At 44.4% G+C, this 144,179-nt stretch overlaps 2 protein-coding genes across 2 annotated transcripts; one reads left to right on the top strand and one right to left on the bottom strand.

Annotated features, from left to right (window-relative positions):
- Positions 1–28,984: 28,984 nt before the first annotated feature.
- CYP39A1 (cytochrome P450 family 39 subfamily A member 1) lies at positions 28,985–103,334 on the bottom strand. Its single transcript, XM_075554083.1, has 12 exons — positions 102,962–103,334; positions 93,253–93,388; positions 88,821–88,995; positions 86,873–87,022; positions 85,885–85,978; positions 81,622–81,729; positions 78,683–78,773; positions 63,215–63,348; positions 56,918–57,013; positions 55,937–56,025; positions 36,971–37,058; positions 28,985–29,370 (listed from the first exon to the last, which is right to left on the bottom strand). The coding sequence occupies exons 1-12, from the start codon at positions 103,136–103,138 to the stop codon at positions 29,299–29,301; spliced, it is 1,410 nt and encodes a 469-aa protein (XP_075410198.1). The 5' UTR covers positions 103,139–103,334; the 3' UTR covers positions 28,985–29,298.
- A 199-nt stretch (positions 103,335–103,533) lies between these two features.
- On the top strand, positions 103,534–131,776 carry SLC25A27 (solute carrier family 25 member 27). The gene is made up of 9 exons (XM_075555003.1): positions 103,534–103,808; positions 107,554–107,745; positions 109,975–110,059; positions 111,955–112,077; positions 115,093–115,205; positions 115,703–115,787; positions 123,962–124,054; positions 124,713–124,815; positions 129,505–131,776. Exons 1-9 carry the CDS (start codon positions 103,703–103,705, stop codon positions 129,574–129,576), a joined length of 972 nt encoding a protein of 323 aa, XP_075411118.1. The 5' UTR covers positions 103,534–103,702; the 3' UTR covers positions 129,577–131,776.
- Positions 131,777–144,179: the final 12,403 nt, after the last annotated feature.

Here is a 144,179-nt window from a genome sequence, read left to right as displayed (position 1 = left end):
AGCACCAGCTCTAATTTCCGAGAGAGTCATTAGATGCCCACATCTTGCCAGCAGACTGACAAAGACAACAGTGGTGGATGTAAAATGTTTTGGTTTGTTGTTTTGTTTTTTATAGACCAGTCTAAAACTGGCCTCTGTCATTTTTGCCCCCATTCTATTGGGGCACACTAGTCATATGACACAACTAGTTACAAGGTAGTCTGGAGAAATGTAATATTGCGACATGTCCAAGAATAAAGGGGAACCAGTTTGGTGAACATGGTTTTGGAGATCTCTAGGGAGATGGAAAAGGAGCCCTGGTGGTGTAATGCTTATAGGTTGGGCTGCTAACTGCAAGGTCAGTGGTCTGAAACCACCAGCTACTCCTTGGGAGAAAGATGGGGCTTTCTAGTCTGGTAAAGAGTTACAGTCTCAGAAACTCACAGGGCCAGTTCTACCCAGTCCTGTAGGGACGCTCTGAAGCAGCATCAACACAATGGCGGGGAGTTTGTTTAGGTTTTAGGGAGATTGGGAAAGACTCCTTGCTCAGTAAAGGGAAGTCAGAGATGGAAGAAAATAAAAGACTGTCCCAAAGGAGAAAGATATAAATCAATGAGCCTTCAGATTGTCCTTTACTTCCTCAGCTAAGAGAGCTTTGAATAACAGCTTTGAGAGTGGGCTGAAGGCTGCCTCGGTTCTGTACCTACAAGTTCTGGAAGGACTAGCTAGGATGCCCTCCACAGAAGGTTGACACAGCCAGCCACTAATTTTGACAAAAGTGTGAACTGTAGCATATATGATATTAAGAGATGTACATAATCTATTATTATCTTTAAATTTTTATTGAAATTTATGTATATATTCATAAGGATGTTCATTCCATTGTGTGTGTGTTCGGGGCATAATTGCTTATTGTCCAAGAGAAAAGCAGATGAACAGATATGGACAGATAATGAACAGATAGCAGCTATGATAATAAGAACTTTTTTTTAATTAAAAGATCATTTTATTGGGGATTCTTACAACTCTTGTTACAATCCATACATTGATTACATCAGGTATGTTTGTACATATGTTGCCTTCATTCTTTCTAGACATTTACTTTCCACTCAGCCCTTGGTATCAGTTCCTCCCCCCCAATAAACGAAACTAAACAAACACTTGTGTTAATGTTTCACTCTCCTTCCTCCAATTACATGTTATAACTTTTTGTTTGTTTTATTTTAATAAATCATTCTATTGAAGGTTCTTATAACAATCTATATATCAATTGTATCAAGCACATTTGTACATATATTGCCATCATCATTTCCCAACACTTAGCCTACAAGGCCACCGGCTCTCCTTTCAAAACATGCAAAGTCTTGTAAATTGGACTTTCCATTACAAGTTCACCAAGAAATGTGGTTTGTGAATTTTAGTCTGTGTATGTTTCAGAACCTGACCCATGGGAGAGATAGCTACATTTTACTTTCATTTTCTTATGTGTGTTTTTCTCGTGGTCAAATGACAAATTAACATAGTCTGGGAAAAGAATGATAAACATGTGACAGGGAATCCATACCTCCACTGGTCTCCAAACCTCCGCTCCACCCATCCATGTTTTCATGAAAAAGTCAGTCCCTGGAGTCCTTGTGGCCTATCCAACAACAGCCAGCAACGGAGGCAGAAACTTTTAATTACAGGTATTCATAGCACACTGACTTGGGTACCAGGGAAGGGACTTGCTCGTCTAAAATGGCAAGCCAGTGTCAGGATGCTCACAGCTGAGACCTCTTGCAGGGAAAGGAGAATGGCAGGGCTAACCGCGACTGAGGGAAGCACAATGAGGTTCACCTGAAGGGGCAGCTGGGCCCTTCTTAGGTCTAACAAGAGTGACAGCTGCAGTGAATAGTGACTTCAGTTGGCACGGATATTGAAGGGAGAAAGTTGATACAGAATGTTTTTAAATGATTGCGGTTCGTATCTGTGTGGCACTTGATACATTTGCAAAATGGTTCCATCTGAACACGAGGTTAAGGTGACAGCATGATTGTTGTTGTTTGATGGGTTAGAAGGGGTCCCTGGGTGGTACACAGGGCTAAACAACAACAACAGAAAAATCCCAAGGTGGACTCCACCAGAAAGAAATGGAGGTGGGGGTGGGGACTATTTTGGGAAAAGTAGCGGTTGAAGACCCTACTCTGACCACACATGGGGTTGCCTTGAATCAGAATTTGCTTGACAGGAAGTGGTTTGGGTTTCTGGCTTAAAGCTGCTCTCGTGGCACAATCTGAATTTTGAGACCGTCTCAAGAACAGATTGGATGCGTTTTCACTAATGCGGAAGACCCAATGAGCTCTTGGAGGACACCAAGAACACCATACGTGAAGAAAGCCAAAGGTCATTCAAAAGGCAAGGAAGAAAGAAAAGATCAAAGCAGGCGTCAGCAGGCACTCTGAAACGTGCTCGTAATTGTAGAGTAGCAGAAACTAATGGAAGAAAGGATGCAGTCAAATAGCTGAATAGAACATTTCAAAATGTGAAAAAGACCTCGACTTAGAAAACCAAAATAAAAGAACATGCTCAGCCAATCTTAAATTAAAATAACTGAATAAAATATTCAAGCTTCAAAGTTTCAATACTGAAAGATTTTGAAAGCAAAATATCGAAAGAAGATGGAAAGAATACACACAGTCACTGTACCCAAAGAAGGAGTCAACACCCCACCATTTCAGGAGGGAGTATATGAGCAAAAAACAATGGTGTTGCAGGAAGTTTAAGACGCACTGAAAACAATAGCCAAGGATAAGAGAGCAGGATTGCTGGAATACCACTGGAAATGTTTCACAATCTGATGAAATACTGGAAGGACTCACTCATCTATGCCAGGAGGTTTGGATGACAGCTACTAGGCCAACTGACTAGAAAAGATCCATATTTGTAGCCATTCCAAAGAAAGGTTACCAAACAGAACGCTCTAATTATAGAGCAATAGCATGGCTATCACATGCAAGTAAAAATTTGCTGAAGATTGTCCAATAACAATTGCAGAAATACATTGACAGGGAGCTGCAGGAGGTTCCATCTGGATTCTGAGGAGGCTACAACAAGGAATATTATTGCTGATATCAAATGGATCTTGGCTGAAAGCAGAGACTACCAGAAAGATGTTTATGTTTTATTGACTATGCGAAGGCACTTGATAAACTATGGATAATCTTGAGAAGAATGGGAATTCCAGACTATTTCCTTTTGCTCATGTGTACATGGAGCAGGAGGAAGTTATGCCAACAGAACTTTAAAATCAGGAAAGATGTACGTCTGGGTTGTATCCTCCCACCACACTTACTCAATCTCTATGCGGAGCAAGTCATCAGAGAAGCTAGCTGGTGTGAAGAAGAATGTGGCATTAGGATTGGAGGGAGGCTTAATAACAACCTGCAATATGCAGGTGACACAAACATGCGTGCTGAGAGTGACAGGGATTTGAAGCATTTGCTGATGAATATGAAGGATTATAGCCTTCAGTATGGACTGTGACTCAATTTAAAGATCAAAATCTTCAGAAAAGGACCAAGAGGTGACATCATGATAAATAGAGAAAAGGGAAACATTGTGGATCCACAATGAACAATCAATGTTCATGGAAGCAGCAGTCAAGAGATCCAAAAAGGAGTTGCATTAGGTAATTCTGCTGCACTAGACCTCTTTGTCTTATTTTTACTTATTTATTTTATTAAATTTTGACAAATCATTTTATTGCTCTTATAATAATAGTAGACCTCATAAGAGTGTTGCAAAGCAAGAATATTTCTTAGAGGACCAAGGTGGACCTGCTGTAAATCATGGTATTTTCCATCGCCGCATATCATGTGAAAGTTGAATGTTGAATGAGGAAGACTGAAGAAGAATGACCCAGTTGAACTGTGGTGCTAGAGAAGAAAATTGAAAGTACCACGGCCTCTAAAAGGACAAACATATCTGGCTGGGAAGAAGGATAGCCAGTGTGCGCCCGGGAGATAGGGATGGCGAGACTTCGTTTTACATACTTTGGAGATGTTATCAGGAGAGACATGTCTCTGGAGAAGGACGTCATGCCAGGTCATGCGGAGGGCCAGCAAAAAGGAGGATGGAGATGGACTGGCAGAGTGGCTGCAGCAATGAGCTAAAGCGCAGGGACAGCTGTGAGGATGGCTCCAGGAGCAGGCAGTGTTTTGCACTGTTGTGCATGAGGTTGCTATGGGTCAGAACTGACTCAATCATACCTAAAAACCACAACGTGGCAAAACCACTCGCTGCCAACCAAAAGATTCAAACCCACCCATGGCTCAGCAGGAGAAAAGACCTACCTATCTGCTCCCATAAGGATCGCAGCCTTGGAAGCTCTATGGTCACTTTGAGGCCACTTCCCTAGTGGAAAACACACAGCAACAAAGTAAAACTCACTGCCACCCAGTACATTCTGATTCATAACGACCAATAGGACAGAATACATTACCTTTGTGGGTTTCAGAGGCTTTCCTTCTTTACGGGAGTATACAGTCTCGTCTTTCTCCTCTGGAGCGGCTGGTGGTTTCAAACTGCTGACATTGAGGCTGGCAGTCTGACACATTACCCTTTGTCCCACCAGGGCTCCCCACAACAAGAAGAAGATCAGGAAACTCAGGCGAAGACAGGCCAGAGATTGTAAACGGCGGGGCTAGAAGTAGATTGCAGTGGTTTGATTCTGAATTCATTTCGCTGTTTCATGGTGCCTCGCCATTTATCTTTTCCACTATAAAATATTCAGAAAGAAATATAGCTGGGACTTAATTACCCTACCCTACAGATTCATGTGTGAACAATAATCGGAGATGAAGCATGGGCTTGGGTGAACTTTAAATGTCCTCTAATCTAGCCTAAGCTTTTCATTTACTGAGACCCATGAAGGGCTGACTCGACTGTCCCACAGGGGCTCACTCGGAGAGGTTTCCCCTCAAGACCCCACTACCCGGTTCTAGGAGACGACCTCCAATCTTTGTCCTTGGCGCCATCAACAGCAACGTGGCTGCAGGGAAACACACCACGCTGCAGCTCTTTGATCTCAGGGGAAGCCCTGCTCTCACCCTCCCTAGAGGACTACATCGAGGAATAAACTCCACTCCTTTGTCTCAGCAGGGCCGGCCCGTGGAAAGGAAGCGTGTGTGGTTCTTTCCTGAAGCCACTCAGCCAGCAACAGTCAGGAACTCAAAGATGCTGACTTGGTGAATCGATGTTCCATAATTCTCGGAAATGAGTATGCAAATCAATATTTCCTTGTTGCGTATGGTTCTTCTCTGTTCATTTTGTAAGAAGGTGAAGCATGGACAGCGCTTGCACGATGCCAAGGACAACGTATGAACGACTCAGTAAAAACCATCGCTGTTGAGTGGATTCTGACTCGTGTTGTCGATGTGAACTGCTCCGTAGAGTTTTATTGGTAAATCACGGAGTCCTTTTTCTACGCCGCTGCTGGGTGGCTCAACCCACTGACCTTTTGTTAGCAGTCAAAAGCACACTGTGGGTGCTGTCCAGAATATTAGTCTTATTAGGATTTACTTATTGTTATGGCTATTTTTAACTCCTATCACCACCATATAAATATAGATGAGCTTACAAACTACCCTAATGTAGCAAGTTATTGTTCTGTTTGTTATTCCCCTGGCTAAATTCAAAGAATAAAAGGCAACTACTCTCATTCTTAACCCATTAACATGATTGTCTTCCCATCCCAGGTAGTTATGTGAACGTCAGAATTATGTGAAAATGGGCAATGACCACATCGAATTACAAAATGAAGGATGACTGCAGCTTTAACGAACTGCCAAATTATATCATTACATAACTGTCAGAACCATAAATCTTGATGCAGTCAAGTTGACAGATAAACTCAACCAACACAGCCAGTGTTACTCTTGGTTTGTACTTGGGTATGGTATTTATTACTGCCAGATATATGTCCTTAAAGTGCAGGATAAATAGATAGTAGGTTTTCTTGTCATAAATGCAAAATCTCTGATAACAAGATAATCGGGGAGTGAGATATACTTCTCATCACTTCCTGAAAAGATTTTAAACTTAACCTCTTATTTACCCATGTAAGTTCAACAGTCTTTAGATTTTTTTTCTGAGCTTTTCAAGCCAACTCGGGAAATTTCCATCGCAGGGATGCTACAATGAAGGTTGGTGAAACCGAAGGCAGAGAGATGTTCTCTCGAGACTAGAAGAGGTTCCAGTACACTGATAAGACCTGAGTCTTGAAGTATCTGGTGGAGATGTGAGATCCAGGAAGACCGGGCAAAAGGGAGCACAGGTATAAGGTTCCTGGCCATACAGAGGTGGCACAGAAACCACAAAGTCATGGCACTGCAATGGGCAATGATGAAGCCAGTGGCAGGGTTGAAACAGTGGTAGATAGAGGCATGCCCCCCTTTTCCTAGGCACCAGACAATGATTCCAAACCTCTGGTGAAACTGGGAGAATGAGAAGCCTCATGGAAGTATTTGCTTAGAAATTCCAGCAGGCCCAAAGAACAGGAGTGCATAGTCAGAAATGGTGGCTTATAGAATGTAAAGAAAACTGTGTCATTTGAATGTCTGCCTTGTGTCTGAAAAGTCATATTACCACCTTGCTTATTAAAGCCTTAAAGTTTTCTTGATGTGTAACTCACAGACCACACAGTTTACCAACTTGTGTGCTATCTGAATAATTCATAAGCACTTAGTATATTTACAGAGCTGTGTAACCATCACCACAAACAATTATAGAATTGTTTGCTTTCCCTCTCCCCAAGCTGCACAATTTCAGCTGGCAGCCTCCAACTTCCTCCTCTCTCTCCCCATCACAAGTCTAAGTAACCAGTACACACACACACGTATACACACACAAACAAGGGGTACCCAGAAGAAACAGGACTTTTTTTTTCAAAGCTATGTATTTAATTTTTTTACAAAGCACTCTTTAAAGTACTCTGTTACATTTAATATATCTGTCAAATCTGCAATTCCATTCTTGGAAACATTTTGCAAACTCGCCTGTTTGGATGGCTGACAGTAACTCCCTCATTTTTTTCTTCACTTCTTCTCCATCATCAAATCGTTATCCTTTCATGTGCCTCTTCATTCCCAGAAACAAAAAGAAATCTCAAGGAGTGAGGTCAGGCGCATGAGTCAAGAGAAGAATACTGTTTCTTGCCCCAAACTGGTACACTGATGGCTGTGTGAGCAGGTGCATTGCCGTGGCAAAACCAGTCTCCTGTCTGCGACATATCAGGCCTTATTTGGGTGCACACTGTTAAGCAATCTTTTCAGAAACTCCAAACGCACTGTCCCCCTCACAGCCGAAAGACAAATGAGCATTGTCTCGATCTTTGATTTTACTTCACGAGCTTTTATCAGGTGAGGAGACGATGGCGTCTTCCACTGGCTTGGTTGATGTTTGCCTTTGAGGTCGTAAGAATAGCACCAGGGTTCATCACCAGTAATGACCTTAGAAAGAGAGTCTGGGTACTTTCACACATGTTCTTTCAAAGCACGGCATGTTTCCACTAGACACTCTTTTTCCTGTTCTGTCAGAACCCAAGGCACAAATTTCATAGCAACCCATCTCATTTCCAAATCTTCCATTAAAATGTGCGGCACCGAGCTCCAAGATAGTTGAGAAAACGTCCCCACCTCTTCAATGGTCCACTGTTGGTCTTCAAGCACAAGTGCACGAATTTTGTCAAAATTTTCGTTCATTCAGGAAATTGATAAATGTCCAGAATGAAGTTTGTGATCAATCGACATTTCCCCAGTTTTGAAATGAGAAAACCACTCGTATGCACACTTGAGTTCTCCCCATAGCACTGCCCTTGTAAGTTGTGTTCAACATTACACCAATTTCTACAGCATTTTTCCAGAGCAAGAAACAAAATTTCACAGCCGCATACTGTTCTCTTGAAATCAGCCATCACAAAAAGCAAGATTCAAGTGAAACTGCTTTTATGAAAAAATTCACTGAGACCAGAGAGAGCCTTCCCAGGCAATGCCACTGAGTGCACTAACTCAGAGTGAGTTGCTCACCTTCGGGGGTGGGTATGGGTGGGTGGGTCGGGGAATGCATACTATAAAAGCTGTGACCCACGGAGCTTTTTCTGTTTTTTTTTTGGGGGGGGGTATCCCTTATATTCTGTCTTTGCAGAGCTATGCTTTCTGAACATTCTACCTAGCTGGAATCACACAATATGATTGGTTTTGTGTGGGCGGGGAGGGGTGGGGGGAGGCAGGGCTGGCTTTTTCACTTAGCATCATGGTTTCAAGGTTCATCCATGCTGTTGTTTATGTCACTACATCATCTCTTTTAATGAACTAACAGTGTTCCTCTTCACGGATATACAGGTAGTCCCCGGGTTATGAACAAAATCAATTCTAAACGGCGTGTTGAAGAACTTATCAGAGCTTCATACTAGTTCTGACCGGTTCAGACATGGCTGAGGAAATAGCATCAGAAAAGCCGCGAGTTTTTGAAGTCACAGTAAACTGGAATGATTGATGCACAAGGGGAAAAATGAATTGCTAGAACTGTGCTCTCCCTCGTACAGATGGAGGGCAGCAATCAAATATCTTCCGCTTGGATTTTAAGCACAGTCTGAGTCTTGAAGATTGTAGCGGCCTGTCCAAACAAGGACGCCATGCTCAAAGATGATGGCCAACCTCCTTGTTTTAATGTGTGTAACTCTCCTTCAGTTCTGCCAACAAGCAACTCATCAGTCAGGCTCCTGAAAGGGCTCACTTCGCTTCTTCCACGTCTTGTATCCCAAGGCTTCTACTAGATCCTCCCCACCACCCCTACCCCGCAACACACACACATTCTAGGTACCATGCAGAATCCAAAATGCTGTAAGAACTCTGCGTCTCTTCAGGTTTCCTTGTGTCGGGCTTGAAAGAGCTTCTTCAAGGTAGGAGTTGTCTGTGAACTGGATGTTCATAACACGAGCGTTGGCTGTAGCAGGTTTTGTTTATCCGTTGACGGATATTTGGCTTGCTTCCACTTTTCAGCTATTGTGCTACAAATATTTGTGTGGAGGTTTTATGAAGATGCACATTTTCAGTTCACACGGAGGTGGAGTAGAATTGCTGGATCGTCTGGTAAGTCTCAGCGTAAGTATTTGGAGGACTGCCCAATTGTTTGCTAGCGCAGCCATACCATGTTGCATGCCCACCGGCAGTGGATATGATTGTTAATGTCTGCACAATATGGGTTGTGTTTGAGTTTTATTTTTATAGCCATTCGAGTAGGTGCATTTCACTTTCGGGAGGCGTATACTTTTCATTGCAATTTACATTTCCCTGGTGAGTAATTATTCTGAATATCTTCTCAGGTGTTTATTAAAAATTAGAGATCTTCTTTGGAGAATTATCTATTCAAGCCCCCTCCTTTCAGTTAGGTTATTTGTCTTCTTATTACTGTATTGAAATAGGTTTATATATATATGTAAGCTCTAATTCCCTTATCAGATATGTATGACTTATAAATTTTGTCCTAGCCTCTGCATTTAAAAAAACATTGTACTTTCTTGGGTGTGGGTGTTGTTGCTGAGAATATGCATGAACGCAAGGACTTCTACGCAGATTACCTAGTGTCGTCGAGTCGACTGCTTGCTTGGAGGTACGCGGCCACCATCAGCTCCTTTGCTGAGCTGTCCTTCGCTTGTTAGCAACAGCACACTGGCCTTGGTCGTGTCCCATGTTATCTTTCAAGTTGCTGTTGTCAATTTGATCCTATATAGATAATTCTTCAAAGAGCATTAATCTCAGGGTGGATTTGATGTCCCTGTGCACTAAACTACTGTTTGGTTTGGCGAGGACTTGTGGGGATTTCGTTTTGTTTAAAGTTTACAGGTGATTTCATGACATTACTTCCAGAGATGCATCCACCTCCGTAACTCGAGCAAGTCTAGAGTCCATGAGAATTTTAAATTCTATTCCGCATTTTCCATCTTTTGATCAGGGTTCCTTGACGGAATCTTTGATCAAAATGTGCAGCACTGATCAAAATATGCAGCACCCTCCAGTTCTTCTGGTCTCAGGACAAAGGAGGCAGCTGCTCACAGAGGCAACAAGTCCCTCATTCCACACCCTCCTCCAGACTCCACTTCCTCATCTGTCTCATTGTTCACTTCCCAATAGTGTCCTCCTCTGCTGCGCAAAGCGTTGACATTTTGGCAGTATTTGGTCTATGAAATTTGTATTTGTTGCTTGTGGTTGGGTGGTGTCATGTAGAACAAGTCAATGCCTAATCCAAGTTCTCAAAGATAGACAGCTGTGTTTTCTTCTAAGAGTTTTATTGTTGTAGGTCATTCATTTAAGTCTGTGATCATTTTCTACTTAATTTTTGCATGTTGTGTATCTCTAGTTCCTCCTTCCTGTCTTACCCCTTTCATCCCTTTGGTCTGGGGATACCTAGTTGTCCCACACAGTAGCCTTTTGGTTTAAGATTATATTGTGTTCATGTCACATGCGAGGAAACGGAGGTGTAGAGAAATAAACATATCGGCGCACTATTATATGGGGAGCCAACCAATCTAGAAATTGAATTTGAATCTTCCAATAATATAACCAATTTTTTTCTGTTATACCAGTTACCTTCCAACGTCCTAGTCCTATGCAAAGGGACAGTATGAATTTGTTGCACTATTCTGAGTGGTTATTTTCCTTTCTATTAAAGGTGGGTGAAATTAGTTTCCACTGGTCAGTCTCATACGCTAATAAACATAACAAGAAAACCTCCATTAGACTTGACGTTTTATGCAGTCCATAAATCAAATTAATAAGACACACATTGGCCAGTTAACAGGTTTTTTGGAGAAAGAATGAATCACTTAGATGGCTCTTAGATTTCTTTCACATTTAGGTGATTAAATTAAGGGTAAGAGTCATTAAAACATATTCTTGATTGTCATACAAGAAAGAAGTCTTCCATTGTATTATATATCCAAATAAAACAAAATAGTTTTCTTCATCTAATACTTGTACATACAATGATAATTGTGGTGATTAGGTGCCAACAAGTTGGCGTGAAGCCACAGTGACCCTCTGCACAGCAGAGTACAACACTGCCTTGTCCTGTGCCAGACTCACAATTGTTCCTTGCCTGAGACCACTGCCGCAGCCACTGTGTCAATCCAGCTTGTTGAAGGAACTTTTTATTTTTCGCTGCCCTTCTATTTTAGCAAAAAGGATGTCTTTCTCCAGGTACTGGTCACTCCTGACAATATGTCCAAAATATGTAAGATGAATTCTTGCCATCCTTGCCTCAAAGGAACACTCTGGCCTTGCTTGTTGCAATACAGATCTATTTGTCCTCTCAGCAGTTCATGGTACTTTCAACAGTCTTCTCTAGCACCACAGTTTGAATGTATCTATGCTTCTACGGGTTTCCTTAGTCAATGCCCTACTTACGCATGCCTATGAGACAGTGGAGAAGACCATGGCGTGGGCCAGGCACACCTTAGTCCTCAAAGTAATCTCCTTGTTCTTCAACACTCTAAAGAGGCCTGTGCAGCAGATTTGTCTAATGCAATGTGTCTTTTCATCTCTTGACTGCTGCTTCCATGAGCATTGGTTGTGGATCCAAGTAAGGCAACATCCTAACAACTTCAACCTTTTCTCCATATATCATGATGTTACCTACTGGTCCAGCTGTGAAGATTTTTGTCTCTTTTACATTGGGTTGTAAACCATACTGAAGGCTAAAGCCCTTACATTTCATTAGCAAGTGTTTCAAGTCCTCTTCATTCTCAGCATTCTATGTGTCATCTGCATACCACATGTTACTAAGCCTTCCTCCAATCCTGATGCCGCTTTCTTTTTCGTATAATCCAGTTCTCTGATGGTTTGCTCAGCATATTAATGGAATAAGTATGGTGACAGTACACAGCCTTGGCACAACCCTTTCCTGATTTTAAACCATCAGTAGTGCACCTCTTGTCTGTCAGTGTGTTGTATGGTGGTGGCTTGTGTGTGGCCATGTCACTGGGATTTCAGATGTTCAGGGTCACCCAAAGTGTACAGGTTTCAGCGGAGCTTCCAGACTAAGAGCATAGCAAAAAAAGGACTTGGCTGCATACTTTGGAGGACATAGCCTCTGAAAACCTTATACATACAATGATTAGTGATCAGGTACCAATGAGATTTTTTTGTTGTTGTTAAACAGAAGAAAATTTAGATTGATTTGACGTGGTTAAGGTCACTAAGAATGATAAAATCTTCATTTGTTTTATACGTTTATACATTTGTTTACATGTTATGCAATATGTTTATTGTGTGCTGTGCCTTTTACTTGCAGTAGAAGGATGACACAGTCCAATTCAGTAAAGATTTTCAGTCTCAGAAACCCGAAGGATCTGTGCTACTGTGTCTGGTAAGGTCACTCTGAGTCAGCATCCACTCCATGGCACTGGGGAAGGCATTGTGCTCATACTAGCAATCTAATGTAAGTCTCAGAACACCCCTCAAAAATATGTCCCAAGGCTTCAGGAGGTTGGGTAACCTGGAAAGGACCTTACAGGTAGAAAATGTAGAACTTGATCTTGAAAGTGAGTTAATAGGTATCACTGCTTCAATTCTGAACCACTGTGTTCTATTATTTGCATTTCTACCTATAATGCTAGTATATTGTACTTGCACAGTAAATTGTCATTGTATGCATCCTACATGAGTTCAAAATGTATTTGACTCGCTTGGAAATTATTTTGCCTGGGAATTCTTTACTAGTCAATAAACCAGATGCTCAGCAAATAAAGTATAATCATCAACACACTATACTGCTGTTGGCAATGCAATGTTATGTCTTTATTTTTTTATTGCACAGAATACCCATAAACCATTTTTAGTATAATCATATTGATGCCTTGGATTGGCATGTGGCATGTTCCAAACGAAGTCAAGATTAGAGACCAGTGAACTAAAAGTATAAGAAAGAGCCTCAAACAGAGTTTCCCTTCAGAGATGGTTGAGGTAGGCGAGGCTATGCCACTGTAACAGATGCCAGCATTCCTCTCGTGCTTTCGTGCTCAGGGTTGGGTACAGAGGTGGGGTGGGGGAAAGGGCCCTTTCCTCTCACTATTGCGACATAAGGAGCCCAGGTGGCATAGGGGTTATGAGTTGGGCTGCTAACTGCAAGGTATATAGTTTGAAGCCACCAACCAACATACAGAAGAGAGTAGAAGCTTTCTACTCCCTTAAAGAATGATAGTCTTAACATAACTCTTTTTAAAGGCAATTTAACCATTGGGGAGGGGGTGATCTAAAATTGATGTGGTAGTGATTGTACAATTCTTCTTGATGTGAGTGAATGATTGAACGATTGAAATGTGTGACATGTGGATTCGGTGCCAAGAAAAAATGTTTAAAAAAAAGAAGACTGAAACAGTGTTCTGAAATAGATTGTGCAGATGATTGTACAACTCTTGATGTGATTGAGCTATTGAATTATAGACCAATAAAACTGGTTGAGGCGGGGAGAATTACCATCTTGGAAATCCCCACAGGCAGTCCTACCCCTCAACTCTACAGCAGTAAGTCTGGCTGCTACATAGCTCACCAGTCATAGCCCTTGTGGAAGAAGTCAGTCAGGACAATTTAGATCCCTGGCTTCATGTTTCAGCTCAGGAGCCCAGTGACCTAGTGGTTACACATTGGGCTGCTAACCCCAAGCTCAACAGTTTGAAAGCACCAGCTGCTCTGCGAGAGAAAGACAAGCCTTTCGACCCCCTTTAAAAGCTACGGTCTCATAAACTCACAGGGGCCATTCTACCCTGTCTCATAGACTCGCTACGAATTGGAATCAACTTGATGACAGTGAATTTGTTTGTTTTTGTTTTTGGTATGCCTCAGTGTAGACTTGACATGTATCACTTATACTTACAGCTTATTGAGCGACACTAGTCACAAGACCCAGCCTAACCTCCAAGGCTCTGAGAAGCATAAGGATAACCTTTGAGTACATTGCTGGGTGTTGCAGACTACTGCCATTGAGACTACTGTAAATGACGCTACCACCATTTGTCTGGCGCAGAGACTTACCAAATGTGCCACTTTGGCCTCCAGGGCTCTGCAGATACGTATATCGGGTTCTATAAACCAGGCAGCATGGTCAAATAAACGATGGTAATGAAATCTGCCGTATGGATCTATATCAGCTCCGAATGACTGTTTACCTGGAGAATCCAGAAAGTAATCTGCTGTGGAGGGGAACAATTTGCTGGCAAAACACATGAACATGTTCCTCTTCAGTTTCTGCCTTCCGGGCTCATCCACTTAAACCATCGGCCCCAGGAGGTTGTCTGTCCGTTTCTGAACCTTCTCAGTGGGCCCGGGCCAGGCCATCATCAGTGAGGTCAACCTCACACTCTGATGTACCTGCGTTCATCTAGGAACAATGTCCCTGGGTTTGAGGGTCAGTGACTGGCTGTGAGCCCTGGCCATGCAGTGCGTGGATATTGTGCTGATAATGACAAGATCAGCTGCCCCGGTGTCAGCAGTTCAAACCTACCAGCTTTCTGCTCCTCTAAAGACTGGCAGCCTTGGAAAGGCAGAGGGGCAGTTCGGACGCTGTCCTTCGTGTTGCTGCGAGTTAGAATTGCCTTGACGACAATGCTTTTGGTAGTTTATTTTGGATGTTTAACCCAAAGTATGCAAATTAGTCAATCCATCAAAGAAAAGCTTACTTAAATCCTGAAGCAAAAGCTATCCACCTTCCTGTAGGCCTCTAGTTTTCTTTCTGCTAACTCCAAACCCCGAAGTCACCTGAAAACGGCTCAGTTATTTGGTACCTTGCTAGGCGCCAGCTCCTCCAGGAGAGAAAACTCATGCATCTTCCTAACCTTACGCCAACAGCGTCGCCCAAGAGCAAGGCTAGTCTCATGAAGAAACAAGGTTGAACGCAGCTCCCAGATGATGCCAATTACTATCAGCAGCTAATTTGCGATATACTACATCACTGGGATTTGCGAAATTTGCTCAGTATTTGCATTTAGAATGTCCTTACTAACGTATGTTTGCTTATGTCAGGTTGATTTGGCGACAGAAAGAAAGAAAGAAGGCAAAGGTAGAAAGCAGTTTCAGGGTTTATTTCAGAGCTCCTGGGAGGGAAGGGAGAGCGGAGAAGGGGGCTGAATGTCCTGAGCTCCTGGGTGAGGTTCACGGCCCCCAGTTGGGGCCCTTCGAAGTCACACTATCCAGGTGAGAGGTGGAGAGTTTTATAGCCGGGGTCTGGAGGGAGGGAGGGAGGGAGGGAGTAACTGGGGAATTTTCCACTGTAACTTTGCTGTCTGCAGGTCCGGAGCTAAACAACAGCGTTCAAAGTTACCTGTAACGGTTAATCTTCTGCACCTGGGTCTGAAGGCCACTGAAGGGGAGGATCGGGGAGGGAGAAGAGGGTCTGGCCTCTCCTAGCATTCTTGGAATATTTTTACCAGCTCTATCACCTAGCCCACCTGCCGTGCTAATCCTGCTTCTGCCTGACAGCTTTTTTTTTTTTTTAATAAATCATTTTATTGGGGGCTCTTACAGCTCTTATAAAAATCCATACATCAATTGCATTAAGCACATTTGTACATATGTTGCCATCATCATTTCCAAAACATTTTCTTTCTTTTTGAGCCCTTGGTATCAGCTCCTCTTTTTCCCCTCTGTCCCCCACCCCCACACCCAAATGAAGCCTTGGAAATTTATAAATTATTTTTATTTTCATATTTCACACTGTCCAGTCGTCCTTCATCCATGTTTCTATTGTTCAGCCCCCTCCCTGGGGGGTTGGGAGGGGAGTGTTCTATGTGGAACATTGCAATTCGTTTCCTTTTTCTCCCCCTTCTTCCCCCACTCTCCCTCACCCTCATGGTATCACTACTCTCATTATTGGTCCCGAGAGGCTTATCTGTCCTGGATTCATGTGTCAAGAGCTCTTATCTGTATCAGTGGACATGCTCTGGTCTAGCCAGATTTGTAAGATAGAACCGAGATCTTGATAGTGGAGGGGAGGAAGCATTAAAGAAATAGAGGAATATTGTGTCCTTTGTCGGTGCTATACTGTACCTTGACTGGCTCATCCCTTCCTTGTGACCCTTCTGTGAGGGGATGTCCAATTGTCGACAGATGGGCTTTGGGTCTCCATTCTGACCCGCCTTGTTTGCATCAAAATAGCTGTTTGTTTGGGGTCTTCTGATGCCTGATACTTGATCCCATCGATACTTCATGATCACAAGGGTTAGTGTGCTTCTTCCATGTGGGTTTTGTTGCTTCCCTGCTAGATGACTGCTTGTTTACTTTCAAGCCTTTAAGACCCCAGATGCTATATCTTGTAATAGCCGGGCACCATCAGTTTTCTTCACCACATTAGTTTATGCACCCATTTTGTATTCAACAATCATGTTGGGAAGGTGAGCATCACAGAATGCCAGGTTATTAGAACAAAGTGTTCTTGCATTGAGGGAGGACTTGAATAGAGGCCCAATGTCTATCTGCTACCTTAATATTTAACCTATAAATATATGTACATAGACCTATATCCCTATTGTTATCTATTAATACATTTACATATGTGCATGTCTATGTTTATACCTCTATAAATGTCTTCTGCCTCTTAGTTCCTCCCTCTATTTCCTTTTACTTTCCTTCTGTCCCACTACCAAGTTCGCCTTCATTTGGCTCTCTGTACTTCCTCTTAGCTACACTGCACTTGGTTGAACTCCACCAGGCATTCTATGCCCTCCTCACCATCAATTTAGATCTCTTGTTGTTCCCTTGTCCCTGGGTTTATTGGCTATCCACTCCCTTCCCTTCCCCCATCTCTTCATCTCTCCTGTCCCCTTGGAACCATTGGTCCTGTTTTTTTCTCCTCAGAATTGTTTGTCCTGCCTATCTTATGTAGCTGGACATGAAAAAAAGAAAAACAAAAACTAGTCTATGAATAGTTCTAGGTCTGTCTGCTGACCCTTCTGAATGTTTTCCGATCTGGTCTGATGCAGTGCCAAGCCCTGACCCCACAAGTCTGAAGTCTATTTTCCGAATTCCTTGCGGACTGTGCTGCTTTGCTCCCCTTGCTGTTCTGGTGTGCTCCCTTCATGCTATGCCCTGGGGTGGGGTGTGGTGGGGGTGGGGGTGGGGTAAGACCAGGCACGATTTCTGTCTCTCCAGTGTTGCCCCACTTAGTGCTTCTTCAAACAGTGAATGCACCCCCCCCCTCCCAAATCTGATAGGTCTGCTTCTAGACCAATGGATTGCATGGTTCCACAAGGCAGGTGGCACCATCTAGAGAAGGGAGCTGAGAAGAAGAACGAGACAGTGGGCAGGACAACTTTTCAACTGCCCTTTCTATTGTAGCCTTGACAACAGACTCACCACGACTTCCCTCAGGAGTTGAGAGGACCACTCGTGGATTGGATGGCTGTGGCCACATGGTCAATGACACTGCCTCCTACAGAGAGCAGTTGTCTCTTCAAGAAGGACGCAGTGCTTGTTAATGTTATGAGGACATGACCTAGAGCTTAAGTTCATTTGAGTTCAAATCTTCCCTTTACCATCAAGCCCTCTGGGTCTACCCTCGCCCTCTTGTAAGTCGTTGGCTGCTATAGGAAAACAGAGAAACAATGGTCCCTGGGCCAACTTTCACTTATGGCAACCCCTCCTTGTGGTGATTCCACGTGTCTCAGAACAGAACAAATCCAGAGATTTATTCACTGCTGAAATTTCCAAAGTAGACCACCAGGCCTTTCTTCCAAGGCACCCTTGGGATGGACTCAAACCTCTCACCTTTCAACTGAGCATGTGGAGCTTTTGCAGCATCCAAGCGCTTACTTCCCTTAGAAATATGCGTGATGCTGGAACCCCACCTAACTCATTGGATTACTGTGAAAATTAAATAAGGGGATGTAGGAGTTGAGCTTAACAACACGCTTGGCTCATAGTAATTGTTCTGAGGACACAAGCTTGTATCGGAATGGACTTGATGACAGAGAACACAAGGTAGCTGCCAAAAATTGGTAGGGAAATATCATTATCCTTAAGTTCCATTTTCCCCTTGAACTTTGTGAAGTTTTGAATAAAGTGATAGGCATTTTCTCAAGAAATAGTGAATACAATTTTCACCCTTGTCAATAGTTACTGATAGCCATTTATTAAAATACCCAGATATAAGAGTTTAAAACTTACCATCAGCAAAATTGTAACAAGTTCATTTGAGATACCCAGTCCTGATCCAGATGCGTGTGGCATCAGGACTGGAGGAAGGCTCATTCACCACCTTCGACATGCACATGGCGCAACTTTGCTTGCTGTGACAGGCCTTCGAACACTTGCTGATCAAGGATTTCAAGTCAGTGGAATGAAAACCAAGAGCCTCACAAATGGATCCATAGGTAGCCTCATGATAAATGGAGAAAAAGGTTTAAGTTGCCTGAGATGTCATCTTGCTTGGCTCCACAATCTATGTTCATGGAAGCAGCAGTCAGATCAAATAGTGCATTGCATTGGGGAAGTCTGCTGCACCACAGCACCTTACAGTGTTGAAAATCAAGGATGGTACTTTGAGGACTAAAGTGTGCCTGCCCCAAACCCTAGTATTTTCAATCACCTACTATGCATGTGAAAGGCAGATATTGAATAAGGAAGGCTGAAGGAGGATTGATGCCTTTGAAAAGATGCACTGACACAGAGGATGCAACTCTGGGCTCCAACCTAAGAACCATGTGCAGAAGGTTGACTCAGGACCAGGCAGTGCTTCACTCTGTTCCCTGCGGGTCCCTCAGAGGGCTGAGGAGGAGCCAAACCAGCAGCACCTAACAATACTACTGGGGAACAATTGAGACATTTGTTCTTTATAAAATAAAAAATTTTTAACAAGAAAATCCTGTTGAAGGCTGGCTGGAGTGGTCTGCTGCCAGTGTGGTGCTCACAGATACACCACGTGCATGAACGCTGTTTCAGTGAAAGGTGGTCAGAGACACAGCGGAGGATGCACCCGCGTCTCCTCTGTGAGAGCTTTCCAGAGTTCTCTGATGGTGTTAGGGAGCTCCAGTCACTCCACGTGACAGAGGAGAACGTCCCCCATAGGATTTTCTGAAATCTAAACCTACCAGCTCCCCTGGAGATGATGCTGTTGGCTCCAGTGAAGATTCCGTCTCAGAAAGTTTCCTAACAGTTCAACTCTGCCCGGTAGGGTGGCTGTAAATTAGGATTAACTTAATGGTAGTGGGTTTGGTTTGATTTATTAATCAGAATAGGAGTCTTTGTTGAAGCAGGTTGTCACATCTTTCTGCTGTGGGGCAAGTGAGCTCAAGCTGTCTTTAAGTTAGCAGTTGCGCACTCGGCCATTCATTGGACTACCGGCTCCTTATGAGCTCTCTAAGAGTAAGTCTTGGTCACCGCCCCAATTAGCAAGTTAAGCAAACACGGAGAATTTCTCTCTCTCGTACTTGCTCACTTTACAATCCTACCTCTCAATGAATAGTTACTGCTCCCGTAAAGACTGTTGTTCTTTCAGGTGCTATCGAGTCATGGCTGACTCATAGCAACCACATGGACAAAACGGGAAACGCCATCTGGTCCCGAGGCCTCACAACTGTTCTTCTGTTTAAGTCCATTCTTGCAGCCACTGTGCCAATCCATCTCATGAAGGGCCTTTCTCTTGCCCCCTGTCCTACTTTCCCAGACATGATGTCCTTTTCCAGGAACTGGTCACTCTTGATAATAAGTCCAAAGCACCAGAGACGAAGTCTCGCCACCCTGCCCTCTAAGGAGAATGCTGGCTCTATTTCTTCCAAGAGAGAGCTATTTATTCTTTTGATAAGCTATAGAGACCACAGCCTAGGCAGTCCTGTGGTAAATTTCAAGTCTGTAAGATATTGTCTCTCTGAGTAAGAACTGACTAGGTGGCACAGGTTTGGGCAGATAACTTCCTATTTAAGTTCTTTTGGCCTCTGCTCCCCATTTCCAGCGTTAATTACAAGTTTCGAACGGCACCACCATTTAGTTCTGCAATTTTGCCTGTAAATACAGAGCTCTCTTTTTGCTTCAGGTTGCTGGGTCAAAAATGTAAATTATCCTCTCTGCCTATTTCTCTTCCTTGAGCAGAGAAAAGGAAGGAAGGTTAACTCTTACAATGACAAGTCAGTACCATAATGCGGGTCCCCATAATGGGGTGTTCTGCATGCCGATGATCCCACATGGCCTTAAACGCATCATCAGAGGTGCATTCATACTTCGTTTTCTTCGCCCACCCAGTGCTTCAGCCACCATCCCTCACCTGTCAGCACTTGAACCTCGTCACCCACCTTCCGCATGCTTGTCCTCCAAAAGGTGCAATGGAGAGTCCACCATCCGCCCACCTATTTTGACCCTTTGAGTTCTCGATTTCAATTTCACTGTGTTTAGCTTTCAACCGCATAGGGAACCTGATACCCTCCACCATTTCTTCGATCACTGCCCTTTTGCGAACCTCACAGGAGCCAACTTGAGGGAGGGGACCTCACACTGTCTGGCGCCACCCCCTCAAGAGGGGGGAAATGGGAGATGACCATCCATTCGATATACAACATCGAGACAAGGCTGGGGCAAATCCAGGGGCCCCCTCAGAGGAATGGAAGGAGGTCCTTGCCGGAAAACCAAGCTAAGAACAGGGGAGAGAGCATGGACATTTTGGAGGAGATGCAGAGTCCTGGTGGTGAGCATGGTGGGTGACTGGGGAGAAGTAACCTCACATCAGGCAGAGATGCTGAACAATGATTGTAGGGAACCTAGAGGGGCAATGGACCAGATTTTATGTTCCTGGGTAGGCTCATGAAGACGTTTCTGCCCAATAGTCGGTGAACCCTGCCATGGACTGACCACCATGACGACCTTGGATGGTGACCATGCAGGTGGCATAGCATAGCATAGGAGCTACACCAGACGGACTTAACATAGAGGTCCAGCTGAATGACCTGAGTCCGACCTCAATGTGACCTGCATCCTTGGACTGAAGACTGGGACAATCGGATGGGAGAGGAAGCAGAGAGTGGCCACCCTGGGACTGTGGAAGTGGTGATCATTAGACCTTGTGGGGAACCTCAGCGTGGCAGGTGTGCCCAATGGAGAGGGACCCAGAATCACCATGTATTTAGTACCCTGATGCCCCCCTCACAGTGACATGACAGGCTTTGAGCTGTTGGGCAGGGATCTGCACTTGGAAGAGCTGATGCAGGATGTTTGCTCCTGCACCAAGGTCCATCCTGAGGGAAAGCAGGCGTCCTCAAACTACGGCCCGTGGGCCACATGCGGCCTGTCGAGGACATCTAGCCAGCCCGCTGGGTCTTTTTGCCCCTTTTGGTTTTTTTTACTTCAAAATAAGATATGTGCAGTGTGCATATGAATTTGTTCATAGTTTAAAAAAAATACTATCGTCCGGCCCTCCAATGGGGCTGAGGGACAGTGACCTGGCCCCGTTTAAAAAGTTTGAGGACCTCAGGGTAAACAGAGCTCAATGGAATGGGAGATGGAACTGTATAGGCCAACAACTCATGGGTGGCAGCTCAAGGCGGAGCTGTACTCGCACAGACTCCTCATGCCGACAGCGTCTGGAGGGCGGGGTTATTGGGAAAACTGATGATGTCATCAATGCCGTCGCAGGGGGATGATTGATCGACAACGTTGCACTTTTTTGCCTATGTAGGTGTTTGCTTTCCTGCCTTTAGCTTGTTTTGGGTGTCGTTTGTTTGTTTGCTGGTTGGTTTGTTGAGGGTGCTGCCGTAGTTAGTCCGATGGGGGTTTGCTTTTGTCCTAAGACGACCCCCAAAGTTAACCTCAGTCGTGCATATTCTATGGACAAACAGATGAATTCTGGGCTCCTACTTAACTCTAGCCCCAATTCGAGAATGGTTCGTTCTGATGACATGGTCCTGCTCAATACTCGCCTTCATAAAATGATCACTGAAGATAAGGGTGCTACAGCAAAGTGCGGTGAAGAGAGCAGATGGTGCCAGGCTATCAACTGGAATAGAATCTGGGGTCTTACAGGTTTGTCCTCAATTAAACAGGCATCTAAGCGAGGACTCATCCAAGTCCACATGGAAGAAGCGCACCAGCGTGTGATCCAAAGATGACAATAACAGAATTCAAACACGTGGCAGATCTCCTCTCCCCACAGGCAAGGGTCTGGAACTGCCTTACAGTCAAGCATAGGCCACTGTAATCCTGATTATGCTGGATCAGCTTGATACTGGGCCAGTGGTGGACTGCCCTCTAGACCCAACCTGAGTTTGTCCTAGGTGAAAGGATCTCTTGCTTGTTCCATGACAAAAATTTCTTCCCTGGCTTTTAAATATCGATGGTGGTCTTTTTATTCTTTCTTGTTGTTAGTAATTTTATCTTTATATTACTATTGTTTGATCCTTACCACTTTATTATTATTCTTCCTTTATTGCTCCTGTTAAGTTTATCAGTTTGTGGAGCACAGAAGGAGTGGATGCATAGAGATAAGAACTGATGCCAGGGTGTATAGGGGATGTAGGGATGGGGTAGGAAGATGGGGAGGGGATTTGAGGAATAAACAATGAAGGCAGGAGGGGAGGGAATACTCAACTGAATGTGATCACAGAGTTCATTTTAATTGATTAAGGCAATTTAATCATGGGGGAAAGGAAAAGAAAGAAAATGTTCTAACACTGATTGTGGTAATGATTGTACAATTCTTCTTGATACGATGGAACGACTGAAATGTATGATATGTGGATTATGTGACAATAAAACTGTTTAAAAAAAGGAATGTTGTCAACAAGAAGATAGGATGATTTAATGTTTTCATCCATCCTCTCTCTTCTACCACCCCACTGCTTACTCAGTATACTCATGAACATGCTGGAAGGAATGGTGACTCTGCTTGCCCCAAAGCTGATCTAGCTAGTGCTCCTGCTGAGTGTCTGACCTGCCAGACGCAGGGAAACACGCTGAGCAAGTAGTATGATGCCAGCGCCCAACGGGAGACACAGCCACTTGGAATTATTCTTCTCCAAGGAAGAGGACAGCACATCATTCCTGGGGCTGACACCTATTTCTGATCCATATCTTGCCATCCCTGCCTACAGTGCCTATGTCAGCAGCACCACCAGGGGGATTACAAAGATGCCTGCTATAACAACCGGAGTTCTCTCCTAACATTACTCTGGAGCACAGGATTCATTTTATGGCAAAGAAATCCAAGGATGGCCCATGAACAAAAAAATCTATGGATATTATCATAGGACACCCAATCTAGAACCAGCTGTCGTGCTACTTTAGGGATGAAACCTGGTGCGGTTGAGATCTGTATGATATGTACTCAGCGTGTTATATGCACTCAATCCATCTAACCTTTGGTGTTATGTCTAGGGACAAATATTGAAATAGGATTGACCCTTCTTACCATCCCTCCCAATGAACCCCTAGAGAATGTGTACCTCCTCTACTTGAAACATGGCATCTGCTAGATTCAAGGTCCTGGTTTACACAGGCAAAGAGGATGCTTCCACTGGGTGACACAGAAATGTTTCCACTGAAACTGAAGCTACAACCGCCACCTACCTAGTCTTGTAGTCCAGTAAGATGGGAGTTACCACTCATGGAAGAAACTGACCTCTATTGCCTTGAAGAGATGAGCGCTGGTGATGCCGTGGGTGAAGTGCTGGGCTGCTGTGGTGGTTAGATTGTATGTCAACTTGAACCTGTGTGAAAGTAGGGTTGGAGTCCAATCAATTAATCAGGTCACAGTCTGATGACGTCTACTTGGGAGGATAGCCTTTTTACGAGAGCGACACTGGTAACCTTTCTCTCTGGTCTTTCACCCTCCTACTGGCTTGGATTCTGAGTTTGTCCCCAGGGGCCACCAAACCTGGGACCCTGTGAGCTGCTAGTACCCTGCCATTGTGGGGGAAAGGCCAGCCCCCCACAACTAATCGCGGGTTTGATAGGCGCTATTGTATGGTTTAATATATATACATATACATATAATAAGAAAGTCATAAAGGAGAGAGATGAAAGAGAGAAAAATAAAGAGGTCAGACATATTTTATGGTTGCATGCTCACCTCAGTACTGCTCGGTGGTCCACATGGAGATGGGAGACGTGAGGGTAGAAGAGAGGGGGAGGGGAAGAAGGACAAGGGGAAAGGGAACAGGGGAGCAAGGACCAGCAGAGAGGAAGGGGGAGCAAGCAAGAGGACCAGGAGCCAGGAGAGAGCTTTATTGCTAACCAAGGCTTATATATCTTTGGGGGTCATGCAAGCCCAAGAATTACAGGTAAACACATACATCACATGAAGGGGTTGCACTATAGGTTGTACAGCAATGAGAGGGGGACAATCTAGGGATATACCTGCAATAGGAAGGGGAGGGATTTGGGGTACACATGTGACAAGATGGGTGGATCCTAGATTCAGGATGGCAGCCTAACTTTGGATGTCACTGAGCAGGTTTGGCTTGTTCTCTGGCTCTCCATAGAACCCCACCTACAGGGACCAGACTGATGGCTGCAAGCCTTTAGGGAGAAGTAGCCCGTTGTCCTTCACAGCAGGGAGTGGACGTGGACGCAAACAGTCTGAAGGCTGAGTGCATCTGACCTCCCACCCTGGACTGGCAAATCACCTCTAATGTTGGGTATATCTTTGGGAGAGACAAAACTGGGGAACAGTCTTATTATAATCCCACATGCCATGCTCTGACTGACCTTGTAGTCACATGACTTGGCACCCACTGGCCTGTGATCTCCCTGTTTCCGTTTCACCTTTCTGTTTCATTGGCCTGCAGCTACATAAGTTTGTAGGGGACTTGGGCTGGGATGAACTGGGCCGGTATGCCTTCTTGGTATAAAATTACTTCTTGATATAAAGTTCTTTTTATTCAAATGCATCACTGGTTCTGTTTCTCTAGAGTAATCAGGGGTCCTCAAACTTTTTAAACCGGGGGCCAGTTCACTGTCCCTCAGACCCGTTGGGGGGGCTGGACTATAGTTTAAAAAAAAAACCATGAACAAATTCCTATGCACACTGCACATCTTACTTTGAAGTGAAAAAACAAATGGGGCAAAAACACCCAGCAGGCTGGATAAATGGCCTCGGTGTGCCACAAGTGGCCTGTGGGCCGTAGTTTGAGGACCCTTGAGTCTGGAGTCTAGACAACCCAGCTTAACCCAGCTGCTAAATGTCAACATGAGCCATTTGAGCCCATCGGTCCATCCACAGGAGAAAGATGAGGCTGTCTGCTTCTGTGAGCTTTCTAGCACTGGAAACCAAAAGCAGCAGCTCTAGCCTGTCCTGTATCACTGCTAAGAGTCGGGATCTACCCCAGAGCGATGGCTTATCCTAAGGACGCAAAACTGCTGTGACCCAATGGAAAAATAAAGGCGTGTGTTGTCACCGAGTCCATTCACTACGATACCTCTGTATGCTTTGCTGCTTGGTGATGATCTGATAAAAACAAGACTACGTGGGACTCCTCTGGTCCTTCGGGGATGTAGTTTCACCGTGAAAGCAGTCTAGACTGCTGGAGTTTGAGTGCTGCCTGAGAGCGAGGGAGATCTAGAGAAGGCAGTGGAGTTAGATGAGAGGAGAGAAATCTAGAAAAGGGGGTAGGGTTAGAAGATGAAGATTCAAATTGAGAGGGGTGTGTGAGGTGGAGACTCAAAGCCCATCTGTAGACAAAGGAAGGGATGAGCCAGTCAGGGTATAGTATAGCACTGATGGAACACACAGCTTTCCTCTAGTTCTTTAATGCTTCCTTCCCCCACTATCATGACCTCAATTCTACCTTCCAAACCGAATGAGACCAGAACATGCACACTGCTACAGATAAGAGCCTGCAACACATGGACTCCAGGATAGGTAAACCCCTCAGGGCCAACAATGAGAATAGAGATACCAGGAGGACAAGGGGAAGGGGGTGGGGGGTGAGAAGACAGGGGGAATCGATCACAACAGTCAACATATAACCCCTTCCTAGGGGGATGAACAACAGAAAAGTGGGTGAAGGGCAACAGAGGACGACATGAGATATGAAAATGATGATCTATAACTTATCAAGGGTTCATGAAGGAGAGTGAGTGGGGGAGAAAAGGGGGAAAATGAGCTGATATCAAGGATTTAAGTAGAAATAAAATGCTTTGAAAATGATGATGGCAGCATATGTACAAATGTGCTTGCTTGACACAATGGATGAATATATGGATTGTGATGAGATGTAAGAGCCTCCAATAAAAGTATTTAATTAAAAAAGATAAATATACATTATGGCTTTAGAAATCATTGCAGAAAGAAAGACCATACCTCCTTAAACGAATCTATGTGTCCCAGGTCTTTAGTAGAGATTGTTTCCTGCCACTTTGAAGACATGGTGGTAATGCGATTAAATGTGGTGCCGGAGCAGATCTGAGTGGTCCAAAGGGTGGAAAGTCTTAGATGCCTGTGGGGCTCCCTTCGTCCAAGCTCAGGCATCTAAGGGTGTCAGGCAAGGTGAGTCTGAGCTTGTTCGTGTTGGCAGCAGGGAACAATTCCAAACAAGCTCAGACTCACCTTGCCTGACACCCTGAGAACTTGGTCCGTCCACCAACAGAAAATAGGAGCCAGGTGACAAATGCTCCCACCTGCTGTTCTGCAGGTGGACACTTCTGAGGTGTTCTGGATGTTTCTCAGGCAGCTCCTGAGATTCCACTGCCACGGCATCTACCCTGATAACACAACTTCCATCCTGGCTTTTTCTCTCCCCGCAGCCTGACTTCTCCTGACTGGGGTGCCTCCCAAAGAAAATCTAAATGACACAAGTCCTTTCCCCAGGTTCTATTTATCAAAAAAACAAACAAAACCGTTTAATATGTGAGACTATATTCGTAACTCACCTCTATCCATATACACGTAAATATGAAACCCTCAGCTCAGAAAATAAAGAGAATTGTGGAACAATCCAGAAAAAGTCTCTGTACATCAGAGGTTATCAGTTAGCCCGTGACTGCATGAGTTTTTTTTTTAAGTGCATGCTTGTCAGCTAACATTCATTCTTACCAAGTAAGATGAAGATAAATAGCTACGGTCATGTTCCTATTTTGTATTCTCTACTCAGTGAGCTCCACCGGCTTGGCGTGCCAGCAAATTGAGCTGAAGTGGGTATTATATGCAAATACAGTGCTTCACAGCCGGCCCGGCTGTTTGGTTGGACACGCAGTCCTTGAGAATACTTCTGCTATATTTAGCTCAACCTGTCAGGTTGTGCTTATTTTAGACCCTGGAGTCTGCAGACCCCTGGGCCTGAGAAGGTAACCCGCAAGCTGCTAGCTAAAATTCACAATCATTACATTAGTCTGGAAGCGTTAATACACTCGGATTGCTTAATTTACTGCTCTTTGCTAGGAAATAGATGATGATGCCCTCATCAGCCACCCCAGGGGCTCACTGAGTACAGAGGAGCAAAATTCCCCCCCCCCCACACACACGCCTTTTAGAGCTTCCTTACTGTTCCATAGAGGAAGTCCGAGGCATTTTATTGAGCACAAACCCACTGTCATTAAGTGGATTCCAACCCACAGCATGGGGTTTCCAGGACTGTAGTTTTTTATGAGAACACACAATCGCGTCAGTGTCGTTCTCCTACCCACCTTAGGTTAGCAGCCTGTGCTTAACCCACAGTGCCACCATGCTTTTTATTGATAAATCATGAAGTCATGATCCACTCTGATTTTGGTGTCATTTATTTCCCTGGAACATTATAGCTTTTTTTAAATATATTGCATGTCAAATATCTCCCATCATTGCTTAGAGATGGACTTCAGTGGGGTTTCTGCCTTGGCCCATCATTACGTTTTCGTTTCTTTGTATTAGCAAAACATTCTCTCTGTAAAAGTGTAGCTATAAGACCTCGGGTCAAAAGAGTTCTTTCTTTTTCAAAAGAGTTCTTTCATCTAAAGTAAAATGCAAAGCAGCACATTAATCAACACATATTTATGGAGCTGCTCCTGGGGAGAAGGTGCTATCTTTCGGTGGTAGGTATTGTGGAATGTCGAAATGAGCCTAAGACATGACCCCTGTCCTCGGAAGGGTCATGCAACATGGGTGTGCAGGAAGCCTGTTTCCAATAAGCCAATTCACAAGACCGGGGGGGGGGGGGGAGAAAGAGTGTGAGTATTTATGGAATTCACTGGTGTTTATTGAATATCAGTATTCAAGCAGACAGTGTGGATCTTGAGAGGTAAAACCTGCCCACCTGAGCAATAGGTTAACTCCAAAACCTCACTGTCATCAAGCCTATTTTGACTCATATCGATCCTATAGGACAGGCTAGAACTGCCCCCTGTGAGTTTCTGAGACTGTAACTCTTTATGGGAGTAGAAAGCCCTGTCTTGTTTCCAACCGCTGACCTTGTGGTTAGCAGCCCAACATGTAAGCACTATGCAACCGGGAGGGACGGGGGGGTGTATCGGAAACTACAGGGGGATGGGGCTTCAAAAGAGAATCAAAGTTAATGAACACACTGCCAGTCTTGGTGGAGGGGAAAGTTCTGGCGTAATCGACAACTTTATGTGGTCAGGCTTGAGACAGACCATCTCTGATGGAACCTCAGATTGTTCTCTTGGTTGGGAGGTGCATGTCCACAATTCAGCTTCAAGGATTGTTAGCAAGTTCTGTCCCTCAAATGGAGGTGGCTTTCTAATTTCCAATGGGAAACAGTAAAGGCCGATCGACTTGCCAGGGACTCTAGCAGAACTGCAAGATTCAAACAGGAGAGCAAACGGCACCAAGTGCCAGTGTCTCATGTGGCAGTAGATTCAAAGTGCTATCCTTTTATCCACCCATTGTATATTAGACATGTTGACGACCGAGATTACACTCACAGAACTTAAGCACTCATAAAAATATAGAGTATGTCCAGACATCCTGACTTCCTATGTATTTAGAATTGAAACAGCTCCTGTCCCAGAGTAGAAGTTGAAGCATGCTTTCACAGTGAATCTGGTGCATTAAGAGTTTTATTCAATGCTACTCTTTTAATGGAAAGTTTTCATTTAGTTACGCATGGAATCCACAGTCTAGCTTCTTAAGAAGTGACTTTTCGTTCGTTTGCTTGGTGTGGGGCCATTTAAACATTTCCCCATAAGTTGTATAGTCAGGTCTCTGTAACTGAGGCTGCTGGTCTTGGGTGCACTCCTAAGACACCAAACCTACGCACCGGGAGGGCTTTTCTTGACTAAATCCTAAGGCCGAGTTAAGCAGAACACTTTAGTGACCGCTGCCAGGTTAGTGGATGGTGGCAGACGGGTGGCATGGCATCTCTTGGAGGCCCGGCGAGCATCATCTCCTTTGTCTGTACTCGATCCGGCACTGTCGCTCGGGCTGCGGAACACCCACCAAGCGGAGAAAACTCTAAACAGAGAGACAGAAAACACGTAGAACTTCATTGACAGGTGCCAACATTGTTTATCAAGGTCTAAAGTGTATCCGAAGAGGCACCTGGTGGCGCTGTCAGCTAAGCGTTGGACTGCTCCCGGCAAGGTCACTGGTTCAAAGCCACCAGCTGCTCTGCGGGAGAAAGTTGACGCCCGGATAAAGTATACACGGGTCTCTATGCGTCAAGCAGATGCGATGTCAGTGGGGTTGACGGCTTATCCATTTGGAATCTTCTCTGAAAGGAATACCGTTTAGAGTAGAAGGGCTGGGAGCTGCTGGCTTCGGTGAGGTTGGCAATGCCGAACCTGAGCGTCAGCTTTTCATTTAAGGAGCAAGGAGAGAAGAGAATCCCTCATCCTAACAGCAGGCTCTTCGCAGGTCCCTAGACCCGGAGGAACGGGCCTGCCAGGCCCTTCTTCGTCTTCTGAGGGCAAAAGAGGGCACCCACGGGGGCACTTTGGACTTCCTGCCTCAAAAGCTGTGACTCTCCATTTTCAACCACTCAGTGCAGTCGAGACCTCCAATGTTTTAATTGTCTAAGCAATAACATAGGAGTGGTAGTGTGGACCTCTATTTGTAGCATATTTATGGCCACAATTTTCTAAAAGATCTTGTGGGTTCTGAATATTTTTCTGCTTTATTTCTCCTTGGAGACCAACAAAGGAGCCTTGGCACCCCAAGGTTTGAACTCTTGTTTGCTAACAAAAGGTCAGTTGCTCCTAGGGAGAAAAGCCCAGCAATCTAGTCTCTGAAAGAGTGAGGCCCCAGAAGCCCAAGTGGGCAGTTGGAATGAGTCTGCGGCTCTCAGCAGGGGGTAAATGTGGGGGGCGAGGTAGCAAGGAAAGCAGAGAAGGAAGTCAGGCTTTTGCAAACAACACAAAGAAATTGCTGAGGCTTGTAGTTTTGTGCTGTTCATAATTTTTTATTTTTAGGGACCTTGTAAGGACAGGGGAGTCAGAGTAGTGGTTATGCGTTGCTAACGGAAAGGTCAGAAGTTCGGAACCACCAGCCGCTCTGCTCTGAGAAAGACGAGGCTTTCTACTCCTGTAAATATTTACAATCTCTGAAACCCATAGGGTCAGTTCTACCCAGGCCTGATCGGGTCACTATTGAGTCTGAAGTGACTTGAGGGCAGTGAGGAGGAGACGGAGAAGGATAGGACAGAGTAGAGTGGCCCTCTGGGTAACTTGAAGGCTATAATCTTTAAGGAAGCTGACTGCCTCATCTTTCTCCCTCAGAACCAGTGGGTGGAATCACTGACCTTTCAGTCTGCAGCCTAGTATTTAACCACAGCCCCACCTGGGCTCCTGTGATGGAGATTTATCCCTCTCTGCCACCTGCCACTGAGTCGATTCTGACTCAGAGAGATGCTGACACGTAAAGCAAACAGGACTTTATCCTGTCAACCTTGGGGGTTGGAGGAGACACAGGTAGTGAGGGGGGAGGGTGAGGGGGGATGAGGAGGATCCAATTTAAGTAAGGCAGGAAGGGCTCGGTAGCCAGGAGGTTCTCTGAGAGTTAATAGAATGAATTGCAAGCTTCCCACAGACCCCTGAAATTGCGCCCATGATTTTGTATACATGAATTTTCCTCAGAATCTATGATCCCTCAAAGAGGGAGAACAAAACACAAATAGGCTTGCTTGTGCAAGTGCCGTGGAGTAGTCTCCTATGAATGCCCTGAGGGAGCAGCCCCACTACCCGCCTCAGCGCCTGCTGCCCAGTCACGGCCCCTCCAGGGCTTGCAGTGACTCCTTGTTGTTAGGTTTCATTTGATTCCGAGTGGGAGAGACTTGAAATTTAATTAATCCAAGAAGCTTTAGGAATTTCTGAAGACTATTTGAAACAAGTGATGAAACACTTAAAAAAAAAAACCAACAACAACCAAAAAACAATGCCATTGAGTCGGTGCTGACGCATAACAACTGCACAGGGCAGGGTGGAACTGCCCCCATGAGTTTCTGAGACTGGAAGTCTCTACAAGAAGTGGACAGCCTCAGCTTTCTCCTTCAAAGTAGCTGCTGGTCACTCAGTCACTCACTCACTCAGTCACTCACTCACTCACTGTCTCACTCACTCTCTCACTCAGTCACTCACTCACCTCACTCTCTCACTCAGTCACTCACTCACTCTCTCACTCACTGTTTCACTCACTCACTCACCTCACTCACTCAGTCACTCACTCACTCTCTCTCTCACTCACTCACTGACTCACTCTCTCACTCACTCTCTCACCAAAAAAAAAAAAAAGTAGCTGCTGATTTCAAACTGCTGACCTTGCAGTTAGCAACCCAACCTCTAACCACTCGGACACCAGGTCTCCTTCAGGAAACAGCTGACCATTGAACAATTAAATTTGTACATTCTAGCATTTGGTTTTCCTACGATTGTCGGGGCATTGCCTTGGCATGAGACAGGTTTGGAAAGAGGCTGCATTCTTCCTGCCTCCTTCTAAGTTGGGATGATTTTGAGGTCTTTTTCTAGGTCCGTATTTATGGGACTTACCAAACCCACATCCAGTTAACTTCAATCTTGTGGTACATGTATTATATTAGCCTGTCATCTTCGATGTCATCCTCATGGCAAGAAAACTGTGTTTTTCCTAAAGGCCAACAAACGATCCTTGAACTAACTACAAGCTTTTCTTTCTTGTTGTGTTGTGTTGTTGTTTTTTTGTCATTGTTTTGTTGTATATTTTTGCTTGGTTTTGTTCTGTCTTGTTTTTGTGCATGTTATTCTATCTGCAGGTCTGTCTAAATAAGAGAGGCTGGATGAACAATCTAGAGGAGAAAACAATGGAACCAACAGTTCTGGGGGCACATGGGAGAGGGGGAAGTGGGAGTAAAGGTAGTGGTGTTAACAAACCCAGGGACAAGGGAACAACAAGTGATCAAAATTGGTGGTGAGGAGGGTGTGGGAGGCCTGGTAGGGCATGCTCAAGGGTAATGTAACCAGGAGGAATTGCTGAAACCCTGGTGGAGACTGAGCATGATAGTGGGACTGGAGGAAAGTCAAGGGAAATAGAGGAAAGAGCTGGGAAGCAAAAGGGCATTTATAGAGGTCTAGATAAAGACATGTACATATGCAAATATATTTATTTATGAGGATGGGAAAATAGATCTATGTGCATATAATTATAGGTTTAGTATTAAGGTAGCAGAAGGACATGGGGCCTCCACTCAAGTACTCCCTCAATGCAAGAATACTTTATTCTATTAAATTGGAATTCTATGATGCTCACCTTCCCAACACAACCACTAAAGACCAAGCGGGTACATAAGCAAACGTGGTGAAGAAAGCTGATGGGGCCTGGCTATCAAAAGATATAGGGTCTGGGGTCTTAAAGACTTGAAGGTAAACAAGCAGTCATCTAGCTCAGAAGCAACAAAGTCCACATGGGAGAAGCACACTAGCCTGTGTGATCACGAGGTGTCAAAGGGATCAGGGATCAGGCATCATCAGAACAAAAAATTTTACCATATTGAATGAGGGGGGGGTGGTGAGGAGTGGAGACCCAAAGCCCACTGGATATCCCCTGGCAGAGGGGTAGTGGGGAAGAGACAAGCCAGTCAGGGTGTGATATAACAACGATGAAAAATACAACTTTCCTCTAGTTCCTAAATGCTTCCTCCGTCCCGCCCCCCCACCCCGCCCCACTATCATGATCCGAAATCTCCCTTGCAAGTCTGGTTAGACCAGAGGATGTACACTGGTACAGATAGGAACTGGAAACACAGGGAATCCAGGGCAGATGATCCCTTCAGGACCATTGGTGTGAGTGACCATACTATGAGTGTAGAGGGAGGGTGGGTTGGAAAGGGGGAACCGATTACAAGGATCTACATGTGACCTCCTCCCTGGAGGACAGACACCAGAAAAGTCGGTGAAGGGAGACATCGGACAGGGCAAGATATGACAAAACAATAATTTATAAATTATCAAAGGTTCATGAGGGTTGGAGGAGCGGGGAGGGAAGGGAAAAATGAGGACCTGATGCCAGGGGCTTAAGTGGGGAGAAAATGTTTTGAGAATGATGAGGGCAATGAATATACAAATGTGATTTACATAATTGATGTATGTATGAATTGTGATAAGAGTTGTATGAGCCCCTAATAAAACAATTAAAAACATATAATTCTATATTGTGAAATATTTATTTCTAATGACAAATAAATGAAATTTTGTCTTAAAAAAGACTAACATGAAAGCACATTCAGCAAAATAAAAAGTATATATATTAAATACCAATAAAAAAAGAATACTGTGCTTTCTTACGTCTACATCCTAGCTCTTCAGCTCTCAGCATCTGGCCGGCTCACAGTGGACACAGAAGCAAGAACAGACCAGACACCTGTGACCTTGAGTTGACTCTAAGAACAAAGAATGCACCAGCAGAGTGCACCATCCCACCCAGAAGTCTTTGTCACGGGTTCTCATGTTGACCACCTGTTGACTGACAACCCTATCCCCAGCCACATGCACTCAATGCTACCTTTTTGCATGAATAAACATCATGTCCTCCTGCCTCTATTCCCTGAAAAAACTCCCCTTTTCTGTCCACGTCTCTGCTTGTCAGATGCTTCTCTTCCGACTGTTTCCGCTCGTGTGGTAAAGTCCCATCCCTGCTTGGGCACTCTTCCTGAGCAAGGATGAACCTTCCCTTAGAAGCTTGCTGCAATGACATCCAAGGTCTGATCTTGACTGCAGAGTGTCCACAGAGCACTCTGGCAATACATCCCCACCTGTGTCCTCAGAGAACCTGGCTATTGGGAGGTCAGTCCCTGCATTTGTTGGTCGCCACATTGTACAACTTATTGAAACAAGTCTGGTAATTAAATAATTCCAGTCAAACTCGGGTCCTACAGCACAAGCATTGTAAACTGTGAAATGTAATCGTGGGCTGCGAGAATTCACCAGGACTTGTGCTTTTCACAAACAGAGATAGTAAGTGATCTTTCACAAGAATTCATGGGGGTATCAGGAATACCCTGTACATAAAAGAGGCTAAGAAATTAACCCATTGGCTGCTCCGAAGGAGAAAGCTGGCTGCTGACTACTACTCCCATGAAGATTCACAGTCTTTGAAACTATCTACAGGGTTCCTATGAGTTGAAACCAATTGGAAGATAGTGGATTCATTTTTTTAATCATTTTATTAGGGGCTCATACAACTCTTATCACAATCCATACATACATCAATTGTGTAAAGCACATTTGTACATTCATTGTCCTCGTTATTCTCAAAACATTTGCTCTCCACTTAAGCCCCTGGCATCAGGTCCTCATTTTTCTTCTCCCTCCCTCGGTTTGGGTTTGTTATAAGCTTCTTAGCTAAAAAGAAATGATTGGGATAAAACTTGCCTACACAGAAACGGGTCGAAACAACTGGTCGCCAAGGTTAGGTGTCAGAAGGTGTTCGTAGACGCCATCTTTTCTATCTGACAAGGCATTTCTGTGCCTTCTGGTTGGAGGGCGGTGGGTCGGGGCTGAGTGCAGAGCAGGAACGAGCGATGCGCTGTCTGTGTCTGAAAGGCTTGCCGTCACCTCCATTTTGCCAACAAAACTACTCAGTGGAAAACCTTTACCACGAGAACTGACTGCTCTTTTACTGAAGAATCATGAGAACTCCTCATCCCTGATACTCACTCGTTCTCCACATACACGTGCAGATCATCCAGGGGAAGTGCTGAAGTGTGCCTACTTGCGAGAGGATATTTTTCTCTTTTACTTTTGCTCTTATGTGCGTCCTATGGAAAAGCCCCCTGAAAGTCTTGTTTATCCCTCCACACATTAGCCTCACAATATCAACAGTCAATCAAAGCACAGCATGCTGGGTGAGTAGGCCTGACTCGGCAACACGGAATTGCGGAGCTCCAGCCTCAGTCTAAATCAGGCCGCCCAACCTGCTCATTCCACGGCTACCTCTTGCTGAGACTTAGCCTTTCCACCCCAGATAGTCAGAAGCAGAAGCTACAGTTAAAGCAGACGTTTTAACACGGTCCCTGGGTGATTGTGTGCTGAAATGATCCCTTGAGGACAAGGAAGAAAATGCAGATTCCGATTTAGTCCATCTGGGGCGAAGAGTCATATTCTGAGCAGGGGACCAAATGGGAATGAACTGGTTCGAAGCCTTAGTTTAAAAGCACCTTTTACCCAGAGCCGTGTAATCCCTAGACCCATAGCATCAGCAACACCTGGACCATAGTAAACCAACCCAAGCCCACTGCCATCGCATCTTTCCAACTCACAGAGACCCTCTGCAGGGTTCAAAAGAGGGTCAATCTTTATGGGAGCAGACAGCCTCATCTTCCTCCCATGGAGGAAGCCTGGTTTCAAACTGCTGCCCTTGTGGTTTGGAACTTGTTAGAAAGGCAGCTTGTTAGAAAGGCCAAATGTGAGCCAGGCCTCAGATTTAACTGATCTATGACTCTGGGGTGGGCCCGGCATTCTGGGATCTAGCCAGCCCCTGGCTGATTTGGATGCTTGCTCCAGGTTGAGAGCTGCTAGTTTAGGAGAAAGGGGCCCTGCTGGCACGTGTCCCAAGTGCTCGGTTCCCAATGGAAAGGTTGGTGGTTTGAAACTACCCAGTGGCTCCTTGGGAGAGAGACCTTGTGGTGTGTTGCTGTGATGAGTATCGTCTCGAGAACCCTAAAGGACCGTGCTACTCTGTCACCTAGGCTTGCTCTGAGTCCCAGTCAACCAGAGGACACCATCCACAATAACGGCTGTCTAGGAGGACAGAGGTCAAGAGACACAGTAGAGTTAAATGCTCAGACTAGCCCAGGGGCATGCGCGACCTGCCCGTTTTTGTCCACCATTTTGCCTGTTAGATTTTGTCCATGCCTAGGCCTCACGAAGAGGCTAAGGGCTTCCCACACTCCTGGCTCACTGTCAGACCTACAGATGTGCCTTTCTGGGGAAGCAGGCTTGGCATCAAGTCCAGGTCTATTTATCCAAGGAAAGCTATCAAACTGGTAACTTCACTGAGGGGCATCCTAAAAGTGTGGTGAACCCACTGCCATCAAGCCAGTTCTGATGCGGAGTAATGCTGTTAGATATGAAAGAACAGCTGCAGAGGGTTTCCAGGGGTTAGCAGACCACCATATCTTTCTCCACAGAACAGCGGTGGGGTCAAACCACCAATCCCTAGGTTAACAGTCCGATGCTGAACCACTACACTGCCCTGGCTCTTCTGGTCATCTGTGGCAAATGAAGCACATCGATTGGAACATAGATTCCTAAACTGATGTGACCTGCCAGCCCCTTTTTACTCAGAGCCCCCTGGCAATTAAAAACTTTTGGACTATAGTTCAGGATAAGGTATAGGTATCTGCTTTTGTAGTCCCACCCCCACTGATTATTCCAGCACCCCACAAGGGGCTGTATCACTCACTTTGGGGAATCCTGGACTAGAACTGAGAGGAGCCAGGATCTTCTCAGGTTCAATCTAAGGCACCTATTAAGATCAGGTCTATGTGTGGATCAGTCAATTCAACTCTAATCATTTGAACCAATACTTTAGAATACATAGCAAATACAAACACCACCGGGACAGCCGAATGGGTGAAAACACTTACCTGCTTTGGTAATGGATCCAGAAGATGACAGTCATATTTATAAAATATTAAAATAATGCATATTTGAATCTCTAACAGAGCAAGCCACCTGGAAGAAAAATATAAAGGTTAGTTGGCTGCAAAAGATGCATGAGTTATCTAGTAACAGAAAATAACTAGAAAGCACATCTCTCACTGCAATTGTTTTTCTTTATTATATAAATCTTTCCTAGGAAAGTAAGAATTTCTTCTTTTATAACACCACTTGCCACATAGCCAAGGGGCCCTGGTGGCAGAGGGGTTAAGCTGCTGTGTGCTAATCCAAAAGTTGATGGTTCAAACCCAGCCAGCTGCTCTGTGGCAGCGAGATGTGTCAAACCACCCTGTAATGAGTACAGCCTCCAAGCCATATGGGCCTTCTACTCTGTTACATAACCATATGGGCCTTCTACTCTGTTTATATATTGAAAATTGACTCCAAGCTACCTAACAACAATAGCCCATGGATACTTGGGATGATTGAAATGCTCAATAGTGTTTGTAAAATGCCTAGCCAGTGGAATCTCTCGGTAAATGTGACTCCCAGGGCTCTCTGCAATGTTTAGACCTGTGCTTTCCAATCTAGTAGCATTTGCTACATGTGGCGATTTAAAGGGAGTAAACTAAAATTAAACAAAGTAACTTCAGTTCTTCAGTTGCATTAACCACATGTGGGTACTTTATTGGGGGATGAGGGGGGGTTGGAGGGGGGGAGGGGTGTCGATAATTGCCTGTCAGGTTCTGTCTTCTTTATGTAGAGATACTTTGTTCAGCGGTGGGCCTTTCCCCTCCCTGCTCTGTGTCCTGGGAATGGCCATCGGCAATCACCTAAACCAGACCCACTGCCACGGAGTCACAGTGAGCCCTTTCTGTAGGGTTTCTGAGACTGTACATCTTTACAGCAGCACCAGACAGCCTCATCTTTGCCCTCAGGAACAGCTCGTGGGTTTGAACCATCATGTTCTTGCTTAGCAGGCCAGCGCTTCATCCACCAGGGCCACAGGCAACCAGCTGGGACAACCGTAGGCTCCTTTTTTTTTTTTTTTTTCACTTGGGGCACTTTGTCCTGAGCTGCTTATTTTGATTCATCCACGTTATTATTTTTTTTTTTTGATAGAAGGGTTGAATCCTGTTACTTCATCATGGCCAGGAGGAAAAGTTTCAAAGCAGAATTTGGAAAAGACTTGTTCGTGAGGAATTTTGACCAGTACTAGCGTTGCCTTTTCTTAGACTGTTCAATTCAGCCTGCATCTGTAAGGATTATTTAAGCCCATCCGCCGCCATAGAATCAGCTCCAACTCCCAGTGATGCTATTCAGGGTTTTCAAGATAGCAAATGTGTGTGGTAGCAGACAGCTTCATCTTTCTCCCATGGAGTGGCTGGTGAAGTACTCACCTTGTGGTGAGCAGCCCAATCCTGAAGTGACAGTGCCTCCTTTCAATAAAGATTGGATCTGCCCTATGTCCTAGACATTGAGTCTCTTGGAATAGATCACCGTTAGCATTTATAAGGAGGCAAGACTTGTTCAAAAGACAAGAATTTATGAAGATTCACTGTGGTGCCCATGGGCCTTATAACAATACCCCCAGGGCTCCAGATCTCATCTGAAATAAAATACAGCCAGGATGGCTCCAGAACGCCAGTGGGAATGTACACACGTTGTCACTTTACCAGCTCAACCATATTCATTCATTTATTCAGTCAGCCAAAAAATAAAGGAAAAAATTAAGATCATGAAGATGAGTAAGATAGGGCCTGCGCCGTCTCTGAAGTGTATCATCTATACAGCAGGACAGATGCACAAACAGCTGGCCACACTAGAGCAAGACAAAGACCTTGGTTGAGACAGGTGCAAAGTGCCAGAGAAGAAGAAGCGTATAGAAATCACAGGGAGTTGAATCTGCTTCCCGGAAGACATATCCTTCAGACACCTACTCATTTACTCACATCACCTTGGTTAGGCCTCAGTAATGCGTTAAGCTTGGAAGCAAGATGCTACGTCTTAGAACAGCAGTTCTCAACCTGTGGGTTGCGACCCCTTTGGAGATTGAAGGACCCTTTCAGAGGGTCATCTGATTCATCACAGTAGCAAAATGACAGTGATGAAGTAGCAACGAACATAATGTTATGGTTGGGGGGTCACCAACACATGAGGACCTGTGCGAAAGGGCCGTGGCCTTGGGAAGGTGGCGAACCACTGGCTTAGAAGGAATATGCCTGGAGTGCTCCTTGGAAGCAAGGATGGAGAGGCTGCTCCTCTAACATGTTTTGGACTTGCTGTCAGGAGAGATGGGTCCCTGGAGAAGGACACCATGTTTGGTAAAGCAGAGGAAGGCCCGCAACAAGGCGGATCGCCACTGTGGCTGCAACACTGAACTCAAGCACAGCAAGGATTGGGAGGATGGCACAGGATGGGGAGGGCTTCCTTCTGGTGTGCCTAGGGTCACAACGGTTCTGAGCCAACTCGGTGGCACCCAATAAGAATAATGTACTGTGCCCTGGACAAAGCCCCTCAGGACAGAGGGGAGACACACATCCTTTTCCACAAGAGAAATGGTTGTCAGCTATGATGACTCTGTTTGGTAGTTCCTCTGGCCGAAATGAGCATGTGGAGCCATCAAATTAGAGAGGGAGGGAACCCCAGGCCAGAGGAGCAGAAATGGAGCCCCACCCGGGAAAGGGCAATGAGCTTGTTTTAGGGAGTGCACTCCAGCAGCAGAGTGGATGGAGAAGAGACTGAAGGCCTGGACGCTGGAAATCAATGATAACGCACCACCCTGAGGAGGCAGTGGAGGGGCTGGAAGATAAGAGGCAGATCTGGGAATCCATGTAGAACGCACACCTGTGCCATTCAAAGCTTTTGTGTTGATGACAATCAGCTTTGTCAGTCTGCATTTTCACCAAAGCCCTGTAGAAGCAAACCTAGCTGTGTTTGCGGTAGGAATGTTTTCTTAATTCCTCTACTGCCAAAACAGTGAAAATAATGAGGCATATTATTTATAACAGATTTATTTTTTACACTTACAGGAACAACATTACACATCTACAAATAAAACTCATTAAAATATAAACAGGCTCGAAAGGCCTTAAGTACTTGGTACTTGTCTACTTTCTCCATTTGTGGATCCTTGCTCAGAGAACAGAGTACCTTAAGGCACTGGGAAACCCACAGGTGCTCCAAGCCAAAGACCCTTCCCTCCTCTTGCTGTGATGTACAGGGAGACACGGACAAGGGGTGGGTGTGGGATAGAGATGGAAACCAAGGGTCGGGGGCTGTGGAGAGAGCACTGAGGCCTCCAGACGAGGTCATCCCTGAGCTGGAGCTTGCTGACAGCCCAGGTTTTAAATAAATTGGAACGAGGGCATTCCAGAAGCAGCAAGTGGTATCAGCAAAGGACACTTCGCAGACAGAGGACGGCAAGAAGTCCCTCTGAGGAGATTACTCGCCATTGTTTAGGAAGATACACCTAGTGTCGATCATGGAGAGCTGGGCTTTCCAGGCTAATGAGGATAATGAACTTGGCCTGCAGGCAGTGACTGCCACGTCTTGATAGCAGAGTGATACACAGCGGTCATCCTCACCGTTACATTATCTGCATCTAGCGAATGAAATGGAGTTCGTGGTGGCCTAGTGGATGACATGTCAGGCTGCTAAGCACAAGGTCGGCAGCTGGAACCCGGCAGCCCCTCTGCAGAAGGCTGTCTCCTTCTGGAAAGACTCCTAGCCTTGTGATCCCTCAGGGAGCACGTCTACTCTGTCCTAGAAGGTTGCTGTGAGTCAATCAACTCAATGGCAGCGAGTTTGATTGGAGTATCCAAGAGTAAAATGGATCAGAAGGAGTGACAATACACCCATCGAGCAGGCTAGGAAACTAACATTTTCCTGGTGCTGACAGGATGAAGCCCTAGGTCGGGAGGTGCCCGGTGGATTTTGACTCAGGGCGACCCCACGTGTTACAGAGTAGAACTGCTCCATAGACGGTCTCCCGACTGCAGCCATCTCCTTTATGGAGCCACATCCTCAGGACGTTCTCCCACTGCATGATGGGTGGGTTTGACTCACCAGCCTTAGAGTTAGTAGCCGATTATGTACTACTTGGGTTATTTATAGGCCTCTGGGAGGATCATGGAAGACCAGAGAGAGAGATGAATAAAAGATAACCCCCCAAAGCCCAGGCGTCTAGCAGAGCAGTGATTTGTCTACAAGACAAAGTGGTTCCTGAGCTATTCCTAAGAGACAAAATGATGATCTTCGTTTCGACCTTGGTTTTGAGACAGAGCCCCTCCCTCATTTTGAAAGGGATCATCTGTAGCCTTTTTTCTTTTTTTAAAAAACCTACTAGAAGTCATTGTGAGCAAGGCCAGCAGGGGCTGGGAAATGGCCACTGTTGCCAAAAGCAAAGCCCTGAAGTATCGTCCCAGTTGCTCCCAAGTGCAGCTTATGAAAATAGAATGGTCTTGCCCTGGAAGTCAGAGATGGCAGGAGAGCGCATAGTTTCACAAGCACCGTGCACTGGAACATGGCTATTCAAGTTAAAGGGGAAGTCACTTTTCCCACAGCCCCGGGGCCCTCGGAGAGTGTGTGGAAAATCAAATCCATTTGGTGGCGGGAGGCAGAATAATCTGGGCCAGTGGTTCCCAGACGTTCGTGTGCATCAGAATCCTGGGAGGGCTTATGAAAACACACTTTCTGGGCCCTCCCTCGAAGTTCTGATTCAATATGTCTGGAGCAGGGCCCAGGAATGGGCATTTCTTACAAGTGATCCGTACAATATTCCTGCTGGGATTGGGGGACCACCCTTGAAAAACAGAAAGAAAATGTGTGTGTACGTATGTCTTAGAAAATCTAGTTTAACCACTCTTTTTAATTTTATAATACAATATTAAAATGACAAAAGACTCTCTCAGTTACTCCTGAAAGACTGGCTGGGGTACCAAACTTTCTATGAAGAATAATGGGGAGCGAGGCGAGCGAGCCTGTAAAGGAAATGGGGGCGAGAAGAATTAGCTACAGGTAAGTCCAACAAGGCAGGAAGCCTTGGAGGCGCAGGGGGACAGGGCTCGCTCAGTCGCTAACTGAAGTGGCGGCGGTTTGCATTCACCGGCCACTCTGTGGGAGAAGAGATGGCAGTCCACTTCTGTGCGGATGACAGGCTGTGGAACCTGTTGTCCTCTGTCCTACAGGGTCTCCTGAGTGTGGCTTGGCTGCAATGGGTTTTAAGTAGGAAGAGAAAGGACAAAAGAAAACACTTAAAAAAAAGAGGAAGAGAATGGTAACTATTTTGAAAGGAGAAGAGAGAGTGAAAAGGCAGCTGGAAAGGTAAAGAAGAGTGATGAACGTGTCAAGATGTGGATGAACGTGTCAAGATGTGGATGAATGTGTCAAGATGTGGATGAACGTGTCAAGATGTGGATGAACGTGTCAAGATGTGGATGAACGTGTCAAGATGTGGATGAACGTGTCAAGATGTGGATGAACGTGTCACGATGTGGATGAACGTGTCACGATGTGGATGAACGTGTCAAGATGTGGATGAAGGTGTCAAGATGTGGATGAAGGTGTCAAGATGTGGATGAACGTGTCAAGATGTGGATGAACGTGTCAAGATGTGGATGAACGTGTCAAGATGTGGATGAACGTGTCAAGATGTGGATGAACGTGTCAAGATGTGGATGAACGTGTCAAGATGTGGATGAACGTGTCAAGATGTGGATGAACGTGTCAAGATGTGGATGAACGTGTCAAGATGTGGATGAACGTGTCAAGATGTGGATGAACGTGTCAAGATGTGGATGAACGTGTCAAGATGTGGATGAACGTGTCAAGATGTGGATGAACGTGTCAAGATGTGGATGAACGTGTCAAGATGTGGATGAACGTGTCAAGATGTGGATGAACGTGTCAAGATGTGGATGAACGTGTCAAGATGTGAAGCTACTTGGAAAAGCGTTTCTACCCAAAGTCTTTGTACCTCCCACCCAGGGACTTGGGAGGAGCCTGCAGACAAGGTATGCAGGACCCTAACTCAGGGGTTAGTCCGTTTTCCATTCTACTCAGTATAAAGCGAGCCAACTCAGAAGCAGCATCAGAGGAATCCCACCACCACCAAGAAAGAAGAGCCGTACATTTAAGTCTGGCCCCAATCTAAGAACAATGAATTCTTCTGACAGGCCCTACTCAATACTTGCCCTCATGAAGAGATTACTGAAGATGTGGATCCTATCACAAAGGATGATGAAGAAAGCAGATGGATGGTGCCTGGCTATCAGCTAGAACAGCATCTGGGGTCTTAAAGGCTTGTCTTAAAACAAGCAGCTCTCTAAGTGACATGGAATTGACACAAATGTCAACTAAGCCTACATGGATGAAGAATGACAGCCTATGTGATGCAAAGGTTATAAACAATAAAATCGAGATCCAAAGCAGGGAAAGGTATGAGAGCTTAAATTCTGAGCACCCAGTTTGCAGAAGGCATTGGATGACAGTGGACGCCCAAAATCCATTCCCAAGGTCCCCACACGGACTAAGCCTCCAGAGCCTTCCATCCGACCACAGTCCGGGATGGGAACAGCCTTGCTAGCAGACAAAAAGCACTGCAAAGTCGGCTATGGCAGATTCTCTGCTTTCTTTATGAAGTTTTTCTCTGTTGTGTCTAATCATTGTTATTGGTTTGTTTGCTTCGTGTCTGTGTTTTGTATGGCTTTCTGTATGTGAAATCCAAGATATGATTTCTATAGGTAAATTGATAGTGACAGGATTTCTACAGGTCAATCTATAGGGACAGTAACTAGATTGACAGCTACCCAGGGGGGTGGCAGCAAAGGTTTGGGGGAATGGGGAGCTAACAACGAGTATGAGAAGAAAACGTTTGGAATTGATTGTGTTGACTGCACAACTATTCTGCCAATAAAACTTTTTTTTAAGAAGCACAATTATCTGAGTGTGTGCAAGATCCCTTCCAGAAATGTCAGAGGCAATGGGGACATCAGAGGTCATAGTGCCAAAACCATGAAATAGCAGTGGGCTGACTGCATGAGCCAAGGTGACTCCCTCTGGCCAGAGTCTGGCTTGCAGAGTGGGATGTCCTGTGGTCACTTCGCCTCACTTAAGGAGACCGACCGCAACACTTGCCCAGCCGTGCAGAGAACAAGGCGCCGTGTGGCTGAGAGGCAGAGGGTCAGAGAGAACCATCCTCAATGATTTCTGATGTTGACTGGTGAACCTTACTAGACGCACCCATCCCGGCCATAATCGTGAGTCGGTGTCTGCGAGTCCTGAGCGGCCATTGCAACGATTGATCAAACCCAGCAGAGAAGAAGGCTTGGTTTCAGAGAGGTAGTTTGATGTCCTGGGAAGGACCCGGTGGTGTCAGAATAGGGTACAGAAAGATGGAGGGTGGAGGCAAGCGTGACCTGTCTCATTACGATCATCCTCGGGCAGATGTAGAGGGGGATTCTCCTACTCCCTCCTGCAGCTGGAGGTCAGGTGGGGCTTCCAGACCACTGGCTCAGAAGCTCAGCCTTTCGTGATCTGAGCCACTGCTGGTGATCATGGGGAGGACTCCATCTGACTTCTGGTGGGCGTGGACTTGCTGCGGTCCTTGTTTTTCTGAGAACTTCTACCTGGTGTTCCTACAGCGACAGCTCATAAAAGCAAAGTCCCGAAGTCAATGAGGTGGAAATCTGGTCACCTCTTAGAACATCTCATTCAGGAAAGAGGCTGAGGAAATAGTACCGACTTCATTCGAATTAAGTGTGTCTCAAAAAGAAATGAACTTGTGGTCCACTTGAAATTCCACAGCTTCCAGAAATAAAATGTAAGACACGCCTTCCTTTTTTTTTTTTTTTTTGGTTTTGTGTTCTATCCTCAGGAAACAAACCTCAGCCTCCTTACAGCTCTTGCAAGCTTACCACAGCATTGCATGGACTGCTCTAATTCTCTAAGGCAATCTTTGGCTTCTCAGGACGTTATATCCCATTCAGTGCGCTTGGTTGCTAGGGGCAGAAATCCTCCGCGGAAGAACTGGTTTCTGGGGTGAAGGGGGGGCACTGCATGCCTAGCCAAAGGACCCTGAATCGGTGCAAGGATGCGGCTCTGTGCGAGAGCAGCATTATCCTAACACTGTCTGTCTGATAATCTCAAAATAGCTGCTAACGGTTTCTGGGGCCAGACCCTCACGTTCACACCCGGGGAGGAAAAGGTTTATTTTTGACCCAGAAGTCTCAGGTTTTAATTGGCCTGCTGGAAACGTGGATACACCCAAACCAATCCCTGTGGGAAAGGCGGGTGGGGGCAGGGGCAAAGCGTGCTGATTGGACAGTGGGTGGAGTCAGCACATGACCTGGGCCCCCAGGTGGAAAATAGGGCTTTTAATAAAAGGAGAAGTGGAGATTGGGTAATGGGCAGGTAACAACCAAAGGACACTATTGGGATAGCATCCAGCTTTGATCCTAGTCCTCTCCTCCTAGGAACTGGGGGCAACTGGAGCCCCAAAGGCTGGAGGTTCAAATCCACCCGGAGATGCCTCCGAAGACCAGTCTGGCATCTGCTCTCACAGAGCCACAGCCTTGAAATCACCTGAGAGCTGTTCTAGTCTGTGCCACCACGTGAGCAGGAATTCATCAACTGAAAGCCACCCCCACAAGGTCAACAACTGAGGCCCCTCCCTTCCGGAAAGAAGCCATCCAGTTTGATGAGGGGAGGGGGATCCATCCAAAAGGGGGTGAAGGTGGGGGAACACCCAGCTCAAAGCTTGCTTTCTTCCTCTCTGCACGCAGAGCATCCTACCCAGGTGTTCTCTCTGCCATCGAGGGGTGGGGGTCTATTTTGTAAATAAAACAAAAGGCCTCGCTTATATGGTTTTGCTCACTTTGCCCTAAGTATTTTCAATCACTCTGGAATCACTTCCTCTGTTCCTGACAGACTTAAATCTGCGCCTCGTGGCCAAGTGTCACAATGAAATGGCCCGGGGAGGCGATGGCTGCACTATTGCCAATGGCCTCTCAGGTCCTCGGAGGCGTGGCAGCTCTTCAGGAAAGGAGAAAGCCCAGAGAAGCACCGCTGAAAAATGAACCAAGGATCCAGGCAGGTTGGCTCGGTCTTGGAAGGAACCACCGCCACCCCTCACACCCTCATGCCCATGCCCTCCAGGCCATGCGCCCCACGTGGGGCAAATGTGAAGAGGCCATTCTAGAGAGAAATAGAGTTCATCCGATGCCAGCCAACAAGGAACGGAGGGACAGCCTTCCTTTGGGTAACAGATGACTCTGAAAGGAATTGGATTTCACCTTCTCATGAAGTCCACAGGGATTGGATTATGTTCCCTCCACGGAGGCCATTTTCTACGTATCAGTGAGAGAAAAGTGGCTCGGCACGCCTCTCAGACGCAGTGAGACTGCGCACCGGCCTTTTCCGGATGAACTGTGCGGATACCAACGACTGCAATCGCCTTACCTCTCAAGGAGATGCACGGGCACAACTGTGCTCAGAGTTCCACAAATCCCAAATGACAATGGCCTTGCTATCCCTAATGTACAGGTACATTATAAACACTCTGCTCCCCTCAGTGTGGGTTCCAAAGTACCTGGAGAGTGTCTTTGGAAGAAGACTTCTTAAGGTCCCAGCAAAATTTAAGCAATGAGGAAACAAAATCATGATATGAAACAGAAAACTAGGTTTGTACATGGGGCTCCCAAAGAAATGGGAATTTCAGCTTTTGACTTTACTGAAGACTGCTACCTCAATGCAGGCTCTTGTGTGAACTCTGGCATCTCAACAAATGTTTGCTAACTGCTAGCGTAGTGGGTGACGTGTGAGACTGTTAGCCACAAAGCCAGCAGTTTGAAACTACCAACAGCTCCAAGGGAGAAAGATGAGGCTTTCTACGTCCCTAAAGATTTATAGTCTAGGAAATTCACCAGAGGACATTTCTACTCTGTCCAGTGAAGGTCAAGATGAGCTGGAACTAACTTGATGACAGAGAGTTTGGTTGAGTTTGGTGATAAATTTTATGTCAAGTTCACTGGGTGAGGATTCTTACTGGCGTGTCTGGGGAGGCCTAGCAGTCCCCAGAAATGTTAGGTAACACAGTGTAATCAACTCCATAATAGAAACTACTGTGAACAGCCAATTGGTTGATGGTAAGATTAGGGTGGAGTGAAACCCCTTTTTCAGGTCATGGCCTCCGTACAATTTAAAGGTAAGTTTCCTCCTGGTGTAACCTCAATACTATATAAGAGGAGACTGTGGGGAAGTCCCCTAGCTTTTGTTGGGTCTGGATTCTGGATCTGACCTGTTGACCTCTAGTTTTGGACTTGAGCCAATGGCCTGCTATACTACCTGCTGACCCCTGGAGCGATCGGCAGCCTGCCATCTGACCTGCTGGCCTTGTTTATACCTAAATGTGGATTCTCATTTGGATTGTTCTGCCTTTGGAGCCTGTGATGCTCCTGCTGATGCTGGATTTATCAGATCGCAGACTTATCAGATCCCAAAGCTACACCACTCAAGGGAAGCCTCTAGCTTAACACCTGACCCACAGACTTGAAAACTGACTGGACTTACCCACATCTACAACTGTGTGAGCCATTTTGTTGACATACAATTTTTATTTATCTATGTAAATTAAGTGAATAAATAAAAGTGTTACTGGTTTTGTGTGCCTAGAGAACACAGCCTAATAGAGGTGGTGATCCAATGTTGTATGAGAGAAATAAAAATATAAACAATATAAACGAGGAAAAATTGTGTCTGTTCGGCATCTCTCACTGACCCATAGCCTACAGGGGACAACACTGGAGACAGTGTGGGAATTGCACCTGATCTGACCCCACAACACCGAGGCAAAACACTAAAGGTGTGGAACAGCAAGGGGAGCAGAGCAAGGAAGTCCAGGATGTGGCACCCCATCAGACTCCACTGGAAAACCCTCCTGAAGGTCAGCAAACAGACCTTGAACTATTTCTTTTAGTTTTTAAAGTGTGTCTTTAGGCTTTTCCTTTTTTTGTCATTGGTTTTTTTGTTGTTGTTGTTTTGTTTCCTTTTGATTCTTTGTTTTGCTCTGTCTTGTTTTTTGTGCACATTATTATCTCTGCAGGTCTATCTAGATAAACAATCTAGAGGAGAAAACAACAGGACCACAGTTGCTTGCAGGGTGTGGGGGGTGGGGTGGCGGCATGGGAGAGGGGGAGGTGGGGGAAAGGAAGTGAGTGTTAAGAAACCCAGGGACAAGGAAACAACAAGTGATCCAAAATCTATGGTGAGGAGGATGTAGGAGGCTTGTGTGTTGGTCTTGGTACTTTAGAGAAACAAATCCACAGAAACTCATGTATAAGAGAGAGTTTTACATAAAGGGTAAGTGCACATCAAGAAAACACCCCAACCCAGTGCTGCCCAAGCCCACAAGTCCAACATTAACCCATATGTGCGACACCAATCCACAAAGTCCTCCTCCATCTCACAAAACAGACGCAATGATGCCAACTGCAGGAGGAAAGCCACGTCAGTGAATGTGTAAACATCTCAGTGCTGGCAGGGGTCTCCACATGGCTGCTCCAGCACCCAAGGCTGCATGGGGGTAGGTCCATGTGTCTTCTCCTTGGGGATGTCTTGCAGGAAGTAAACCTTGCAAGCTGAAGCAGGGAACTGCTAAGGCAGCTGCACCCTGGTGCGACCATCAGAAAGCAAGAGACCAGAGAACTTGAAAGGTGAAGCTCACCGAGCCATTTACCCCTGCACCCTTAAATTAACCCCACATGTGTTTATTGGCCAGATTGGCACAATAAACTACCTGCCTAAGCCTGGTAGGGCTTGCTCAAGGGCAATGTAACTGAGAGGAATTACTGAAACCCAAATGAAGGCTGAGCATAATAGTGGGACAAGAGGAAAGTAAAAGTAAATATAGGAAATAACTAGGAGACAAACAGCATTTATAGAGGTCTAAATACAGGCATGTACATATGTAAATATATTAATATATGATGATGGGGAAATGGATCTATGTGCATATATTTATAGATTTAATATTAAGGTAGTAGATGGACATTGGGCCTCTATTCAAGTACTCCCTCAATGCAGGAATGCTTTGTTCTATTAAACTGGCATTCCATGATGTGTACCTCCCTGACAAGATTGCTGAAGACAATGCAGGAGTATAAGCAAATGTGGTAAAGAAATTGACGGTGCCCAGCTATCAAAAGATACAGCATCTGGGCTCTTAAAGGCTTGAAGATAAACAAGTGGCCATTTAGCTCAGAAGCAACAAAGTCCACATGGAAGAAGCACACTAGCCTGTGTGATAATGAGGTGTCAATGGGATCAGATATCAGGCATCAAAGAACAAAAAATCATATCATTGTGAATGAGGGTGAGTGTGGAGTAGGCAATTGGACATACCCTTACAGAAGGGTCTCGGGGAGGAGACTAGCCAGTCAAGGTGCAGTATAATGATAAAACATACACCTTTCCTCTAGTTCTTTAATGCTTCCCCCCTCCACCCCCACTATCACAACCTCAATTCTACCTTAAAAATCTGGCTAGCCCAGAGGATGTACACTGGTAAAGATAAGAACTGGGAACACAGGGAATCCAGGACATATAAACCCCTCAGGACCAATAATGAGAGTAGCGATACCAAGAGGGTAAGGGGAAGGCTGGTAGTAAGGGCAAACCGATCACAAAGATCTACATATAACCCTCTCCCTGGGGAACAGACAACAGAAAAGTGGGTGAAGGGAGACGTTGGACAGTTTAAGATATGACAAAATAATAATTTATAAGTTATCAAAGGAGGGAAGGCGGGGAGGGAGGGGAAAAATGAGGAGCTGATACCAAGGGCTCAAGTAGAAAGAATGTTTTGAGAATGATGATGGCAGCCTATGTACAAATGTGTTTGAGATAATGGATTGATGGATGGATTGTGATAAGAGTAGTTTGAGCCGCAATAAAATGATTTTTAAAAGAAAAAAAAATTGTGTTTGTTTTCTTGTCAACCAGCTCTGCATTTCTCCTTTAATTAAGTTTTCTTCTATGTTGTTCATTGATTATATTTTCATTTAGTACACAGGCTTTTATATCTCCACTTCTTCCAAATGCCTATAAGACTTACCACATATAGTATTTGCATGGCATTTCCCATCTTAGACTGTTAGGTAGCATCCCCACCGCCCTCCTCGCTGTTGCTTTGTCTCATCGCCCCAACTGCATTATAAGAGAGGCGGAAGTGTTATGGCTCTATGAATCTCCCCGTGTTTTAAAAAGTGACCCGAGTCAGAATATAGACTCTTTGAAGGAAGATGTTCCTCCAGTTGGTTTCCCAAGGGGCCTTTGATTGCCTGAAAGAACGGTCAAGTCAATACTAGATATTAGTTAGGAAGTATAATAAAAAATAAACACAAGGACAAGCTTAGTTTCTATCACCTAAACCTATGCTTTAAATTTGTTCTTCCAAAGCCATGTGATTCTCCATAGTTTTTTTATATTCAATTAAATACTATTGAGGGCTCTTATATCTCATATCTCAGTCCATAATTCATCCACTGTGTCAAGCACATTTGTACGTAAGCTGCCATCATAATTTTCCAAGCATTTTCTTTCTACTTGAGCCCTTGATATCAGCTCCTCAGTTTTTCCCCTTCCTCCCCAGCCCGTCTTCCCACATGAACCCTTGATAAGTTATCCAGGATAGATAACCCCCACAGGGCCAACAATGACAACAGAGATACCTGAGGATTAAGGGAAGTCGGGAGGAGAAAGGGGAATGGATCACAAGGATCAACATATAACCCCCTCCCAGGGGTTCGAACAACAGAAAAGTGGGTGAAGGGCGACAGAGGATGGTGTAAGATATGAAAATAAAAATCTCCGTACTTCTTTAAGACAAGCCCCTTACTTAGAGGCCTAGCGCTACCTTGGATTCGATGGAAGACCAAATCAATGAAAATATAAGCAGAGATCACAATTCCTATTGCCCAGGAATCCACTCAGTGTCTCAAGTCCTGCAACTTTATTCTTATTGCTCCTTCTTCTCAGCCAAGTGGGCCTTTCCAAGAGTGTGAGCCTTGCCAGGTGTCAGGGATATTGGTGCACAGTGGAATTTAACCCAAGTCAATGTGCATAATGACACAGCCTACCAAATATCCTCTCACAGGGATGGGAACCAAGGAAAGTCCAGCCCTGGGAGGTTTATACAGGAACACCCCCCCCCCCCCCGGCTTATCCTCCACCTGAACCTCATCATTTAAGAGAGACTTTCCAGTCAGGGAGCATCTCCCTTTCCGGAAGAAGTTGGGAGGGTCTGACTGCTGTCTCCTGTTTTCCCATAAAGCCACCAGTCTTCTTCAGCTACAGAATTCCTGGTGAAATCTTCCTCTCCGTGTATACTCAGGAGGTTGCTTTCCGCAGGAGAGAGTTTAGCTAGGGGCCGCTTTGCTAAGACTATTTCCTAACTTCCCCTACGCTTAAGAACAAGAACCAAATAGCGCTTCCATTGTGATCTTGGGTTGGCAGCTGGTGACAATGCCAAGACATTGCTTACTAAACTCTGCGAAGCTTTCGGTGTTCTTTTGTGAGAGAGAGTCTGCTGTGGCCTCGGTGGCCTGGACGGCAGGAGAGACAGCTGCAGAAGCACAGGAATACGTGTCCATGCCACACTTTGATTGTGAGGGGCATTACAGACAACGGTCTCTGACTCACTGAATATTTGGTACATGAGGAAATAACTTGGCGCCTGGAATACAAATTTAGAATCGGTGCAATTTTATGGGGATTATACTAAGGATGGTTGCAATTAAATTTCTATTGGGAGAGTTATCTTGATATATATTGTCTAAAAGAAATCATTCGTGATTGTTTCTCTTTGCATCTGGAAAAAACAAAAATGTTTTATGGGTTGGCCATTATATATCATAAGAGGATATCACAACTAAGAAATTTTAAAAACAGAAACTTAGTAGAAAATTACACTTAATGAGATATATTTTTCTTTTCATACTTATTCATGATATACTAGAGGCTTCAAAACTTGTGGGAAAATCTACCATCTTATTCTTCATTTTTATCAAGAATTTTCAAAGCCTCTTCTATGGTTCTGTGATATATATTTTGCCACACATCCAAGGAAAACATAGTATCTTGCTGCCAATCTAGCTCATGTGCCTCATTTCCCTATTTCCACATCTCTTCCAGCCCCTGAGATTCAATGCTACAATCCCAAACTCACTGCCATGGAGTTGATTCTGACTCATAGTGACCCTATCAGATTAACTTTGCTCCTCGAGGTTTCTAAGATTACAAATCTTTGTAGGAACAGCCAGCCTCAGCTTCTCCCGACAGAGAGCTGGTGGGCTTGAACCTCATCCTTTAAGCGTGTAGCCCGATGCTTTCACCCATAGTGCTACCAGGACTCCTAGAGGTTTTTAAAAGGAAAAAGAAAGAAAGAAAAGAAAACACATTTTCTATTAACCGAACCAAACTCAGTGTCATCAATATAGCACAAACCCTTCTCGTTCATTGATCTCTCCCACCACCCCACCCCACCCTACTTCGTTTTCCAAATCTGGTAGGGTCTACAATTCCTTGTATCTCACAAAGGAATATTATAAAGATCACCTAATTAATGCCATGTCCTACTCTAATGCATTCTATCCACCACTGATTCCTCTGCCCAAATTCTTCATTTAGAATCCTCTGCCCAAATTCTTCCTTTAGTGCCTCAAGAGCTGAGCAGAAACTCCTAAAGCAGACATGATGGGGCCTTAGCAAGATGGACAATGTGTGTTTTCAGTTTTATTCCCTACCGCTCCTCTACTTGAATCTGGTCCCTGTGATATTAAATCATAACCACTTATCCCTGTAGTTAACGACTCTGCTCCTGCTGCCAGTTGTTTCAATCTGGGAAAATCATCCAGTTCGCACAGCCACTTGCCCCAGGAAATCTTTGAAGATCATCGTGACTAGGTGTACCCTCTCTCTTGAAGATGGCTTTGTCCTTATGTCCTCCTTGGCCTCGCTAAGATGTCATCTTTTGAGGGTTGAGAACATGTCTCACTCATATCCGAAGCACACAGAGCTCAGTGAATTTTTAAACTACTCGGTCTCTGTATAAAGAAGACAGTGTTTATTGAGTTGAAATACCACGAGTGAGGTACCAAGGAGACAGTTTCATCTCATAGCGACCGCGGCTACAACAGAAGGAAGCTGCCTGGTCTGGACTCTCCTCACAGGGTTGCTATGTGTGAGCCACTGTTGCAGTCACTCCGCCCATGCATCTCATTGGGGTCTTCCTCTTTTCCATTGACTCTCCGCTTCACCAAGCATGACGTCCTCTCCAAGGCCTGGGCTCTTCCAAAAGCATGTCCGAAGTATGTGAGATAAAGTCTCACCATCCTTGCTTCTAAAGTGCATCCTTGCTTCTAAAGTATGTGAGATAAAGTCTCACCATCCTTGCTTCTAAAGTGGCTACACAGCTTTCAAGAGAGATTGGCCTTGGAAGTGGTTCCCCACTATTGCATTCTTTACAATGAAACTCACAACCCCTCTCAGAAACAATGGCCCAGCCCGCTGTCATCAAGTCGATTCCTGACATACAGCAACATTACACAATTGGTTTATAGAAATGTACAGAGTTTTGCAAGACTGTAAATTCTTACAGGCACAGACAGCCTCCTCTTTCTCCCCTGGAGTGGCTAGTAGGTTTGAACTGCCAACCTTGTGGTTAGCAGCTCAACGCCGAACCCTGGACCACTGGCCCAATGTGCACACTGTTATTTAAACCTTTCAGTCTGTTATTTAAAGCACTCTGAGCTCACTTGCAATGATAGCACTTTAGTTGTTATTTGAAAATAACATTTTCTGTTATTTTTAGAACTATTTTAAGTACGGTTTCTCTGATTTAGTTTCCTTTAAAGTAAAAGTACTTTAGAGACAGGGTAAATTTTGTTGTTACTGCTAGTTATGCTATGTTCCTAGAGTCTGAAACTCAATTACAAGGTACAATTTTGATGGTCATTTTTTGGGGGGGAGGAGGGAGGAGCATGGAGTTAGGTAGAATTAAATAATGGGATTCCCAGCCCCAAACAACTGAAATAGGAGGAGGAGGGGGAGCAGGAACTTTCTTATCTAATATAGCAGGAAGTAGAGAGCTCCTCAGCACTAATAAATTCAGTGTCTCAATGACATTACATAGACCCATTTCCCCCATCCCTTTGCTCTGTGGCCCACAGTCTCTCCTCCCTATGGCTTGCTCCTCTGGGCCTCACCACTATTGACAGCTGGGACGACATGCTTTCACTTTACAACTAGGAGAGGATGCACGGGGCCCATCTCCTAACCATTGCATAAAAGCCTCCCCCTTCACTCTGACCGGCCAGTTTAGGACAATTGCCCACTCCAAAAAGAACTCACTGCCTCCAGGAAAACACTAGGTACCAATTGGTTCGGTCACAGGTTTCTGGAATAAATTACTAAACAGAAGGGTAGGATTCTTATGGTTGGCTTAGGCTAGGACCAACCCAGGGGAAGAAGTGAAAGTTACTAACAGCATTTTTCTATAAAACAAGGGAGAGAGAAAATGGATACTCCAATGAGTCATCATTGTAAATGTGAAGCTTCATAACTTTCAAACACTGAGGACCACTGGCTTCTAAATCAAGAGACTACAAATTTTCAGGTATTTCAGAGACATCAAAATCTTGGTGGAAAGATTCCATTATCTTTTAATTCCATTTTTCCATGAACTTTTTCAAGTCGTCCTCATAAAAGTTTTAAAGGATTTGTCCATTCCTGGCGTACGAGTTTATTGCATATAGTACCAATATGTCTCCAACAGACATATGTCACCACTGAAGAAAAGAGACATATTTAATATAGGCTGTAAGTCTGATAGGGTTGAGCTGAGTCAGAACTGACTGGATGGCAGTGAGTTTACAGTGAGCCCCATAAGGGAAGGGCCAAGTCTGACTTCATCAGGACCCTGTTCCTGGTGACTAGGAGAGGGTCTCCATCAGGTCAGATGTTGGAAAATATTTGCTCCCTAAACAAATAAGCATCAAATTAGCAAATAACCTCAGTAAATGATGAACATCTGTACTAAATGATGAGCAGAGGCACTAAAACAGGGTCAAACCCAACCCAACCCACTGCTGTCCATCCAGGCACGGTGGCTCATGGTGACCCTATAGGACAGGGTAAAACTGTTCCCATGAGTTTCTGAGACTGTAACTCTTTAAGGGAGTAGAAAGCCCCTGTCTTTCTCCCATAGGGCGGCTGGTGGTTTCAAACTACTGTCCTTGCAGTCAACAGCCCAGTGTGTAACTACTACACACAACAGGGTATCCCACGAAAAACAAACAACTCGACTAAGTGAAAACGCTTTACCAAAATACACATCTTGAAGGTGCTCAGTAACCCTGGCCAACACGCATGATAACACTATATTTAAAGAAATAGCAGACTTCCATCCTAGTTAACTAATTTTGAGGTGCTTTGCCAGCCCAAAAGTTTCCATGTTCGAACCCACCAGGCAGGAGGGTGTGAAGGAAGCAACCTGGCAACCTCTGCTGTAAGGCGGCGGGCTGTTTCACTCTGCTTCCATGGGGTTGCTAGGAGCGGAGGGCAACAGGCTGGCACCCAACCACAATAAGGACAACTTTCAGTTTTCAAGAGGTGGAATTCAAATGACTTCTGGTTTTCCTTCTGTGAAAGCTGAACCTGTGAGCCCTAAGTCCGGTTCTTTGTCTCGTGGCTACGGGGACACTCTTCTCCTCGCTCAACGTCTATCAGAGGCCACTTCAGACATTCCCCCAAAGGAGCTGCAAGGAGTGACTGACAAAACGAGGCCTCCTAGGTGTCCCTAGAGATTGATAGTCAATCAGAAGGGGATTAGGCCCAAGGCAGGGCCATCATCTCCCTGCAGGCTCCTTGCATAAATGTGGCCCAGATGTCTCACTGACCTTCCGGGACACTGGTACTTCCCGTAGCCAAACGCCAAGAAGTTGTCCAAGAAAGCATGCTTCTCTAAATTTGCCTTTCTCCATCGTTCCTGTGGGAAGAAAGCAGGTTTTTTCCTTTTCCCCCAAATCAGCCTTATATAAATAAGCTTAACTTTATTTCTCTAGGCTAAAAATGACCTTGTACAGCTAATCCTTGCATATAAAGTTGCAGTGTTGTTGAGAGCTTCCCCCCCCCCGCCCCTCCAAACCTGTTATTAATATCAGACACAATTGTGTTTTTGGAACGGGCAGTTATAAATAAAAAAGGCTTTAAAAGAATTTTGTTAAGTGGCAAAGGTAAATGGTAATATAAATCAACCACATAATTTGACCTCTGCAGTGGAGGACTATTTACAAGCCGGTCTCGGGCTCTGTCATAGAATTGCCCTGGGTAATAAGTAAGCTCAGCAACAAGGCACTGACAGGCCAGCTTGCTGGAGAAGCTGGGGGTGCAGAGAGAGTCCATCTGGATGCCATTTTTTAACCATTTCACCTACAGGCAGAGAACCCACTAACTGACCTGAAGATTCAATTCAGCCCTGTGAATCAACAGTTCTAAGAAATGGCATTGCAGAATGTTCATTTGCTTTATTGTTTGGGGGGGGGGGGAGGTGTTTGTTTGTTTGTTTTAACTCCTTGGAAACCAGTATTAGAAGGAATTCCCCGAATAGCGTGACATTACGCTTCCTGGCAGGACTAGGCGTACTTGCTTTCACTGGCTTCCCTCGTTGCATATACATTTTTTATTTTAAGAAAGAGAAACTCACCCCAGCAGCTTTCTGCATTAGTGATCTAAGCTCCATTTTGTGACCAACTTGGTTCTTAGTAACCAGAGAAACAGTGCTGCTTCATGGTGCCGTCCTCACCGACTTATGCATTCATGCTGCACCGTACAACGACATTACACCCAAACGACAAGGCACACTGGAAAAGAGAACTTACAGGTTTGAAGGAGTCAGGTTCAGGAAAATACTCTGGATTTCTATGGAGCCAGAAGGGAGACAACATCAGCAAGTCACCGGGAGGAACCGTGTAATTCTAAGCAAGAAAACAGATTCCATGTCACTTAAAAAAAAAAATCTTATTTAAAGCGAGGTGGGGGCCACTAAGACTGATGCTACAACTACAGAGTGGTAAAGACAAAGGCATTCTGTAGCGGATGGGGAGACGATGCCACCCTTTCGTGGACTGGTCAGTCCCACATGCTGTGTCAGGCAAAGGCTGCTTTCAGATGCGGATAGCTGGTTTCCTACGTGTGTTTATTTGGTTAAGACCATTTCTGCAGCGTGCATTCCACCTCACAGGGACCCTACAGGAAAGGGTGGATGTGCGAGCCCCCGCTTAGGGTTTCCGAGGCGATGATTGTTATGGAAGCCGCCGGCCACAACTTTCTCCTGGGGAGCAGCCCGCGGTTCGAAGTGCCCACCTTTTGGTTAGAAGCAGAGCACTTAAGCATTGTACCACGAGGGCTCTTTATATATTTGACTACACGGGCTAGGGTTGGGTGGGGGGATATCAGGAAGAGCTACAGCTTTGGATCGGCATGTTATTTTGGGGTGCCATCCAGTCGATTTCAACTCATAGCAACCCCGTGTGACAGAGTAGAACTACATTAACTGTCCCATAGTGTTTCTAGGCTGGTATCACGATACAGGGGCACATCCCCAGCTGTTTCTCCAGTATAGCCAATGGGTAGGTTTGAACCATCAACCTTTGGCTTAGCAACTAAGCCCCATCAGGGCTTCTCTGAATCTAGTATAATCGAACTTAGATGTAGCTTCTGTTATGTAATTTGGGGGTTTGCAATACATTCCCCGGATGGAAAACCACAGTAGGTCCCAGATTGGGGAGCACTAAGGATGACCACCCCTGCCCATTTTCATTGTATAACCATTATGAATAATTTTCCCTCCAGTCATGTTTAACTTTAGCACTTTGCTTATTTAGCTACATGAGTTCTTTAAATGTTGAAATTACCTACCCAGATGTTTTAATCATAGATTTCCCCCACCCCCCTTTAGTTCCTGGTGTACATTTGAGTTATACATCTAAAATATAACATGCTAGATTTTGATATGATCTAGTCAAATGTGTCCATCTTCCTGTGGTTTCATTAACTACTTAGGTCTACACATAGGGACCAGATGGCAAAATGGATTAAACATTTGCCTGCTAACTGAAAGCCCCGAGTTCAAACTCAGAAGCTTCTCAGGAGAAAGCTGAAGCTGTCTGCTTCTGTAAAGAGTACAGCCCTAGGAACCCTAAGGAGCAGTTGTACTGTGTCCAAGAGAGTTTCTTCCAATTGGAATTGACTTGAGAACAGTACACAAATATAGACAGCCCTTTTACCCCTCTATCCCAGCAGTTCCCACTAAAAAGTCAAAAGCTTTTTCCAGAGTCCACAAGGTCAAAATCATTCCTGGGTTAAAGATCTATTCATAGTATGAGATAGACCAAGGGATTTTAATGAAACTGAGTACAAAATATTCCTTTATATATTTTTAGATTCCATGTTGTGACAAATCTTTAAGAAATTACCAATTGTTGCATTTTTAGTGTAGTATCAAAGAATAATTACAAATATATGAGAAGGCTTTAAAGTATTTTACTCTTTGAAACTATACATCTATGTGAGGCTAGGTTTTCTTCATATTTACCAAACAAAACAACACATCATAACAAACTGACTGAAATACATTCATGAGAATCTAGATACCTTTTATTAAATTCATTAAATCGGGTTTCAAAAATTTAAAATGTTAGTCCATATTGTTTTTGTTTTGGAAAATGTATCTATCTTCAGAAAACTGTGTTATTTATATTAATATACAACATGTTTATTGTTCATTTTGAATGAATTATTAATAAATTACTAAATAAATAATTAGTTTATCAATTCTAAAGTTTAATTTTGAATACTACAGATATTGATAGATGTAACATTCATACACCAAAGTCCTTTGGGGTCCTCAATAAGTCATAAGAGTCCAAGGGTTGCTTGCATCAGAATATATGAAAACCACTATTCTAGAAATTTTTAAAAATCGGTCATCCCGAACCATATATTCTCGTTTCTCTTAATTGATCCATGATGATTTATTCTGTATTACATTCTTATGTGCAAATGGGCTTGTTTCTTTGCTACCTATTCTATTCAGTTTTTCTGAAAGTCTGGTCTGACACTGTACTATTTTAATTGTTGTCATTTTATAAAATGGCATAATACCTTGAGAAGACAATTAATCTTCCCTCATTAGTCTTCTTTTTCAACATCTTTTTTTTTTCTGATGGTGTTCTTGCAAATTAACTTTATACCAATGTCAATTAGCCAGAACTCTCTCTCTGCCGGTGGGTTTGGCTTGGGTTTTGTCTTCTACCGACGGCATGAGTCAAGGACAGTGGGAGAATGCTTTTATCACTCATTGTAAGAAACTGACCAGTCTTCCAATAGGAAAGAGCATACTGGACTCTTTCACTATTCATGACTCTATGTAAATGTTCTTTATAATCCTACTGCCTGGGAATATATCTGCATTTTAGTTCAGTATAGAGAGTTTACCTGTTTGGCACCATATGGACAAACGTGCCTGACCCAATGGATGGAAGGATGGATTGTGATAAGAGTTGTACAAGCCCCCAACAAGATGATTATACAAAGAGAGAGTGTATCTGTTTGTAAAAAGATATCAAGCTTTAAAGGACCCAGCTCTATGAACTTACACTGAGGAGATCATTACAAATGTAAATAAGAAGTTAGCTAAATGGAGCTCATTATGGCAATATTTATCATAGTAAAACACTGGAAACCTTTTTATTAAAAAATTATTTTATTAGGAGCTCATACACCTCTCATCACAATCCATACATACATCATTGTGTCAAACACATTTGTACATTTCCTGCCATCATTCTCAAAATATTTTCTTTCTTCTTGAGCCCTTAGCTCTTCATTTTCCCCTCCCTCCCTGCCCCCCCACAAACCCTTGATAATTTATAAATTATTATTATTTTTTCTTGTCTTGCACTGTCCAACACCTCCCTTCACTCACTTTTCTGTTGTCCATCCCCCAGGGAGGGAGTTATATGTAGATCCTTGTGATTGCTTCCCCCTTTCCACCTCCCTTTCCCCCCACCCACCCCGTATCACCACTCTCACCATGAGTCCTGAGGGGTTCATCTGTCCTGGAATCCCTGTGTTTCCAGTTCCTATCTGTACCAGTATACAACCTCTGGACTAGCCAGATTTGTCAGGTAGAATTGGGATCATGATAGTGAGGGGGGTGAAGCATTAAACAAGTAGAGGAAAGTTATGTGTTTCATCAATGCTACACTGCACCCTGACTGTCTCGTCTCCTCTCCGCGACCCTCACTAGGAGCTTTAGCCATAGTCACACGTACAAAATTGATTTTAACAATTATAGTACATTCATGTATTAGCTTCTTATACTATGATTCAAAATGCTGCAGATATATTTTATTCATATAAATGATGAAACAATTAGCAATGGTATTTTTAAAGTGTACACACTTGAAGGAAAAACAATCTGTAATTATAGTACCAAAATATTCTATTATCTCTGGCTTCTGAAACTCTAAAAAATTTTATTGTTTCTCCCTCATCACCATGTTTTTCCCTTTTAACAAGAAGATCAAGGTGCGTGAGGTCTCATGTTTAGAGTCTCACCTTTAGGTAGGCAGTGAGTTGTTCTGGCCTCTTACCGGACAAGACTGTGTTTGCCTTACTTAGAAAATGACTAGCAAATATAGGAAAGTCTACAATGTTCACAAATCTGAGAAGACGTGGTGAAAACTAATAAAAGGAGATGCTGGGGCATTCTCGAAGATGACATTCTGAGCATGGGTAAGAAGGCTAAGCTTCCTGGATAAGGTAGGAACAATGGCATCTCATGGGAAGAAAAAACAAGCTTTTTCTTTTGGCTGATTGGATCACCAGACACAGTGGAGACTTTCCTCCCACTTTGTCCATAGACATTCATTCAGTTGCTCACACCTCGAATCAGTTGAGAGCATGCCCCTATCTGGTCTGTTATCTGAAAGGCCTTTCCCATATGCAGGTATCTTCTATTCAGAGCTTTCTTTACCCTGAGAATCCCTTAGCCTGTTGCTGCTCAGGAGTGCGTGCTATTTATTTCACAGAGATGATCCAATCCAACTGCTTGATTTAAATTGGGTTTTACTAATCCGGACACTGAATGGCTATCAAAGCATCATGTTTCAGCCGAGATAGATAGATAGCTAAAAGTACACATAAACCAAATTAAACAAACATTTAAGCTGTTGTTTGTATTGTTTCTGTATCTAGCTCTATGGGCTTCTGAGAACTGTGCTTCCATCCCTCTAAGCCTTTCCTGGAGAATTCCCTGTTCCTCAATGGAAACTGACCAAAGTAATAGTTCGGGCATCTTCGAGGGACTCACACTGTGTTCCTTTGGAATATTCTTACGGTTTTCATTGTTTGGGTTTTTTGTGAGTTTGGGGAACCGAAAGCAGTCTGAAGTTGCAGGATCGGGACTGGGGGTGGTTGGGTAAAGGTTCTCAAGCAAATTACCACGAGACGGCCTTTTCTACCTCAAAGAATGAGAGCACTGTTGTAATGGGAGAAAAGAAAATCCGGGTGCAACTTTCCTGGACTCTTTCTCGCCAATGCACTTTTCAGTTGTCTTAAAACTTCCTCCCCCCAGCAACCATGATCCGAATTCTACCTTGCAGGGCTGGATAGGGCAGAGGTTGTACACTGGTACATATGAGGGCTGGAGGCACAGGGAATCCAGGGTGGATGATACCTTCAGGACCAAGGGTATGAGGGGCGATGCTGGGAGAGTGGAGGGTGAGTGGGTTGGAAAGGGGGAACTGATTACGGAGATCCGCGTGTGACCTCCTCCCTGGGAGAGGGACGGCGGAGAAGGGGGGGAAGGGAGACTCCGGAGAGAGCAAGATATGACAAAATAACGATGTATAAATTACAAGGGGCACATGAGGGAGGGGGGAGCGGGGAAGGAGGGGAAAAAAAAAGAGGACCTGATGCAAAGGGCCTAAGTGGAGAGGAAATCCTTTGAGAATGATTGGGGCGGGGAATGTATGGATGTGCTTTATACAATTGATGTATGTATATGTATGGATTGTGATAAGAGTTGTATGAGTCCCTAATAAAATGTAAAAAAAGAAAAGGGAAAAAAAAGAAAGAAAGAAAATGATTAGGGCAAGGAATGTACAGGATGTGCTTTATACAATTGATGTATGTATATGTATGGACTGTGATAAGAGTTGTATGAGCCCCTAATAAAACGTTTAAAAAAAAAACAAACTTCTTCCTAACAAGCCCCCATGATCATGTTTTAAGAAAACCTACCAAGATGATCCCTTTGGGATCTGTGACGGCTAGATTTTACATCAACGTGAATACGTGTGAAACTGTTGGTGTGGAATCTGCCCTGTCAACCGGTGGTCTGATGATGTCTGCCTTGGTGGTGTGGCCTCCTTAGCAGGAGGAAACTGGGGAGCTCCCCCTCACTGTGCCCCTTTGTCTTTCTGTGCACTGGGACTCTGCCTGCCTCTACGACCCCAGGTGGGCAGGTAGGCCTGCAGAGCTGTCCATGGCTCACAGACTGTGCACCAATGGCGTGTGGTCTCCCTGCATGGCTCCACCTTTCTGTGTCATCAGCCTGCAGCACAGGCGTGTGAAGAGGGCTCTGGTTAGCATCGAACTCAGGGACTGGGTTAGGTTGGACTGCGTTGGGATGCTTTGCTGGTCTAAAATGACTTCTGGATGTAAAGTCCTTTCTTACACATAAATGAATGCCACTGACTTTGTTTCTCTCGAAAACTCAGCCTGACACGGGCTCTCTCAAGCCAGTCACCACCACCTCTGAGCGACCTCTCTTCCTTGAGTTTCACAGGCCCAGTGGAGCCCCTCAGAATCCATCGTTTTGATTCAGTCTTTTTCGAAAGAGACTTTAAGGAGGGTAGAATACATGTCATACTGAGAGAATTTGTCTGTCTTTAAGTACATCACATTAACATATCTGGTTTGGAGTAAACCTGTATGCACTTTTGGACTTACCCCTATATTAAACGTCAGTACGCGGCACGATTCTTATGAGAAACCAGGGTCAATAGTGCTCAGTGTTACATGAAATTGTTGTCTAATAGCATGTGGGCCAAAATGTGTATAGTTTTTGGTCTGAAAGGTTGATTTTTTTAAACCATACTAAAACTCACCAAAATTTTAATTGGTTCCACCACCATCCTAGTAATGACACCAGGGGCCCGTAAACGAATGGTTTCCAAAATACACCATTTGATTAGCATGAGTTTCTTCAAGTCGTCCTCAGATATTGTAATCTTATCTTTACCTATAAAGAGAAGAAGAAAATGGTTACTAATAGAGGCCAGAAAGTGACTATCATTTAAGCGTATAAACATAGGTTAGCTAGTAAATCTCACAGCAAATGCAGCACTAAATGCCACTATTACCACTAAGCACTGAGACCACTAGCAATGCCATTCTGGAATATTCAGGGACTAGAGGATTTAGGGGCCCAGGTGCACCCTTAAGGAGATGGCCTGACACGGTGACATGCAGCAGTGAACGCAAACATACCAGTTGTGAGGACGTTGCTGGACCTTGTGAAATTTCATTATTTACACACAAGCCACTGAGTCTGAAGCAGGGCCATGGCCCCTGACAACCACCACCAAGAATTTGGAGAGCCAGCCTTGGGCCACGGGAGGGGGAAACATAAACATCAATCCGGAGCACCATTTTCTATTAAATTACAACTTTTCACGCCGATATTGAAAGGAGACAGCACCAAAATCCGTTGCCATATGTCAATCCCGACTGATGTCAACCTCATATGTGAGTGGCAGTGATTTGGGGACGGATTTATCTGCAAGGAGATTGCCACGTGCTTCCTCCCAAACGCCTGTGGGTGGACTCCAATCTCCAACCAAATGCATGGCCCCACAGACTGTGCTGTTCCCTAACGCGGTGTAGAAGCTAATCAATATGCCTTCTGCACATTCATAACCTAAATGCGTAGTTTTCCTGAGGTGGGGCGAAGCTTTGCATGAGCTTTCATACTTGGTTCTCAGTGATTTGATAAAGGGCCGTTCTCTCTCCCCGGAGGCCAGAGTAATGACAGTAGGCTCCTCTTCTTGTATCCAACCCGGGACCCTGCACTAATGCTCTAGACGTATCCTTCTAAGCTAGACCATTACCGGGAAAACACGCTCAAACACGGATTATAACTAAGAACAGAGAGAATCCCGGGGCCATCGAGGGGCAGGACCATCACGGAGCCCACTGGAAAGTGGCCGAGGCAGAGACCGCAGGCAGCCAAGGTCAATGTAAGGAGACCGTGAGAGAGGGCTGAGGAGCAGAGCTGAGACTAAGGCACCGTGAGGCAGAGCAGTGGGCTGGCTTCGTGGACCACGGAGGCCGAGGGACCACGGCGTGGCTGAGAAGACAAGGAGAGGGACTTGACTGCTCGCCAAGGACAAGTGCTGCCGTGGACCAATGACTGCATCCTTACTGCGCGCCGGTTGTGAGCCTCCTTAATTGTGGGGGTGAAAAGCTGTCTACAGTGTAATTTTCCTCCCTGGTCCCAGAGCTGTAATAAAGCCGGCCAATATAGTCATAGTTGGGGAAACAAAGAGGTCAAGATGGTGGGCAGGGAGGCGATGCAGTGTGGACAAGAGGCATACATAGCATGCAGCAGTGGTGAGCAAGGACTCAGGAAAGGTCGAGAAGATATTCAAGTGTCTACACCCTTGCTCCCTCCCTCATTTCGCCATCCACAGATTCCCAAAGACTCAGGAGGAGGTTCAGGCCAATTTCACTTGATCTTATTAAAGAAGACCCTCAACGAGGTCGAGGCCTCTCAACAAATGGACGTTTGCAAGTAAATTGGCAACAGCCCACCATTCAGATCCTAAATCTTATGTATTGAAAATAAATAATACCTTAAAAATCTATTTCAAGCATCTACCATGATCAAATATTCCAAACAATCCCTTTCATACATCTATTTTCTCTGATTTAACTGTACTCTGTAGATACAGATACAATATGAAAAAGGATATATTTTTGTGCTTGAAGAAAGTGGGGGGGGGGGTTACAACAAAATCAGACCTATGGAACCCTAAAGGGACCTGCTTATCACTCAACAGGCATAGTTTGGGCCCTGATAAATTATAGACCCTAGTAAACCAAACAGGTTTTAGAAACCTCTCTTAGAACGCAGTTGTTCTTTAAATACACATATATATATATATATAGTATTGATCACATATTAAATTCAACTATTAAACATATCTACCCCATACAGTTATTGTAAAGATTAAAATAATTTAATTTTAAGGTGTAAAAATATTTTGTTTTATATATTGAAGAGACAAAGTTTGCTTGCAATTGAAAATAACATCTCAAGTCTATTATGACCTATAAAATGTATGAGCAATATCGACTACAAGTGGAAAAGAAATGTTTTGATAAAGTATCCTTAATCCAAGCCCCAGTGTGATAGGAGGAAAAATAAAATAGCTTTCTTGGACCAGACAAAGAAAAGGAAGCATGGTAGGCTTTCAAACAGCATCATTAGGCTAAAAGATTATTTTCTATTAAAACTCCCAGAAATGGCTCAGTCCCCATCCTGTGCGTAATTCGGTGCACATCTGTGGTTTGTTCTTCCAGTGTTTTGACTCTAAAATTAGAAGGCTCCGCTTGGATGAATGCCAAGGTTATCATCCAAAGGGCTAGAGTCTAAAGGAGAAGGGAGCCAGGGCCAGCACAGACGAGACCAGGATAGAAACTCTGGGTGATTCGAGGTAAAACTCGGAAACCATCTGTTTAACACTTGCCACACTGAGATTCAAGTCCAGAAAACATTAGGCTTCACATAAAAGAAGGAAGGTATGATGCTCGCATTAGAAAATAACAACAAAGTATCTAGTGCTCATCTCTTATGGGCTAAAATGCCCTGGTGATGTAGCGGGTTAAGCTCCTGCAGGAGTGGGGCTGAAGCTCTCTGCTCCCATACATATTCACCAGAAGGAAGAGTTTCCCCTCGCATACAGAGTCTCTGTGGGTCAGAACCAGCATGATGGGAAAGGGTTTGGTGTTGCCTGCTAGCCCAAGCATAGGTGCTGTATGAAGCAGAGGGAGAATAATATTGCATCTATTGATTGCAAACCAAAACTACTGCCAGTGAGTCGATCCCAACTCGTTTATTAACCACACACTGAAGCAAGTGACTGGGAACAGTTAATGCATTCTTTAGAACTACGAGTCGAGTCATGGCGTCATGGCATGATTAAGAAGCCTGAGTGTGGGAAACTCACAAATGTCATTCCCGCAGATTCTCCCCCAACAGCGATGCTGCCTTAAAGTGAGCAGGGCTTGATTCTGGCATTCTTTGACTATCTCCTCCCACAGAGGCACCCATCCCCCCTGTCCTCCTCCAATGCAGGTATGAGGTTTCCTCACCTGGGAGCTCAGGAACTTTACTGTGATCCCCACCCATCTGGTGATGGATGTAACTCCTGAATATGCATGACTAATGACTACCTATAAAATCCCCCAAACAATAAAGATGCCCTCCCCCATCGTCTCTCCCCAGCCCCCTCTCCCTGTCAATCTCTCCCCTATTCCCTGACCTCCTTCCCCTCCCTTTCTCGCTCCTGTAATTCCCACCTCCCACCTCCTCATGTGGGCCACCACGCAGGGGCTGAGGTGAGCATGCTACCATGAAATGTGTCCGACTCCTTGATTTCACTCTCTCTTCACTCTCTTATTCTCTCTGACTTCACTATATCTTTACTTATTATCACTGTACAATTGCGCCTGCCAGGCCTGTGATGGTTTGTCAGGGGCTGGCTCCCCTGACACCTGAGGATACACCAGAAAATGTCAGGGAAGGCTTCCAACCCGCTTGTTGACCACTTGCTCTGGGGCCACTCTGCTTCTCCAACTGTGGAGAGAAGCTAGAGAGCGCTGTTCTAGAAGAGCTTTGTCACAGGACACACAATGATATCTGGGCATCTGTAACTCTAGGGATCCTCAGAGAGAGGTCAAGTGCTATGAAACCGCATCCCCTCTTTCCGGGGCCGGGATTACAGCTAAGCCCAGAAGGATGTGTAGGAGTCACCCAGGCAGAAAGAAAAGTAACTTACATTCCAAAATAATCCTAAGAATATGATTTCTTAGGCTCAAAGAAAGGAAGATGACACAATGTAAAATCACTAAGTTCCTCCTCTGTTCTTTCAGATCTCAACACACAGGCACGCACCGAGAACCCACGCAACAGAAATCTGGTTCGATGGTCCCGTAGTAACATGGCACAAATATTTTAGCTACTTGAGGACGTCTTCCATGGTTTGGCAGAGAGAGAGACCCCCCACCCCTTTGTAACAGAGGCAATGGAGGCCCGTGTCAGTCATTCAGACCTCATTCTGAGGAGCGCGATCAGAAGGTGGCCTTGGAAAGTGGCCACGAATGTGGAGGAGGGTCCTGAGCTCGCTCAGAAATGACAGGCAGCTATGAACTCAACCAGGAGGCAGACATGAAGATGAAGAAAAACAAAGAATACAATCCATTAAAACTGAATGACGATGTAAAATTTGAAAATAATAATCTATAACGTATCAAGGGTTCGTGAGGGAGGGCAGGCGGGGGAGGAAAAGGGAATAAATGGGGAGCGGATATCAGGGGCTCAAGTGGGAAGAGAAGGCTTTGAAAATGATGATGGCGGCATATGTGCAAAGGTGCCTGACACACTGGATGAGTGTATGCATTGTGATAAGAGATCTAAGAGCCCCCAATAAAAGTAAGATGAAAATGGAATGCCTGCCATCCTTACACATTCCCCACCTCTTTCTCTACTTATGAAAGCACTGTGTCTCCATTTTGTGTGATTGCCTACGCGAAGAAGCAAGCTTCCGCTCCACAGAGATTTTGTTCATAGTCACAGAAGAGCCTGTCTAACATATTCAGAGTTAAGGTATGTAAAAAGGTCATAGCGCACATTCAGAAGAATAAGCGTGGAGTGAAATCAGAAGAAAAATTAAGGAAACAGGCAAACAGACATAATAACTTGAAGGAAGGATTCCTATTGAAATTTGGTGAAGAAACCTATCTTCCAATTTTTCATATTGTAGAGAGTAAAATAACATAGTAAAAGGTTAGTGTGTGTTTTTGACTGCCGTCTAAGGGGTTATTTAGTAGCTTAAAAATACACATGACTTCAATGCCCCAAATAATGAAGCAATGACATCAATTGCTGTCAGAGAATAAAGGCAGGGCACTTTTTGGTTGGATGGTTAAAGAAAATAAGTGCTAAGAGAACAAAAAATATATATATTTAGAGTGCTCCCAGGGCAGGGCTGGGCTGGGGGAGAGGGGAAAGAGAGCATGTCTCACATAGCTCATCATTTTGCATTATTTTTAATGTAAATATAATAAGTAGTGCTCAAAGTTCCATTAAAATTATGTCTTTTTTTCAGGATTATTCTCTTATACTTAAGCAATGCATATTTTCTTTTCAGAAATAAGAAAAGCTTCCCTTTAGCTCACATAAAGATGATGGCAGTGAATTAATTGTTCTGAACAGATTGGGCCATATTATAATAAGTTATAGGTATCAAGCGGCCCCACGATAGGTATTTATCACAATGAGAATGCACTGGCTACAGATTTCTGGAATTTTCTTAGTGAGATGAAAATGGCTTGATTAGTTTACTCAAAAATGAAACAACAAGACTCCTCTCTACAATTCTTCTTTTGTCTTTGTAAAGAAAGAGTATAATAATGGATCTTTCATTATTGGAGATGAAAATCAATTTTCGATAAAGACCCTGATGGCTCCCCCCACCCCCCACACCCTACCCCACATCGCCACCTGCCCACTCCCTCCCTCTTCCGTCAGTTTCTCACTGTGGCAGCTTGCACGCTGCTGTGCTGCTAGAAGCTACGCCCAATGTCACCTGCGGTGAATAGGTTTCAGAGGGGCATCCAGACATGAGAACAGACTCATCAGATGGAATAGGGTGTTCACGTCTAAGGAATTAGCCAGCAGCGGCACATTGCCAAACAGAGTGCTGGAAGATGAGTCCCGCAGGGTGGAAGGCACTCAGAGCATCCCTGCGAAGGGCTTCCTCCGCAAAGTAGGGTGGAGACCTTAATGAGGTAGATGGAATAAAGCTGATATTGGAGGGCCCAAAATGAGAAGAAAGAGCTGCGGACAGCCACTCATAATCGGAAAATGGAATGTACAAAGTAAGAATCTGGGAAAATTGGAAGTTGTCAAAAATGAAATATAGCATACGAGGATCAGTACCTTGCGCATGAGTGAGTTTAAATGGACTGCACTGACCATTTCGAGTCTGATACTCCTATGATGGACCACGCCAGGAATGCGAATCTCAGAGGAATGGCAGCACGTCCATCGTCAAAATGAACATTTCAAGTTCTGTCTTGAAGCACAACGCTGCTTGTGATAGGAGCATATCCATATGGCTACAAAGAAATCCAACGGATACAGCCACCTTTCAAAAGTGCACATTAACCACTAAAGTGAGACTAGTGATCAAAGAAAGTGAAGAATTCTATCAACTTCCTCAGACGGAAACGGATAAAACTTGCGATCAAGATGCATTAGTAATTACTGGTGCGCGGAATGTGAAAGATGGCAACCAGGAAAGATTGCTGGAGAAGGTGGCCTTGGAGACAGAAATGAAGCTGGTGATGATCACATGGTAGGATCTTGCAAGACTAATGACTTTTCCTCTGCAAACACCTTTTCCCAACAACATAAATGGTGACCATAGCTCACTTTACCCAGAATCTAGACATTTGGTTTTGTGCTGAAACCCCAACCCTCCTGGAGCGCACACAGTTCTGTGCCATAGGCCACCGTGGCAGCAACCTTCCTCTGTGAACCTCACAAGAGCCATCTTACCGTCACCCCATCTGCATGGCCTTCCCTAAGAAAGAAAGTTGAGCTAGCTAGCATCGGCTCCAACTCCCTTTAACTGCATCCCGCCACTAGCAGTTCCAATTCCGCTTCCATGTCTCACCACCGGCTTGACAGTAATCAGCACCTGCCCCAACTCCCTTTAACTGTACAGTAGGAGACCCGTTGTAAAACAGCACTGGGGGGTCCGAGTGGGTTGCAAAGCTGGCACTCTGGCTGCTGGCTAATCCATGTGTCCTCTTTGACAAACATTCCCATTAATTGCGCCATAACAACGATACAATTGGACTGCACCAGATATCACGCAGGAACCAAATTGATCCCACTTATGTAAAGAGATGATGGAGAAGCCTAATATCAGCTAAAACAAAGCTGGGGTCGGGGCAGGCGACTGTCAAACAGATTCGCGATTCCTCACATGCAAGTTCAGGTTGAAGCTGAAAATAATTAAAGTAAGTCCAAGAGAATCAAAATACACATTTGAATGTATCGCACCTGAATTTTAATGACATTGTGAGCAAAGATTTGACTGCTGGAACATTTGAATGACTGAGACCTGCTGAGTGGTGGAACGGCATCAAGAACGCCATGCATGAAGAATACAAAGGGCCATGAAAAATATAAGAAAGAAGAGTGGACTGAAAAGTGTCTGTGTGAAGAGCCTCTGAAATTTGCTTTGGAATGTGTAGGGTAATTAAAGCAAATGGAAGTAACGATGAAGTGAACGAGCTGGAAAAAAGAAACGTCAAAAGGCAGCTTGCGAACACCCAGTAGAGCAATTATAACGCAACGTGGAAACATCTGGAGTTAAACAGGAAAAATGGAAGAATCCGCTCAGCGCATGATGAGATGAAAGAATTAACGGAAAGGAACCAAGCTTCAGTCTGGAAGCGATCTGTGAGCAAATTGTAAAAGATACAGGAAGCCTCAAAAGAAGACAGAAGGAATACTCAGGGTCACTGTTCCAAAAAGAGCTGGCCGGTATTCAACCATTTTAAAAGGCAGCATATGATCAAGAACCAGTGGTATTGAAGGAAGAAGCTCAGGCTAAATTGAAAGCATTTGCTAATCATAAGGCTCCCGGCAATGATGACACACCCGCTGACATGCTTCAACAAGCTGATGAAGCACCAGAGGTACTCAGTCTAGGCTAAGAAATTCGGAAGACAGTTACCTAGCCCACCGATGGATACATATTTATTACAATTGCAAAGAAAAGTGACCCAAACGAATTAGAATATTATCCCATAATATTATTAATATCACATGCAAGTGAAATTTTGCTGGAGATAACTCAAAAACAATTGCAGCCGAACATGGATAAAAAGTCAAGCCCCTCCGCAACAACAACCAATTCAAGGCCTAATCAGAAGAGAACATGGAGCAAGGGATGTCATTGGTGATGTCAGAGGCATCTAGGCTGAAAACGGTGAATACCAGAGAGGTAGTCACTTGTGTTTTATTCAGTATACAAAGGCATTCTACTGACCACACCTAAACTTATGGATACACTGAAAACAAAGGGAACTCAGAATACTTCACCGTGCTCCTGATACACCTGTTCATGTACCAACAGGCAGTCGTTTGGTCCGAACAAGGGAACAGTACATGGTTTAAATCAGAAAAGGTGCGCACTGCAGTTGCATTCTTTGACCATCCTTATGTAAGCTGCGTGCTGAGAAATAATTCAAGGGTTATACAAAGAACAGGGTCTCGGGCTTGGAGGAGGGTTTACTGGCCACCTGTGAGCCGCAAAGGGCAGCATCGTGCTTCGGAACAGGAGGAAGCCTTAAAGCGCCTGCTGATGAGAGAACAGACCGCAGCCTTTCGTATGGATCGCAACTCAATGCGAAGAAAACAGCAACACAAGTGGACCGATAGACAACATTATGATTAATGGAGAATTGACTGAGGCTGTCAAAGATGCCATTTTGCTTGGACCCACCATGGACTTTCTTGCAAGTAGCAGTCAAGAAACCAAACAACATATTGAGTGGGGAATACCGGCCTCATAAGACCTTTTGAAAGTGTCCAAGAGCAAAAAAGTCACTGTGAGGACTAAACTGCTCCTGATGAAAGCCCCAGCATTTCCGATCCCTCACATGATTGTAAGAAGCCGGACTTCCCATAGGGAAGGCTGCAGGAGACTTGACGCATGTGAATAGGAATAGTCCATGTAAAATGCAGAGGGAGTATCCTATAGCAGTGGGAAGCACATGGGGTGGGTGCCGAGTAGGGGAAGCAAGGAAAGGGCATGCAAACGGTGCATGGAGCCTGGGAATATGAGCACTGGGGAGTTCAGGGCTTGTAGCTGGGGCCTGGTAGGCCAGGTTTCTCAGCCTCCCCTGTAACTTCCAGCTCCATCCTAACACCTTACTCGTGACCTTCCAACTTGACTTCTGACTTTTCAAGGGGGTAGATATGGCATTTTATCAACTGAAGGATTTACGGTTGAATTGCCGGACCAAAGATGCCTATTCCCCTAGAAAACTTAAAAGCAATAAGTCACAGGCTCTGCCGGGCTGCTTTCCCCCTGACATTCATAACAACAGGCTGGATAAGAAAGAGGCCCTATCTGCCCTGGATTGCAGGAGATAGGGAGAAGGACAATGCAGCTCCAGGCAGGTAATTACACGCAGAGAAGATAAGGCGCTGGGGATGCATGGGCTGGCCCTCCCCAGCCTTCCCCCACCCTCCCAGGCACGGAGAGGAAGCATCCTGTCTGGTCACGGCATGTGGCACGCTGCACCTACTACCTCAACAATTTAAGATGCTCGTTTGAAAATTAAAAGTTTGGGTTATCCCTAGCAATATTTTTCTCCTATATTAAAATGAGACCATCAGCTTCTCTATTTACTGGGAGACGCAAAGGGAGCCTGCTTCCTCATTAGGAAGCACTGCTTCAATTTATAATAAAGGGGAGATACAGGTGACTAAGCAAGGCAACAAGGAGCATGTAGTAAAACGTCAAAGACATTTTGATCTACAAGCCTCTCTTTTTATGAAAGCCGGTGCGGCTTCCGGGCCTTTGGACTGTGTTCTCTGGAGAGATGGGGGCCCCGGCTTGAAGACCTTTTACTTCAGCGTTTTCTAAGAGAAAAAGGGACTGTCCAAATGCTGGAACAATTCTGCGACGGAACACTCGGAAGACAGTGTTGTGTCTGGGTGAAAAATGGAGAAGACAAATAAGGCGGATTAACAGTGTCGCACTGCAGTGAGCTAGCCAAAGTCTTAGTAAACGGAGAACGCTGGAACAGGAGCATCTCCCAGCTTGTCAATGTGAACGGGCTATCAGGCCATCCAGCGTCATCTCTTTCAGATGGTTAACGTCAGGCGGTAAGGAAGAGAAAGTGACATCACACCAAATGCCCAGTTCCGGAGCACTGCAGGATAAGGTGTTATAGGTAGAAAGAAAACACAAGGAAAACACCGGCATCGCCTGGGAAATCGCTCTTGGGCCAGATATCACACCTGCCAGCCTCGCCCAGAGCATCACGCTGGTCTTTAAAGCTGGGTGGGTAGACTCCAAAAATTAACCAATCCCACTGCCATCGAGTTGATGCTGACTCACCCTACAGGGCAGGGTAGAACTGCCCCTGTGCATTTCCAAGACTGTAACTCCTGACGAAAGTAGAGAGCCCCGTCTCTCTCCTGAGGAGTGCGAGTGAATTAGAAAATAACAAGGTCACAATCCCCACGGCGCCCCATCTCGGCGTTTCAAGCCTAAGGAGAAAAGAGCGTAGCAAATTGGCGTGGAAAAAGCTAGTTAGTGTCAGATGGAACTTCCTGTATTTATAAGCATCTGTCTAGGGTATGTCCTCGATGGAGGATGATTAATGTATTCATTTGTTTATTGGTGGGGATTTAATATGTACATCGCATCATTCTATATTTCAATCCCATCAGTGGGAAGGTCGTGAATAATGTGATGCTTTCCTGAATCCACACCAGGATTTTGTTCAAGTTCGACTAGCAAGGGAAAACCCGGCGTTGGGAGGGATTTCTCGTAAGATCTCCCCTACCATAACCAAACCAAAGTCCAATTACACCGACTCCTAGAGATCGTGTCTGAGGTTTCTGAGTGTGTAGATCTTTGTGCGAGCAGGCCATCTCATCTTTCTCCCATGGAGTGGCTAGAGGGCCTGAACCCCCAACCCTGTGGTTAGCAGATGAATGCCTCACTGCGCCATCATATCCACTGCCGTGGATCCAATTTTGACTCAAAGAGGAAAGTACAGAACAAAGTTGAACTGCTTCCGCTGAGGCTGTAATTTTTATTATTCTTTTAATTAAAAATCACTTTAGTGGGGGCTCTTACAGCTCTTATAACAATCTATACATCGGAGTGAAAAAAAACAAAAAACAATCTATACATCAATGATATCAAGCATATTTGTATAATGTTGCCATCATTATTTTCTCAATATTTACTTTCTATTGAACCCTAAGTATCAGCTTCTCTTTTTTCCCTCCCTTCCCCCACATCCCTTGTGACCCCTTGATAAATTATAAATTATTATTATTTTCATATCTTACACCAACCACTGTCTCCCTCCCCCCATGGTTTCTGTTGTTTGTGCCTCTGGGGGTGGGGATGGAGGTTATGTGTAGATCATTGTGATTGGTTCTCTCTTCCTCCCCACCTTTCCTTGCACTCCTGGTATCCCTACTCCCATTCCTGTTCCTGGATTCCATGTGTCATGATCTCCTATCTCTTATCTATACCTGTGCACATGCTCTGGTATAGCCCACTGTGAAAGGCAGGGCTGGGGTCATGATAGTGGGGGGTGAGGAAGCCTCAAGGAACCAGAGGAATATTGTGTTTCATCGGTGTTATACTGCGCCCTGGTTGACTCATCCCTTCCTTGTGACCCTTTTGTGAGGGCATGTCCCATTGTCCACAGATGGGTTTTGCATCTCTGCTCCGAACCCCTCATTCTCAACGATATGTTTTTACTCCCTCTTTGGTTTGTTTGTTTTGGGTCTTCTGGTGCTTGCTACCGGATCCCATAGACAACTCATGATCACACAGGTTGGTGTGCTTCTTCCCTGTGAGCTTGTTGCTTCTCTGCTAGATGACTGCTTGTTTAACTTCAAGCCTTTAGGACCCCAGATGCTATATCTTCGGATAGCTGGGCACCATCCACTTTCTTCACCACATTTGCTTATTTAAGGTGACCAGATTTTAACATTGGTAAAGCGGGACACCATTGATAAAACTCATATCCTGGTGAAATAGCCACATGGCCGCCGAAAACTGTCTACCCTAGCTTGTCGTGCATTCTTTCCAAAAATCGGGACTTTTTGAAAATGCCACAGGACGCAGGGAAAATTGTTAAAAATCGGGACTGTCCTGACAAAAGCAGGCATCTGGTCACTTATGCACCCATTTTGTCTTCAGCAATTGTGCCAGGAGGGTGAGCCTCACAGAATGCCAGCTTGTTAGAACAGAGTGTTCTTGCATGGAGGGAGGTCATGAGCAGAGGCCTGTAGCCTGTCCACATGTACATGGATCATTATCACTATTTTTAAGAATTAATCTATTTACATATGTTCTCACCTGTGCTTATACCTCTATCCATAGCTTTGCTTCTTAGATCTTTCCTCTATTTTCTTTTACCTTCCTCCTGGCCACCGTCATGCTCGCCTTTCTTCCACCTCTTAGTAGTTCCCCTCAACTAGACTGCTGTTGCTCCAACACCCCCAGGATCTCTATGACCTCCTCATTGTTGATTTTAATTCCCTAGTTATTTCCCTGTCTATGGCGTTGTTTGCTCACCGCTCCCTTCCCCCCTCCCCCGTCTCCTTCTCCCATCAAGTCCCTCCAGAACTGGTGGTCCCATTGCTTTCTCAAGCTTGCTTCCCATGCCTATCCTATATAAGTAGGCAAGCCAACGATAATATGGGCCAAGCGAAAAGAAAACAAAGATTGTGTGGCTGTAATTCTTTACGGGAAGAGACAGACCATCTCTGGAGCACCTGGTGGCTTTGAGTTGCTGGCTTCTGGACTAGCAGCACAAAGAATAACCCATCACCCTACCCGGGGCCCCAGATCCATCACTGCCTCTAGCATCTCCGTATCAGATCCATGGGGTCAAGCTAGAGTGGTAGCATGGAGGTGATTTTGTTTCTTTTTCTAGTACAATCACTGGACTTGTTGATAGTTCTGCCATAGTGCCCTGGGCTTTTACATCTGGGCAACTTTTTCCTGCTGGCAATAATTTGGGCAAAATGTGGTGCAAATGGACACGAATTTATTGCAGAAAACCTATGGCTATCAGCTATGGAGCCCAGGCAGGCTGCAGAGGGGTCCTGAAAATGAGCTTCTGCAATGACCTGGAGGGATTCAGGCCTAGGATATGACATCGCCGATTCCCTGAGGATGCTGTTACTGGTTGGCAAAGCATCCAAGAGGAGAGAGGCTGCATGCAAATATGGGTCAGTAGGGACTATATACAGGCTGAAATAATAACTGAAGATGTTTAAGTGCGACATATGAAGACTGTAGAACCAATTAACATAATAAAGCCATCATTTTAGGGCTTTGCCTTCTGCGCCATAGGATCGGAGATTCAGGTATCACTCTGCTTGCCTTTTAACTAAGGTGGCGCTGTCGGTTAAGGGGTGGGCTGCTAACCACAAGGTCCATGGAGGGAAAACCAGGCTGCCTGCTGGAGTGGAGATTTACAGCCAGAGAAACCCTATCCGCTGCTTCACTATGAGTCAGAATCAACTCGATGACAGATCCTGGGCAGCCGAGGGTCAGGCAAAAAGGAAAGTCTCACTGCAGTAACATGAGAGGGAAAACTAGACGTGTGATTGTCAAGATGAAGAGAGAAAGGGCTTAAGGAGGATGGAGGCCACAGTTTCTCCTCTGGCTCTTACCTCGGCCTACACTCACTCCAAACCAGGTCCCTATACAAAAACTGGCATGATGCAAAAATAAAGGATAAACATACCAGATCATGAAAGGCAGGTTAGCTACAGCATTACATACCTGCCAAATCACTGCCACACCCTGAAAATCATGGTCCTGCCAAGCTGACGTAGAGACTTAACCACTACAGGCTGCATTACTCCCACCCGGGTAATTCTTCCTAGCAGGATCTAACGGGAAATGGAAATAATGCATGGTGGTGAGTAAATTAAATGTTACGGCAAAATAACCCCAAACTAGGCAACAAGGGAAAATATCGTTTATTGGGGCATTGATAGTTTGATAATGTGTGTGTCTCCCAAGAGCAAGGGACAAAATCATAAGCAGAGATCAAACCCCTGGAGCAGGGTTAGCATTCAGTACCATCCATGCGGAGGCCTGGGCTTGAAAGTGCTCAGTGTCTCAACCGGCTGATCATTACGGATGCAGGGTAGGGTTCTGCTAAGTCAAAAATGAAGTGGAGAATGTTATTATGATTTTCTTCACATGAACACACTCAGTTGAATGCAAAGTATCTATGAAATAGGTGACAGTTCAACTGTCGGTAAAGGCTTGACCGTGACGTGACGTTCATGTAAAACTCTCTACATAGTCTCATACTTGATCACTGAACTGATTCAGAAAATTAAGAAGTGGGTGATTTTTAAGCTCCAGGCGGCTGCAGACACTGTTACAGTAAGACTGGTGTACGTCTGCTACTGGAGGGGATCGAGCCTGGTGGGGAGCAATAGTAGGTAAATATACACATTAGGTTAAAAAAGTTTCTATGGCGGGAGTAAAGATCAAGATGAGTTGGGAAATTACTGTAAGTGCAGGATTCAGGAAAGTGACAAGGGACCCCTAAAAGACCCATCTGAGAAGATGGCACTCAAGTTCCACGGCTCTTATCCCAGCGTCTCGGGACAGAAAGCCTTCCCCTAGAACTGGGGCCGTGGGCAGGAATGCCTAGTCTCCTAAACTCTCATAAATGCATGTTCTTTAAATGTTTTTTCCCGTTTGGTGTTTGCTACAGCAGCGCTGTGACAGTAAGACACGAGCCAAGTCATTGGTTGTTCTTTTTACTTCAGAATCCCTTATTTGGTTATGCCAAGGCTTTCAGAAGCTTCGACTCCCCAAGCAGTTCAAATGACGAAGATTAAGACAAGTCCGGGAGCCATCTCTGTTCAAGCTTTTAGAAATGCCAAATGGAGAGGCCACATCGGGACGCAAAAGCGCAACGTTCTCACCTCCAGCTCCCAAACCCACAAGTTCCGAACAAGTGTATAAGTGCATTGAACCATTCTTTTGGCGGCAAACTTTTATCTCAGCTCTCCATCACATTGGGAGTGCTAGGGAGGGAGCACACAGAATGCATACAACATTGCTTATTTAAAATCTGAAAGACCTGAATTCCAAAATACGTTTGTTCCCAAGTTTCATAAGCATCTGAAATTGCAGCTCAACTGAGGTAAGGGGGCTTATTAGAAATGAAGAAGGAGGAGGAGGAGGAGAAGGTGAAGGAGAAGAAGAAGAAGAAGAAACAACCCTCTGGATCGGTATGTAAATTTCAGCATCAGAACGAAGGGAATTGAATTAGATGACCTCTGAAATCCTTGACCATTATTAAGTGCTAGGATTCCACCTGGTTGATTGCTACCTTGAAGCACATAACAAATTTTGCTGAACTGTGAATTATGCTAAACCCCTATAAACTCATGGGTGTTCAGGGAGCTGAAAGCGACAGGCACCCATTATTACAAGTGTCTTGAAGGATGTGGTTTCCTTCTGGACTAGTCCTACCTGCTGGGCCAAACACAGAAGCTATGTCTTCCATAATAGTCCTGTGGATCTCGGGATGCGACAGAATGAACGCGAACGTCCAGAAGGCAATCTTTAAAAAGAAGAAAACGTCTGTCAGTGTATGAGCTTTCAGGAAAGTGAACAAAAAGGCACATTTAGTATTGACCTGTGAATTCCTGCCCGCTCGTCAATTCTGACTCCCGGAGAGGCATGTGCGGCCGAGGAGAACTGTGCTCCACAGGGGCCTGCAGCTGTGAGTTCCTCCTCTCAGATCAGATCTTCCTTCACAGAGATTGCTGGGGTGGGTTCGAACTCTCAACCCTTTGGTTAACAGTCAAGTGGTTAAGCGTTTGTGGCACCCAGGTTGCTCCTGTAGTTTGTACCAGCCATGAACATTTCAGAGAAACACAATGTTTAAGTCGATTTTAAAAGAATGGTCCTAAAAGGCACCTTTGTGAATTAAATTTTATAAATGAGGACGAGGTTAGTGACCACTGATTTGGAGGTCCGGGGCAGGGCCCTGGTTCTAGGGGAAGGCTCTCTCTCCAGAGGCTCTGGGATAAGATCCTTGGAATTTATCACATTTTTAATTCTATTCTATTACCACGAGGGGGCTTCAAAAAGTTCGTGGGAAAATTCCAATATTGTGTTGTTCTCTCCCTCAGGAAATTTCTTTTACAGATTTATTGACATATAATTTGCCTATCACTGTAATTCAAGAGTTCAGTCATATTAAGAAGAGTTGTGCAATCATTACCACAATCAATTTTAGAAGATTTTCTTTTCGCTGTTGTTAGGGCCCCACCTCCCGCCAACCACCGTGCCATAACCCTGGGAAATGACTAATCTAGTTATGTCTCTACTGATTTACCTATTCTGGATTTCACATATTCAAAAACATATCAAATTACACGTAAAAAAATGAAAACAGAAAAACTTCAATAGAAAAGGAAGCTCCATTATCTTTCAACTCCACTTTTCTACAAAATTTTATATAGTTCTTATATAGTTGAACTATATACTGTTTGCATTGCTTAGTGTATATAAGCATACTCTAAAACTGAGAAAGTATGACACTTAAAACCTTAATCTAAGACAAAGACATTAAGTTTTTTAATTTCCTTAAAACACAAATAATTTAGCAAATCACATATACTGGGATGTAACACAGCTTATTTAAAATCAGCCCAGAAACTACAAACCAATCTCAAACTCACTACTATTGAGTTGATTCTGACTCATAGTGAACCTACGGGACAGAGCAGAACTGCCCCTTTGGATTTCCAAGGCTGTAAATCTTTACCGAAGCAGAAAGCCTCATCTTTCTCTCACCAAGAGGCTGGTGTGTTTGAACTGTTGACCCTGTGTTTAGCAGCCCAGCACACAGCCCATGATGCCAGCAGGGTTCCTTCCAAGAAAGTATGCTTTTTAACAAAACTCATAAATTATGACAGTACTCAATAACAGTATAGGGTCATCTCAGGCCTGGATGTGATCATTCACAATTTACTGGAGAGTCCTATCTCTTGCCCAAGCAAACTTTGTTCATGCAATTCTCCATTGTGGTGTGACAGGATAAAAGTATACTGTGATACACATTAAAAATTAACCTTCCTTTTTGCTATTTTATAAGAAAGGAAACGTATAAAAAGCACTACAAGGAGCTTGGATTTCCCTTCCATTTACCCTGCCGACATTTATTGCTAAAACAATTTAGGACATCCGGTAAAATGACCGAGAAGAAGCCTTGCAGAATTTAGCGTGCTTCCTGTGTGAGACAACATGGAGTACCTTTCCGTACTCTCACTGCTCCCCTCTGTGGTCGAGAGAGGGAGAGCAACAGTCAGAAAGGAACGCCCCAGGGAAAGACCGCTCCTTGCTCCCTGCCTTGTGTGACCTTCAATGAATGTTGCAAGAATACATAGGGAGCTGTTTGCGTCAGCAAGGGAGCCCTGCTGGCCTTCAGGGTTAGCCTGTGGCTGCTAACAGAAAGGCCAGCAGGTGGGAACTACCAGCCACTGCACAGGACAGATGTGAGGCTTTCTGCCCCTGGGAAGAGTGACAGCCCGGAGAACCCATGGGGGTTACTTTACTCAGTCCTGTAGGGCCATTCCAGGGCAGAACTGACTTGACGGCAGTAGGTTTGGGTGGGATTTCTACGTAAACGAGGTGAACGAGAGAGACCCTCTTTCTGTGAAACCACGCAGATTATAAAGGTTTGCTCCCAAAGTCACCTCGTTCACTTGGAAGGAATCTTCTGAGAGCTACATGCTCCCTTCTGCCGTCTCCCGTCCTAGCCTTTCCTGTGCGTATCTAGAGATGGGAATGTGGAGGCCCTTGATTTCCCTGGGACCACTCCATTGTCAAGTCAACCCTGGAAGAGTCAGAGTTCACCATGGTGGGGGTAGGATCTAGTGTTAGCACCTAGCTTTGCAGTGACTCAAAAGCGGTTTTCCGAGTTTTATGTACTTATTTAGAATTCAGCGCTTCACTGAAATTGTGTCAGAATTATTTTTATGACAAGCACGGGAACACTACTATAAACAGATGCTCAGTGGTGTTAGATATCACTTTTAATGCCTTTTTTTCTGAAAAGATTTATCATCTAAAAACCAATGTCATTTTCCCCATAAGGAAAAAAAAAAGGTCTTTCTAAAACAGGAAGAAACGCCGTGTAAAAGAATAGTAGCAGGGATTTTACCTACATAAGTCAACACACAAGAATAAGTGACTTTGAAGCTCTTGGGCACCCACCCGAGAGAAAGGGGCTTTTAAAAAGTGCTTTCAGAGCACCAAGCAGGGCTTCGCCGAAGACTTCAAAGCCACCGACCGGGCAGGTAACATGCTGAAGGAGCACGTGTTCACTGAACTGCAATAACCACACACTGCCCCATCGCTCAGTAGCCCAAATGCAACCCGCGTTTTACCGATAGACTTACAGGTACAGCATTCGACAGAGACGCCCAGAGCAGTAAGACTCCATAATTAGGACCCATTTGTGCGTCTGTTTCTGCCTTGATGACATCCAGCACAGCCTGCATGACGGTCTGTGTCGAAGAAAGAAGTATTGTCAAACCACGCGTGGTCTTAGGAAACAGCAAGACACCGAAGGGTCCTTCCTTCAAAAGGCATGCCTCCTGGGAGTGGAGTTTAAGCCTCGCTGGATGATGCCCAGACACACGGTCATCTTGTCACTCAGAGTAGAGGCTCTTGTCGCTCAACTGCCTTCCTGCCTTGGTTCAAATCCTAGCTCCATTAGTTCAACACTTTGTTATATGCGATAGAGTCAAGTCGATCCTGACTCATCGAAACCCCACTGAGCAGGGTAGAACTGCCCCTTTGGGCTCCTGAGGCTGCAAATATTTGCTGGAGCATAAAACCTCATCATTCTCCTACAGATGGCCTTCCAGTTTCGAACTGCTGACCTTTCGGTGTGTAGCCCAACACGTGACCTATCATCATTTTTTGATATATATAGACAATGTTGGGGAAAAGAAACAGAAAACCGCAAAACCAAAAAGTCTACCCTGCTTTCCTGCTTAGCGAGGTCCACTCATCCATTAAAATCTACACACCCGTTAAAAAATAAAATGTAAGAATAGGGATATAAAAATACAAGCTCAGTATGAAACTGCTAGAGAAAAACAGAGAAGCAAAGCATACACATGTTTTCAAGTTAAACTGCTCACAAATTAAATTCCCTTCCAAAGTCTTAAATACTGGATCAGCTTTAGCAAAACTCAATTTTTACCTCCAGTCAAAGTCATATCACGCGACTACGATGCTTGAAAATACGTCACTTCTTCACAATAACAGAGAGAGAGGGTTTTCCAGAGAGCAGCATGGGGTGGCAGCTTTAGTAGCAGGGCCTACAGCTCATGGGTCCTGCTGACTGTGTTCTTAAGTCACAGGTCTATTGAGATGCCCTTTTCACAGGCATGCAAGCTTGGGCCTGCATTTTGAAAAAAAATTCACTCCAGACAAAAAAATGTGTGTTTCCTGGAGTGGGCCTGCAAAGCCGAGACAGCAGTTGAAACATGTGGGGGGGAGTGGTGGCAAAAATTCACGGGAAAATTCCATATTCTTTTGTTTCCGCTATCCCCGACACTCTGTGAAGCCATCGTTTAGTTTGTCATTGAGTGGAGTTGCAGTACAGTCAGAAGGCGGATGCCTAATTCTTCAGCACACATTGTGGGAGAGATGACGTCAACCAGACACTCTTGGGGAAGAGCAGGGTGGAGCTCAATCTATCAATGGGTGATACTCTGATGGCTCCTCGTTGGTGTCGTAAGCATTTTTGTATAAGACAGAGAGCCTGGGCTGAGCGGGATCCTCTTTGGCCCTTCACCTTCAGCCAGAGCTGGATCTTGAGTCCAGTTCCTTGATCACCCGTCCCAAGAACTGTCATCAGACTCCTGACAGTGGCTTCCTTCTGTGACTTCAGTTCAGCCCCCTGCATCCACCAACCTGCGCCCCCTGCTGCCTTGCCTTCGGCATCCTGCTTCTTGTTCATCAGTTCTCATGGGTCCCGAGAAACCTGAGTTGAACCAGACGAGGCTTACCTATTTCTACAATTGTGTCAGCCATTTCTTGATTTAAATCTCTTTCTAGAGAGAACACATACAAGCCTCACTGATTTTGCTTCTCTGGAGAACCCAACCTAGCACGGCTCATATTTTCAGATACGAAAAGATTTGAATTTTTTTTAATGATAGTAGCAATGATAAACATTTAAATGTAGTCCTCTCTCTATACTCCGCCACCCCCACCCCCACCCCGCCCCGACCCAACATACATACACCAGTGGTACAAATGGCTAATGCGTTCAGCTGCTAATTAAAGTTGTTTTAATTAAAGTTGTACTTTGGAGTGTAGTCAGAGATTCTACGGATGAAAGGATTGGTCGTTTGCCTCTGAACCCTCAGTTGCTGAAGACCCTCTGAAGCAGATCTACTTTGGTGCACATGGGATCCCCCTTTTTCAGAATCGACTCAACTACAAGTGAAGGTCCCAGACATGCTGTCTACAGTACTTCATAAATATCAGCTCATTGGATACCCACAATTCCCTTATCGGGGCGGTATTATAACCTCTGTTTAACAGGGGATGAAACGGAGACTGAGGGTTATATATCATCTCCTAAGTTACCTAGATGATACCTGGAGTCCGTGAAGATGGTCCTTTGAGCCATCATTTCTTACGTGACATTCTAATTCTGGGTCCTACACCTGTAGTCCCATTCTGGAGGGTATTCCCGCTACGTTAATAGACAGGATCCAGGTGGTATTTAGTCTTACTCTTAGTAGAGGGTGTGAACCAATGCACACCTTTTGCTTCCTTGGGGGTCGGGTCTGCTGAAAGACAAAGCTGCACCTCCATCAAAGCCAGTCCTCTGGGTATAGGAGCCTCTGGGTCAGAGAGAGGAATCCCGGCCCATCCCAAGAAGAGTGCATTTGCATTCTCTGTCTGACGTAGAGGAGGCCGAGACAGGTGACATCAGAGGCTGTGGCACAGCGTAAGGGGCCAGGCTGAGACGAGAGATCCAGTCAAGGAAACCGGGAGACAAAACAGAGGAGCAGTGTTGAGACTTCAGGACTGTGAGGCAGAGCGGCAGGTGGGCTTCCTGGTCCACAGAGGCAGAGTCCATGAGACCAGGTGGTTGAGAAGCCGAGGATCAGAGAGACACTTGGCTGCTGGCTGAGGAGACCTGTGCATGTAAACCAGTCAACTGTATCCTCTCAGTTTACAGAGCCTGATTCACGGTAACCTGTTAACTCGTCCAACAACTCCCTTAATTGGGAGTGTGGTCTGTGAGTTGTGTGGCCGTTGCAATAAATTACTGAACCCAGACTAGCTGTCAAGTGAGGTGGGAGGAATCGCTGGTGTCAGAATGGGTAAAGCAGGACAGACCATGCAGGCTTGTCTGACCCCTGCCCCTTAGTACAGGGAAGGCAGAGGGCGCCAGAGTCACACACTGGTACTGGGTGTGAGCCCAGGCAGGCCAGATCAAAGGCGTCCCATCTCTGAGAGTGAAGATGGGCATTGGGTATTTTAAAACAATTCTCAGATGTGGTTCTGGCAAAGCAGCCAGGACTGAGAACCAGTCATGGGAATCAACAGAACTACCTGGAAGTTTTGTTAAAACACAGATTTCTGGACTTCACACCAATATCTAAGTGAGTCGCTTCCCAGGTGACACTGCTGCTGCTGCTGCTGCAGGGCAGGGAACCACAGCTTGAGACTAACCCCTGGAATACCAATTCCAAGTGCCTGTCTTGTCAAAGCATTCCATACTACCTCCTTGCACTTGAAGAAAGAAATGCCAAGGGATGGGTACAGGCATCAAGAAGAGTCTTCTTGGTAGAGAATCATCGCCCTTTCTGGTTGGCTGCTAATGCCCATTCATCACTGTTGGCAGAATTGATTGGGAAAGCCACAGACTTTTATTTTCTTATTTGTAACTTCTGTTTTATCTTGTGTAGGTGACCTATGAGACCAGCGAGGTACAAAAGCACACTCCTTAAGTGAAGCATCCCCAGAATGGCTGAGGACTAAGTCCCCCAAGCTCATCCCCATCGTCACCATCAGCGGCATGTGGGTGTGCAGCAAGATGTGTATTGAAGCTTCCCTTATTTCACTTTTTTGGCCCTAAATGGTTTTTCAGGGATTTGGCCCCGGTCACAGTCAACCTGCACAGGCACAGGGAGGCCAATGAAAACCTGGAGATTTCTCAATCTGAATATCATCACTGAGTACATCTCAACTGGAGTCCATGACTTCTTGTTGGAGCATCTTAAAAAAATGGCGGGAGCCTGTTCTACCCTCTTCCTTCTTAAATATGCATAGTGCCCCCTGCCTCTTGCACAGGTGTGTAAAACACTGGACATAAGAGCTATCCAGTCCTGTGTTCCCAGAGACGGTGCTCTGAGAATTGCCTCCAGTCTCCTCGCTTTTGCTGAAGTGTCACACGGCTTTCTGATACGCTCACCTGAAGTGCAGTGCAGTGAACCCGCTGAGTTTGGTAGCACGAACTGTTGTGAAATTAATAAAGGGATAGATGTACACATGTCCAGTGCGATGCTTAGCACAGAAATAGTATCTAACGAGTCTCATATTTTTAGCCCCAAAATATAATTTTAAAAATCATATTTTATCACTATCTTCAACTCATCTATTTAGTAAAACAAGCAAAGAGTACTCACCACGGAGTCACCTTTCGTGGCTTTGTAAAGTTTGGTTTCCGGGATGCTTTCCTCGAGCAGTGCTAGCAGCCACCTCTTGGACTGTGACCAGCTTCTAAAGTGAGGGGGAAATAGCCGCGTCGCCGTTCATGTGGAAGCACAGGACGCATCAGCAGGGATTGCAGGAAATGGGAAGTGTCTAGAAGGTTACAGTTACGGTCTCAAATTTCATCTTCCTTTTCAACTATCTGAACGGCCAATCTTCAAAGCTAGCCCTCAAATACAACCGAGAAGGTGAAACAGCAACGTTTTACTATGCTCTGTGAATAAACGTATGAGTTCCCATAGGGCTGACACCAAATACAAAAGCTGGGCCCCCAACTTGCTCTGCCTGCTTTCCTGTGGCTGTTGCCTGTGATGGGAGAACGAACACGGCCCAGGGACCAGGCTGGCAGGGTCCGCCAGGCAAAGAAGACTGGCCTTGAACCCTTTTCTGCGGTTCCCATTTTAGACTTACTGCCAAGAAATCAAAAAACAAACACACAAAGTATTCAGTGACTTTGCACTTGACCCATTTTATTCACAGTAATCTGAGCCAAAGAAGTGCTCTGACCACACAAGTAGCTAACTTTTGCCTCAGAGCCTACCTGGACGGCCATGCCCAATTCTGAGACCAGTCACACTGGGCAATTTAGCCTGGTGCCAAATTAGAGCAAGGAATGTGACACTGCGTGGGGCAAAGGCCTCAAGAGTAACTTCTTTATTCTATACATTTTTTTCTTTTCTTTTTGTTCATCAAAATAAGGAGGGGTGGGGTGAAGAGTGGAGAGACCACCTCCCCACTTCTGTTTCTACTTCAGTTTGCACACACCAAAATTCGATTAGTCCTAAAGAAACAGGCTCTCTCTTTCCCATATAAACTGTCATTATGTCTATTCAGAACAGAGAAAGGCATGGATGACGGACAGGAGCTTTGTCCGTGAACTGGGTGTAGGCAACAGCTCCCTACCTTAGGAAGCATTCTGGAATCTGAGACCCATACTCAAAACCGTCATCAAAAGTGTGGAAATGATGCCGGAAGTCCGTGATTTCGCCCTTCTGTGTGGGGTAGAAGTCTTTTTTAAAGAGTGTATTCGCAGTGGCCGGGTAAAACAGCTGCCTACAAAACAGAACCATTTAGAAAGTCAGTCCCAACAAGACAAAGGAGAGAGACAGGCTGCAAAGGAGCTTATTCTTTATTTGGGAGAAACAAGGACTAATAAATAATTCAGGGACAGATTCTTTGGGGAAAAGTCACTTTGGAGTAGTATTAATATTTGCTTACTGTGGTCAAGATAATTTGGGTAGCAGAAATTGTGATCTTACTTACCTAAAACTTTAAAATGCTTTCTAAGTAAGCTCCATCAATTTCAACAAATATGAAATAATAACCTGAAATTAATTAACTTAAGACAGTTCAACAAGTATGTATTTAATTATAGCCTACCCACTGCCTTGGTTTTGGTGATGATAACCAACCATAAAAAGATAACCAAAGAAAACATGAAAATACAAAGACTATTTGCCATAAAAATTCCAAAGATTTCACAGGATCCTATAAATTTGCTGTACATAATCTTTAAACAAAGTGTCTCTCAATTAGTTTTTCCTTATAATAAAATAAGTACACTCATACTCTACAAAAAAGAATATGAAAAAATATTAACATGCCTAACTATGTCAACACAGAATTCATGGCCACCAGAAATTTCGCAATCTTCTTCCTCCCAAGGTTCAAAGGTCCCCGAATATTTGCTTTGCTTTGCACAGCGTCTCAGCACTTGTTTGGTTAATCATTTCTGTTTCTGCTTTTGCTCTTTCGTTCTAGATGGCTAATAAAATGTCCAATGCCATCCTGCTTCATGAGTCAGAACCATTGCATCTTGCCTTCCTTCCACTGAGGTGCAAGAGTGTCCTGACTTGAACTTCATTCAAGTCAATCTCCACATGTACACATGTGCAGACTTTTCCTCCTGGCCCCCATATTAGCTCCTAATGCAGCCAGAGTGAACGGGGAATTCTAAAGTGCCATCCGCTACTAATCTACTCTGTCTCATAATACCTTCCCTGCCTCGAGGGAGAACCGCATTGACTTTGCCTCAGCTGCCTTAGGAAGTCTCACAAACATCGGTTCTCAATCTTCCCAATGCCAGGACTCTTTCATACAGTTCCTCGTGTTGTAGTGACTCCCAACCATAAAATCATTTTCGTTGCTACTTCATAACTGTCATTTTGCTATGGTTATGAATTGAGCAACTCCTGTGAAAGGGTCATTTGCCCCCAAAAGGGGTCGTGACCCACAGGTTGAGAACCGCTGCGACCTAGATCTTTGTCATCAACTTCTTGATTCCATTGTCACCTGTCCTCCCAATGGCCTCTTGATTCAATAATCAGAAACGGCACTAAATGGCTAATCAAATACACGATAGTCATGAGATCAATCCATGTAATATGCAAGGTCACACTGGTTTATTTTACAAATGCTAAACCGAAAACTACTCCCATTTGGTTACTCAGTGGGGCTGCTGACCACAAGGTCTGTGACTGAAACCCACCCTGTGCCTGTAGAGGGCACAGCCTCGGAAACCCACGGGGCGGTTCTACTCTGCCATGTAGGCTGCTGTGAACTGGATCGACTCAATGGCAGTGAGGCAGGTGTTTCACTTACTTATTTTTCAACAGTTTTGGGGGTGTATATTTTACCTATCATAAAATCCAATTGTTCAGTCACATCAAGAAGAGTTTTGTACAATCACCACCGCAATCCGTTTCAGAACACTTCCTTCATGCTTGTACTTATCGACAAGCCTCTTATGAGCCTGTTCAGGTAGATTTCACTTACCAGATAATGTCTAAAGCACGACTTTTAAGCTTCTTATTATTTAATCTAAAAAGGCAATAATAGAACACCAATTTACCTTACTAAGTTGTTCAGATCCGTTGTCCCATGACTGCCTAAATTCTCCACTTGTCTAGATAATTCTTCAGTCAGTTGCTCATTGAAATGATACAAGTTTAAAGCCCCCATTTTTCCTTTCATCATAATATAGAGTTTCTCATGGAGAGCAAAAAATATATTACCTGGAACAGATACTATAAAGAGAAATAAAAGTATTTACAAAATAAGCAACAATTTTGTTAAGAATACAGTCGGGGCATCCATACGATCACTTGCTCGGTAGCAAGCAGAGCCCAGCGACAATGGGATATGGGGTCAAACCACCTCCTACATGGAGAACTTGAAAGTTCCAGCCCAGGAGAAAGTCCATGTCTGAGGAGTAACTCAGATTCAGGGATCATCCATGTATAGGCTAATGGAAGTCCATCTGAGGAAAATAAACCTGATTTTATTTCCATGTGTAAAACCTTTCATTGGCTTTCAATTCCTTAAAAAGGCCTAGATGGGCCTTCCACCACCTCCGACCTCTGCAGCAGAAGTTTGAGCGTCTTCCCTGCAGTACCCTGTAGCCTGCGTCTACTGAAAGCGGCTCCTCTTATACATGTTGTTGCTGTTTCCAGGTGTCCCCCAGTAGGTTGTGCCTCAGTGGCTCTGGGTGGAACAGAACAAGACACTGTCTGATCTGAGCCGTTCTCAGTCCTTGCCGTGCCTCATCCCATTGTTGCAGCCACTGTGACAATCCTCTTGTCCAGGGTCTTCTCCTTGTCACTGACCTTCCACTTTATCAAACATGATGCCCTTCCCCAGGCACTGGTTGCCCCTGACCACATGTCCAACGTAAAGAGGACAATGTCGTACCCACCTCACATCTGAGGGGCATTCAGAATGTACTGCTTCAGAAAATCCATCCACGATACTTTCAATAAACTTCACCAACACCCTTCAAATGCATCCATCCTTCTCCAGTTTTTTAAATAGATGCCCCATGTCCACACGCATATGAGGTGACTGAAACCATGATGGTTTCGGGGAGGTGCCCTTTATTCTTCAAAGTGACACGTTTGCTCTTAGGCGGTTTAAAAAGGTACTCGTGCAGCTGATTTTCCCAAAGAAATGAGTTGCTTCATTTCTTGACTGCTGCTTCCGGGGGTGTTGATTATGGATCCAAGTGAAATGGAATCCTTGGCAACTTTAATCTTTCTCCTCGGCTCGTGATGCTGTCGCTTGGTGCAGCTGGGAGGAACTTCTGTTCTCCGAATATTGAGATGTAATCCATAATGGGGTCTTTGTTCTCCGGCAGTAAGGACGTCAAGCCCTGCTTGGGGAAGGTTGTGTCACTCGTATGTCGAAGGTGACGAACGTGCTTTCTCCCACTCCCGATGCTGTCTTCTTCTTCACACAGTCCAGCGTCTCAGATCACTTACTCAGCAAAATAAGTGAACAAACAGGGTGAAAGAGCGCACCTCTGAGGTCCACCTTTCCTGTGTTCAAACCACGCAGGACCTTATGTCCTGTAGCAGGTGCTGCATGAGCACATCTCAGTGTTCTAGAATTTATACCCATCACAATGTTATCCACATTTTGTTAAAATCCACACGGTTGGATGCCTTTGCCCAGGCAATGAAACGTAGATAAACATCTTTCTGGTAGTCTCTGCTTTCAGCCAATTTCCACCTGGCATTAGCAATGACCCTTATTCAACATGCGCTTGAGAATTCAGCTTGAATTTCGGGCAGTTCTCTGTAAATATTTGCCACAACCTTAAAAAAATAACCTCCAGTAAGTTTTACTTGCACGTGATGTGATGCTAATGAGATTGCATGCTAACTTCTGTATTCTGTGGGTAACCTTTCTTTGGAATGGGCACGCCTGGATCTCTTCTGGTCAGCTGGCCGAGTCAGCTGACGTCAAAATGTCTTGTAGATGAGGGAGCATCTTCAGTGCTGCATCTGTTTGCTGAAACATTTCAATTGACATTCCATCCATTCCAGAAGTGCCCCCACCACACCCGCTGTTTTCACCCATACCTCCAGTGCAGTTTGGCTAGCTTCCTTTAAAACCATCCGTTCTTGATTCTACGTTAGCTCAAGAAATGTTTGAACACGGACTTATTCTTTTCGGAGCTGTGATCCTGTGTGTTCTTTCTGTCATATCTGGATGCGTTGGGCACAGTTCAATATCGGGCCCGTAGAACTCTTCAATATTGCAACGCAAGGTTACTGGTTTTCTTCACTTCCTTCAACTTGAGAAATGCTGACTTTGCTCATCATCCCTTTTACCTTTCTGGCTCCAGGTCTCTCTGCTCATTTCTCCCAGCTGCTTTAGACTCTCTAAATTCTAGAGCAAGCTACAGGTTATCTTCTGGCTTCCCTTTTGGTCTTTTCTTCTTCTGCCCCCTCCCTGAGCCAGGCGGGCCTGATAGCAGTGCGCGTCATCGGCTGGGTGCTTGTCCGCGTGTGCGCTGGCGCGGCCCTGGTGCTGGCGTGAAAGGCACAGCTGTCCTGTAAATCAGGAGCGCTGATTGGCCAGGCCTGCTCTCTGTCTCTTTAATGACCTTTTGCTCTTCAGGTAGGATGCCCTTGACATCATTCTACTAGGAGTCTGGTCTTCCGTCATTACTGCTCAATGCAATCCGCTTTTCTTGGTATCGCTACGTTCAGGTAGGATGCGCTCGAGATACTATTCTGACTCGAGTGGACGTCTTTGATTTTCTTCAGCTTCCACTCGCGCTTCCAGATGAGTAACTGTTGGTTGATTGTGGAGTCAGCCCCTGACCTTGTTCTGACTGATGATACTGAGCTCCTCCGCCTTCATTCTCCAACTGCACAGACGCGGTTGATTTTGATTCCTGCGTCTTTTATCTGCGATGTTCGTATGGAGAATGACCATTTATATTGTTGGGTTTGTTTTGTTTTTTTTAAGTGTTTTCAATGAATTGGTTATTCATCTTGAAAATTCTATCATACAAGTTTTGGTATCATTTCTGTCACTAAGGCCATGTAATCCAATACTGAACATAAACAGTTCACCATTCAGAACAGCACACTTCTGTAGTTCTGCCTGTCTTTTAAGCCGGTCTGCATTCTTCGGTCCAAGGCACATGACATGCTGCTTACTCCTCAGGGACGCCTTCATGAAGACTTGGCAGAACCATTCAATGAAGGAGTACATCACGCACATTCACTTCCAAGATAGTGGTTCTCCATATTATTTTCTTCGCACACATACATATCAGTAATACATACTGATAAGACGAGGCCAGCCTACTGATTGATGTGTATACTCAGTCCTTTTCTCAGTCCCAGTCTTCACACCAGGCTTCAGCATCTTTAATTAGAAAATTTCACTTGTACCGTCAGGCCCATTTGACCTAAATTTGATGAACCGAATTAAGTAAATTAGAGCAGAATCAACTGCATTTGGCTCCTGTATGAAGACAGAACTTACCTACTCAACAGCGTCTACATAGAGTGTGGGGTGCGTGTCTGTGTGTTTGCTTTAGGTAGAGATTGCTCTGGCCATGTGGAAAATGGAGTGAGCCTGCCACAGCTTCTCTCTCACAGTGACTGTACCTTTTCTAATATCCTGCTCCATCGTGCAAGCGGGAGAAGAAAGGAAACACTGCATACTCACTCTTCTTGATCACAAATAGCTCTGGAAGAATTTTCTTTTTTGGTCTTAAAGGCACAGGAGGCTACATGAAAAAGCAAGCGAGAGAGAGAGAAACAAAACAAAGCAGGGAACTGGAGAGAAAGACCTCGGGACAGCAGCAATGAGCAAGCAATTGTGAAAGCCTAGCAAGCCCGCAGGCACAAAATGAACCAGCTCTGCATCGGGGCGTGCCAAATGGCTTCCAGCCTCCACATAAGTGCTGATAGACTGGGAGGATGGAAAGATAGCCACACTGGACACATGCTGGCTGGGACAACCCAGCAGTCTCTGAAGACAGAGAACTGTGAAAGGGCAAGCCAAGTGTCACTCACCTTCCTGACCCTGGGGGACACGCCAGGAAAGGCCAATAGTACTCAGCTTATTAAGCAGTGAAATTCTACTTTCAGGAAGCAGAGTAGCAACATGCAATCAAGCCAAGAGCTGTAGAAGGGTGTATGTACAAGCAGCAGGTGACAGTTAACATTATCTTGGGAGGTGTAACATGATATGGATTGCAAATGTTCGTTATGAGGAAAAAAAATCAGAGCGGGTTCTCATCTCTCACAAATGGCTAACTGAAACTTAAGGACCGCATGCTGTCACCAATATATTTTTCTAAGTCTAGACAAACGTATTGTATATGCTTTCACCTTCTACCCCACCCTTAAGAATAAAATAAAGAGCCCTTGTTTTTCTTAGTACAGGTCTGACAATATCATACTTTTAATATACTTTTTATGTGAACAATTCTTGGATTCTGCTGTTGTATTTCCAACGAACCCTGTGAAAAATTCTTTTACCTGTACGATAGATGGGAGTTTGCACTGCTAGTTCAAAATTTACTTTTTTCGATCTTAGAAACACGTCGATTCCTTCTTCTTCAGTAACAAAAGTCATTCGTTTTCCCATAACAAACACCGTAAATATTGGTCCATACTGAAATAAAATACACAAACACAGATAATATTAGTAAATATTTCTGAAAACTACTGTGACGTGGTTATATTTAAAATCATGCTTTTCAAGAGTCACCAGGATAGATGCATAGACCCCAACAACTCTTTCATAAAAAAAGACATACACGCTAATTAAAAACAAGACACAAGGAACAACGTCCGATCCCAGAACATCAACTGCTGAGTTGAAGAAACAGCAAGGATTAGGAGGTGAGGTTGAAGATGGCCAGTGGGGAAACTGCAGTTCACAGCACCACCAGCAAAGAGAAGCTACCACACTGATGCACTAACTCACTCACTGCCACGGAGTCTGCACTAATTCATAGTGACCCTGCCCGACAGGGTAGAACTGTCCCGTGGGTTTCGGAGGCTGAGTATCTTCATGAGAGCAAAATGTCTATTTTTTTTCCTCTCCTGAAGAGTGCCTCATGGTTTCAACATGCTAACTGCAAAGCCCAATGCATGACCCCTACACCCCCAAGTCCTGCACAGAACAGCAGAGCCCAACCATGACCCCTACACCCCCCAGAGTCCCTGCGCAGAACAGCAGAGTCCAACCATGACCCCTACACCCCCAGAGTCCCTACACAGAACAGCATAGCACAGAGATTTGGGGGATGACATTCAACAATCTCCCAGATGTAGGGACCCAGGTAAGCAAATGCAAAAGGAGCACAGCTGGTGGCAGAGACTCCATGCAAACAAGCCAGGAAAGAAAGGAGCCAGCGGGTGGGCAGGAAATAGGGATGGGACATGTGGGGGAGGGGGGAACACTGGAGTGGTACAGCTTTAAAACCAGGGAACTACAGGGACGTGCCTCCTGAGTACAAAACGGATTTGAGTTCTTGGAGTTATAAAGAAAGAGAAACAGGGAGTGCATGATGGGAGAGACTTAGAGCGAGGAATAAGGAGTGGGAGAAGGGGAAGAACAGGGACTTGGTGCAGGGACTGCTTTTTAGTGTATGTGTGTTAGGGTGGGGGGCTGCACGGATACAACAAAGTTTGGGCACACCTTTCCTCCCTCCCAGAAGTGCAAGGAGCCTATGCCATTGACCTGGCCATGCCCACTGCCCTTCCCTGAGGAACAGACTCTCTATGCAAACAAGAGCAGGCTCCACTTCAACCAGTACCCATCCCAGATGTTCAGCTTTATGCCCCTTCTCCTCTCTCCCATAAACCCCTCCCAGGTAAGTAGGACACTGCTCTCTGCCCATCCAAACTATAGCACAGGTGCACAGAGTGTGTGCAACTGCCTATCCTTTGGACCAGGGAGAAGAAGAGTCCCACACTCATACCAAGAAAGACCAGGCATCTGGCAGGTGCATATTCAGATATACACCAATACTACATAATTATATCAACTAAAATATACACAGGAAGGCAAACATGATAATAAAAAAAGAAAGGGAAGAAGCTAACCTTCAGCTGTATTAAAACAAAAGCATAAAAGTATAACAAATCATAAATATAATATCAAAAAAGAAATATATAGACAATTCTAAAATTACTGCTGCAAAGACAGATTGCAACAGGTAGATTGGTTGATTAACAATAATATGAAGACATCAGATATGATGGCACAGGAAAATGTTCAAAAATAAAAGACAGAAATTGTTGATGAGGGAGAACTGATAGTAGAACCTGAAAAAAAATACAAAAGACTAATATTTATGTTCCTCAAAGACATTGAGGAAATCACAGGAAAAAGCCCAAAATAGTTTGGGTAAACTGTAGATGAACAAAATGATATATTCAATAAAAAATCACTTTAAACCCATTTGAATTCCAGAAGATTAACGGTACAATATCAGAAAGAGGTAGCTCAGTGGAAGGATACAGAAGAGTAATTGGATGAATAAGAAAAAGAGTCAGCACAATAGTGGACATATGCCTTGATACAAATTTGTTTAAGGAACAACCAGAAAAAAAGATAAACAAAATAAAGAAATCCTAAGAGCTATGTGAGATCAAGAGGAACAATTTACATGTAATAGGAATTCCAGCAGAGAAGGAAAATTATAGAAAGAAATTTTGAAGATATATTGGCAGAAATGTCCCACATATATTGACAAAAGTGCCCCAAATACCATGAAAGGTGTGAAGATTTCCACTCAGGAAGCTCTAAGAAGTCCATACAAGATAAGTCCAAAATAAATTAGAACAGGACCTATCAAAATCAAAATTTCCAAGCCAAGTACATCAATTATATTCAAAATATATAATATATGAATCTAGGAGAATTGACAGTTGTCAAAATTGGAATGACATGCATCAAGATTGAAATCCTATGTGTTAGTGAGCTGAAATGGATTGACATTGGGCATTTTGACAATCAGGTGGTTCACTGTGTTGGGAATGATAGATTCAAGAGGAAAGGTATTTCATTCACTACCAAAAGAAGGCATTTCACAATCCATCTTGAAGTACAAAGCTGCCTGTGATAGGATAATATTTATCCTCTGTGTTAGACCGGGTGGCTAGAGAAACAAATCCAGAGACATTCATATGTGTTTAAGAAGAGCTGTAGATCAAAGAGTAATTGTATATTAAGAAAATAGCCCCGTCCGTCCAGATCAAGTCCATAAGCCTGATATTAGCCCCTAAGTCCCATACTAGTCTGTATGTTCTGCACACTCAGACAGCACATGTAATGATGCAAAATGCAGGAAGATCACAAGTCAGTAGGGGCAAAGTCTTGTGGATCCAGGGGTGCTGGAAGCATCTCCAGGGCTCTGGCAGGTCTTCGCGTGGCTCCACATGGCTTGTCAACCAGAAGGTGAAAGCAGAGAGAGAGCGGCAGTTCCCAGAATCCTCGTGAGAAGGCCATGCCCACAAGGAGGCACCATCAGGCTGTGACCTGATTGACAGGCTAGACTCCACCCCTACATTTATTCATCATGTTGACATGAAATTATGTAACTACCACATCCTCACACAAGGAAATCCTGCCGATACAATCAGTATTCCAATTGATGCACCCATATCTAAAAGTAATGATTAAGCACGCACAATGACTGAGGGTGTTCTGGTAGGTGTAGGCTGCTGCCTGTCAATGCCCGGTGGTACAGGAAGCCACAAAATATCACTTGCTGGATGGGTGGGATGGTGAGTGGGGATGGATGGGCAATGAGTGGTGTGTGCATACACACTGCTGCTCACTGGGTGGGAAGGGTCTCAGGAAGAGGGTGTGGCGGACAGGAGTGTATGGGGGCAACTAGTAGGGGAGATACACCCACTGGTGCTCACTCGGTGGGTATAGCAGCCAGCATGGGGTTCTACGGGTAACCAGGTCTCCAAGAAAACCCTGTCACTCACTTTGTAGGCAGGGTGGCAGGAGGAGTGTACAGCGGGAGGGCGTGTGGCTCACTTTTGTTCATGGGGTGGGCAAAGCAGGAGGGTGTTGAAGGTGACTGGGGTGCGTCATCTACTCTCTGCCCCTCATTGGGTGGGGGAGCGAGTAACCACAGTATCCTGATCCTGGGTGTGACCAGGATGGGGACGTGGCAGGTGACCGTGGCAGTGTGGCAGCACACGCTGACACTGGCTGGGAGGGTGCAGCGAGGAGGAAACCACGTTCTAGATGACAGACATTTGCTAGTTTGGGTGATGCATAAGGAAATACTGAATAAGTGAAGTCAGCACAAAGGGACCACGTTGTAAATGATGACACCAAACGCTACACAAGACTAAAAGACAATTGTTATGAAACACACAATATTTACGTATTGTCAACAAGAATAACAAGAAAAATATGTGTGAGTGGTTACACAGGTAGAGATCTTTGCTTATCCATAAGCACATCTGGATATATAACATGCATACACGTGCAGCTGTTTCTGTAGGCAAACACATTCATATGCTCGTGTGTGTCGCATGTATGAGTACAGGGAAGCTTCACGCATCATGGGAAAAATCCTTTATCCTTTCATTCCATTTTCCCATGATCATTTTGAAGTTCCCTTATATATTCATACATAAAATAAATCCCACAGGGCACAACGTACAACTATTTCCCAGATATAACCAAAGACCTCCTGGAAACAGGTTACTGAATTTGAGGCTGAGGACCATGGTCTTAGGAGGCAATGAAGTCAATTTACCACAACGCCGCTCACAAATTGATGTTCGACGTCGTAGTTTGCTGAGTGACTTCTGTGGTCTTAGAAATTAGTGAGTGGCCATCAGAGATACAACTATTATTCTCAATGTATCTGGAGCAAATGTGAAAGAAAACCAACGACTCAAAGAAGAAACGCGTCTACGGGACTAATAGTCTACACAAGCCACAGCCTTACCTACCTCCAGATCAGAATAACTAGAAATGCCGCTGAAGATGCTCATTGAGATACCTTGATCTTCTCAGGTTACCATCTACCTACTAAACTTCAAGCACCTCCACATCACTGAGAGAGGCACTAATAATTGCTAGATCACCTAGAGCTAACTTATAGAAGCCATGATCTATAATATCTTAGTATTTCATTTTGTTTTAAAAAATTGTTTTTAACCAATGAAGAATACAGCTTTCCCCCAGATTCTGGATGCTTTCTCTCCCCAACTACCATGATCCAAATTCTACCTTGCAAGACTGGATAGAGCAAAGGTTGTACACTGGTGCATATAGGAGCTGGAGGCACAGGGAATCCAGGGTGGACGATAACCTTCAGAACCAAGGGTGTGAGGGGCGATACTGAGAGAGTAGAGGGTGAGTGGGTTGGAAAGGGGGAACTGATTACAAGGATCCACATGTGACCTCCTCCCTGGGAGACGGACAGCAGAGAAGGGGGTAAAGGGAGACTCCGGATAGGGTAAGATATGACAAAATAACAATCTATAAATTATCCAGGACTCATGAGGGAGGGGGGAGGGGGGAGGGAGGGGGGAACAAAGAGGACCTGATGCAAAGGGCTTAAGTGGAAAGCAAATGCTTTGAAAATGATTAGGTCAAAGAATGTACAGATGTGCTTTATACAATTGAAGTATGTATATGTATGGATTGTGATAAGAGTTGTATGAGCCCCTAATAAAATGTTAAAAATATAAATAAATAAATTGTTTTTTAAACTATACAGCCATTGTGGAAAGTGATAAGGTGCTTCCTGAAACAACAGGGAATAGAAGTGCCATATGACCCAGCAGTATCTCTGCCAGGTGTAACACCCCAAAGAAGGAGAACAAACAAGAACAGATGCTCTCCCGTGTTCATTGCAGCACAGTTCACAGGAGAAGATGCTGGAGATAGCCCGAATGCCCATTAAGAATGAATGAAGAAACTGGTACATACACACAGTGCATCCCTAAAAACCACTGAAGAAACCACGAAACATTTCATGATCCGAATGGCTCCGGAAACCATTGTGCTGAGTGAAAGTAGTCAATCGCGAAAGGGTATATATCATATGAACCCACGATTATAAGGAGAAAACCCCAGGCAAGGACAGTCTTCAGTTCCCAGGCCCTGCAATCCTCTAATGTGCTCCCCTCGGAGGAGAGGTCATGTGCCTACCTAGTTGCCATAAACCATGTATTATACCCTTATTAGATTATCTTAAAAATCACCTCAATAGAGCGCTGGTGGTTGTGCTTTGGGCTGTGGTCCACAAGGTCAGAGTTTGAAACCACTAGCTGCTTCCCAGGAGAAAGATGAGGCTTTCTCCTCCCCTAAACAGTCAGTCTTGAAAACCCACAGGGGCAGTTCTACCCTGTTTTATAGGGTTGCTATAGTTGTCATCGACATGGTGACAGTGAGTCAATACAGATGGGATTAGTTTTACCATGTTATGGAGATAAGGAGAAGACCAATTAATCCTTGCCATATGGTCATGCCAAACCAACAGACAACGCTACAAGAGTACGGTAATTAATGGACTTTACCGGGAAATTAGATAAAGAGTGGGGGAAATGTGTCTGTACAGGAGAAAGCAATTACACTTCTGATGGTGGGCAAAACACTCAATATTACTTATAGAATCACGAAAGGGAGAATATACCTAGCATTATGTTCCCAACTGGACACTTGATCTACTTTGCAACTAACCCCTGATGACCTGGGCAGCGTCCTATAGACTACAGGGACAATGAACTCTGTCCTTTGGAGGCGCACAGCATCCTTCATAGACCACACTAGAAGGACCCAAATTGGAAATCCCACTGGGCAAACTGGACTCTGAGTCATTGTAGAACTAGAGAACTGAAATATTCCCTTGAACTCTAGGCCAGAATATGCTGTTGGAAAAACAGAGGATCAGGGGGAAAAAGTGTCTTGAATCTTAAAGGCTTGTCTAAAAATAAGCAGCCATCTAATTGAGGAGTCAGCTAAGTCCAAACAGAAGCACACCATTATGCATGATTCAAGGATCATAAACAGTAAGATCCAAACCTAGAGGAGGGAATGGTACCAGTGGCTAAATCTAAACATCTGGTTTGGGGGTGCTATGAATGATAGTGGGAGTCTGAAATCCCTTTGCACTGTCCCCACATGGGTTGAGTCCCTGGTGAATCCCACTGCCCACAGACGAGGAATGTGAACAGCCCTAATGCCCGGTAAAGAGCTTCTTAGCAACTGTACGTAGACTGGAACATAACACCTACCCATTAGATCTCCCTTTGGACCCACTTTCCATTTATCCTAAATTTTTAATACCGTTTGCTTTTTCTTAGATTGAAGTCTTTCACCATTTTAAATGATCATTGTTACTGGGTCCTTTTTGTTTTGTTTGTTCCTGTCCTTATTTCATGGTTTTCCATCTAGGGAATGCAGGATTTATGAAGACAGTAACTGCAATAATAATTACCTAGGGTCTGGGGTATCAAAGGGAGGGTGGGGAAAGGGGAAGTCAATACGAATGGGCTCTGGAAAGAAGGAAATATTCCAAGTTGATTGGGGTGATGTTTGCACAACCCTCTTCAATATGATGGAACTCTTGAATTATATAATGTTCCAATTATAGCAAGATAAAACTAATATGAAAAATGGGAACAGCAATAATAATTTTCACGATGAAATCTAATGTTCATTTTAGTCATGCTATCCTTTATCTGTACCTTCCTTTTTATTGAATAATTATACATCATTGCATTTGGATATTATTTCCAAGTCATCAGTAGGTTTGTAAGCCACAAACAGACCAGCTTTGCTCAAGAAAGATACAAAATTGTCCACTAGTTTCATCTTAAATGTACAGCTAATCATCAATGTCTTGCAATTACCACTTCTCTACAGACTAATATTTCTTATAAATGAAGACCCAAAACTCCTCAACAAGATGCTGTCAACCCAAATCCATCGACATCTTAAAAAGTGACTATATATCATGAGTAACTGAACGTCATTGCAGGAATGCGAGCCTGGTTCGACATTAGAGAAACAAACAACATAATTAATTTACAATATAATATAATCTATATTAATAGAAAAGGCCACCCAATCATCTCAGTTGACACTGAAAAACATTTTGACAAAAATCCCAAGTATTTTCCTGGTAAACATACTAAATAAACCAGGAATTACAGGGAAATTCTGAAATATGATAGAGGCCTTTTATGAAAAGCCCACAAAGGTATCCAGAGCAGGAAACGAAAAGTAAAAGCTTACATATTTTCAGGTCATGGGAGCAGTTCTGTCCTAGTGGATTGCTATGAATAGGAACCAACTCGGTGGTAGTGAATTGAATATTACATATACAATCCTTCAGTAACACTAATAACCATCTACGTATGAATGCATAGACTTCAAGCTATATAAGTTGGGAAGGGAAACAGAGCAATACCAAACACTTTAAGTGTCTATTGGACCTGGGTGCTTAGAACCATCGTCTCGGGGTCACCAAGGTTCATTGGCATGACATAATCCACAAAGACAATGTATTATTTCTACTTGGGTGAGGGGCCTGGGGTCTTAAAAGCTTCTGAATGCAAGTCATGGTGTCTACCCATCGGGAGCCCATTCTTCAAGCCCTGGAAAGGCTTTGCTATGTTTGAAGGACTTCTTCTGATTCCTTGTGAAAAATCTGTTGTCTATATATCAAAAAAAAACTTTCTGTCATCAAGCTGCTTCCAAATTACGACTGGGTCCAGTGCTGAGTTGTTAATTCTATTCCATTAGTGTATGTGTCTTTCATTAAACCAACACCAAGCTATACTGATTACACTGGGTGTAATTTGTTATCAGGGAGTGTAAGACCTCCTGCTTTGTTCTTTCTCTTCCATATTACTTTGACTAGTCAGGATTTCTTTACACTCTATAGGCCTGTGGTCCTTAGCTTTTTCATTTCAGTAAATATTTGCATTTGGATTGCATTGTATCTTCAGCTCATCATAAGGAAAACTGAAATTTTCACTATATATTAGGATTTCTGATCCATGAAACATCCCCAAATGAGATGTCGCTCCACTTTAGTAAGTCTCCTTTAGTCTCCTGTAACTATATTATATTTTTGTGGTACTTATTTTTGGTGGAATAGTATCAAGTATTTTCGTTTTCATCTTAGCTCTCTTAAGTATTCTCCAAGTTTCCTTAGAAATTGGAATCTCAGAGATTTGGGAGGAACATGCTACCCTGTGTAGAATTCTTTGGTACATTGGACAATCGAACTCGGCGTGGAACCCAGGTGGAGAACAGATCAGCAGAGTGCATTACACTATCATACATATTAGAACGATGATTAACGCTTGACAAATTTACTAGAGAATCAAATACTATGAAATTCTGGTGATTGGAAATCCAATAAAAACAAATAGGCTAACAAATTTACGCCCTCCGGTGCCCAGAGCTTTGAAAGCTAACTGAAGTACAAAACATCGACGACAACTACAGATCTGCTAAGCATGCAGCGGAAATGGAGTTCATCATCATGGGCAATCATAGTGCCTATTAAATTTGTAAAAACTTTATCAGTAACTTTTACAATAGTCGAGTATTATCTCTAATTTGGATAGTGGTTTATCACACAATTGTACCGCACCTTTTGTCTTTTCCATTTACTGGGGTATTAGTTAAAGACATACACTTAAAAAAAATTTTAACTCCAGCCATTAACATTTAAAAATTAACTTCTATTTCCAAAACAGCAGTTGCTTAATGCATCCTATTTTGTAATTCATATAAAAAAAAACGTTCACCAACATTTGTGCAGGACATAGCTGTTGATTTTTAACAGAGATTTCGATAAATTGAGGGCAGCCACTGGAGTGTCACATCTCCTGGTGTCACATTAGCTTGGGCAAGGCCTGGCCAGTCCCTTCGCGCCTCCACCCCACTCCACCCCCGCCTCCCGCCCCCAATCAATCTCTAGGCAGTTTGGGCAGCCTGCAGGCGGGCCTGTGGAAGGTGAGGTTATAGACAGATGGTGGCGACAGAGTCAAGGGGTGCGGTCTGCACTTTCCCACCTGCTTGTAGAGTCTCCAGACGGCAAGCACGCCCCCCCCCCCAAAGTCCCACCCCCAAACTCTACCCCCAGTTATGTCAATTCCCTTGAGATCCAGTGGGGGGGGCAGAAATAAAACAAGAAAACATGAACTTCTCCGGAGAAACCAAGGGCCCCTGATCACATACCTTGATTCTTGCTTTCTCTATAAATTCTAGAGGGGCCTTTCCAAATTCAAATGCAGCTCCGATCCAAGGAATCCAGCCCCCGATGCACGGGGGTCCACGGACATTCTTCCACTGGAGCAGCAATAAAAGAGCAACGCAACCTAGGATTATACTCATTGTTGGGACAAACAGGTCCATCTTTTTGTCCGGCGCTTTCCGAATCAGAACCGGCCACGCGCTGTGGCGCTGGTCTTTGCTCCGCCCTCTAAATTAGCGCACGGGCTCAGCTTTGTGCGGCAACTTCTGCCACTTGTTCTCCGGGACTCCGTCCTCCCTTCCTCGCCCTTTAAACGAAGCCTCCTTTCTCTAAACTCGGCCCACCTCGCAAACACAACCCCCGGCCGGGTACCCGCTGGGGACGCCGGAGGGCTCTGTTGCCATGGAGACGAGGGCGCGAGCGCGCCCAGCCAATCCCAGGACGCGGCCCGGGAGGCGTGGCGCGCGCCGAACTACAAGTCCCAGAAGCCTCGCGGGCGCCCGCTTTGTTTCCCCGCGGTCGGCTGCGGGGGCGCCAGTCCGCTGGAGGCTGGGGCAGCTGGGCAGAGCTGCAGGTTCCCGGGTTCGGGCCGAGCGCACCGTGGGCAATGGTGCTCGCCTGGCCACTCGCCGGTTGAAGACGGACCGCCCTGGCAGGGTGACAGCGTGCCAGGCCATCAGGGTGCCAGCAAGAAGGGGTGCATTGTCGTCCTGCTCGGCTGCTGAATGTCCCCACGGGAGGATGAGGAGAAGCTTTTGCCGCTCGCCCAGAGATGGCCTCGAGCGAGCAAATTCCTCCTGTCCGGCTGCGCAGCTACCGTGGCCGAGCTAGGTACCCGGCCGCCCCACCCCTGGGGCTCCTCCGCCAGGCGCCGCGGGCCGGGCGGGATGGGCAGGAGGGCGGTTTCGTCCCAGGGTGTGTGCGGCCAGGGGGGCTGCGCCCTCTCCTTCCTTCCCCACCTGCCTGGCAGCTGTGGCACTGTGGGCCCGAGGCCAGCTTGGGGAGGTGGAGGGGTTGGAGGGCAGCGGGGTCTTTCCCTTCCAGCTTCGCTGAATGACTTCCCCCCCCACCCCACCTCCCTCCCAGAGGTGTGCTCCTGTGCCTGACTTCTCAAGCTGCCCAGCCTCTGGGCATTTTAGGCACCAAGCCTCTGGAGGAGCGGTTCCCCCATTCTTGAGGATGACCATAGTCCGCCTCGCCCTTCCTGTATCGTTGCCCCCGAGTCCAACTTGTGGACCCATCTCTTGGCACTTATTCATCTTTAGCTTATTGAGCACCTGCTTAACAGGGGCTAGATGCTGGACCCCCGACTCCTCTATCATGTGTTTACCATGTAGAATTCCGAAAGGTCGTTAATGTGGGTTTCTAAGGCCGTAAATCTTTACAGGATCAGAAAGCTTCATCTTTCTTCCCTGGATCAGCTGGTGGGTTTGAACCACTGACCTCGCCCTTAACAGCACATCTCGTAACCCACGACACCGCCGGAGCTTAAGGAAGGGTACCCATCAATTGCCACGGGATTAGAATTACTGTAATACAAGAAACCGTGGGTGTCTATTTGATAAGAGCCAAGTTCGGATCTTCAAGAATTTCACAGGCTGGTGGAGAGACTGGCAGAGACGTATGATTGCAATGTGCTGTTTGCTCTAATGAAGGTAGTGTTAGGTTCTCGAAGAGCTCAGGGGAAAGGCAGCTCCATTTGCCTGCACGAGAATCTGAGAGCCCTTTGACTCTCAGTCATAGAGTGCAATGGAATTCTGCTGACCTTGCATGAGCAGGTGGAGTTTTTGCCAGAGATTGAGTCCTTGACTGTGTACTTAACCTTGCTCGCATCGTTTCTTTCCTATTTTTTAAAAGCTCTGATGCATTATCTTCTGAAGATGTATAGTCTTTCCTGTCCTAAATGAGTTTTCCTGTCTAGTAACCTCCGCATGTGATGTGGCCCCACCCTCTGGGTCATCCCCTGCTCCCTTCTGGGCTTTCTGTTTTTCCTTCTACCCACTTCAAAAACTGACTGAACGATTTGGAGTTGTTTATTGTTTTTACTGAGGGAAAAAAATACATCAATGCTTAAAAAGAGAGAGAAATCACTACTGTGTGTTCTTTTGTTTGAACTGATCTGCTCCCCCCAGCCCCCTCTCGGCTCAGTGGTTTTTGTAGAGAAGGTTCCACTTGTTAACAATGCCTGAAGAGGTTTGTGGGTGTGTAGGGAGATAGGTGAATCGAAATATGGGATGGTTTCAAACACATGGATTGGAGATCAGAGCCTGAGTCCTTATTGTGAATCGGATTTATTTTGAGAAATGTGTCCAGTGCTAATGTTACCATTAGGTGCTGTCCAGTTGGTTCTCTGAGAGCAGCTCTAAGTACCTACAACACTACCCAGCTCTGCAACGTCCGCACAGTTGTTCTCGTGCTCCAGCCACTGTCAACCCACTGCATTGAGGGGCTTCCTCTTTTCCATCAACTCTGCATCCCCAACAGTCTCTCCTATCATTGCTTTTAATGAGCATCCTGGGTGTACTTTTCCAATACAGATGTGTTTGTTCTTTAGACAGCCCTTCAACTTCTTTCTGTTCCAAGGTTAAAGGATCTCTTTTTAATTCAAGATGTACATAGCAGGTAAACATGGTATATTCAGTGTTGTTTTCAGTATTCATAACTCAAATGCACCCATTCTTTAGCCGTCAGCCTTCCTGATGCCTCTTCAGCCTTCAGCCTTCCTGATGCCTTGTAAAGCTTTCACAAGCATATGAGGTGACTGAAAATACCCTGGCTTGAGTCAGGCACACCTTAGTCCTCAAAGCAATGCCACTGCTGTCTAACACTTTAGTGAAGGCAGTATTGCATATCTTAAGAGTTTAGGGAAAAGGCCGCTACATCTGCCTGCAAGAGTAACAGAAAACCCAAGAGACCCTTTGACTCCTACCCCCAGGAATCCCGAATTTACTTCTGACGACTTTGAACAGGCAGATAGTATTTCTTCCAAAGGATTGGCAACAGATTTGCCCAACACAATACAATTCTTCAACTGTATTGCTTGACTGCTGATCCACGTAAAATAAATTACATGGCAACAATCTCTTCTCTTTTTATCATGACATTGCTTCTGGCCCAGTGGTGATAATTTTTAAATTTTATTTTATGTTGAGGTGGACTCTAGTATAAAGGTTATCGTTTGTGATCTCCATCATAAGTGCTTCTAGGACTCTTGGCTTTCTGTAAGCAAGGTTGTATCATGCACATCTCACAGGTTCTTGTGGAGTCTCTCTCCAACCTGGTGCCATACTCGTCTTCAGACCGTCTCATTTCTTGGATTATGTGGTCAGTATACGGACTGAATACATTTGATGAAAAGATACAACTTGACTTACACTTTCCTTGATGATAAGCCATGATGTTAACTCTGTTTGGCATGAACAAGGCCTCTTGGTCTCTGTATTGGTTACACACTGGCACCATTAAATGGACTGGAATTGCCATTCTTCTCAATGCTATCCTAAATGTTTTATGATAGATGCAGTTGACTATATAGCAAAACACACAGACTTCTAATTCTTAGAACTCTTCAAGTTTCACATACTAATAAATCAATTATTTAAATTATTTATATACCAACCATTTGCTTTTTAGGAAATGGACAGCGGTATAGTGAGATTTTGCCAAAGCCCACGAAGATGATTGAATATTCATAGCCTTCCAATCTTAGAAAAGGCACGACTAAGATTTTTTACTAGGGGTAGTCACTGAGAAAGCCCAGGTAATCTCAGTCTTGTTGATAGACTCATCAGAATGTGGTTATTTCGATATTTTGAACACTGTGTATAAAATTCTGAATTTGATCTCCTTTCTGTGGGTGACTTTAAGTTTACTTCCTTCTGTTCCAAGGTTAAAGGATCTCTTTTTAATTCAAATTGTACATAGCAGGAAAAAATAATGTGTTAATTTGAGAGAGCCCATGAGAATATCATATATAAAACTTTGGTGCTGGAAAACAGCTTCGCATATGCCTTAAGAGAAGGAATACTGTGTGTGCCACTTCTGTAGAACTGAAAACACTGTAAACTCGATGTACTTTCTTAAGGCTGGTGGTGATTCATTTGTGTAGGAAAGTCCATGAAATTATAAAATTTCAGGTTTTCTGTTTGCTCACATTTACATCAATGCTATTGCCAATACAAAGGGCAGATTAAAAATTATATGCATCTTTTTTAATGGTGCAATAAATGGGCTATCACTATTAATGGAATACGTTAAACTGTTTCCCACTGGAAAGCAAAAATTCAGAACTAAAAGCAGAAGCTAAACTAAATTTCATATGGAAAGAAACCAAGACTTATGAACATCCGCACCATCACCACCCTCCTGTGAATTAGATCTGTAGGCAGGAAGCCAGGAAATGTCTTTGTTAACCCTCTCCCTGGCGGATCTTAGGTGTCATCCACAGTTTGAGAGCCACTAATCTCATGGAGGGAAATAGTACAGCTATAATTTGAGGATTTTTTGTGTGTGTGTGTGTGTGCTTCTCTGACTATTGTGGGGTCTCCCCCCCCCCCCTTGCTTTGTGTTTTGTTAGCAACTTTCCCTCTGGATCTCACAAAAACTCGACTCCAAATGCAAGGGGAAGCTGCTCTTGCTAGGTTGGGAGACGGTGCAAGAGACTCTGCCCCCTACAGGGGCATGATGCGCACTGCCCTGGGGATCGTCCGCGAGGAAGGCTTTCTAAGGCTTTGGCAAGGAGTGACCCCGGCCATTTACAGACACGTAGGTATTTATCTTGATTTTCGCTGGTAAGTTTGTTTAGAGGTTCTGTGTTTCTCTCCTTGAGGGTTTGTTTGTTTGTTTTACTTTTGTGTCCCCAAACCATCTTGTTTTTCCCAGCTTATATTCAGGGTATATCAGGAAGAGACAAGTAATACCATGAGAAAATGTTTCCTTACTTAGGAAGGATTGGCGTTGATTTTTAGAAAGGCACACTGAAGTTATTTCAGGATAAACTGTCTTGATGGGATTTTAGTGGTTAAGAAAAATAAAAGACACACACATGGCTTAAATATTAGCTATTGATAAATTTCAATGACCAATATAAACCCATTTGGGTGAAATTGCTTCCAATTCAGGAAGACCCCCATGGGTTACAGACTACAATGCCTCCATAGGGGTTGGTTTGTTTTCTGTAGCACAACTGGGTGGGTTGGAACTACTGATGTTGGAGCTAGAAATTGAATGTAAACCATGCGTGTCACCCAATGATAAATATAAAAGCAAAAATATCAAACTCACAGCCATTGAGTCGATTCCAAGTTATAGTGACCCTGTAGGACGGGGCAGAAGTTCCCCTGTGTTTCCAAGTCTGTAACTCTTTCAGGAGTACAAAGCTTCATCTTAGCCCCAAGAAGCAACCAGTGGTTTGAACTTCTGACCTTGTGGCTAGCAACTCAGATGTGTAACGGCTACACCACCAGGACTCCTGGATAAATACAGAGAGTTATATATGATTCTACGTCTCTGTACGTTGGCAGTTGTTCCTAATTAGAAGTTTACATTAAGGAAGAAAAAGGGTGACAATAACATTTTGTTCTTCTTTAAATATATTTAAAATGTTATGTTCCTTGAAAGTTAAAATATATTACAATATATTTGATGCATAATCATGAAACGGTCTCTTAAATCAGAGTTCCATCTATACCTGCTCATGTAATATTTCACATTTATAACAATAGTGAAACATCCGTCCAACTACATTACATGATAATAATATATATCTAGTTATTAACAAACCTGGAGATGATAGGCAAGATTAACATTGAATGTTATACTTGAAGTTATGTGTCAATTTTGCTGGACCATGTTTCCCAGTGATTTAACAGTTATGCAATGAAGTGGTCTTCTATTTTGTGGTTTGATGTAGTCATCCTCCATTTCCACATAATCCTGACATTCGTATAATGGCTTGGAATTGGGAACCAAACCTTGTGGCTAATTGAGGAGGGGTTGTACTACTAAGAAAAACATGGATAACTGACTCATTCGACTCTGGCAATAGAGTGAATGCGATTTAAGTTCTCCAGACTACTCAGCTAAGTAGGTAGCCAGTGTTCCCTCCTAAAGGAAAATAGTGGTAATCCCATAACAAACGGAGAACATTTTCCTGTTCTGCTTCCAGAGTGATATTCTCAGGGTCGGGATATTTAGATGATGAGACTCTTGATCAGAAAAGTGCCCATACTAATATCCATCCGCGCAATATGCTTAAAGCTTCAGCTACTCAGATGAGTAACTTAGAGTATATTCTTTCAGAACTACCCAGAAATATAAAGAGTTGTGGGTGCTTTGTATGTATTTTGTTATCGTACTCAAGCATCCAAAAATTTCCAAGGAATTTCCTTGTAGGAATACCATGTGCTGATTTTAATGTTTATTTTTCTCATTCATGTTTGATGCATTTTCTCTTTGGCTTCTCGTTGTTGTTTTGAGTTTCGTTGACCATTATGAATCGGTTTACAGTTCAGATGCATTCCCTATGCTTGACACTTGACTGGAAAGTGGCATCTGTGACCTCTTCAGCGAAGTTACACTTAGTTATTCAGCAAGATGCCTACTGTGCCAGGAGCTCTGTGGTAGGAGGACGGATAAAGACAGGACAGGGACGCTGCCTCCAGGAGCTCACGGTCTGATGGAGAGAGAAACAAGAAAATAAGTTAATTTCTAAACAAATGATACCACTTCCAAGCAAATAATGTTCTTTGGTTTGAGTGTTGGAGGACCAGGAAGAGATAGCCAAGCAGAGAGGAGGGGAGGCTCTGTCATAGAAGATGGGATGGTGAGCAGCGAGCTTTTAAAGACAGGGCACATTGAAGTCAGTGCCAAGCAGCAGCATAGAGAGGGGCTTGAGAGAGAAAGTCAGAGACAGAGAGACATGGCCAAAAGCAGAAAGTCTTTTCTATTTTGTTAAACAGAACACTGAATCCACCTTTCTCGTGGTGTGTTTACGCAGTGTATTCTGGAGGTCGGATGGTCACGTATGAACATCTCCGTGAGGTTGTGTTGGGCAAAAGCGAAGATAAGCATTATCCCCTGTGGTAAGTTTTCTTTTGAAGATAATATGCAAATCCCCCTACCCCACCCCCGCAGTACATCAATGTTTACCTACTAGATGTTTGTATCATTGTGCGTTTGCACCAAAACCAGCTCAAGTTACAGGCTTAAGATTCAAATAATGGGCAGCTACTGTGTGCTGTATCTATCAGCTGCATGTATATGTCCTGTATTTAATATTCTAATATTAAACGAAGCCAGCCAGCCACCTTCCTTGTTCCTCTTCCTATGGAGAAACGTCATGTCCAGAAATGGCCTCAACCGCCTGCTCTTCTCTTGGACAGCCTGGGAAAGCGGTCTTCGCTTTTAGGTCTTCAGTCTTTTCCGTGATAAAAGGAATATTTACCATCCAGCTTTTGTGTCTTGTAGGGCTGGCTAAGATGATGAATGCAAGCACGTGTCACGTATAAAGTTTGTAACAGTGCGCCAGCTTGTGGCAAAAACAGCGCGCCTCTCTTGCCCCACGCACCTTAGTCATCTGACCTCGCTCCATGCGACTTCTTTTTGTTTCTGCAAATGAGGAGGGACACGAAAGAGGTAGAAGAGATGAAGAAGAAAAAAGAAAAACGAGGGAAGTGATGTCAGCCATCCAAACAGATGAGTTTGAAAAATGTTTCCAAGAACGGAATGGCAGATTTGACAACTGTGTTGAGTGTAATGTAGAGTGCTTTGAAGGTGATAAGGTTGTTTTGTAAAAATAATTTAAATACATAGCTTTGAAAAGTAATTCCAGTTTTGGAGGGTACCCCATTGTATAGCCTTGGGAACCATCTGGAGAATATTCTACTTTGTTCCTGTAGGGTGGTGATCAGCCAGAATCAACTCAAGGACAATGAGTAAGTAAACCATGGCCCATAGAACTAGCTAACACGGAAGGCTGCACGTGATGCAGTGGCAGGGGTCATTCTCAAGATGCGCACAAACTATCAAATGTAATTTAGTGGCACAGAGTGTGATTGCAGGACTCAGACTGCCTGGACGTATATCTTGGCACTACAATGTTGATTTGGGCTGTCCTGGTACTACTCTATGCCTCAGTTTCCTCATCTGCAAGGAGGGTGCCAAAGGGTGGGCATGAGGATGACATATTTTAAAAACACAGCAAGGTCTGATACAGGAGCATTCGGTGAATGCATTTGCATACCTGTACTGGGGTAGGGAAACTAGCCAGAGTCGCTCCTTCAGAGCAGGGTCACTGGAACTAGGGGTCAGAGACACGCTGGCGGTTTTCTTTATACACAGAGGTGCTCCTTCCCTTATTATATGAAAAGGAAATAATGTCCCATAACCCAAGAGGTTATTGCAATAATTGAGGTAATCAATTATCGGAGCCCGCCCTGAGGCAAGAACAGAATGCAGAAATGGAGAGAAGATAGATTCAAAACCCACTTATTAGTCCAACTTTGATCCCTATTGAATCAGGAGCCAAGGTCAGCAGTTCGAAACCACCAGCAGCTGCTCTGTGGGGTACAGAGTTGGAAAGGCCTGGATGCAGTAAGCTGGGAGTTTCCTACCTCTTTACTTTGGGAAACTACTACAGGCCCAGAAACCCCAAGGAGCGCTTCTGCCCTGTCCGATTGGGTCCTTACAAGTCAGACTCATATCCGGGGCAGCAGTTGGTTGGTTGGTGGTCAGAATCAAATTGCAATCAAATTATCAGTTCAAAAGTTTATTTCAACTGTTACCCCCCACCCGTCAGACCATCTGCTTTCTTCTGTGACTTACTTGGTTCTGTCCTTTTCTTCACGTTGTCTTCAGTCTCTTACCCAGGGTCTGTATTATTCTCTCTCGTCCAGATCAGTATTGGTTCACTACTGCATTTATGAAATGAATGGTAACTTACATATGCATTTTAAAATGTGAATCCTTTTACGATCAGGAAATCAGTCATTGGCGGGATGATGGCTGGTGTTATTGGCCAATTTTTAGCCAACCCCACAGACCTAGTGAAGGTTCAGATGCAAATGGAAGGGAAGAGGAAGCTTGAAGGAAAGCCAGTGAGGTAAGCGCCAACTAACTTGTTCCCATCGTGAGTTGCATGTTTGCCTAGCAGAGCATATGTTTAACAGTTTCATAGTTCATATGGCAGCCGATTCAGTAGTTGCCATGTTAAAGAGTTATCCAGTCATTCCCACAATCAATTTCACAACATTTTCTTCTTTCTCGTACTTTGCATCCTCACCGCCTCCTTTTCCCCCTACACCCCCAGCCATGCACCACAAGAAACCGTTAGGGCAGTCACTGTCTCGCTAGCTTTACCGAATTTACCTAGATTACACACACCGAAAACAAAAACGTCACCGTGCCGCATTAAAGCAGAGAAACACGTCGAAAAGAAAGCAGAAAACCTTAACTACTGGGCCAAATTTAAAATGGTTCAAAAAGAGGGTGACATATGATAAAGTGTTAGTTTTTAACCTGCCTCTGCAATAATCCATTTTCTGCTGCCCTTTGCCTGGCAACAAGGCTGGTCACATCCCTGGTCCATGGTCAGAGGGGATTCCCCAGAGGCCTAATCCATGTGTACTCGCTACAGAAGGGGGAGGGGCTTCCACTGCCATCTATCCATAGCCTTCTGTACAGCAGGTGTTTAAATGAAAGCTCTCATACTATCCCCTCCTTTGGAATTGGCTTTTATTGTTGACAATCCTTGGATTACACGGGCTGGAGTGCTTCTTCCTGGTGGGCTTAGTTGACACCCCACTTAGATGGCTGCCGTTTGAAGACAAGTCTTCCAGACCAGATCCCATTTCTTCAATGGCTGGGTCCCATTTAGTTTATTTGCCACCCAAATCTTCAGTGATCTCCTCATGAGAGCAAGCATCAAGCAGGGCCATGTCATAGGACCAAATTGTTCTTAGATTGAGGCTAGGATTGTGAATCTCAAATCCAATCATACTTTTAAAATCCGATATTTGGTAAGAAAACCCTTCTGATCCTTCTAATTTGGAATGTATATTCTGCAAGGAGAGAAGAGCTAGAGCTATCCTGTGTGGAATACGGCATGTGTGTTCTCTTCCACGCAAATGATGCATGCGCCTAGCTTTTGTTGCACCTCGACCCATGGCCTACTCCAGCTTGATGTAGAGTGTGATCATCAAATCGCTCCTGAGTAGGACTCCCCAGTTTTCCCTTGGTGGCTTAGCACTGTGGAAGTCACTTGACTTAGCTGGGTCTGTGTTTCTTTTTTAAAAGTAGCTGTCTCAAAAGGTTTTCATGAATGATAAAGTGCTTGGCTCTGTAAGGTGCCAGAAACCTTGTTTTCCCCTTCCCTTCCGCCCATGCTAATTGTTTCCTCCTCCTCCTCCTCCTCCTCCTCCTCCTCCTCCTCCTCCTCCTCCTCCTCCTCCTCCTCCTCCTCCTCCTCCTCCTCGGGCTCCACACCTCCCATACCTTGAGATGCTCTCTTTCCCCTATGGTCATGGAAATTGTTTCCATTGTGTCTTTTGTGATATAAAATCCTCCCATTGAAATACTATTCTCAAAGCCTGCCTTTCTTCAAAGAGCTTCAAGCTCAGCCTCTTGGCTTTCTCAGGCAAAGGATGGAACCCTTCTGCCCTTTTTCCTGGGATGAGTCTCCTAGGAAAGAGAAGAAATGCAGGACAGCTTGAGCTGAGTACTAAGGGGTCCCACTGCTCTGAACGCCCCAGGAGAATGGCTGAGCCAGAGGTGAAGGAGGGTCTGGGGCCTCCTGCTGGAGCCCAGGTTTCCCTTCGGCCATCAAAGAATGGGAAGCACACCCACAGCGGAGGTGGAGAAGGTATCACGGAGTGATTGATTCCCAGACCCCTGGGCCCATTCTGTCATCTTGTAACAACTTATAATGATTAAGTCGCAGGGAAAAGTGTTGCCTGACTTGGACACATGAGGAGAACTGGCCACTGGGACCCCAGGTTCTAGAAATGTCTAATTTCCTAACCCATCCTCCCATAATTTTTCTTATCTGTTTTTCTCTCCTGGTCCCTAATGCCAAAATTTCTTAGTTAGAAAGAGAGAGACAAAAATAGCCTGGAATTCAAATCCAAGCTTTCCCACATTAGCGCTGTCTCACGTTCACTGCCATCGAGTCAATGCTGAGCCCCTGTGGGTTTCTGAGACTGTAACTGTTTACAGGAGTAGATAGCCGGTCTCTCTCCCCTAGCGCAACTGGTGGATTTGAACTGCCAGCCTTGTAGTTAAGCCATTGCATTATCAGGACTTCTTGTTGCCAGCCACCCTCGAGTTGGCTCTGCCTCACAGCAGCCTGTGGACAGCAGACGAAACACAGCCCTGTCCCCACTTGTTCTGGTTCAGCCCATTGCCGCAGCCTCGCTGCCCGTCCACTTCGCCTCGGGCTTCCTCCACCAGGGCTCATTAGTAATTGATCAATAAGGCATTTAACTCTAGGTATTTCTGATGATAGAAAGCCCAGGCTTTTCATTCATACCAGAGATTTCCATTGTTCAGCACTATTTTTTAATCTATCTGCAGCAAAGTGAGGTTAAGATAGTACATTTTCATAAAACCCAAATCATCCAATTATAACACTTCTTATGATAAAATGCTTTTCCTTATTTTGGGCCTACAAATACCATTCTTGTCAAATGAGATGATGTGAAAGTCAGCGCGTGTTTATTTTTAATGTCTTTAATGCCAAGTCAAAAACTTTACAAATCCTCCAATTACAAATGAAATGAATGCAGAAGTCTCACAACCACTTTCCCTCCCATAATTAAGGCGTCTGTTCATCCTATGAAATGTGACTTTTATTCTGGTCAGTGACAGAAGACAGATGGTGATATGGCGTCTAACATTGACGTGAAAAGTGTTAAGATCACCCGCTGGCCTTTTTCTAAAGAAAAGCTGAAATCATAACTTGATGGACTGTGGATGGTTGTCATTCCTAGGGATACATCAGATGCTTTCCCACTCCTACGTGGAACTAGCTACAAGCAGAGCTGACCCAGTGGCATTTCCATCCACAGGAGAACTTTTGACTTTTCACATAATTGAAACAGTTCACGATTGTTTTCCTTAGATTCCGTGGTGTGCATCATGCATTTGCCAAAATCTTAGCAGAAGGAGGAATCCGTGGACTTTGGGCAGGCTGGGTGCCCAACATACAGAGAGCTGCGTTGGTGAATATGGGAGGTAATGGAGACGTCTTGAGTTCTGTTACGTCCGACTCGCCTTAGTGGTTATAATCCTAAAGTCTGACATTAGGGAGACACGGCACTCTCCACTTTTTACTTTGATCTTTTTTCACAACATTTGTTGGTGTTAAGCATCACGGTCTTACGTTCGTTTTCCCGGGGCACCATCTCTCAGCTCCTTGCAAGGTTTGTTTGCTCACACCTTCTCCAAGTCTCTGCTCAGAGACCACCTCAACAGAGTGCTTGATAACTTAAACACGAAGAAGTTCAGAGGTGGCGCCGGCCTTAAGTGTAGTTAGATTTGGTGTCCAGTTGATATAATTGAATGTCTGTCTCTCTCTTATGCCACGCCCCTCCCGCGACCTGTAGCTCTGTTCTCCTCTGCGTGAAAACAAGAGTGTGGTCTTTCATTCGTCAAACTAGTTCTTGGCCTAAAAGACAACCATTATTCAATGAGCGAATATTTAAGCCTTTTTCTTTTTTTTCTATCCCCAGATTTAACCACTTACGACACAGTGAAACACTACTTGGTATTGAATACACCACTGGAGGACAATATAATGACTCATGGCTTATCGAGGTGGGTGGCTGTTATAAATTGGGCTCTTTCGGATTTTTGTTTTTGTCTCCATCACCTTTGCTTGGAAGAAATACTGTCTTTTGGGCTCTTTTGATCTAGAATAGGGATGTCACCCTTAGAGAAAGATGATGGAACACTGATTGGGGACATTGTTCTTGGAGTTGATTGCGGGTAAAATGGTGGACATTTCAGACAACCTCCCGAGAGAGTTGCATCTTTAATGGAGTCGTGCCAGGATGGGGCTCTAACGATCAACTCTCTAACTCAACTCAATGGACCAACTTGAGTACTTTCATGTTAAAGGCCTTGTACAAAGCCCTACAGCATGTACAAAAGCAATACAACTATCTCCTTTGGGGAAGCTTCCCAATGGGGAGAAAAAGACAGCGATAAAAATGCCATGGAGTAAATAAGAACCCTGTTGCAAGGTGGATCATGAGTTGGGCTGCTAACAAGGTCAGCAGTTTGAAACCAGCAGCCACTCCTCGGGAGCAAGATGAGGCTTTCTACTCCCGTAAAGATCTAGGCTTAGAAACCCACAGGGCAGTGGTGCTCTGCCCTCTAGGGGTGTCAGGAGTCAGAACTGGCCTGATTACAGAGCTTTGGTGTGGTTTGGGTCTACGGCAGTCTACAGCAATGCCACAGAACGTGACTCCTTTCTATTCAGTCGAGAGTAAGCCACGGTCATCAGCCCTCGACACGGTGCCACAAGGGAGACAGAATAGAATGTTCTGAAGGACCCTGAAGGGCGTTGCCTCTTGGTGAGCTGAGGACAGAGGGCATTCATTGCAAGAAGGGGCGCTAGGACCATGATCTAATTTGCAACAAAATTTCAAGGTATCATGAGAGTGGGTAGCTTTCTAGATAAATGGTCATTGACATGATGATGTTTTATTTAGCTTCTGATCAATTTCCAAATTTGAGAGCTCCCTATGATAATCATACAAGCAGAAAACGTAATGTTAGCCGTGTCAAGTGAGTGTCATCCCCAGAGCTGCTTGGGCAATATTTTCATGTCTTTGCTCTCCTCTCCCGTATGTCTCTGACCTCATAAAGCTGTTATCTCTTCACCTGCTCTTCCCTTGCTCCCTCCCCTTGTCTTTGCTCATGCTGCATGCTCTGCTTGTGAGACTCTTTCCTCTAACTTTTACTCAGACTCATCATTTTTGTTCATTTGTCACCTTTCCAGACAATTCTCTGTTGCCGTGTTATGATATATACTGCCAGTAGGTTGCCCAAGTCTGCCCCTTTCTTTTACATCAGTGGTTCTCAACCTTCCTAATGCTGCGACCCTTTCATACAGTTCCTCATGTGGAGGGGACCCCAACCATAAAATTATTTTCGTTGCTACTTCATCACTGTAATTTTGCTACTGTGATGAATCAGGCGACACCTGTGAAAGGGCCCAACCCCCAAAGGGGTCACGACCCACAGGTTGAGAACCACTGTTTTACATGGTCTTTTGTAACCAGTTCATCTTTAAAATAAAGCACTTCTAGCCTAAGATTCATAGATCTCTTTGCAGTTGTAAATCTGCCTAACATGCCCTGCTCTGCCTATCAGGCCTACGTATTTCAGACGGATAGATTTCCCATTAACATATTCTAGCCCCAAATCTGAAACAACCAAGTTGTTTGAAAAGAAAAAAAAAAAGTTCCAAATTGGTCTATTGGTTCATGTTTGAGCTCCAGCCACTAGTTGGGGTTTTGTATGAGAGGTGTGGTTAGATCCAAGGCAGCTCGATGGGCAAGCAGTGTGCTGTGATCAGGAAGCTCTGGATGCTGTGCCATTGGATGGGCTGACTGTGGGGGCTGGGAGGGAGCGCAGCCAGACCACCCAGGGAGCTGTATACAAGCCAGTAGCATCCGAAGACAGTGAGGAGGAGTCAGAGATGGGAAAACGGTGCAAGGAAGATGAGGTGTGGCCAGGATTTCATGGGCAGAGAGGAAGATGTGCTAGTTATTTAGAGGAGCAGAGTTAAGGTGTGAGCTGAATTAGTGGTCTGGCAACTAGGAGAAAGAACAAACCAAGCTCTCCCGTTTTCTTTGGAAATCATGGGGCTACTATTGTCATGCAAAGCAACCAAGGAAGAGGGCAGGTTAGAGGGTCTAAAGGTTACACTTGCAGCAAACTGTGCAGTTAATCTCAAAGAGGATTAATTAATGCTGATGGACTGTATTTAACTAACCTTGTACTTCACCTGGGTAGAACAGGAGACTCACTCCATCACTCTCGGGCCATGCTGACCTTAACTATTCCTAACCTTCATTTTGAGTCCTCCTAAGACAGGGTAATAGCACAAAGCATGCTGCTCACTACAGTGCAAGTAGCTTGGCAGAAACCAAACCTGCCTTTATTGCTCTGCCATCTCTCTTGGATTCCGGCCACCTCTACCCTGAGACTTCTTTAATACATCGTTCTTTTAACTTTGTTCTAAAGAAGTCTAGCCAGCCTTTCCGACACGATTGCTGAAGACAAAGCAGGTTCATAAGCAAATGTGGTGAAGAAAGCTGATGGTGTCCGGCTATCAAAAGATATAGCTTCTGGGGTCTTAAAGGCTTGAAGGTAAACAAGTGGCCATCTAGCAGAGAAGCAACAAAGCCCAAATGGAAGAAGCGCACCGACCTTGTGTGATCACGAGGTGTTGATGGGATCAGGTATCAGGCATCAAAGAACAAAAAATCAAATCATTGTGAATGAGTTGGGGTGCAGAGTGGAGACCCATAGCCCATCTGTAGGCAACTGGACATCCTCTTACAGAAGGATCGCGGAGAGGAGATGAGCCAGTCAGAGTGCAATGTAGCAACACTAAAACATACAACTTTCCTCTAGTTCTTTAATGCTCCCTACACACACACACACACACACCTCCCCCTGCCATTTTCATGATTCCAATTGTACCTTACAAATCCGGCTAGACCAGAGAATGTACACTGGTACAAATAGGAACTGGAAACACAGGGAATCCAGGACAGATAAACCCCTCTGGGCCAGTGGTGAGAGTGATGGTACTGGGAGGGTGGAGAGAAAGTGGGTGGAAAGGAGGAACCAATTACAAGGATCTACATATAGCCTCCTCCCTAGGGGGATGGACAACAGAAAAGTGAGTAAAGGGAGACATTGGACAGTATAAGACATGACAAAATAACAATTTATAAATTATCAAGGGTTTGTGAGGAAGGGGGGGCGAGGAGGGAGGGGGAAAATGAGCAGATACCAAGGGCTCAAGTAGAAAGTAAATGTTTTCAGAATGATGATGGCAACAAATGTACAAATGTGCTTGACACAATAGATGGATGAATAGATAGTGATAAGAGTTTTAAGCGCCCCCAATAAAATGGTTCTTTTAAAAGTCTAGATCACACTCTATGCTCAAACAGTGTTTAAAAAGTGGATGGGGCCAGTATGATATGCATCTTTAAGTTACTGTGTCCCAGAAGGGGCCCCGCCATTGTGCAGGATGCTTAACCTGGCCAGTGCACCAATAAAAGCATCCCCTCCGAATGGATGACAGGGTCTCTCCGCTCGGTCTTAAGCACAACAGCACTCTGGTAGAAGTGATCTCTATGTGGAGACCGGCATGAGAAGCGGGGCTGGCATCCAGTCATTCCGATGTCCATGAACCAGTGCAGGTGAAGTGCTTCCTTACAATTGGCTGAGCAGCGAGAACACCAGGTGTCCACCTCTGTCCTGTTCCTGTGTGCTTCCCTGCCTCTTGGTATGGCGAACAGCATGCCTCCAGTATGTTGCTCATGGCAGTTTGAGAACCTTGGTGAATTTCTCAGTTGATTGAAATCCTTCTAAGTGAAGATATGATGGTTTATTAAAATCAACCGACGTCAACTTTGACTTTCGAAGAATATAACAGTAAAGAATGTCTAAAGATAAGCCACCTGCACTTACTAGCATACGTTTGGCAGGACATTAAGGTCCTTCTATATAAGCAACACCTGTTCTGAGGACAGAGCGATGCAGGAATGGTTATGTACTCTATGTGTGCGTGTGTGTGAGTGTTAAAACTAGATCAGTGAAAACATCGGGGCAGGTTCATTTGTTGGTCTAGGTAGATAGGTCATCGGGGTTCCTTCTCTAACACACTTGTTTTTTCTTTCCTTGAGTATCAAGCCACAATGTAAAACAGGTGGAAAGAGTGCGGGCACCTGTTAAAGCCAGGCAGAGTAAGGAGAGATGTGGTGATTGGCAATCAGCATCAGCTCTGCTTCCACACAGCCTTAGGGACTTTAGAGAGTAGGCGGAGAATCCAGTGATTCTGTCTCTGTAAGGCATCAGGGTTGGGGGAAGGTTGTTAATAAACAACCTGCCACATTGTAGGAGACACAACCATGCTTGCTAAGGGTCAGGAGGGCTGGAAGCCCTTGCTGATGAAGATCCAGGAGGACAGCCTTCAATGTGGGTTATGACTCAATGTATGGAAGACCCACATCCTCACAGCCGGACCAAAGGATAGAATCAGGATAAATGGAGAGAATGGTGAAGATTTCAGATTACTGGTATGTCTCTCTTGGATCCCTAATCAATGCTGATGAAAGCAGCCGTCAAGAGATCAAAAGGTGTGTTTCACTCGGTAAACCTGATGCACATGACCTGCTTAGAATATTGACAGGCAAGAATGTTACTTTCAGGACTAAGGGGCGCCTGACCCAAGCCATGATATTCTCTAATGCCTCATATGCACGTGAAAGCTGAGCACTGAAAAATGTCTGCAGAGGAGAACTTAATGATCTCTTCAACTTCTTTCTTGTCAGTTTAAAAACACAGAAAACAAATAAGCAATGAACTGATGCTTTCTGCTGTCTCCCAGAGTTACCCACCATTAACCTCAAGGCCACATGTAGAAAAGGCAGAAAAAAATGAATGTCCCCATCTTTCCCCACTGTGGTTCCCTTCTACTCCTTCTATCTCCACCCCCCTTTCTAAGAGTGTTTCTCGATATTCAGGGATAATATAGGGTAGCTATGAATGGGGATCAACTTGATGGCAGTGGAAGGGGTAATGTGCCCATCCAGCACACAGGGATAGGTTGGGAACCAGGAAGAAGGGAGAGAAGGGAAGTAAGGGGAGAGGAAGAAGGGGAGACAGAGGGAAGGGAAGAAAGAGAGGATCAGTTCCAGTACTAGGAAGTAAGGATGCAGGAGACTAACTTGCTGTAAGGGTGCTAGACTCACTAACACTGGTCAAGTTGATTCCAAATCAGAAGGATCCTATCAATCTCCAAGTTGCAAAGCTCCCTCGCCTGGCACTCAGGAGGCACAGGTTCATGGGTGCACGCAGGGCCTACCCTAGCTTTTATGGCTGCTTTGTGGAACACCAGGGACTTATGGTTTGGCAAGTGGAGGCCAGGTTTCTGTTAGTCTTGACTGAGAAGGTGCTCTTGGGCAAGGTGCAAACTAAATGGCTCTATCTCATTGCCTCTGAGTCGATGCCTATTCAAAGTGACCCTTGAGACCAGGGTGAAAGTGCCCCTGTGGGCTTCTGAGACTGTTTATGGGAGTAGAAAGCCCGTCTTTCTCCTACAGAGCAGCTGGCTCTCTCTTCCAGACCCTCCTCACGCACACGAAGTCTACATGGCAGGGCCCATTCCGTCCTTGCTAGTTAGTTGCTTTGAGACAGTGGCCAGAGGGAGGGGTGGGAGTGTCCGGGCAGGGAGGAGAAATACCATTGTTGTTTAGCACTGCTCCGCCCCGCAGATACAAGACCCCCCCCCCCCAAAAAAAAAAAAACTGCAATCAGTCCTCATCCGTGTTTACACCAGAGAGCCCAGGGCATGCCCTGCTGGCAGCCTGGGTGCTAGTAGCTTTTTGGCTCATAGCCTGATTGGAGAGACGTCTCAGATTTGGGGAAGGGTGGAGAGGAGGAAACATGAGAACAACATGTCCTGTTTACTCGGAGAGCATGGTGGCCTCTACCTGGCTTCGGGGTAGTGACCCCTCCCTTACCAAGAGCCACATGTGCTGGGGGGACTCCAGATCTTAGAGCTGGAAGGGGTCTTACCTTGGTTTCACTCTCTTAACTTCCAGCAGTTTCCATGGATTCACCTCCAACTGAGGGGCGCCCTACGCAAGCTGTGCTCCAGAGGGTGTTCAATGGCTGGTTTGTGAAGCAGAGCATCAGACTTTTATTTCAAGGCACCTGCAGGTGGCCTCAAACCTTCTACAGTCAGATTAGCAGGCAAGGGTGCCAACTGCTTGTGACAGGTCACTAGATTAGGAACAAAGGGGAGTTATCTTCCCGAATGCCTGCCCTATCAGAAATTGGCTGGCAGGGCCACAATAAAGGGGTTGGCAGGAAATCAGGCACACTGATTAGACACCTATGGGAAAATCCAAACTGAGCATGCTCAGACCCAAGCCACCTAGGCCCAGGTAGAAGCCAACCTGGACACACCCACCTTAGACACCAGCAATATGACTTGACACAGGTGCACCTAAACTCAGTCGATAAGGTCCACCAATACCCTTAACCACGCCTCCCCAGCCAGTGGGGCTGGGAGGGGATACAAGCAGGCCGTGGGCCCTTTTCTGTCTATCAGTTGTGCTCTTGCAAGCTGAGGGTGAGATTCCTCCCGTGTGCCCGCTAGCTGCCCACTCACTCTCTTGGGATTTCCTGCTCTCGGCTCCACACGCAGGTTCCAAGTTTTTTTCTGGTACTCCTTCCACGTTTTTCCATACTCCCCTGAAGTGGCCATCTTTAGTTACACGCCCCCGCGCAGTCCCCGTGTGGCCTTGTACGCTTTCCAGAAATGACGTGCACTTTTTGGAGACCGTAATACCGGAAACTTCCCTTTCCCTCGCAAAAGTCCTGGGGTTTTCAAAAGTGTTTCTGCCGCGTGAATTCTTGCAAAGCACGAACCAAGGTAAAACCACCCCAGAAGCCTAACATTTGCACCACCCAGCCCTCTTCTCTGGCTTTAGCTAGGGAAAATGGGATCAGCCCATTTCATAGATAAAGAAACCAGATTCTACTATTTCAGATACCATGTCACTCAGCTAGAAAATAGGGAGGGAAGGCAGGTGAAGACATAACCTTTGGCCCAGCGTGCTCAGACAGCATGTGTCTCCGGGTGATACCCGGGTGAACTGGCAGCCCGTCTGGGTCAGTGGGAGCAATAGAGTGCACTGGGTGTTCACCTTCCCATTCTGTCTTACTTCCTCAACACCACCACTTCCTTTTCAAGCAATCCCAGTGTCTAAGGAGTCTAGTGCGCAAAGACCCATTGTGTGGCCTCTATTAGTTCATGGTCGTCATTCCCACAGATGCTTATGTAATCAGGAAGGCTTCCGAGAGAAGGAGAATTTGATCCAGGCTCTAAGGTGTGAAGGATTTGGAAACACGGACAGGAGAGAATTGGGTATTTCAGGGAGCTACAATTCTTTCTGGGGGGAAGCACTGATCAGGGGCTAGTTATCAGCAAGCACTCTGCATCCTTTGTTCCATGAGTTGGAACGGCAATCCTGCAGGAGGCGACAATAGCTCTAGGCTTCTGGGTAAGTTTGGGAGGTGAAACAGCTTGTCCAGCATCACCAAGTTGGCTAAAAGGAATTAGATTCAAACCCCGAAGTTGACTTGGGGAGCTTTTGTTCTTAACCTCTACACTGTACTGCTTCTTATGGTGTCTGAGAGACAAAAGGGTGTTCTAAGAATCTGTCCTTGAGTAGGGGCAAATCACTCTCAAAGAAACAAATCCTAGAGAGACTTCATTTCAAGTCAAGTGTCTGTTGTTTATAAATATGTAAAGTGGAGAAGGAAGGGAGGGCGGAGTCCCACGGGCAGAGTAAGTTTAACTTGCACAGATTGCCTGTGGTCTGACGTGGGTTGGGTGCTGAGCACTCCGTGGGGCATCTGCTGGTCTACCCTCAGTCGTGATATTGGTGTGGTAGAAACCGGAGTGGGAACTCCTTGGATACCAAGTCCTATTGAGCGTGTCCACTGCCCAGCTCAAGGCCTACTTATTAACTGACCTTATCTATCTGTTTTTATTTTTTATACCTTTCTAATTAATTTAAGTTAGCATTAATTGTAAGGTCAAAGAGCCTTATAATAGACTATTAAAATAATATATGTAATATTCCATTCTTTCCCAAACCGAATTCTCCTCTTTAAAGTCTAGCAAGTGTCACGCATTATCGCTCAATTTAACTTTTTTGTGTCTGTAGCTTATGTTCTGGACTGGTTGCTTCTATCCTGGGAACCCCAGCTGACGTCATCAAGAGCCGAATCATGAACCAACCCCGAGATAAACAAGGAAGGTACAGAGAACAACTTCAGTGTCCACGTTTCAATGCCTCTCATTGTTATTTAAAGGTTTTATATTGTTATTTAAAGGTTTCATATATTTATAACTGGCTGGAAATGTGTTTATGTATATGTGTTCAACCAGGTAATCAATCGTTCTTCCTTTGGAAATGTACTCCATGCATTTGAGGAAATGAATTGATTTACGAGCATATTATGTACACCTAAGGCATGCCTTGCGGTTTTATTGTTTTCAAAGCCTTTTTAAAAGACTGTTCTGCCGAGGCTTTCCAGAAGACACTCATCCAGAAGTTTCTGATGTCTAGGGAGTGTGGAGGATTGGATTTGATCCAAAACAGCATAAGGTGCCATGCAAACTAAGAAAAATCCCAAAGATGGAATGGATGGAGAATCAACCAGGACCATATCCTTATGGAAGTTCAAAGGAAGTGATCTGTATCTAGATCACAAGTAATATTTGTTCTAAATTTGCAAAAAATAATTACCTTAAGAGATGAGGACTTTCCCATTTATAGGAATTTTCCACTGATACGGAAAGGGGTACATTGACGTAAAACCAGTTTATCATTGTGTACAGTGTGATGAATTATACCTATTGTATGTCCATGTACAAAGAGGAGACTTCATAAAACTGCCTCTCTTCCCTTCCAGGGGCCTTTTGTACAAGTCATCCACTGATTGCTTGATTCAGGCGGTTCAAGGGGAAGGCTTCATGAGCCTCTACAAAGGCTTTTTACCGTCCTGGCTGCGAATGGTAATGTTAGGCTTCTCCCCTTTTCCTTTTCTTGTCAGCTAAATTAGTTTTTAATTGTAAATATTTCTTCCGTATCTTATCGATTTGGGGCATGACCCTATAGTAAGACTCATTCTTTCTTTTTTAAATCTGTTTTGTTTTGCATTTTTCTTTTGCCTCTCCTCAGATTCATATTACCATTGTTGGTAGATTCATGTAAATGAATTCCATGTATAGCTATAGATTAATAGGTTGGCAGTCTGTTATTATGAAGATAATGATAGATGTTCTATCATGCAAAACCTTTAATAATCTATTTAGGCAAAACATAGTGGTATGGAACAGGCGTAGATAAATCACAAAAGATACCATTCCTATATAATTTATAGGTTTTTAAGCACAGCATGTTACTTTGACAGCCAACACTCCACTACTCACTATGACTTAATACCATAAAGCTCTGATTAGTAAGGAAACATTACATTATTTTATTTGGCTTAGATGTAAAATAAGATGTAGGATTAGATAAACTTGTTTAGGTAGCACACACAATATAAAAGCCAGGCAAACGAGCCTCACAAGCCAGAGAATATTTTAAAATAATAAATAAAAGAATGGATGAGTTCCAAGTTTAGAAATTCAAGCCATGAAAAATGAACAAATTTGCCTTAATTGAAGATTAATCTGCCAAGTCCTGTGAATAAGACAGTCTCAGCTCCATCTGCCATACCTTTGGGACATGTTATAGCGAGGCTGAGTACCAACTCTGAATAAGAAGCGTGAGCCATGCTCTGGGGCAGTATGCGTACTGCTAGTGAAAAGTAGAGCCGCAGGGTCACTGTGAGTTGCACTCAGCCCCATAGCAGCTGCTGGTCCAAGGGCTGCATAGGCTGGGAGACTGAGAGTTTCCAGAGAAGAGACTTTTGACCTGAGATTTGGAGAATGAGTAGGACTTGCCAGGTATGAGAGACAGAAACATCCTGGGTAAAGGGAATGAAGTGGGCAAGGAGCACAAGAAGCCAGAGTGGAGCCAGCAGGTAGAGGCAGACAGCACATCCTGCAGGGCTGGATAAATCCTAAGCGTGAGGAAAAGCTGCTTAAGCGCATAAAGAAGACACCGGCTCGAGGGAATCTGGGTTTTCAGAAGGATCACCCTGGTTGCCACGTTGGTTAGGGAAAAGGCAGTTGTCATTGTAGCTAAGAGCTAATGAGGGCTTGAACAACCGTATGAGAGTGGGGGCAGAAGAAAAAAAGATTAAAAATCAGTAGGAGGTGGAAAATCCAACCAATTGGATAAGGATGGAGTGGTGACTGGAAAGGAAGAGGAAGTCAGTTTAACGCCCAGATGCCTGCTGTGAGCAACTGATGGTGATGTAACTTCCTAAAATGGAGATCATTGGTGGGAAAGAATTTGGAGTAAAACAACAGATTCAGCTTTGGCTGTGTTGAGTTTTTGGATGCCCATCTACACAAAACCCACTGCCATCTGGTTGATTCTGACTCATCACAACCCTATGTAACGTTTCCTAGACTGTAAATCTTTATAGCAGATTAATCTCATTTTTTTTCCAAATAGAGCATCCAAAATGTCTACACAAATACCTTAATGTATAGGTCTGTCTCTTTGGCAAGAGACCAATAAAGACCATATCAATAGCATTATCTAGAGATGACACTTAAAGCTATGATATTAAATTATATTGCTTCGACTCTCACTCACTCACTGCATTGAGTAGATGCCAACTCCTAGCAACCCAATAGGTCAGGGTAGAGCTGCCCTGGGAGTTTCTGAGACCTTAACTCTTCCCAAGAGTAGGAAGCCTTGTCTTTCTCCTACTGGCTGGTGGTTTTGAACTGCTGACCTTGAAGTTAGTTAGCAGCCCAATGCTTAACCACTAAGCTCCCAGGGCTCCTGTGCCATGGAATAGTGTTTCTTTAGCAACATGAATAGTCAAAGCACTGGAGAAGATCTGATAAAATGTGTACCATATTTGAAAAACATCATTTTGATGGTGTTAATTATGCCTTGTGATTATATCAAAACTGGATTTTCCTATCAGAAAGGAAGATCTGTCCTGCGTGAACCAGACACTTTCCTCAGTGCACTCCCGTGCACAGGAGGGGCTTACAATGTGATGGGGAAGATACTCATGTATATAGTCAAAATAACAAACAAGAAAGTTAATATTACTATGTCTCTGGCCAACATTTTTATGGTTTACTTCATTGATTCCTCCCAACGTGTGCCATAGGTTAGCTAATCCTTCCTTTATACCGGAGGAAAGAAAAGCTTGGTCTAAATTTAAAAAGCTTAGTCTGGTTTTAAAAAAGAAACACAAAAATACAGCCCACTGTCATGAAGTCAAGGATTAAATGATGGAGTCATGGTATTGAACCCAGACATTCAGCTGATGCCCAAAGACACAGTCTTAATGAGAAGGCTATGGTAGTGCACCCCCTCCCCCCACACCACCCCAGCGTGCCATCTATACCAGTGATGCTGAAGATAGCGCCGAGGGACTGAGCTGTTTCCTGCTGCTGTGCACACGGTCATCGTGAGTCGGTGCCCACTGCACAGCAGCCAGCAAGAGCTTGACTAGTTCCGAAAGCATCTGTACCTCTGAGAGGTGATTTTGGATTGGGGCTTTGAAGGACAGGGGGACATTTATCAAGGGAGCAATTAGAGCCTAGGCCTCACTTAGGTCATGTATGAGCCTGTGCTTGCAATAACTGCAGAGAAGTCCATGTGGAGAGGAAATGGGTTTTCAGAGGGAGATGGTATGAAGTTAGTCCAGAGAAGCAGTGAGAGGCCAAACCAAGTAGTAGAAGGGGGCTTCGGAAAGTTCATGGAGACAGTCCCTTAACTTTCTATTCCATTTCACATGAATTCCTGAAGCCCCCTCCTAGAGGTCAGCCAGCAACTGTTTGTGAATGGGGCCCATGTGCCTAGATTTGTTTAGTGACAAGATTATTTTGGAAGGGGTACAGAAGATGTCCTGCCTGCTAGCACCACTGACAGGAAGTCCTGCAAGCATTCTTGTCATTAGACAACAAAACAAAATTAGAAGATGGAGGATAGGAACATGGATGGTTTTACTTCACAAGGTTTTGCCCCCAGTTGTGTATGAAAGGCGAGGGAGAGAACAAAAGGCAGTGGGACTTTATTGGTTCTTGTATCGGAGACCAAGAGGATGGATGAGTAAGGCCATAGATGAAAACAGACCAAATGTCAGGAAGGAATGCGGGGCAGGGAGACTACCCCAGGATACACAAATGCTGGGATGATTTAATCGGGTCCCTTCTCTTTACATGTCACGTGTAGGCATTATAAATGACACACACAAAGCAAAACTTAATAGATGACAAGAATTCTGCTAAGCTCTTTAAATAAAGTGTTTTTTTAACCTAAGAACACCTTGTAAAATAGATGAAGTTACTCTTATTTTTCAGATGAGAAAACAGGACTCAAAAAGTTAAGTTTGCTCAAAATTTTAACTGGAATGTAGCAGTCTCTTTATCTCTGAACCCCATGCTTCAAATTAGTACAAAAGGAATGAATTACTCAAGGCCCAGAAGCTAGTCACGGAAGCTAGAAAAGAAGAGAGATGGGGCATGGTGCCGGGAAGGGAGACTTACCAAGAAAGACCACCAGGGCGGCCTGTCCTTATTGATTTTCACAGGGCATAGCTCTGTACTAGATAAACTGACCTAGCACATCCCAGTAAATCATCTTTTCAAGCACAGACTCACCTTACCTAAACTCATTGGAATGGAAGGTTGTAGTTAAAATGGGGAGAGGACTGCTGGAAATTTCAGACTAAACATTTTGCTGATTTACTCTGAAAAACTCACATGCCAAGTGACCTAGAGCCAAAAGCCCAAGCTATATTGGAAGCCAAGTAGTAAAAAAGCACTGGACTTCTAAGGAACTGCACAGTCAGTAGTTCAAGCCCACCAGGTATTCCACGCGAGTAAAACGAGGCTGCTTGCTCTGTAAAGATTTACAGTCTCAGGCACTCTGAGGAGCAGTTCTCTTCTGTGCTCTAAGGTCACTCTGGTTCTGAATCAACTTACTCATTGTGGTTTATTGTTGAGTAAGCCCCATCTCCTTACAATTCCTTTTGATAGAGTCATACCATCATTCAGGTTAATGTCAACTCTGTCTGTCCTGGAAACCCTTTCCTTCCTCAATGGGGACTTCTGCCTTTCTATGGGGACACATCTTCCTCAGCTTCAAGCTCCAGGTACAGACTGTGCGCAGAGGCACTCAGCCCAGCCCGTCCAGCCTTCCTGAGGCCTGGCCCTCGAGCCATGGTGATTCAGTGGTCAGAACCCTGGTGGGGGGCGGGGAGCCAGAAGCACTGGCTCTGGCTGACCACATGCTCATAGGCATTTGACTAATAAACCTGCGTTCTCATCTGTAAAACAGAGACGTTCATGCCTTTCCTTTCTATTTTAAATTGACTTGAGAAGTCTAGGCGATACCCAGTGTGGAAAGGCTTTGTCAATTGTGAAGTGCTCTATCAAGTTGAAATAGAAAATTATTTATTTTCAGCTCAAGTTGATTCTCAATGACTGTTATTCAAAGGTTGTGTGTGTGTGCTCATGCACGTGTGTGTTTGTGTGTCTATTCATGCATACATGTGTATAGAGAGAGAACATTTATTATTGCTTTGAAATATGCACTAACCTTTTTGGTTAATCTTTCAGACCCCTTGGTCACTGGTGTTCTGGCTGACTTATGAAAAAATCAGAGAGATGAGTGGAGTCAGTCCATTTTAAGTCCCTAAAGATGCAGAGTAGGAATGTAATATTGAGTACCCACTGAAGTGTGGGCATCCGCAACACACCCTATTATTTCTACCTCTTTAGGAAGACACTTTGCACTCTCCCAAAGACTGTGATTCGTAAGAGAGAGCATTTTCCTGTTCTCTGGATATCTATGTGCTCTTTGACACCTCCTATTGCCCACAAGTGATCTGGCCCTGTGGTTGGAGCTCACAAGGCCACCCAATGAGTCCCAGCACAGCTTTTTCTAAAAGAAGGACACTGGCCACTTTGACCGTTGGCGAGAAGGTCTGACCTTTGGGATGCTATTCTATGAAGATCCTGCTTAGAGGAGGTGAGCAGGAGGGAGACAGCATCTCAGACACCTAAAGCAGACAATGAGGGATGTGGGAGATTATATACAAGTGTTTCAGAAATATATTTAACCTGCTATGTCAGTCTTTACAACTGAAGTTTGAATACTCTATTGTTCAAGTGCACATATTGTAACTTAAAGGGAGGTGACTGAAACCTCCTGAATAAACATTTTGAGTTTTCCTAGTGTGGAAGGAAGTTGACACTCATCTTATCTTGCCAAGAGGATGAACAAAAATTTGAAAGTTGAGATGGTGTTTGGATTTCAAGAGGGTCTTTTTTGCCAGTGCCCCATCATTAGACCTGTGTTCATTGGTTCACATTCCACTCTGCATCTAAGGACTTCCCCCGACTGCCACAAACGGAATCCTGATGAAGAACGAGCAGGGCATTTGCTTTCCTTCCTAGTACACCTTGGACTTGCCAGTAGCTCTCAAGAATCTCAATGTATTCAACGAACTGTAATTTATTTGATTAAGACTCAGCTGTGTGGGTCCTGTGCATAAAGCCATTTCTGTTACCATCAGTTGTTTAGTGACATTTTAAAACCAAGGCTGATATAATGTCAACCAACTCTGGTACGTGTCCTTTCTTACCTACCCTTCCCTAAAGCAAAGGGCTTGTCAGAGAATGCAGAAATCACACTAAAGCTGCCGCTGGCCTGAATCTTCTCCAGTTTGACAAAGCTTCCTAGCCCCAAAAGTCATCGGTATAAGTTGTCTGCAGAAGACGGCGATGTTCCTGATCACGGAATCAAGTCCCTTAACTTTAAAAAGTGAAGGATTTCTTTGAAGCCACCTACACACCACCTGGCCCTCCAGCCCCAGAGCGTGGGCATTTTGGGATGGATGTTTGCAGCGAGGAGTCGTGGTGATGACTGTTGAAACCGCTGTCAGCTAACCAGTTTGTTGTGATGGACACTGATGATGCTGAACAAACACAACTGTGTTTACAAGTGCTCTGTGGTGGCACTAATATATGATCACTGCCAAGTTGGGGGGGGTGAGGGAGAGCAGTAAACTTGTAAACTTCCAATATAATGTGATATATATTGTATTAATATGCAGTGGATTCTTGTTTTCCTAGCTATAGAATGTCAACTTTAACTCCCAAAACCTTTAGGTGGTCTACTTTTCCATTGCATTTGTCAGTCTGTATGAATTATTAAACAGACTTAAAAGGTATTATGTGCTTCAATTCCCAAATGAATTATTAAACACACTTAAAATGTATTATGTGCTTCAATTCCCAAGTGTCTGCACTGGAACCACTTTAGGAAAACAAACTTTAATTTTTTTATAATCTTTAAATTTAAGTAAAGATTGGATCAAAATAATTATATGAACTGGATCATGACCAAATTTATTTAGCTTAGTTCTATGAGAGGGTAGGGGCTTGGGGTAAAACCCTGTTTAAGTACTGAGACAACCCCTAGATATAGGTATCAACGTGAATGACTCTGGTTTGATCATCCTGAATGACTCATTGGGATCATCTGGTTGAACTCTCTCATTTCACACGCTAGGAAATTGAAACCCGGAAAATAGGCTTCACGGTATGCAGAGCCCAGCCAGGATAGCACAGGCATCTTATTACCAGCTTATACAACATCATCTATTGTCCATCATGTAATTGTCTAACACCTCTTCACAACAACCCAATCTATTCCTCTGGAGTGTCTTCCAAAACAAGATTTTTTTGTTTTAGTATTTCTTGTGTCAGACGTTTTAAATTACCTTTCAAATTTTAGAATGGAGTCACCATGTTTTAGTTTAAACATGAACACTTTCCATAAATTGTTTTTATTCTGTGTATTCCAGTATATTAATTCTTTCCTAATGAATCCATATTTATTACTGTATCTTAGATATCTTCCAAAATAATTCACAGTACGTGAAAAGAAATAAAAATATCAATAATGTTGGTCCGTACTTGTAGACTGAGTGGCCTGCTACTTTATGATGGCTTGTGTGTGTCTATGATGCTACCAAACACCCATGCACTGGTAATTCCCAAACCAGCGGGTCGCCCAAAGTGGGAACATTTCAGCAGAGCTTCCAGACTAGACTTTTGGCCGGCTTGGGAAGAAAGACTTAAAGACTTAGCCATTTACTTCAGGGGGAAGGCCAGTTAAAACTTCCTGAGTGCAGCATAACATTTTTTGACAAAGTGGCAAAAAGCAAACTGCTCAGGTTGAAAGGTACTAAAAATCTGGCTGGGATAGAATTTCCGCCTCAAAGTAGAGTCGACATTACTGAGATGGACGGTATAAACCTGAGACCTCCATTTGCAGATGCTTAAGATTTACTGAACACTTGCTGAACACCTAAGCTACATCCTGAGGTACAATGCTGTAACTGGGTAATCTTCATAAGAGCATAAGGAAATCTAGCTAATGACTATTACTCAATCACTAACGCCAAATATGAAGAAATTAAAGATTTTTACAAACATCTGCAGTATGAAATTAAGCAAACAGAATCAAGATGCATTGACAATTGCCTGTACCTGGAATGGTAAGTTGGAAATAAACGATCAGCAACTGGAAAACATGGCTTGGGTGATAGAAAAGAGGTCACAAGATAGAATTTTGCAAGACCAAGGACTAAGTCATTGCAAGTTCCTTTTTTTCAACAATATAAACGGACTACACAGAAATCAAATGGGCTACATCTTTGCAAAGAGAAGACAGAGCAGCTCAATATTCTCCATAAAAAGGCCAGGGGCCAACTGCACAACAGGCCATCCGTTTCTCATATGCAAATTCAAGTTGAGGCTGAAACTTAAATGCCATGAGCAGCACAGATTTGAACCTGTGAACACCAGTGATCAGAAATGTGGGTGGACATCAAGGTGATGAGACATGGGGGAAAAAAGGTCATGAAAAAGCCAGTGTGAAAGAGAAGACCAACATGGACGTCAGGAGAGACAGTGACATGTGCGCTAGCGTGGAGAAGCTACAGCGCATGGGAGACACGAGGAAGTAAAGCAGCTGAGCGAGTGGCTCAAGCAAACAAAGAATTGTGATGACAAGTGCAGAGGCCTGGAGTTAGAAACCAAAAGGGAAGAATATGCTCGGGCTTTGTCAAGATGTGAGAACTGCGGGGAGATATTCAAGTTGCAATCATGAAAAGTTCCAGGGGCAAAATACTGGATGACGACAGCATCAGAGGAAGACGAAAAGCACACACCAAGTCACTGGTCCAAAAAGAATTTGTTCGTGTTCAGTCATTTCAGGAAGAAGCATATGATTAGGAATCAATGCTGATGAAAGAAGAACTCCAAACTCCACTGAACGCTTTGATGAAAATCAAGGCCCCGGGATTTGATGGACTACCAATGGAAATGGTTCAACGAAAGGCTGGAGGTGCTCCATCTTCCAAGTCAAGAAATTGTAAGACAGCGACCTGACCATCTCACAGGAAAATATCCATATCTGTGTCCCTTCTAAGGAAAGGTGATCCAACAGAATATGGAAATAGACAGTATCATTAAGAACCCACACAAGTAAACTTGTGCTGAAACAAATTTTAAAAATGATTGTAGTAGTACATCAAGAGGGAACTGTCAGAAATTCAAGCCATGTGAAGAAGAGGATGTGGAATATCCTTGCTGTCAGATGAACCTTGTTTAGAAGCAGACAATACCAGAAGGGTGTTTACTTTTATTGACTATAAAAAGGTATTCACATGACTGGGTGGATTATTTAAAAAAACAAAATATGGTTATCATTGCCAAGATGGAAACTTAAGAACACTTAGTTATTTGTACTCATGAGGATCCCGTACAAGAGGCAGTCAATGAAGTAGAACAAGAGATACTGATTGTCATCGAGTCGATTTTGATTTAAATTGACCTGATAGGGCAGGGTAGAACTGCCTCTGTGAGTTTCTGAAACTATAACTCCTTATGGGAGTAGAAAGTCCCATCTTTATTCCTCAGGGCTGGCTGGTGGTTTTGAACTGCTGACCCTGTGGTTAGCAGCCCAACACATAACCACTATGCTCCCAGGGCTCCTAAAAGGATAAGAGGTGGTTTCAAATCAGGAAAGGTGTACATCAGAGTTGCCTTTTCACCATGGTTATTCAGTGCGTTTGCTGTGCAAATAACCCCAGAAGCTGGACTACATGAAGAAGGATGCACTGTCAGGATTGGCAGAAGAATCATTGACCTACAATATGCAGATGACACAGTATCACTTGCTGAAAGTGCACACTTGAAGCACTTACTGATGAAAGCAAAGATTCAAGTCTGAATCACAACTCAACTTGTGGGGGGAAAAGCCCTCACAGCTGAAGCAACATATTAAAATTATCAAGGATTTCATATTACTTATATACACAATACCCACGGAAAAAGCAGTCAAGAAATCAAACAGCATATTACCTTGGGAAAACCTGTTACCAAAAAAAAAACCCTCCTTAAAGTGTTAAAGAACAAAGATATTACTTTGAGGAATAAAGTGTGCCTTCCCCAAGCCTCGGTATTTCAGTTGCCTCATAAACACGTGAAAGCTAAACAATAAATAAGGTAGACTGAAGAACTGATGCATTTGAATCATGGTGTTGACAGTAAAAATGGAATATGCCATGGACTTCCAGAAGAATGAACAAATCCACCTGAGAAGTGCTGCAGAAATGCTTCGTAGGCAACCGGATGGCGAGACTTTGACTCACATGTGAACCAAAGGGACCAACCTCTAGAAAAGGACATTGTTTTTGGTAAGTTGGAGGATTGGTCAAATGGAGCTGGCACCGTAGCTACAGTAATGGCTTAAGCATACCAACACTTGTGAGAGGAGGGCAGAAGACCTGGCAGTGTTTCCCTCTGTTGCACACTGTGCTTAGGAGTTGGGACAGACTCGAACACACCTAACCATACCCCACAGGCTTATCAATGTCAGCCTCATGTTCCTCTGATAGCACCCACCGCTGTGTGTGCTATTTCTCTACTCAAGCTCGGTGTGGATAATACTTAATACTAAGCTGCTCTTGGTTTGCTCTCCTATATTCTCATTTTCTCCTCATTACATAAAGCGTTCTGTTCCTTATATGGGCAAATGAATCAGCATAGACAAGTAGAGAGCATTCCTTCAAGCTACTTTCAGCCCAAGTGCCTAAGCCTGTCTCACTATAAGCGACTGGTGAAGACCGACTTTTCTGTTTTTATATGATTTAGTACTCTCATTAGAAGCTTTGTGTTGCTATAAAGTACTCAACAAATTGACTATGAGTCAATTAATTGTATCATCGTTATTTTAAGAGTCTTTGACTATTATGTAAGACAAATTTCCCTTTTACTTGACTATGCCAAAAGAGGAAATACATTCAAGATTTTAAATGTAAAATAATTTGTTATTCAGGTTGCTTCAAAATTTCATGCACCCTTTATTCACAATTGATAGAGTTGTGCCTGTACCCTATTCATAAAAGCAAATTCCCTCAGGACCTATAAGTAGGGATGATGGTTAATTTGAACATGATAGCTAAAAAAATTCTTGAATGTATGAATTCTGTTATCTCCAAAGGTGCCAAGATTTATTAGAGATGTTTAGCAAATATATATATATATATACACACTATCATATAATGTAGAGGAAAAACTGAACCTAAGTACTTCCTCTTTCATACTTTGATTCCATGTTTAATAATAATATGACTAGGAACAAGTCCCCTCAGTTCTGAATTGTATATCAAGTCATTTCTCATGACCTATGTGGCAGAAAAGAGCCTCTTAGGGCATGGATTGCTACATCGCTTCCATGGAGCCACTGGGTAGATTTGAACTGCCAACCTTCTAGTTTTCAGCTGAGCCCTTTTTATGTCTATAGGATAGAGGGGCAGAACTGTAGACTCATAATTTTTATGTTATGCATTAGGCTGTGATCTGCATGGCTGGCAGTTCAATACCAACAGCTCTGCAGGACTGGGCTTTTGACTCCTAGAAATAGTCTTGGAAACCCACAGGGTGTCGCTACAAGTCAGTATTAGCTGGATGGCAGGGAGTGAGAAAGTAGGCCATGCTATTGAAGTCACAGTAAACACCTGGATTTTTATTTTGATTTGGATTTTTCCCCCTGTATTTAACTGTATGTATTTTAGGACTGGGACAGTTCTGTCCAGGCCTTAAAGATTAAGATAAACTTGTCTCAGGATGGAACCGGAGCACCTTGGTCATTCTCGACAGAATCACAGCGCCATCTTCCTTTAGATAAGTATGGGTTTATTCACCTCATCTTTTGACCTCAAATTGTTCCCTCATACACATGCAGTGAAAGTTAGATCTCTGATGCCATATCAAAGACCTTCTCAATGTGACTCCAACCTGGTTTTTGAGCCTTTAACTTCCCCTGCTTATGAACCCCTACTTCCATGTACCTGCACAGCTCTGATTTCCCCAACAGTGCTCTCAAAGTGACGCCTCTCCCTGCAGGTCAATGCCCTGACTCCACCCGCCACAGGACTTCCATTCCACCACCACCACCTGACCCTCTGCCATTGTTGGTCAAGTCCTCCATGAATACCTGGAAAGAGCACATAGGAGAGTGAGTCAAAAAGTACTGCGACAAAATCACACAGGCCTTTATTAATTAAAAACATCAAAAGGCGACACTTGCTTTTTGCCATGGCTGCTGCCTAGGTTTGTTCCCTTCTGGAGATAGTGTCCCCATCTCTAGCCCACCTTCAAAAGAATTCGATGCTCCGTTTACACCATGGGCCCCCTCCAGCGACTCCAGTTGTGTGTCTTTTAAATGTTTTTTCAAGTTTGGGGAACAATAGAGAAGACGAAAGGTAGGATCAGGGCTGTATGATAGAGAAGGTAAAGTTTCCCCCCAAAAAATCCCATAGGACAGCGCCAGGCTTTCCTGGTAGAGTGATTTCATTGTCATGCTGAGGTGGGGAGAGAACTCTGAACCTTTCCCAACCAGTGCAGATTTCTATTTTCTTAAAACTTTTTTCAGAATAATTGCCCACATTTCTCGTGTAACCTCCAAGAAAATCTACCAAGCTTAGCTCTTTGGAGTCCCTCCAAAACAGTTGCCATAACCTGAGCCAACCTCTCTGCTTTGAATGTACCTGGACCAGCAGATGCCCTTAGAGACACTGTTTGGATTGGACGTTTTTTCCCTGGAGCATATTGGTAAATCCAAAACTTGTCCCCCAGGATGACTCTTCCATAAAAGCAACTTCATTCGTTTTACTCCCTGCTTAAAACACTGAAAGGTCAGTTCTGTGAGCTTGCTGCTCTCCACACAATGCTTTGACACTCCTCCCGCTGTAAATGCCAAGGCCAAGATGTACGCTTAAAACTGAAAATGCTGAACCATGTGAGATCCCAGCAGTTTCCGGACTTCACCCAGTCTCTGCCTTGTCTCTTTTCATCATCCTTGAATCCTCACCTTCCTCAAAACCCTCGATCCTCTGCTTGATAGAGCATTCCTTTACAGCATTCCTGTGAAGTTGTTGCAGTCATTCAGTGATCTGGGAAGATGTTCACTGAGATTTGTTAACAAAAAAAAAATTATCAGCCCTGATTTCAAAATACTGTGCCTTTTGTTGATAGAACACCCTTATGAGACCAAGACAGGTGTATTACTGAGATAATTTGTCTACAGCTATCCACGGTTTCAAGGCACATGCTTCCACATACGTTGTTTACAGTAAACCTGTGCGTGTGTCAACTGGAACCCCAGTGGCAATCCTTTCCGCCCCACTCTGCTCCCTGAACCGCTCAACACTTCTGTATTCCTGGAGCCCTGCGGTGCATTGAACACCTGCTGCTGTTGTTAGGTGCCTCTGACTGAGAATGTCTCTGGAGGGGAGAAAGAAAAGCATCTATGTACACAATTAGGTTGGATGTTGTTTTCCTTTTACCTTTAATCAGGCTGGATCAGTAACACTAATGATTTCATGAGAACCTTTACCATCCTATGTGCTTACCTACAGTTTAAACAAATACATGTTTTAACCCTTGCTATCATAATTTTAAGAAAGAATATCGTTATCACTTTGCTATTCTGCAAAAAAATGGAATTCGGTAGCTTTAAATAATACAAAATTTACACAGTACATGTACAAAAACTGGTGGATTTGTAATAACTAAATGAGTTATGTGCTTACGCTCTTCATTTTCAATGCTGTGTGGAAATGATATCCCTATCTTGGCCTGCACTGATACCTTATGAATGCACACGGTACGCACTCCCCCACTCACTCCCATCAAGTCAATTCCAACTTAACACAATCCTATAGGAGAGAGAGAACTGGCCTGGTGGATCACTAGTTCTGTATCTCCCTATGGAAGTTGAAAGCCTCATTTTTCTACGGGTGGGTTTGAACTGCTCTTGTGGTTAGCGCCCTAACGTGCCACCCACCACGCCACCAGGGTTCCCAGGGGCCAGATCAGGTGCTTCTTGTGTCTGAGTTTTGAGAAGGATTTGATGATTTCGCTCCCTCCCTGATTTACCTCCAGCTGTCGGCTGTGATTATCCAGCAGCAGGAGACACTTTGAAGGCTTGATAGAAGCAGACGAAAATCCATCAAGATGTCTGTCTGCTGAGACTACCTGCTAACAAACAGGAACGGATGTGAGTAAATTATAATGCATTATCCTGATTTTTAAATAAACATTTTAGAGTGCCCAATTGACTGTTGAGGGTTTTGTTTTGTTCCAGTAGGATCCTGAGTGAAAATGTTAACAACAAATCAAGAGATTATTTTATGAAGCCGGTATTTTCAGACAGTCAAAACTCAGAAAACATACCAGGCTTAGTCATGCCCTGAAATAATTCTAGAATGTATATGAAATAAAAATAAAAATTAATCTAATCAAAATTAGTAAGATGAAAGATTTTTAATTTAGTAAAACTATTAAAATACATATAAGCTATTGAAGAATCAATCATCAAGCACTAAATTTCAATTAGTATTTTGGGGAGTCATATGGAAAGAGTGGAGCAAAGTAAAGGCATATTTAGAAGACCTAAGTACAGATTAACTACATGTTGTTAAAACAAGAAGTAGGTTTAAGGACCCATGTGAAGTTGTTTAGGGACTATCATAAGCGAAGAAAGAAAAAGTATAAATTTCAAAATTAGAGAGGAAAAAAATCAAATAGAAATGTGAGCAGAAAAAGTAAGGCAAAGACACCACGGGAAAGCATGATTTCGTAGATTACATCAAGTAAACAGCAGGAGTTAAATCCAAACACTTTATTTTCTGACTATGGCAATCTCATCTATCTGGAAATTCTAAGAAAAGGTGTGAATGGTCTGCTATGAGATCAGCCAGCAAATTGGCATCTTTTCTATAGACCATAAGTAACCAATTGGAAAATATATACCACTCAAAAGAGCATTAAAAGCATACAAAACACAAGCCTAGTAGAAAATGTGTAATACATTTATAGAAAAATGGAGGAAAATACAAGTATGACACCAGTACAATAGTTCCTATGTTGTCTCCCACCACCCCTCTGTCTGTTTTTCATGCTGTGAGGGCTCTCATGTGCCAAGGGTATTTGAATACCAGCAGGGCCCCTGTGGTGGACAGGATTCAGTGGAGCTTCCACACTAAGACACACCTGCTGGGTAGTCTACCCCAAACGTTAGTCAAAAAAGTTTCATGGATCCAAGTAGACTTCAAGATAGGCTGTTTTCAGCTTGGGAATAAATTAGTAAATTAGAGGGTAACCTTAAAAAGAAATAATACAGGCTTTCGTGAGGGAGGAAGAAAATGGCAACCAGGTAAGACTCATCCATCCAGAGCTCCTGCTGCCAGACCAGAAAATTGGGAGGTAAGGCGAAGGAAACGGGGAGGTGGAGTCCTGAAATTAGAACTAGGGTACCAGGGTTTCTCCTGAACCCCTTTCTGTGTGGGATTTCCACTCACAAAGCAAACCAAGAACGCTTTAAAGCACTCAAGCTTTGGCGAGGGTGCAGACGACTGAAGTGCCCATGCCGGGAGCAGAGATCTCTGCAGACAGCCGGCGGAAAGGGGACAGAATCCCAGACATGAGGGGAACCTCCCTCCGGAGCTCTCCGCATGGTTGGCTGCCTTGAGCCCACGGCCAGGGGAGTGGTGGCGGGTAGGCATAATTTAGAGTAAAAGAAAAAATATAGTATTACCTTAGGAAAATCGCCGTGTGGAAGAATATAAGCAGATAGTGGGAGTCCAGGGAGCAAATTTAGTTCCAATTGGCCGAGAAGGAAGCAACCCCCCTAATAAACTGGATCTTCCCCTCTGGGGGCCAGCCTGACAGCCCCCAAATCCGAGCACATCACAAGCAAAAATAAAAAAGGGGTGAAATATATACTATTGGTTTAAAACTCAAATCCAAGTCGGCTAGCTCAACTCCAAGGGAGGTCCTTAACATAAATCAGCATAAGAAGTAACCTAGCTAAGGAATGCCAGAACTCAGCAACAGGGCCTGGCAGCTTTTAGCATAACAAAGACCCGCTGCTACTAGAGGCAGTTTTAAACAGCAAGGAGCTACAGCCCAGTGACTGTGGGAGACAATTACATGTGAGTATACTCTAGCTGGCCAGGGAGATAATAAATAAATAAATAGAATCCTCAGGCTCATGGGGTTTGCTTTTTAACTTTTTTGTCTCCTCTTTGCGTCTTTCTGGGTTTCTCACACTCTACTGCTAACCTCAAGACCACTCCCCTTAGCCTAGGGCATTCACACCTGTGCCACACCCAGTTAGGTGAGCTCCACCACGCTCCAAGCTGCAGCAGGAACCTCTGCCCAACCTCCGCAACACCAAAGCAGGCAACCCTTCTGGGTCCCTCCCGAGAGGGAAGCCACAGGAGGATAAAGTGGTAGGTTAATTCCACAGTGAAATAAGCTCTAGGCAGTTCGAAGAAGCACTCCTACAAGTCTCCCAGAGAGAGCCAGTGCTCTTCGACTCCCAGGAAAATGGCACCTGGCTCCTCTAAAACAACACAACGCAAACAGCCATCAGCCCCAATGACCTCAATGAAAAAATGGGAGAAACAAAAGGCAATGCCAGAAGATGTCCTGAACATAATGACATGCATAGAGGAAGCAGACATTGAGCTGCCACACAAAGAAATTTTCAGAATGCTACTTGGAGTCATAGAGGATATGAGGGAAACAATACAGAAAAAGAATGACATGATAGAAGAGGTAAAAGCCATAAATCAAAGAGAAATACAGGAGCTTAGGGAGGAGATAAAAACCAGTAGTACACCCATGGACCTCGAGAAGCAACTGGGGGAATCAGAGAACCGCATCAGTGACTTGGAGGACAACCAAGCAGACTTTAACAAACGCGAAAAAAAATCTAATAAGATCATCAGAGAAGCTGAAGAAAACTTAAGAGCTATGTCTGATGCTGTGAAGAAGAACATAGAATTATAGGCTTACCGGAGGAAGACACAATAAAGAAGTCATCTGCAACAATAGTGAGAGAATTCTTGCAGGAAAGCTTCCCCAGCTTAATGAATGAAAACCAGGCAACCATTCAGGAGGCTGAAAGAACCCCAGCAAGATGGGACCCAAGAAGAAGTCACCAAGGCACATAATAGTTAAATTATCCAACTTTGAGGAAAAGGAGAAAATCATGAGAGCAGCTAGGGAAAAACAAGCAATCACATCTAAAGGTTCCCAAATAAGAATATGCCCAGACCTATCAGCAGAAACTATGAAGAAGAGGCGAGAGTGGAGTAACATATTCAAAAATTGAAGGAAAACAATGCAAACCCAAGAATACCTAGCCAAACTATCGATCAAGATAGACGGAAAAGAGTCTTCCCAGACAAGGAAAAACTCAAGGAATACGTTAGAAGAAACCCAGCCTTACGAAAGATCCTTGCTGACCCAGTATGGGCAGAAGAACAACACTCACCAAGCACAAATAAGAGACCACCACATAGAACAAGCTCACCCAGAGGGTAAAAAAGAGAAAACAGCCTTCAAGATAGCATTGACTTAAATATAGAAATACTTGAAAGGCTGCTGAAGTAAGCTTTAAAAAAGAAAAAAGGCAAATGGGGCATGGGGAAAAAGCTACGGTATACAAATATTCCTGGGGTGAGGACCAGGTAATATGGCAGGGACCAGACCAAATACAGGGATACACATGGTAGACAACTAAAAAAGGAGGTGGGGAAAGGAAATAATAATAATAATAAAGAAAAGGGTAGAGGGGGCACAGGACACTAACTCACCCAAGGGGAGGGTATTGTTTGTGTCTCCACAGGGAAAGAGGGACCAGACTTCATCGCGATTGTGAATGCAACATGCTGGCATGGAGTAGGGAACCAGTGGAGAGGTCTGGGGGCCCGGCCCCAACCCCAACTACTAAGGGAACATCTGCCCCTCCCCTCAGAAGAATTTATTTCAAAGGATGGCACTGAATCTACAGCTCTGGAAGAGGGACATATCTGATCGGAGCACATGGGAGCAGAGGAAGGGGGAGGAGTAGAGAGTGGAGGACATCCTGGCCCACCAGGCCAAGAGATCGATGTTCCTAATTAGAGCAGCTTGTTGACAGAGAAGACCACATGACCAGCCCCACTATGAAGCACGACGTCTCTCACAAACCAACCCAAAGCCCATGACAACACCGGAGACACAGTAAGGGAATTGCACCCGATCGGATCTGCCACACCGAGGCAAAACATTAAGGGGGTGCAACAAAACAACAAGGGAATGGAGTGGCGAGGTCCCCAGGGAAAGCTGAAGGTGGACTTTGGGGCCAACGCATGGTGGCCCAACAGATTGGACTGGAAAACACTCCTAAAGGCCAACAAACAAGCCTGGAACTAACTACAAGCTTTTCTTTCTTGTGTTTTTGTCATTGGTTTGTTGTTGTTTTGTTGTATATTGTTGCTTGGTTGTGCTCTGTCTTGTTTTTGTGCATGTTATTATCTCTGCAGGTCTGTCTAAATAAGATAGGCTGGATGAATAATTGGAGGAGAAAACAACGAGACCGATAGTTCCGTGGGGACATGGGAGACGGGGAGGTAGGGGGAAAGATAGTGGTGTTAATAAACCCAGGGACAAGGGAACAACAAGCAATCCAAATTGGGGATGAGAAGTGTGTGGGAGGCCTGGCTGGGCATGATCAAGGGCAACGTGACTAAGAGGAATTGCTGAAACCCTGGTGGGGACTGAGCATGATAGTGGGACAGGAGGGAAGTCAAAGGAAATAGAGGGGAGGCAGAGGGTATTTATAGAGGTCTAGATAAAGACATGTACATATGCAAATATATTTAAACATGAGGATGGGGAAATAGATCTATGTGCATATATTAATAAGGTTAGTATTAAGGCAACAGAGGGACATTGGACCTCCATTCAAGTACTCCCTCAATGCAAGAATACTTTCTTCTATTAAATTGGCATTCTATGATGTTCACCTTCCCAACACAACTATTGAAGACAAAGTGGGTGAACAACTAAATGTGATGAAGAAAGCTGATGGTGCGCGGCTATCAAAAGAGATAGCGTCTGGGATCCTAAAGGCTTGAAGGTAAACAAGCGGGCATCTGGCACAGAAGCAATAAAGCCCACATGGAAGAAGCACACCAGCCTGTGTGGCCAAAAGGTGCTGAAGCGATCAGTTATCAGGAATCAAAGAACAAAAAAATTGTATCATTTTGTGCTCACCTCCCTGATATGATCGCTGAAGACAAATGGGTGCATAAGCAAATGTGAAGAAAGCTGATGGTGCCCGGCTATCAAAAGATATAGCGTCTGGGGTCTTAAAGGCTTGAAGGTAAACAAGCGGCCATCTAGCTCAGAAGCAACAAAGCCCACATGGAAGAAGCACACTAGCCTGTGCTATCACAAGGTATCAAGGGATCAGGTATCAGGAAATCATCAAAACAAAAATCTTACCATAGTGAATGAGTGGGGAGTGCGGAGTAGACACCCAAAACCCATTTGTAAGCCACTGAACATCACCTTACAGAAGGATCATGGAGAGGAGACAAGACAGGGTGTAACAGCATCGATCAAAAATACAACTTTCCTCTAGTTCCTAAATGCTTCTTTCCCCTCCCCTTCCCCCTCCCACTGTCATGATCCGAATCTTACCTTGCAAGCCTGACTAGACCAGAGGATGTACACTGGTACAGATGAGAACAGGAAACACAGGGAAGCCAGGGCGGATGATCCCCTCAGGACCAGTGGAGTGTGTGGTGATACTGGAAGGGCACAGGGAGGGTGGGTTGGAAAGGGGGAACCTATTTCAAGGACCTGCATTTGACCTC

This window comes from Tenrec ecaudatus, chromosome 7, assembly GCF_050624435.1.
Source record: "Tenrec ecaudatus isolate mTenEca1 chromosome 7, mTenEca1.hap1, whole genome shotgun sequence".
In the NCBI taxonomy this organism is placed as follows: Eukaryota; Metazoa; Chordata; class Mammalia; order Afrosoricida; family Tenrecidae; genus Tenrec; species Tenrec ecaudatus.
The sequence above is the reverse complement of the archived record's forward strand: the minus strand, read 5'-3'. Positions and strand labels throughout refer to the sequence as shown.

Excerpts from the sequence above, each read along its gene's own strand:
- CYP39A1 (XM_075554083.1), bottom strand. The coding sequence starts at position 103,138 with ATGGACCTGTTTGTCCCAACAATGAGTATAATCCTAGGTTGCGTTGCT. Across the intron at positions 81,730-85,884 it reads CCACGAAAGGTGACTCCGTG|ACCGTCATGCAGGCTGTGCT; the intron begins GTGAGTACTCTT and ends TCTTCGACACAG. Across the intron at positions 37,059-55,936 it reads AAGTACCAGTGTCCCGGAAG|GTGGCTTGCTCTGTTAGAGA; the intron begins GTCAGTGAGACA and ends TTTTTCTTCCAG.
- SLC25A27 (XM_075555003.1), top strand. The coding sequence starts at position 103,703 with ATGTCCCCACGGGAGGATGAGGAGAAGCTTTTGCCGCTCGCCCAGAGA. Across the intron at positions 115,206-115,702 it reads TGCGTTGGTGAATATGGGAG|ATTTAACCACTTACGACACA; the intron begins GTAATGGAGACG and ends TTCTATCCCCAG. Across the intron at positions 124,816-129,504 it reads TACCGTCCTGGCTGCGAATG|ACCCCTTGGTCACTGGTGTT; the intron begins GTAATGTTAGGC and ends TTAATCTTTCAG.